We start from the raw sequence: 144,179 nt of genomic DNA, 5'->3' as shown, positions 1-144,179 counted from the left end.
TGTACAAAAAACGCACCACCAGCTAAAAAAAAAAAAAAAAACTTGGGGGTCACAACCCGAGCACCCCACTTCCCAGGGCCATATACAAGGATTCTAATTTATTAATTTTAACGAAAGCATGAGACATCATTTGTTGAAAAAAAATTAAAGAGAGCTATTAATGACTGCATGTGGTCCTACATGTACCGGTACGCTAGATCTGCGCACAAAACTGCTTTCATATGACACGCAAAAGGGATAAATCTTAGTGGAAAAGTGGGATAAAGCAAACAGGATTTAGAAACTGCCTTCGTTGGCGTTCAATAATATGGGTGGTATGATACAAATTCTGCTAGCTTATTCGTACTATTATTTCTGGCCATTGTACTTAGATCTATATTTTAATGTGGAAACATTTTTAAATTTTTTTTATGATACAAATCGAGCGAGGCAAGTACAATGATATGGGGCAGAGTTCCAAGTCTTCGTGCCCCAGACTGAATATATTTTGACATCAACTTACTCCAAAAACAAGTGTTATGTTTTATTTTGTATTATTCATTTTTTAAGTATAAGGTAAAATTATAAGTCTCGGAGTGTCAGTTAATGCTGCAAAAGATGTATAAGGCCTACTCTTTTGCAGCACTATCCAGCTACCGCAGCGAGGACGCCCTCCGAGAAGGTAGCCATATCAAAACTCAAAACAAAAAATTCCACTTAGATTACTGGTGGATCCAAGGGGCATAATTATCGAGAGCCAAATTTGTAATTTGTAACATAAACATGCCCTTTTTACCCAAGCATGCCCCTTGAAAGTGAGGATATATATAGGCCCAATTTTTTTGCTTGTCAATTTTTAGGGACGAAATTTTGGATTTTTTGTAAAAACATTTTGTAATGCTTATCAAATTTGCATCGGGAAAATGTGCCTCCATAGGCCCTGTCTCCCTTAATTTGAGGTGGGGACCATTGGCAACGGAAAGCAAAAATTTAGGGGGGGACCACCAAAATTTTGTGAAAAGCCCCCCCCCCCCCAAAAAAAAAAAAAGTTTATCAACCCAAATTTTAGGGGAGACCACATGAAATTTTTAGGGGGGTCCACTGGAATTTAGGGGGCAGGCAGGAAAAAAAAATGACAAGCAAAAAAAACAAAAGGTTATCAACAACAAAAAATTAGGGGGGGGGGGGGGCGATTGTCCCCCCACCTCAAATTTAGGGGGGACACGACCCCCCCCCCCCCCCCCGCTGCCTATGGGGGGACGTTGTTGGGTTTTTTTTTTGCTAATTTTTTTTTTCGGTCCCCCCCCCTTTTTTTGTCAAAAATGTTGGTGCCCCCCCTTAATTTTTTGACTGCCGCCGCTAATAGTGCCCCCTCTCCTTTGGAAAATCCTGGACCCTCCCTTGCCTAGATATAGATGTTTAAAGAATTAATTATTTTGAAAGTCAGAGTGCCCCTGCCCCCCCCCCATGCTTTAGTTATCATGGCATAAAACTTATGTCATATCTAATCCTTATATCAGCAAGAGGTCAGAGCATACAGTATCCGTCACCAAACGACTGCATTTGAGCCATTTATTTTCTCTTTTCTCTTCTTTCTATTTTTGGTTGTTATTTAATCATTGTTTATTTGGATAAGCTCGGATCCGAGACTAACTGGGACGGTGAACGCACTTTCGTTCGAGTTGTGTATTTGGGTAACAATACGCCGAGGCGAGAAAGGACACGCCCACAATCCCTCGTTCAGTGCCGAGCTCTGAGAATACGTGTCGACGAAATTTCAAAATGAAATTTGTACACAAATCTGTCACAATTCGGACCCACTTTAGCCTCAGATTAACAGATAATTAGATCTCTTTGGAACACTAAAAGTCATTCACTTGGGGTTTTTTAATATGCTGATTCAGGTGAGGTACTTTTCAATGCTTTTAAACATAGATTTAAAAAATTAGATTTTCGTTTTGGGATCCCTATTAATAAGAAAAGTAAAAAAAAATCTGCTTGTGGTTTGTTTAATTCCAAGCAAAAGGTCAAAATCTAATAGATAACTGTTTAAGCCACCCTTCCATAACTCACCTAGCAATTTTGTTAGACCCAGTTACATGTATCTAAAACATGTGTTATTATACAACTCTTCTAAGTCAGACAGATTTCTTTGTTCCTGAAAAATTCAACTTAAGCAAAGTTACTTTTACTCTCTTTCAAATCCAGATATCAGAAATAAAAAAGGTTTGATTAAAATTTGAGGAAGTTTCTATGCAAATGGGGTTCGCAATCACCACAAAATTTGTCATAAAGCATCATGTTGGACTTGTAGGAAAAAGTACTATGAGAACTTACCAAACCATGTATTGAATTCTTTACTCTGTTAAATTCTCGGTTGTAAAATATCATCATCATTGTGTTTATTTCATCAAATTAAAAAATGAAATGGAAGGAAGTGCTCAAAACGTGAACTGATGAACTGCCAAACTGACAACTTTGATGGTATATTTTATCTGGTGATCCTATCCATGCATTTTATGATTCCTTGAATGACCTCGAACTTGGATTAACCAACAAGAAAAATTAAGAAAAAAAGGATTAAATTTTGTCGCTTTCAAAATAGGTTAAATTTAAATATAAAACAAGAATGTTGAACTTATTTCAGTATCAGAAGCTGCAGAGCTGTATTGAATTGCACCATGCAGGCAAGACTGTCAATACTCTTCAAGGTTCAAGGAGCATGCCACTCTTGTATGTTTCCTTGTTTACCAATTACTCTAAATTATGATTTGGGCTTTTGAACTTTGGGGGATTGTCAGTAAGTTTTGTTTGAGGATCAGAGTGACATGCCTGCACAGCTCCCATAGTACCTGTTTGTGAAGTGTTGTTGAGCTCTGTCCAAGTCCCTGCTTACAATGGAGATGATGACTAGTATTAAATGTTGTATTTTTTTATTATTCTTTCAATAGTCTACTTCTATGGGTATGGTCATCCTGTTCCACCATGCAATGAAGATCATCAATAAACTGGATGGAAGAATGAGTTAATATTCTCTTCCCCAAGAATTTCTTCTACTCCAGCAATAAAACACCTCGCGATTTCCATTATGACTTGCCGCAGCCCCCAATTTGGTTGCAGACTCTTCAAGGGGATCTTTCCCTATCTTGGTATCTGCAAGAGAGCTTCAGTCCCCGTAGTTTCCAACAAGGGCCAGATCTCGTTGATCCAACAGTTGCATAAGCATGGATTATCTGGCTTTGAGAGGGCCTCGGTAGAACACGATTTCCATAAGGCGGGAACTAAATTGAAATTTGTACATCCCAAGAGACTGATATCAGAATCTAAGTCGGATGCATTTGAGAGAACTGCCTCTGGAAGATTAGAGAACTTTGGGGAGAACATGAAAAGAGAGGATGGGGTTACTTACAGTTCCTTTGAAGATGATGGTTTATCCAGTAAGAGTTTGCAGAACACAAAGCTGTCTTCTGCAGATGCGAGTGTCATTCCTGAAGACGAGGCTGAGGTTTGGGACCAGAACCAGGAATTGGAGATTGACATCCTTGAGGAGACAGAGAACCCCAAGATCCTTGAACACTTTGCTGACATACCACTCATGCCAGAGACATATGCCCTTGCCTCGTATGTGGACCATTCCGAGACCCTGCAGAAGCTTGTGCGAATGGGCGTGGACCTTTCCAAGGTGGAGAGCAGGAAAGGGGTGGCCACCATGCTTATGAAGATGGATTTTGACAGAGACATAAAGGACAAGCTATCATTTTTACATCACACGGGAGTCCCAGGAGAGCAACTAGGATCTTTTGTCACCAAGAACCCTTTCATTCTTGGTGAAGATGTGCGGAATCTAGAAGCCAGGGTACATTATTTGCATCAAAAAGGGTTTTCTGAGACTGCCATTTCCCAGATTGTTTGTCGTGCCCCTTACTTCCTTAATTTCTCTGTGAGTATAAAACTATATATACTTGAATTCATCTGTTCCTCTTTAAGTTTAACTTTCATTTCAAAGAAATTCATTTATCAGAAAGAATGATTTTCATTTACTTTACAGTGGAGAGTTCTGTAACATGCATTACTATGCAATAATTATTCTTTAATTAAACAAAAAATTGGGATACTATCCTATCACAGGCGGCTATTTGTCACTTCATGCTGTTCAATTTTGTGTGTGTGTGTGTGGGGGGGGGTTGACACATAGACCCCCCCCTCCTCTCTCTCTCTCTGTTGAATGATTGGTTTGCTACTTGAATCTCTGTCAGTGAATCAAATATACTCAATAAAAGAATACATGTACATGCCTTGACCTTTTTTATGCCCCCGCAAACGAAGTCCGATGGGGGCACTAAGCATTGCCCTTGTCCGTCCGTCCCCCCACTTGGTTTCCGCGCAATAACCCAAAAAATGTTTAATGGATTGGATTTAAAAAAATATTGGTGTGTAGGTAGATGACACCAAAATACAGGCTAAGTTCGAATTCGGAGTCCAGGGGTCAAAGGTCACAGCTCATAAAATATGCGAGTTGGTTTCCGCGCAATAACTCGAAAAATATTTAATGGAATTTAAAAAATTTGGGTGTGTAGGTAGATGACACCAAAATACAGGCTAAGTTTGAATTCGGAGTCCGCAGGTCAAAGGTCACAGCTCATTAAATGTGCGATTTGGTTCAAAGGTTTAAATTATATTGGTTTCTGCACGATATTAAGTTTAATCATATTGAATTAATTTCTGATCGCGTTAAGCGGGGGCGTCTGTGTCCTTTGGACACGTCAAATTTCTAGTTCTCTCTCTCTCTTTTATGTTGTAATTTAATTTTGATATGTCTTTCTTTTTATATTTTTTTTGAAGGTGGAGAGGATTGACAACAAACTAGGTTACTTTCAGCAGCTTTTAAGTTTTTCTGATTCCAAAGTCAGAGAGATTATCACCAGGTGTCCCAAGGTTAGTTGCATTGCAGTATTGTAATCTATTATTTTGATGAATCTATTGAGGGGTGGGGTGTAATGATGACCCCTCCCCCATCCCCTCTTTTGCATTTTCCAGAGCATCCTTAGACTTTAAACGTGTACAGTACAGTTAACCTCAATGTAAGTCAGGCAACTTGAAAGATCAGAGTGTTTCATGAAAGGATTTTATCAGACAATTACCATAGCAACAGTCCTCTCAGCCAGTCAGAATCAGGGAAAGTTGTCAGATCTGACAACTTGTCGGACATAAATGTTGATGAAACGCTCCCCAGAGCCCCATGACCAATAGTGTATCCAGCATCAACTACGACAAAGAAATGTATGGGCCCGTGCACAAGCATGATAGAGTCACTTTTGTCCCCAGACAATTGGGCCCATGAAATGCTATGTAGGATCTGATGCTGGATATGCGCCTGGTGACGTAAAGGTTTTGGATGAAATATGAAAGAATCTCTGTGATTTATTCCTGAGGAGCGTTTCATCAACATTTTTGTCCGACAAGGTGTCAGATCTGACAACTTTCCTTGATTTTGATTGGCTGAGGAACACTGTTACTGTGGTAACTGTTGGATAGAACAGGATTTGTCAGATAAAATGTCAGACAAACCCTTTCATGAAACGCTCCCCTGGTCAGTGTTTTGAGCAAGTACTTTCAACAATGATCTTGATTGGCCATTGGCCTTTATAAAACAGGGACCAGAATATATAAGCCTAAAAGAAAAATGTGTTTTTTATTTCAAAATGTAACAACAAAATTCACCAATTTAAGTCAAAAAGATTTCTGCGGTTTCTTGAGATTTGAGTGAGGAAGATTTGCCTTTACATCCAGTTATCATTGTACCTCATCCAAGACCGATTCAAAGTGCTTTATTTCTGATTTTATGTGCTTTGTTCTTGGCTTAACTATGAGAGTAGACATTAATGTGTTGTTCTCACTAGCTTCTATGAAACAATATAGATTTGTCTTTCTTCCCTCTATGTACTTTTCCCCAATCAAATCTTCTGTAATTGTTTTAACAGGGTTGATTCATTTTTTATTTCATTTCTTTTGCTGGGGGCGGGGAGGGATTTCCCACTGTTGGGTAGAATTTAGCATCCCTCCCTGAATTATCTCATCTCTGCTAGTTCCATGGATATCCCTATGACCTTTGTGGATATTCAAACACCATTACAAATGTGATTTTTCAAGAGTTTTCCATCTTGTGGCAGTAATCATAGGATGAGCATTTGGACAATGCATCCATTGCTTTAGCTTTTTTTTTTTTTATTTATTTTTATGCTTTTAGCTGGTCACCATGAAAGTTTCAAGACCGAAGGAGAATTTGTTTGTCCTAGAGTTCCAGTGTGGTTTCAGTAAGGTTGCTTTACGCTCCATGGTCCTCAAAGAACCAGCAATGATGCTCAGAGGTATGTTTGAAGGCTTATATTGTTGATACAGAGGAGGGGGGCATTTTCACAAGGCTGTTCTTAAGTTTAGAGTGACTTAAGAACGATTAGTGATCCTTTCTTGTGGTATATGATATTCACCATTAAATGTTCATTGGTGATTATTTAGTGCGAAAGAAAGGTTCACCAGTCTTTCTTAAGGTCGCTCTTCACTTACGAACAGCTTTATGAAACGGCCACCTGGTGGTGTTTAATAATGCTGTCTGTATGTTATGAATGACTGCTGACCTTGAGGCCCGTAACACAAAGCTTAACAATCATCACAGAAGATTTTGTTACGGATCTTGATTCCATCAGTTGACTACAATGTACAATCATAAAAATCAAACATATGATTACCCGGTAATTGCTTACATTTGTGGTGTGGTGGCCGTTTAATAAAGCTGTTAAAGTTATGAGCAACGTTGTGAATGACTGGGGATCATTTCTTTGGAACTATATCAACACAAATGAAAATCTGGTGTGTAACTTTGATAGGTTACAAACAGCTGTTGTAATAGCATTTGTGTTAAATGAGAAACCCCCAAGTTTGACTTTTTACACACTTGGAGTACATTTTCATTCACCAAATTTTGAGAAAATTTAAACTTTGCACTTTACTAGTTTTCTTATTTACAAAGTTTGGATTTCAACTGAAGCAGGCGCGGATCCAGGGGGGACCCCCCCCCCCCCTTTGAGAAGCAAAAATTAAAATTTGTAATGTAAAAATGCCATTCAAAACGAGGTGTGCCCCCTCTTTTGAAAAAGAAGACCTTTTTTTGTCAAAATTTTTTCGGGTACGAAATATCCTTAATTTGTGGTTGGAAACCCGTTTTTTTTTTGGCTTGTCAAAATTTTTTTCCAAAATATTTGCCCCCCCCCCCCCCCTTTGGAAAATCCTGGATCCGCCCCTGAACTGAAGTGGATGAGAATCAAAGGGAATGAGAATCTGATTTGACACCCAAGACATGGTCACCACTAGCGTGTTAGTTGCATGACTTGCATACCGCCAAGTGAGCTAATTTCTTCTCAATTCAATAAATTCCCCAATCCCAACTGAAGCAAGAAGTTAAAATGGCAATTCATAAATCAATCAAAAACGTGAAAGCTGCAAAACACAAAAATAGAATCTCTATGCACTTTTAATGCTTGCCAGCCAATATATATATTTTTTTTTAATGGAAATACAGCTCTCCTAACAAAGTATTTAGGCGGTTGACAAGCACAATAAGGCCTATTCTTGAAACCTGCTAATTTGAATTTTGAGGTAAAATGCTCAGCTTGCAAACATTGAATATTTAGAAAACTTGCATTGTGGTACATAGTTGCGTAGAGGGTTTATAAGTAGGTCAATTCCCTTTTTAGCTTCAATTGGGATCTATGAAATAATAAAACTTTTCCAGTTGCTTTGAAACAGTTTCTTTGAGGCTATTGTAATCATAGTTTCTGGTACTGTTTTTTGTTTTAGCCCTTCTTTTGCGTGAATTTCTCCCCAGGGAGTGGAGACTGTTCAGTCATTTACAATTTTATCCATTTAGCCCCATTCCCTAGATAACTCTAGGTAATAACTGTACTAAATTTTTACCGATGAGGTAAAAAAACATGGACAATATTGACCGGATAAGGTCATCACATGCAAGACGCTTTGCTCTACTTTGTGAGTAAAAAAAATGGAAAAAAATAATTCATGAACACATAATTATCATATGCTATGTGAAAGAGTACTCTCTCAAATATTTTGATAATAATAATAGCCCATTTTTATAGAGTGCTTTTCCCATAATGGCTCCAAGCGCTTTACGGCATATTATTACCTCGGTCATTGGATTCATTTCAATCCTGCCCGAAAAATGCACAATTTCCACTCCCTGGGGAGCATTCCTTGCATTCATCACAGCCTCATTATGGCGCTGGCAAATTCAAACATAAAATATCTTTCGCATCCTACCGGGTACCCATTTAGGGTACCATACTTATGTACACTTGGATAATCAGTACCGTAGGTGTTCTTTGCTGTGATGCTGTCAAGGAATTCTTTTTTTGCAATACTGAAATATTTATCAGTTACATGTAAGTTGGAAATTATCTGATAAAGTAGTGAACACGAATGAAAATGTAAATAAGATGTTTCTAAATGGTGGAAAGGAATTCTAAAATCGTACAAAGTATCGCACATTTTTGTGACCTCACAGGTAAACATCGTTTGATTTCAACTTTTGACTACCTCCACAACGTCTTGGAGATCCCACACAAGACGTTTCTAAAGTCACCAGAAATCTTCCTCGGCCAGGTTAACAGGGTCAAGGATCGACACAAGGTAGTGTTCTTATTCCTCTGACTCATAGGTGAAGACTTTATTTGGAGGACTTGTTTAACCCTTACTCTGGTGGCCTAAAAAGCCCCTTAACATTTTTGGCAATAAAAACACTGTGTGAAGGATTGTGTCTCCTCATTTTATGCTTTTCCTTTTTCAAGTCTTGCACAACTTTTGCTACCAAATGAATGTATTTCATGGTGTTTATTGTTAGATAAATGTGAATAAAAATCAAGATAAAAACAGAAACAGAAAAAGTTGAAAAACAAAAAAAAATGTACATAAAAGGCCCCTATAAAATGGATGATTATTATTTTGTTACTTATTATTTTTTGACATTAATAAGAATACCAAGAGTCTTTTCCAAACCAAAGATTTCAGCTTCAAGGAATTTATTCATAGGTTTACAGCCAAATTCTTATTTCCTGCATAAATTAGCAGAATCAATTTATTGAAAATTAATTTTGATAATTTTCAAACAATCAATCATACATTTTGTAGATAACATCATTGGTGATGTACGTGTCAATTTTCTTTGCAATCAAGGACAGAGTTTTTGGTAAGGGCCCTTCAAGCCATTAGAGCTTCCCACCTCTGGTCTTTCCATATTACTTTTATTTTTGGATTCAACAGAACTAATTATCATCTATATAGTGCGTTTTAGCCATACATTTAAAATGCACATTTTGGTCTGCATCAGTTGCCTGTGCAGTATCAGAGCGTATCCCTAAAATGACCGAAATCCATAGGCTCCTGTACAAAATTTACTGTTGAGTACGAGACCATATTCAACAGTCTTTCACACAAATATACAATGCATACAACAGTGAAAGCAATGCGATGCGCAGCATAGATCTCAATGACGTCATAATGAACTACATGTACATGTAAGTCGCATGTCAATGACCAAAATTGATCCTTATAAAGTGATGCCATAATGTGATAAGTGATATAACTTTGTTATATCAAATTTCTCCCTCTTTTTTTTTTGGGGGGGGGGGGGTTGTATAGATGATAATTATATTGGATGGCATTATTTCATGAAATACCAGAAATATTCCACACGTTAGGGACAGTATTCCACTTATTTGCAATTTGTGGAATATTTTCCCAAACTCTTGGAATATTTCTGGTATTCCATTCTGAGCCATCCAATATAATATGAAATATTTTTCATTTGAACAATTTACCTTGGTAAAATTACATGAATATCAACCAATCAGAATTGCTGTTTGATATTTGCAACTTATGGAGGATTTTTGTGTTGTATTGGGGTTAGGTAGGGTTTTGTAGTTGATTTTGATGTAGTTTCCTTTCTCTTGAATCTTTCTCCTAGTATCTGACATTGCTAGGACGGAACAAGTATGATCCCAAAGAGCCTGGTTATGTTCCGCTGATGTCCATGTTCAAACTACCTGATGAGGCCTTCTGCAAAGACATCGCTAGGACTTCACTCGGAGAATATGAGAGGTTCTTGAAGACAAGCCGTTCATGATGCTTTCATCATAGGAAGGCGCACATCTTCTTATTCAAATGGCTTTCCGTAAAAACATCGCCAGGACTTCATGAGAATACAAGGAATAAGCCAGTTCGAAGTTCCTTTCTGCGCATGATCAAAAGATTCTACGCATGATCAGAGGAAGGTCATTTGTACTAAAGTGAGATGGTGGTTTAAAATCTAATGAGATAAGCACCAACTTTGATGTCTTGATTATTCATATATTCTTTTGAATTGTGGTTTTCATTTACATCCACAAAAAACAACAATGCGTCCACGAACGACTGGTATTTCACAGTTTGCCAAGAACATTGTGCAACATGCTATGATATGCATTCAAAGTAGGAATGCAACAAATACCTTCATAAAGTGTTCATTGGTGTGCTATTCTAGTCACCTGGGGGGTGTTTCATGAAAGTTGTCAGCACTGACTAAATTGTCAGTGCTGACAATTTCAGTGAAATCCTTGGTTTGATTGGCTGTGAGGCACTTGCCTCTGACTGTTACTATGGTAACTGTCGGAGAAAGCCAACTTGTCAGTGCTGACAACTTTCATGAAACGCTCCCCTGGTCTATTCAATTTCTTCATCCTGCTATGTAAGGCAAGCTCACGTAATATTTTGCTTTGAAATCTGCCTATCATAATGAAAGAAATGAAAGGTCATTTGACCAAAATTGTCCATGAAGTAACTACGAATTGGTCTATTTGTGAAGACCAGCCATTTGTGATGCTGTTAACGTGAAACTGGTTTAATATAAAATGCTTCCATGGTTCAAATTATATGAGGTTTGCTTGCATGAAAGTTACACTGATTCCACTCGATAAAAATCAAGCCGTTGAAGATTCACAAATTAATGACTCAACTAAACTCATGAGCCCGTATTCTGGAGTTGGGTTTAACTTAAACTCAGGTTTAAACTTGTGGTTTAAGTATGGATAGCCAATTGTTATATAAATCACTAACACTAACAGATATCATATTTCATCTCATTTGGCTCTCATATCATTCATAATTGTCTAGGAAGTATAAATAGATGATTGTCTTCACCATCGATTAATCAGGAAAGAGCACAGTAAACATAAGAAACATACAACTTTATGTCTTCTATTAGTGATTTATGTAACAATTGGCTATCCATACTTAAACCACAACTTTGAACCTGAGTTTAAGTTAAACCCGACTTCAGAATACCCGGCCATGTAGTTGCAGAATGCAATAGTTTCACATAGATTTGGATAATTGGGTAAACCAGATTTTTTAATCCAATCTATAAAGCTGAATAGCGAGCACACTGAAAATCCAAACACTGTTAAGCACATGAGGGAACATCTTATATTTTGCTTATTTCTTGGAAATTAGTAATTTTCTCCCAGAATCAATTGGAACTTGTGTTTGCAATGACTTGTCATTTCTTTGGGCAGTGTTTGAATCCAATTTTGAGACTGTTGCAATAGCTGTTGACATCCGTTCAGAGATATCAAGTTCAAAGACCAGCTATGCCAGAAATTTTCTGACTCACACCAGCTCGTAGCCCAAGATCATCACACCAGCAACTTCTTAACCCTAAATAGACTGGGCTACTTTTGACGCCTAAGAAGACTGAGGGGGGGGGGGGGACTGATTCAGCCCCCCACCTTATGATCTCGGCTGTATATCGCGTGATTGCGACGAAAATTGGCACGTGCGTTACCCATGGCATAATCTCCAAGACTATAAAATCAAATTCTGCCAAAAATCTCATTGCTAATAAATTATGCTAATTTATGCATAAAATCAAGTTTGCTCTAATTAACTAAATAATACCCCTAAAATGCTAATTTTTGGTACACGGACTCTTTATAGGGATTTGATCAAATGTACAAAATTTCAGCATCACCTTTATTTTCTTATGTATTTTATTGTTTTCTACATTTCTTATGTATTTCTTTTTTATTGTTTTTTCAATGAAAATTAACAAGGTTTTTATTTTGACCATAAACAAGATGGAATTGATTTTAATCAGTAAAAGGGAAAATAATTGATGAATTTTGGCTAACACTATTTGCATTGGATTTGTACACAAATTCACGTTTTTGAGTAATTTTGGGTCTGCATGCACTTACAAAATGCTGCGTAATTTCGGAACCGCGTGTCACAATTTTGGAATCAAAAGTTGCGCAAGACTTGAAAGTAAAAAGTCAGCAAATGACGCGATCAAAAAAATCTGCGCGGCGGATTTATCATGAAAAATTTAGAGGGGGGGGGGGGCTGATTCAGCCCCCCCAGTCTTCCCAAGACACGTGTAGCATATGGTACGCGAGCTTTCTCTGCCTCAGCACCTTCCCTCTGGAATAATTTGCCGTTGAATGTAAGAATTATACCATCACTGGAGACCTTCAAATCTAAACTGAAGTCTTATTTTTCTAACTTTAGTTATTGGCACTTTGACACTCGTCCAAACTTTCTCATTCTTTTTTTTATTGTGCGCCTCGGAATAGAATATTTCCAGATAGATGGCGCCATATAAATGCCTATTATTATTAGTATTAATTTATATGGGGATAGGATGTGATACATATTTGAGGGGATAAGCAAGAGTCCCTAATCCGGTAGTCTTGTGCATCATATGTGAGACTTTGCATGTCTGAACTGTTGAACATTACCCATTGCTTCCGGGATGGAGTTGAAGTATGATCTTCTTCTTGTCCATTAAAAAATATTCTGGATCTTGTTTTATCATGAAAGTTTTTTGCTCCACGATGTGCAACAGACTCAAGAACACAGAATATGTATTGAAAATGTCTGTCAAGTGACAAAGAACAGCTGTTGGGTCAGGTGTTTGTTGAAAATTGGAGAACAGGAACAGCAGTTCTGTCCTTAAGTTTTGGAGCCGACGGAAAATTTCAATTAATCGTTTGTCAAGAGTCTGGGGCGAAACTACCATTTTGATTCACTAATTTCAGACAGACTTCTTGTTTGTTCATTGTCACAAAGGGCATTTGACAATACATTTTCTCTGTTCTAGAATCCGTTGAGGATTGTGGAGCAACAACTCCCCATTGCCAAGGTGAGGAATGCATATATTTCAATTAATTCATATTCTTGCTGAATCAACCATATTCAATCCAATCGGCCAGATTACAGCAGAAGTAACCTCGCCAAAGGTATATTTGACCCATCAACGTTTTCAATTATGATGTATCAATCAAATTCAGTATAGCAGGTAGCACAAATGATAATAATCATTTTCAGTGGTGGGGCCTCTACATAATGTCTTGCATAAGGATCTTTTATCACATGCAGTGTTGTAATTGTATTTTTTGCAATAAAGATTTCTATACAAATGTAAACAAATGGAAACAAGCTGTATTTATTTTGAAAAACATGTTGCTTTTATTCTTTAACTCATTTCAGTTGTGAGAGTGATTGGATGAATGCTCCTTTTCAAAATTCATTGAATTCTAAAAGTAAAGAGATGATGCATATTGGTATGTATCTCTAAGAGCCCTCACATGAAATTTCAGATGATAAAATACATACTAAAGTTATAAAAACAAGTGGAATGCCTCTGGCCGTCTCACCTGCATCACGCGATTCAATATAGCAGCAGTGCTGATTTTGAAAACTACTATAACTCGCACAAGATGTTCAGTGATACTCTTATTTCCACGTTTTATGAACTAGACCAATACACTTATAGAGATATGATGGCAATTCAACAAATACCCCCAACGTGGCCAAAGTTCTTTGACCTTACATGACCTTTGACCTTGATCATGTGACCTGAAACTCGCACAGGATGTTCAGTGATACTTGATTACTATTATGTCCAAGTTTTATGAACTACCGTAGACCAACACACTTTCAAATTTATGGCTGTAATTCAACAAATACCCCAATTTGGCCAAAGTTCATTGACCCTAAATGACCTTTGACCTTGATCATGTGACCTGAAACTTGCACGGGATGTTCAGTAATACTTGATTACTATTATGTCCAAGTTTCATGAATCAGATCCATAAACTTTCAAAGTTATGATGGTAATTCAACAGATACCCCCAATTCGGCCAAAGTTCATTGACCCTAAATGACCTTTGACCTTGGTCATGTGACGTGAAACTCATGCAGGATGTTCAGTGATACTTGATTAACCTTATGTATAAGTTTCATGAACTAGGTCCATATATTTTCTAAGTTATGATGACATTTCAAAAACTTAACCTTAGGTTAAGATTTTGATGTTGATTCCCCCAACATGGTCTAAGTTCATTGACCCTAAATGACCTTTGACCTTGGTCATGTGACATGAAACTCAGGCAGGATGTTCAGTAATACTTGATTAACCTTATGGCCAAGTTTCATGAACTAGGTCCATATACTTTCTAAGTTATGCTGTCATTTCAAAAACTTAACCTCAGGTTAAGATTTGGTGTTGACGCCGCCGCCGCCGTCGGAAAAGCGGCGCCTATAGTCTCACTCTGCTATGCAGGTGAGACAAAAAACCACCAAACATAATAAAATACAGTGTTTTTCTTTTTGGATACTAAAAAAACAACACAACCCCCCCAGAAACTTACACAGTGACAAAGATCTCAAAGGGGAAAACTTTTTGTTGAGGGACTTAGACTTTTAACCATTTAAATGAGAATGAACTACAATACTATTAAAATTTCATCAAATACTTTTTGCTACGTTAGGAAGGTTTTCGTGTTCCAATGTCTCAAAAATACAAAGTTCTGAATTTATAGGCAAGTCCTCTGTTAAGAAATGGAAGTCCTATAGCAGTTTACATTTGAGGGACATGAAGATTAAAGCATCATTACAATCTTTGTACAACAATATTACTGGTAGTGCATAAATGTACCTAAAAGATGACATCAATATTGGGAACATTCACCAAGCAAGGCAGATCATTCTTAAAAAAATATATAACACTGTTAAAGAGCTCATAACATATCAAACATAACATAAACACTTGTACGTGGGGGGGGGGGGGTTCCCCTTAAGCTTCGGCTCTGTGCTGTTAAGCATACAATTAAGAAATACATGGGGTTTTTTTTTTGGGGGGGGGAATAATATGAAAGTACGGGCATTTGAAGAGTAGAACCATGCAATTGACTTATAAAAAAAAAAAATCTAAATATGCAAACAATTTGAAAGCTCTGAATATCTTTTATCACACTTCCCATACAAATTTATACAGTAAAAAAAATGAAAACATTCTACTGGGAAAAAATATTATGCACTCATGGGTGACGCTGCTTTAAATCCTTTGGTTTTAAATATCGGAGACCCTCCCCTCTATATAAACAACTCTTACAGATGACAGAGACATTGTATAATTTTGTATCAGGGGAGGGTTTCATCAACATTTTCGTCAGACAGGTTGTCAGGTCTGACAAGTTTCCTTGATTATGATTGGCTGAGAGGCACTGTTACCATAGTTACTGTCGGATAAAACAGGACTTGTTAGATAAAACGTCTGACAAGTCCTTTCATGAAATTCTCACCTGGTCTTGATTCCAGGCAAAATATTTTTCAGGGGCTACTTTCACTACCTAGGCAGGATATTTGGAAGGGGGGGTTGATTTGAATGAAAATTTTGACAAGCCAATTCGTAAAAAAAAAATTGACAAGCAAAAAAATAAAGGTTTTCAAAAAATAATGAGGGGGGGGGGGTGAACCCCCAACTTGGCAACATATCAGCCATGCCAGAGTTGGTTATCAGACAAGAAATCATATAACGAAGCATCAAAGAGCATTCAACAGTACATTTTTTTTCTTTAAAAACAACAAAAATGACAGGACCTCATTCAGCCCTACAGAGGAATACATGAATAACATACAACACATAAAAACATCAGCAAAATTATAGTGAATTGAACTGTGTATTATACATACAAGAAAATGAAGATGATTAGTGCTCTGTGACATATAATCAATCTTACGCTGATCAAATGTGTGTGAAAAAACCAAGTATTGATCGTACATGGGTCCTATTAAGATTTTCTCTCAACTTTAATGTCCCCTTAAAGGGGAAGTTCACCCTGGCAAAAAGTTTATTTTAAAAATAGCAGAAAAAATTAATAAAAAATATTGGCAAAGGTTTGAGAAAAATCCATCAAAGAATTAAAAAGTTCTTATACTTTCAATTATTTGATTTGTGACGTCATATGCGAGCAGCATTCCTACACAGCGAATGGTTAAAAAATCAATGAAATTTCTCAGAAAATTGAAAATGATTTTTACTGTACCTTTTGTATATTAATAGACAAATCATTTCACAATCGATCGTAAATAGAAAACAAAAATAAGTCATCAGAAACCATCAAAAAAGTGAAATTCATGCATTTTATATCATACAACATATGGGCAGCTGCTAGTGTATGACGTCACAAATCCAAAACCTAAAATCCTAATAACTCTTTATCTTTAACGGATTTCCCTCAAACATTGGCCAATATTTTTAAAATATTTTTTCTGCTATTTCTTACAACAAACTTTTCTTCAGGGTGAACTTCCCCTTTAACTAAAGAACTATAAGTTAATATTTGGCACAGGACTACCGTATCTGATTTATAATCTTAAAGAACCGATTGCCCAGTGTCAAGAAAAATATAGGTCTGAATATGGCCACTGGTAGAAATTAAAGCAAATCTGAAGTCATGAATATGCAGGGTATATTAAAGCAAACAAGTATTGAAATATATCGACTCCTTCAGGAGCATCTTCAGATATGGGGAGCATTTCATGAAACTAATAGTCTGAGAATTCAATTGACCTAAAGTCATAAGCTACTGAAATCCTTGCTTCTGATTGGCTCAGAGCAGATTTGTCAGTGAAAATCATTATTTGTTTCATGAAACACTCCCAAGATAGTATTTTTGTAAATGGCGAAACTTGCCAAAATCATTTTTTGTTGAATTCACAAGATTGGATTTATCGGGAAGTACTGCAGCACAGAAATGGAAATGCAGTAAACACATTGAGTGGCTTTGTGTAAATCACAAAACTAAAGATAAAGTAAAAGGGTTGGACCACAGAGTACCTGCTTAATATAAACCTGGTTGAAAAGCATTCTATCCAACTATTCACTTTAAGAAATAGACACAATTTATCTCCTTTGTGTTCAGGGAATTAATGTTTAAATTATGCAACATTTATATAGTGCTTAATGTAATGTTTGAAAATGCTGCATACTAGTATCCTGGCTTTAACAAGGCACCCTTATCAGACTCGAGCATTCAAGGAATTCCCTCCTTCCGGTGGGCCATTTCATAAAGCTGTTTATAAGTTAACAGCGACTTAAAGAACGGCTGGTGATCCTTTCTTATGCGCTAAACCATCGCCAATGAACATGTTGGTGTATACCATTAACACAAGAAAGGATCACCAATCGTTCTTAAAGTTGCTCTTACCTTAAGAACAGCTTTGTGAAGCACCTACCGGGTATTTACTACACCTGGGTGGATAGTGACAAATGTATATACACCTTGCGAAAGGACCCGGCTGCCATGGCAGGATTCTTAGTACCTTTGCATTCAAACATGACTTAAAGTCACACTTAACTCTGAGAAATGGCCTGAAATGCATCGAGAGACGTTTATGTATAACAATGTCTACAATTATTCTATTGCTACATGTACAAATGTAATTTGATAATCTTCCAAGTGATAACCAGATGTAAATCCATTTCTCACAAGCTTGATGAGTGGTTCAAATCTCTCACAAGTTTATAAAACTGCAGGTTGCTGGAGTTCTGAAGTTATTTCTTGCTTTCTCTTTTCTGTGTGTGAGTGAGAAGAGAAAAGGATTTGAAATGAAAGGATATCTTGAAGAGGAAGATGACATAGATGTATACTAAACCAAATAAAAGAAGACAAAAATACTGAAAAACTACAATCAAACACACACAATAACATGCAATTAGACAAGTTCACTTTGCATAAAATGTATCAAAACCTAAAATATAATGTGTGACCAAGCAGCCTAATATCTCGGTCACATTTGTTCTACGGCGAGTCGAAAACAGCCGTTTTAACATTTTTTGTACTAGCTACATATAGGCGGTTTGAATAACAAGTGGAATGCCTCTGGCCGTCTCACCTGCATCACGCGATTCAATATAGCAGCAGTGCTGATTTTGAAAACTACTATAACTCGCACAAGATGTTCAGTGATACTTGGTTACTCTTATTTCCACGTTTTATGAACTAGACCAATACACTTATAGAGATATGATGGCAATTCAACAAATACCCCCAACGTGGCCAAAGTTCTTTGACCTTACATGACCTTTGACCTTGATCATGTGACCTGAAACTCGCACAGGATGTTCAGTGATACTTGATTACTATTATGTCCAAGTTTTATGAACTAGACCAACACACTTTCAAATTTATGGCTGTAATTCAACAAATACCCCAATTTGGCCAAAGTTCATTGACCCTAAATGACCTTTGACCTTGATCATGTGACCTGAAACTTGCACAGGATGTTCAGTAATACTTGATTACTATTATGTCCAAGTTTCATGAATCAGATCCATAAACTTTCAAAGTTATGATGGTAATTCAACAGATACCCCCAATTCGGCCAAAGTTCATTGACCCTAAATGACCTTTGACCTTGGTCATGTGACGTGAAACTCATGCAGGATGTTCAGTGATACTTGATTAACCTTATGTATAAGTTTCATGAACTAGGTCCATATATTTTCTAAGTTATGATGACATTTCAAAAACTTAACCTTAGGTTAAGATTTTGATGTTGATTCCCCCAACATGGTCTAAGTTCATTGACCCTAAATGACCTTTGACCTTGGTCATGTGACATGAAACTCAGGCAGGATGTTCAGTAATACTTGATTAACCTTATGGCCAAGTTTCATGAACTAGGTCCATATACTTTCTAAGTTATGCTGTCATTTCAAAAACTTAACCTCAGGTTAAGATTTGGTGTTGACGCCGCCGCCGCCGTCGCCGTCGCCGTCGGAAAAGCGGCGCCTATAGTCTCACTCTGCTATGCAGGTGAGACAAAAATGAATAAAACGGCTGTTTTCAACTCGCCGTACGGCCGCCGTTGAGCAAATGTGACCGAGGTATAAAAGACTTTTCTCACTCAAACAAAATTGCAAAGATAGAACATATAGAGCAAAAAAGCGTGATTTCATCAATTTTCTGTTTTAGTATTTCAACGGTTTCATGACCATATTTCAGTAGAGCATGACGAAGTACCACTGCACACCAAATTTTGCATGATTTGGTTCATGGTGGCTAAAGGTTTCAATTGGTCTGGTTCTAAACAACTCTGAACCAATCTAAAGCCCCCATCACACTTATTCGGAGTCAGCAGGAATCAAGCATAAGCTGGAACAAAAAAAATATTCAAAAAATCTAGAAATTTTTGGGAGGAACTTATGAATTCACCAAACTGGAGTTAAAATTCAGTAAATTGACCAGGTGAATAATCATACACTAGTCAAAATGAACCGCAATGGAGTCAGATTGATAATTCGTGCTACATTCTTGGACATTCTAGGCATTTCTAAATATTCTGACTGCATTCTGAGTGCATTCGAGGGACCAACTGGTGGTCGAACAATAGTCCTTTCATTCCGGCCAATTTCGCTTGATTCAGAATAAGTGTGATGGGGGCTTAAACAGGAATTCATCCGGCCAAATCCTGGGTCCCCATGGACTGCAAAAGAAGCTTTATGTTGTCGTCGTCACTTTGAAACTTTATTGAAATTGCCTGTTTTCTTCTGCCAAGAATGACATTTATTTACAGATATGGCACAATATCAAATATTCAGTATCAGTTTAATTACAGAGTGTGATGATGCAATTTTAAGAAGACTCTTAGCATAACAATTAGCAAGTATTCAAATGTAGAAACAGTTCGTTGTTTTTTTTCATTTTCAATGGCTGCCTTCCACAACCTTTTTTCTTAAATCTGCAACAATTGATAAGCTGTAACAATTTAAGTGAATGTTTTTTTCTTCAAAATTTCAAATTAATAGGGTTTTTAAAAATATAGAGGTGCAAGTTGACCTGAACCCTTTGGTATTATTTTCCTAATTGATCTCTATATTGACATGGGGTAATATACATAAAGATAAGTAGTGTGCTATGATCGCGATCTTCAAAAGTCCAGTTTTATTGATACACACTGTAAAAGTATCACAGTAACCCAACTCCCCTCCCCCCCATAAGAATAACCATACGATTTTGAACTATTTCTTTTGATTCGTTTCTTAAATTGCCAGAATGATCCTTCAAATTTGCCTTGGGTATTTTTCCTATTAACTGATAACCATGCAACACAACATAAATAGGATTGCCACTTACAGATTTGGATCTTTCTGGAGTCTTCTTTGATGACTTCTTGGTCTTTTTCTACAAGCATAATCAAAAGTCAAATGGAGATCTCTGGGTCAATATATAAATATAAATCCATTAAATCCATTTGGTCAATAACGAAACCCTTAAGGTCGAAATTTCTGTGTTATGGAATAAGGCTTGAGTCATCTAGATAAAAGTCGGCTATAAAGGCAACATTTCATTCTGTATGACCATGCACTGCTAGAAGTCGATTCTCATGCTTATGGGCCATTCTTGGTCACATGTATGACCAAAATTATGACAAATCTTGACTTTGTTTATAAATCACATAATTTTAGAGATCTATTTATAACTAGTCAAATTGTCAAAATCATGCTCCTGTGTGAAGTCACACGCATGACCCACTTATTTTGACCTCCGACCTTGAACCTGCATATTGGAGACAGCAAAAAATATTTTCCAATAATTCGAAATGACAGCGGACTAAACATCAAACAACTTTGATTTACTAAATCTCTTAAATTTTCAGATCTATAATTATAGTCAAGATTTGTCATAATTTTGCAGTCAGAAGACAGGTGCTCAAAAAGAAGCTTCTTTCATCAAAGTGATATACATGACAAGAGAGGTTCTGCATATTAAATGAGCTAGGTGCGAACCAAAACGCCTCTTTTTATTCAGCTATTGCTGCTCCAAATTTATATCAATTTATTTCATGATTCTGGTATCATTGCAAAGAAGAAGAATCATTCTTCCAGGTCATGTGTTTGAATTCATTTATTTTAAACATGTGTACTATAGGTGAAACTTTTGATCTAAAACATGCTACAAAATAATTATTTTCACCTCACAAAATTTGCTATTTTTCTCTTTATTTCTGTTTGAGCCCAAATTATATTTAGATAATAATAAAGCTGAAGATCTAAGCTTTAATATGATATAGGTTGTAAAAGGAATTTTTTTTTAATAGGGTCAAGATCACACTATTCCTAGGCAAAGTACATTTAGCAGCTTTCAAACAAGAATACTGCACTCTGATTGGTCAAGGAAACCATACACACCCATCAACATTCCAACATTCCATTCCTGAGGCCTGTACAAGGTCACACTCCCCATGTGGTTATCTCCACAAATTCCCTGCGCCTGTTGTTATGAAGCCTTATTCAGCTTACCAGATCACTGGATTTCACACTACTCAGAAATTTCAGAAATTTTGTCTTGTATCTTGATGGGAAAAGTGTGATCTTGACCCGATTTAAAGGTGCCACATATTGAGAGTGACATTGGTGAGAAAGCACACACTTTCAGCTTTATGATGATATAAATAGTATTTTAGGCTCAAAATAAAGTTTTGCACAATTTGCAAGAGAAAGCAGAGGAAGAGAAATCAGTTCGAGGCATCTTACTTATTTGTCAACAGTCAACATATTTTAATCAAAAGAAATAAAGAATAACATTTACTCTTTCTTTTGATACTATGATATTATATTTTATTTGAAAATAAAAGGGGTTTAATTATTTGAGAAAGAAAATCTCACGAATCACAAGATTTTGCAGGGAGGAGGTTTCAGCCACGAGAGGATTTGGACGAATCTTGCCAATTTGCTCATTAGCATAGGGAACTCAGACTGTTTGGTCACGCGACCCAGAATGGCCCTTATGCTGACTGACACAAGAGTGAAACTCCAAACGTGATCATGCATATGTTAAAATTCACAATACAAAATACGTCATCAGTTTTTAGCATTAATTCCTGGTTTCAGAGTTGCGATTTTCTTAACTAAAGGACATGGATGATTTTGATATTAAAGTTCAGCTGTACAAACCTTATCTGACGTTGAAGACTTTGATTTCTTTTCTTTCTTCTCTCTCTTGTCTCGGTTCTCTCTGTCCTTGTCCTCAAACTTGTCATGTTTCCAGGAGGAGCTGTATCCTCCTCGACGTGAAGGAAACCTGCTGTTTAAACCTCTAGAATAACCTCTGAAGTTTGGGATGAAGTTACGGCCAAGATAACCTCGGCCGATACCACGTGCTCCGCGGTATGAGCTGCGGGGCACATAGCTTCCTCGACCCCTTGGTGACGGCCTTATGCCTCGCTTTTCTTCGGCCAGCGAGGGCTGATCACGATCATCATGCTGTATATTTCAAGAGGGGAGATCAATTGAAAATAGGCTTTAAAAAATGCAAAACATAACATACACATACAATCACATGATGAAATACATTGGCCCATAAGACGAACCCTGGCAAAAAGTTTCTGGATTGCTTAGCTCCAAAAAAAAACTTACATGTACCCAACAAATTCTTTAAAATATCGGCACAAAATAAGTTTCTTGTTTAAAGCTTTACAAAGACACATATGACATGACAACAATTTGAATATAATTCATGTTGGTAAGGTAAGATTATTTGGTAGAAACTCAACACAAAGGTAAATTGTGCAATAACATAACAATGTTTGCAATATTTCATCAGAACTGTTGAAGTAAATAGTTTGCATAGATTTCATTTATCAAATGTCCATCACGCATATTTCATATCGATAATATGTGCATAAACAGGACAAAATTTGTTATCGCACAATGCTCAACTCAAATGGCATATGTAGAGTTACTCACCTGAAAGAAATTTCCTCTAATTGGCTGAGAAGTAGGATCCAGTCTCTGTAGCTCTTCGACCTCTTTCCTAAAGTCGGGTACTTCACCGTCCAACTTTAGTACCCCTCTATCCAGATCACCAAGCCGCTCCCTCACTGGTCTTCTTTCTGACGAAGCAATTTCTCTTCGATCAAGGGACATTCCTGACCCAGTCAGCCGGCCTAGGGTTGGGGATATGGAGGGTTGGAGTTGCTGCAAATCCAGCTGTTTTTCAGCTTCCCTCACAAGGAACTGCCGACGCACATCCAGGTCAAGTCGCAGATCGCTACCTACATCAAGGACGTTATCCAGTCCCAAGCCAGAACTAAACAAGCTGGTAGACCCGGACAGAGGGAGAGAGCTCTGGGATAGACCAAAGTCCTGGGAGCGCTGCAAGTAGTTATCCACTTCCTGTGTTGCAGGAGTAGGTGCAGGTTTATTCCGCAAGGATTGTTCGTATTTCTCATAAACAGTGAATGGCTTCATCATGACAGTGGCCTGCCTTGGCTGCTGAGGCTCTGGACTGGGAGACCTCCTGCTATCTTTGTGATGTCTGTTCTGCTTCCTTGGTCTTTCCTCCCTCTCTCTGCTGTACTCCCGGTCATTCCTCTTTCGGTTTCGCTCAGGAGACTTCTTCCAACAAGCAAAGCGTTCATACTTCTCAGGGTACATTTCAGGATCATCCTCCAAAGTGCGGACAATGATTTCTGGGCGATCGAATATCGGCTGCAAACCTTCATCCTTCCTGCGAGGTATGAACACCAGGCTGGAATCAAACTTTCTTCTCTTTGGCGACGGCTTTCTCTTTACCTCGACTCTGATACCATAATCGGGTCGTTTCTGATCCTTTTGCTCCCTATACCTCTCGCTGTCTGGAGACACAGCTCTTTCCTTGGAGTACCTTGATGACTCATACTTCTTCTCAGCCGGTGACCTACTGCGTTCTTTGTAACTTTCTTGTGATTCTCTCTTTGACTCAAAGTAGTCTCTTTGAGAGTTCTTTGCTTGTTCTGCAGCTCTGGATCGAGATGACCCAGCAGATCCCTGGGTCTCAAGTTCTCTGAGACGTAAATCAAGATCCTGACTAGACTCATTATCACCTTTTCCTCCTCGGCCTATGTAATCAAGTCCAGGGATGTTGGAGAAGTTGCCTGTCAGGACCTTGGAGGTATCCAGATATTCTTTCTTTTCGAGTGACCGTCGCCTGGGGGATGATGACTCAGAGCGGGATCGGCGGTCATACCTTGGCCTCCTTTTTTCATGTGAAGGGGACCGTTTTGAAGAGCGACGATACTTTGGTGGGGTCCTTCGTGAAGATCTGCCCTTATCACGGTACCGCTTCTCTGGTGTACGAGATCTAGATCTGGAGTAGCTAGAACCTGAAGATCTGCAAAGATAAGAAAATAAGATGTTAAATTGGGAAATTTGACTAGAATGTCTCTAATCAATTAAAAATACTTTTGTATAACACTATCAAGTTTTCAAAGATATTAGTACCTATTGCATGCAATAAAAATTAATGAAAACAGGGTTCAGAGTCAAGAAAAGTATTTGAACATGCAAATTATCCTTTGAGTTCATAAATATTACATCTAGAATTTAACATTTAAGTAAGCTTTGCTCTAATTCCTGATCATAATGGATAACTCTCATTTGTACAGCCTCATTACTCATATAAGTTTAGATAGACAATATATCCCAATTTCAATGTACATTTGCAATGACCTCCCTTTAGCAATATTTCCAAGCAGTTCTTTTATTAACATTTTTTAAACTTTATATAATTCAGTATTATGGTCACTTGATCAGACGATTAATTTTCTGGTTGGAACTAATTTGAGAGACATAATTTCAAAAGGTGATGGCAGTGACATACATGTACTGTATGTACCTTACCAAACTAAAATCCTTTAAAAGTTGCAAGCCAACAAAGAAATAAATATAACCTGAAATTGAATTATGACAAATTAAATCCACACAGAAAATCTAAGAAAAATAAAACAAATGAGTTTGAACTTTTCCTAATTACTTGCTAATAATGATACTAAATTTTGATGTTTATCTCTGATTTTTTTTTTTTTTTTTTTTTGGGGGGGGGGTGGGAGTGACTGAGTATTAGTTCTGATGGTACTATTCTTGTGCACAAGTATACTTGTATCAATGTCCTTTGGAATTAAACTGTAAAAGATTATTCATTAGCATCTTCATACTAACAATTAATATTTTGAAACATAACACCCTTAAAGTTTCACATGCATGTTTTAACAAAGCAGTAATTTTTTTAATGAATAGACTCCAGTATATTCAAATTAAAAAGAACATATGAAACACATGCACACACAAACACACAAAATCAAAATAAGGATACCAATGAGCAAAATAAAATCAACAGCAAGTCATGATGAAAACCATACCATTATTAAAATCTTTTATAAGTGATATCAGGGCTCCACACTAACCCTTTTTTTCTACTGGTCCAACCTATTCATGTCGGACCAGTAAATACCCAGTTTTTCCATTTTTTACTGGTCCGAACCTAAAATCTACTGGTCCCCAAAATAAAGAAAACATAAAAAAATGGCGTGAGTTTATTTTGCTGTCCTTTCTTGTTACCCCCCCCCCAAAAAAAACAAGTGGAATGCCTCTGGCCGTCTCACCTGCATCACGCGATTCAATATAGCAGCAGTGCTGATTTTGAAAACTACTATAACTCGCACAAGATGTTCAGTGATACTTGGTTACTCTTATTTCCACGTTTTATGAACTAGACCAATACACTTATAGAGATATGATGGCAATTCAACAAATACCCCCAACGTGGCCAAAGTTCTTTGACCTTACATGACCTTTGACCTTGATCATGTGACCTGAAACTCGCACAGGATGTTCAGTGATACTTGATTACTATTATGTCCAAGTTTTATGAACTAGACCAACACACTTTCAAATTTATGGCTGTAATTCAACAAATACCCCAATTTGGCCAAAGTTCATTGACCCTAAATGACCTTTGACCTTGATCATATGACCTGAAACTTGCACAGGATGTTCAGTAATACTTGATTACTATTATGTCCAAGTTTCATGAATCAGATCCATAAACTTTCAAAGTTATGATGGTAATTCAACAGATACCCCCAATTCGGCCAAAGTTCATTGACCCTAAATGACCTTTGACCTTGGTCATGTGATGTGAAACTCATGCAGGATGTTCAGTGATACTTGATTAACCTTATGTATAAGTTTCATGAACTAGGTCCATATATTTTCTAAGTTATGATGACATTTCAAAAACTTAACCTTAGGTTAAGATTTTGATGTTGATTCCCCCAACATGGTCCAAGTTCATTGACCCTAAATGACCTTTGACCTTGGTCATGTGACATGAAACTCAGGCAGGATGTTCAGTAATACTTGATTAACCTTATGGCCAAGTTTCATGAACTAGGTCTATATACTTTCTAAGTTATGCTGTCATTTCAAAAACTTAACCTCAGGTTAAGATTTGGTGTTGACGCCGCCGCCGCCGTCGCCGCCGCCGTCGGAAAAGCGGCGCCTATAGTCTCACTCTGCTATGCAGGTGAGACAAAAATGAAGGAATGAAAGACAAAAAGAAACAAAGGAAGAAATAATAAAAGAAAGGAAGGAAGAACAAATAAAAGGTAAAGAAAGGATAGATGTGAAGGAAGGAAAAAAGAAAGAAAGAAAGAAAGAACAAAAGAAAAAAAGGAAAGAAAGAAAAAACAAAAGACAGAAAGTAATGAAAAAAGGAAAGAAGCAATAAAGTAAGAAAGAAAGGGTATAAGGAAAGATGGAAAGAAGGAAAAAAGATAGAAAGAAAGAAAGAAAGAAAGAAAGGAAGAAAAAGGGTAAAGAAAGGATAAATGTGAAGGAAGGAAAAAAAGAAAGAACTGAAGAGGGAAAGGAAGGAAGGAAAGAAAGAACAAAAATAAGAAAGAAAGAACAAAAGAAAAAGAAGAAATAAAGGAATGAAGGAAAGAAAGAAAGAAGGAAAGAAATGAAGCAAGCAATATAGAAAGAAAGAACAAAAGACAGAAAGAAGGAAAGAAGCAATAAAAAAAGAAAGAAAGGGTAAAAGGAGAGATGGAAAGAAGGAAAAAAGAAAGAAAGTATTGAAAGAAGGAAGAAATAAAGAAAGGTAAAATGATAGATAGAAGGAAAGAAGGAAGGAAGCAAGCAAGCAATAGAAAAAAGAAAGAAAATGTAAAATAGATGAAAGTAAGAAAAAAAAGAAAGACTGAAAGACAAAGAAAGGAAGGAATGAGGGAAAAAAAGAACGAAAGAAGAAAGGAAAGGAAGCAAGCAGTAAAAAAAAAAAAAAAAGGTAAAAGGATAGATGAAATGAAGGGAAAAAAGAAAGAACAGAAAGGAAGGAATGAATGAAAGAAAGAGAGAAAGGGCTGAAAGAAGGAAGAAATAAAAAAACAGGAAATGGTAAAGAAAGGATGGATGGAATGAAGAAAGAAACAAAGAATGAAGGAAAGAAAGGGTAAAAAGAAGGAAAGGAAGAAAGAAAGAAGAGATAAATATAGGATGGATGGACTCAAGAATAAAAGAAAGAAAGAAATCAAAAAAGAAAGAGAAAAAGAAATAGAGAAAAATGTTAAAAGGACCGAAAGAATGAAAGAACGAAAGACAAAGAATAATTAAAAAAGAAAGACAGTAACAAAAAAAATTAAAGAAGAGAGGGAAGAAACAAAGAAAGATTGAAAAGAAAGAAGGAAAGAAAGATAGAAAGAAAACAGAGGAAGAAAGCTAAAACTATCATAAATAAATTATCAGTTTCTTTTTGGCTCAATTAAGATATAGCTACGAAAGAAACCAAGTGTATCAACACACACACAAATGCATATGTGGGGCTATCATGTATTCAGACGATATCACTCGAAACCCGATCTCTTTGAACTAAAACAGAAGTGAAAATTTCTCCTTTTACTGCTTAAAAATGACAGTTACCCCAATTTTTGGGAAATTTTGACATTATAAGAGCTTTTCATTAGTGTGAAATGTGAATTTTGACCGTTCTGTGAGAGATTTCTGCCAGAGGTTTGCCAAGCTTCGCCAAGCTTCGTTCGTGCAGCCAGGAGAAAATTCACCCTGTGGGCTGTGTGGCTGGCTAGCCATATGTACACTGTATGTTACCCTAGTAAAAATTGCACGCGATTCATTCTGTGTGTATTCTGTGTGTGAATGACCAAATTTAACGGGAGGAAAATGGTTTGCAATTTGAGTCATGGAATATTTTTTATGTTTATGTTGGACTCGTGAATTTGACCATTTCTGGAAAAGTTACTGGCCCAACAATGGTTTTTATTACTGTTTATGTCGGACCCATAAATCTTGCTATTTTTGGAAAAATTACCGGCCCGACAATGATATTTTCTTACTGGTCTTGTCGGACCAGTAAATCTTGCTATTTCTGAAAATCTACCGGCCCGACAGTGATTTTTACCGGTCTGGGACCGTCGGACCGGCGCTAGTGTCGAGCCCTGGTGATATCATGTGCACCAGTCATCAAGTTTGTATAGTAGTGTTTCAATAACTCCCCCACCCTCAACCTAAAATTACCCAGAATTATGTGGCTTACATACATACAACAGGTGACATGACATTTGCTCCTGTGACAACTGCTCCTGTCTTGTCATCTCAGAGGGCATAGGGTTAGAGTTAACATTGTAATGGAGTTTTTGGTTCGGAATAATGTAAAGATAAGGATTAGTGTTTACTTAGTTTTGGAGGTTAGGTTTTATGTTTGGCTTAACGTGCAGATTTTCTACCGGGAGCAATTGCTGCCTGAGCAAATGTCATGGAACCTGTACAACCCCCTGCAAACAGTTCCAATGTTATACATTTTTTTGTTATGTGATCTTATTCTTTGTTATATGACACTTAGATAGATCCTTGTCATTTGATTGGTTGTTTGATATCGATCATTCAGTCCATTTTACAATGACGTCATCAACCGTGCAATTTTGGATCCATTCACGGTGCAAGTTTGGATCCATACGATTTGTCCATTGCACACGCGCACCGCTGCAGGCACTACAAGTAAGGCGTTTGCAGCGCACATGTTGTATGTACGCGACAATCAGCTGACGGAGCATATTTTGCATTGAAATTAATAAATTTCATATGAAAAATAATCTATTTTTAGGTGTCATATAAACCAAATAATGAATGTTTATGAGTGCAATGGACAGAATACTTCATTCAGTGAAAGATCAAATGAGTGATCCATTCAACTCAGCTACGCCTTGTTGAATGGATCGGTTTATCTTTCACCTCATGAAGTATTCTGTCCATTGCACTCATAAACATTCATTATTTGTATACTAGTGTATGTTGTTGAGTAGTGCATAAAAAATTTGACTAGACAATTCAAACTTGCAACCTGTCTGTATATTTGAAGCTCCGCTTCGGATTAAATTCAAGTTGAAATTAACGTAAGTTTGGGATGACTGGCACACTTGGAAATCATATATGCATGCTCTAACTCAAGTACTCTACCTAAATGAAGCACATCACAGCAGAAAGTATATTTCAAGCATGTACATAGATTACTCACCTTCTGACTATGTTTATTGCACCTACGGGTGATATTTATAAGTTGCAAGTAAATTAAGCATGTTTGCATTTTTACTTAGGCCCCTATATGTTTTGACCTTCTTTCCATCTCTCCAGCTCCTCTCCAATTATACCTCCATTATTTATTGTGAGTCTGCCTTTTCTTTTGTTGTGCTTTTGGAAATTCATTAACATCTGACTGCCTTTTGGGGATCATTTCTTGTAGTATCCTGGTTATGTTTTCCAAGAATTTGGAATATTTTGGCAGATTTCATCCCCTCATCCATGTAATCAGCAGTTAGTACTTTTCAGCTTTGATCAGATCATCGATTCATGTTGTTTTATATGATTCATCCAGTGTTTCCCTTTACTCTGGTCAGTTGATCTTTGCCACCTGTCTTTCTCTGTCTGCTATCTGTGTTCCTTTCTTGTCCACGTTCCACCAGCCATCTTTTTAATGTTTACTACTTTACATCATCCATTTCTCAAGTTATATTTGGTTTCATTAATCATTTGGTCATCTACACATCTTGCATTTAACCTCCAGGCACAGATCGGTCGGTTAGGTAAACCTCTAAAAAAACAGCATTCTCTGGCCTCTCTGCCCTCCTTCTCCTCCACAATCAGTGGTTTCTGCTTTCATCCCCGTCTCTTTTGAAGCTTTGGTACACTTCTCATATGGTTTTCATCTTTTATTCTCTTTGCATGTTTCCAATTTCCATTCAAGTTTAATCTCATCTGCATTTACTTTATCCCCTTTCATCCATCTGCCTCTCTGGAAATCTGCAGCTATCGTTCTTTTCTTGCTGCTGTCATGGTCTACCAATGGCATCTCTTTTGTTTGTTTCATTCTCCATCTCATTTGACCATCACCGCGTAAATCTTGGTTCTGTTTCATAAAGAGTTGCAACTGTTGTAACTTTGACATTATGGCAACTACCATGGAAACAGGGCTTGACAGCCAATCACAGTCAAGATTTATGTGGTAGTTACAACAATGGCAAAGTTATCTTTGTTATAACTTTTATGAAACTGGCCCCTGATGTCTTTGGATTTGTCTCAAGGCATTTACTTAGTATCTTTCCATCTATCTGGTATGCAGCCAAAGTCATCTTCTACTGCTTATGGAACACTTTCTAGAAAACCAGAGTTTCATCCTCAACTGCATCCCTTATGACCAACTCCTCATAAATCTGATTGTCTTGGGATTCATGGCATTCACTGAGTATCTTTCCATCCATCCATCTATCTGGTATGCAGACAAAGTCATCTTCTACTGCTTATGGAACAGTTTCTAGGAAACCAGAGTTTCATCCTCAACTGCATCTCATATGACCAACTCCTCATAAATCTGATTGTCTTGGGAGTCATGGCATTCACTGAGTATTTTTCCATCGATCCATCCATCTGGTACTGTATGCAGCCAAAGTCATCTTCAACTGCTCAGTGAACGGTTTCTCGGAAACCAGTTTAAAATGCATCGAGTGCATCTTCTTTTCTGTTCCTTCTTCCTTGCTCCATCAAGTTGATCCATTTTTGTCAGGTTTTCTTTCTGGGGTGGATTGAGGTTGTTATCCCTGGGGGGTCGGTTGCACAAAGAGTTGCATTGATTTCCAATTCATCCATTCATCCATTCATCCAACCCAAACCAGAAGAGGTAAATGGGGACCAGCTGGGTGTTTCATAAAGCTGTTCGGAAGTTACATGCGACGACGTGACTGGTAATCCCTTCTTGGGCTAAATGCCCGGGGGGGGGGGGGGCCACTTCCATTGATGAGTGGATACCATGCGCAACCAAAAAACACGTAAAAAGGATGTTTTTTTCAAGATAGGGCAAGTTACGTACGAAACGTAATAAGGGTGTCAAAAACACTAAAATAATGAAAAAAGGGTATCTATTTTCGATAGGAAAGCTACGTGTTTAGGGTCAAATTTGCGAGGGTATAAAAAATCAAGACTAAAATGTTTTATAAAGGATGAACTTTTTGCCCTAAGAGTCAACACTATACGTGTTTAGAGTACAATTTGCGCGAGTGGGGCTGTACTAAACCCAATGATGTCAAAGGTAAAGGTAAAACCGACTCCGACGTCAGTGACATAACAATAAATTGAAATATCGCTGAACTTGTTTAGGGGTTCAATTCATGGAATACTTGCCTATTCATATCGTTTTGTTTCCAATACTTGTTAAGGGTAGGGTTTCACACGCCAATACTTGTTAAGGGGTGCATTTTCAGAATATGGAAAATACGTGTTTAGGGTGCTTTTTGAGATCTCATGGCCGCGCATGGTATCCACTCGTCAATGGAAGTGCCCCCCCCCCCCCCCCCGGGCTAAATGATATACACCAGATTTTCATTGGTGTTAATGTAGTTCAAAAGAAAGGATCATCAGTCATTTATAAAGTAGCTTGTAACTTCTGAACAGCTTCATCAAACAACCACCTAGAAGGAATATATTCATTGAGACACAGAGCCCATAACAGCTGCTACACTAAGCCTGTGAAATTATTCTTCATTATCGTGACCTAAGTTTTCTAACTAATGCAGATTCTGTGTTCTTTGTTGCTCTCAACGTCAAATTCTGTGTTCTTTGGTGACATGAACAAAACAAATATAAATCAATTCTGAATTGTGAAAACCTAAGAAAACGTTACGTTTTTTTATATGTATAAATAATACCACTGCATGACTGCAGTATGCAGACAACATTTGCAGAACACATGCTTAACACAGCGAACAGGTTCGATCCTTAGATTTTCCACTGATACCCGTTTTAGTTTTATTGGATTTTGCTTAGATTACATAGGATTTTGCAGAATTTGATTTCTTTTGCCATGAAATATTGCATTGTCCGTAAAATTCTGTGATATCTTCTTTTATACACATGTATTGCAGATAAGTTGGGGCGTTATTAATGAGACCTCTGATATATGAGCTATATAAGCAAACTATACTTACTATTGTCATCATCATTAAAAAGTGACTTGAAACAGTTTGATGTTTTCATCGGTTGGAAATCACAATGTCCTTGATTTTTTTTTATTTAAAAAAAAATAAATAATATGAATACAACTCTTTGTGCAATGGGACCCCAATCTTCCATTGTAGACTAAATTCATCTTTCATTTTCATGGTTGCACCAACACCATTCTAGACATCATTCACATCATTCTTGTTCTCAACCTTATATGATAAGGTACAGTGGACCTCCATACCTGGAATCCCTGCTTAGGTTTTCCTCTTCCAGTCAAATTGCCATTTTTATCTGATCTTTTGCCGCTCTCAGAAGTTTAGTATTTCATTAGTCGCTGCCAATTTTTTGCATCTTTTCATCTCGGCCATTCTGGATCCTGTTCAGGTCATCTTTCACAATTGATTCCATTATCTCTAACCCATCTGTTACATTCGGACTATACATTTACCCCAAGTTTGCTTTCATCTTAGCCGTGAGAACACTTGCCAATTCCTGTTTGTGTTGACCTCTTCCGTGCATACAGGCTCTGCATCTATCTGGTACTCGATCATTGGGACCTTGGATTCATCACCAGGATTGCCTTCTCCAGTATGTACAAGAATAATATTGTGAGTGTGTGGATGATAACTCCTCACCAATCGTATGCATTGCCGATAACAATGATGTCAACATTGACGATGACACAGTCAATGACATTGTCAAAGATAATGCCAAGACTGAACATGTATGATGAAGAGCATTGATTAATTATTCTTAAGATACCTTTAACATTCAGCCTTGTTAGACAAGTCTTCCTCCTCCCATTAATTGCATTTTAATAAGAGCGCCATGCCATTACCACCAGTCAATGTGCCAATACTGTACAACACTTGGTACAAGGAAGAGAAGTACTGATGTCTCTAAGAATCTCTCAAGTCTCTCCTCTGGCATCATAGGGTTAATTTTCTGTTCTGTGTGGCCTTCAACATTCAATTCAATGAAAAGAAGAAGATGAACCCTGAGGGAGCTTTCAACCTACTTTTAGCATTTTTTTTTTTATTTGATGGACATCTTCATTTATAATCCATTCAGCATTCTCTGTGGCTTCAGCTTGTAGATTTCTCCCCTCGCCTTCAACGACCTCCGCAAGACGCTACTCTTGACAAAGGCTTACTTTTCCAGGTTTCTTTTCTTTCATTCATCTTTGGCAATGCCCTTCCGGGATTCTCTCTCTCTTGTCTCGGTCATCTCTGTCCTTGAGAGAAGACTGGACAGGTTATCTCCAGAGTCCGGTCTGTTTCTTCATTATCTTGGTTTACATGCTGCAATTTACAACCGAGCAATTTGGTTCTCCTTCCAGATCATAGTGTATGCAAACCTTGCGTGCTGAAGTTTTACTGGATTAAGTTATCATAACCCTTCCTTTTTACAGTCGGTACCATCAGTCACATCACCAGTGCTCGTCAAATAGTAGGGTTTGGTTAATCGCCTTCAAATCACAATTCCGTCTTTTCCAGATTGAGCCGTCATTGGTTCCTCTACTGGGCCAAAAGGGACAGCTCAGGGCTCCATTTCATGAAAAGTTGCTATGATAGCAACTCTTGGTGGAATGTCAACTTTCATTGGAAGAGACAATCAAAGGGCAGAATTTTCACTTGTCATGGTAGTTTACGACCACAACACAATGAAAATTCTACTATGACACAGTGAATGTTCTGCTTTATGATTGACTTTTCCGATGAAAGTTAATATTCCAGCAAGAGTTTCTATCGTAGCACCTTCTTATAAAATGGGGCCCTGATCTCTAATTTAGTTGTAATCTTCAATCCACATTTCTTTCTTGAAGACTTCCTATTTTCAACATTTCCATTTGCATGCATGACTGGAACATGTCGACCCTCAAGGGATGAAATGCAATTAGTACAAATGTACTACCACATGATCATCATTCCTCCAGACACCATCTGCAACAGATTCCGAAAGTATTGTCCCTCGTCTTCTGCGTAGTCATTTGCTTCACTATTCTGGAATCATTACAAAACATTATCATTTGAGACATCATTCAGGCCCATGCGGTCATCATCATAATGGGATCATCTCTTGGTGCCCAAAACGGTCTCATACATAAAGATTCTAGAAGTAAAAGAAACTGTAATAAGGTGACATCCAAGGTTGATAGGCCTTCAAGCTTGAGCAATGGCAATGAACAATTTTGGATTTAGCCCAAGAAATCCTTCCTTACTGTACAATTACCAAATCAAAGTGGAATAAAATAGGGGCATGGATTGCCTCAGGACATGGAATTTGTAAGTTATTTGTAACGGACCAATTTTCCCTCCAACCTGGGAATTTTTAAATGTTTTACTTGCAACACAAACTCAACATATATGAACTTTCTATGAATTAGCTGTTTGTAAGAGTAAGTTCATGATTTTGATTTTGTTGAAATAGTTTCAACAATGAAGTAATTATGATGAAGTTTGAAATTTGTCTAAAAGGTAACAAAATTAGAAAAATTCACAAGAAACTTTCATGTACTTTTAAAAAAATGGCAACATTCCTTTTCTTTGGGAATTTTCAAAATATATATTAAAATTTTAATTCATTTTTGAAAGTGAAAAATAATGCCAGATGTACGGAGCCTTTAAAGAGCCATCGACTTGACGACTTGGCGAGATACTTTATCTTGCCATGTCGACATAATAACCTTATTATGTCGACATGGCGAGATACGTTATCTTGCCAAGTTGACTTATAAAACATTATATGTCGACATGGCAAGATATGAAGTGTCCAAGGCCCGGCGAGAGTCCAAATATCTCGCCAAGTTGACATATAACTTTTTATAAGTCAACTTGGCAAGATAACGTATCTCGCCATGTCAACATATAACCTTTTGTAAGTCGACTTGGCAAGATAACATATCTCGCCATGTCAACATAACAAGGTTATTATGTCGACATGGCAAGATAAAGTATCTCGCAAAGTCGTCAAGTCGATGGCACTTTATAGGCTCCGTACAGATGATATCAAACCTTGCATTCATGGTTCACAAAGCTCTGATAACATGATCATCTCAATAAGTTGACACATATTTGAAGATGTTTGAATTACACATGGCAGCATGGAAATTTTTGCATTTAGAGCAATGTAAGATTTGGTGGATCAGTACATTCATCAATTTCTGCAAATATTATTTCTTCTAAAAAAAATTATTGTCCGACAAAATGGTTACTTAATAGTTTATTCATTTTAAAAGGGTGACACAAACGGTTGCTGGGAGTGCTATGGGTCAGCCCAAGTGAAGGTTCATGCGAGCCATTGCACAGGAAGGCTGAAGGTCAACAATGACCAGGACATGCAACATTTCTTCAAAGACTTTCAAAGACATCAATCAACCATCAGAACATCTCGTGGATCGCTTCAGGGCTAACATCTCAATCTGGATCAGAATACTACACTGCTTCCTCCTTCCTTCCATCCAACCTCTCTTCCTATTTCTTTTATGAGATGAAAGGCATCCAACAGGTCAATTTCTCTGCTCCTCGGCAATGAATTTCAGCTCAAGAGCACATTGCATCCCCTTTTTTTTCTCATCCTCCGCCATTTCCATTTTTTCCCAGCAAAAACACATTCTTGGAAGAGGGGACGTTGTTCCTCATATTACAAAATCATCTTCAGACATCTCAGTGTACTTACTTTGATGATCCGTGTCTGCGAAAAAGTCAAAAAACTTTTTAGAAATAACAGAATAGGTTGAAAATTCTTTAAAATTTTTTTTTTTTTAATCTACACTTGCCTTTTTCATATTGGGCCAACTTTTAACGCACCACATGTCATGAGTTTGCTTTAATCAATGAAACAAGTCATTCAGTAACACCATGCATTGAAATTCATGTCCAGTTAGGCCTAATGAAGATCCTCAACAAACAGTTTGTTTTAAAGCCCCTTTTGAACAAAATAGAGCTTAATTACAGTTTATACAATATGTTCAATAGGGTTTCATTTGTTTTGAAAGACAAGCAATTCATACTGCTTGTATGGTGACTCACCTTCGTCTCCTACTCCGCTTATTCCTGGATCTTGATCGGGACCTGCGGCTGTATCTCCCGTCTTGTGGCATGGTTGATCCGTTTAGATCCTTTACTCTATAATCCAACTTTTGATCAGCTAGACTGTAGTCCTCTAGGCACCTGAGACGAACAAAGCTGAGATTCAAGGATTTTTCACCAATTATTTCATCAAGTGATATGTTTTGTTTATTATTCTCGCATGTATGTTGGGTGGCCAAGCCATAAGATGCAGACATATGGAAAAACCGACCAGGTAGAGGAGAATATGCCTATATATAGGCATCTACTTGTATACTTATTGCATGGAAACAAAAACAACTCATGAGTACCGTAAGTAACGGTCTATTAACCGCACCTTTTTCTTGGCGGGATAGAAGCAAAAGTCGGGGGTGCGGTTTATCCACGGTGACGGGTCTGAGCCAGCCCGTCGTAACCCCTCCCGAACATGTAAGACGTCTGCCAGTTCACAACACATCGAGTGGCCGGGCGTAGCCGCCCAGGGCGATGTCGTTTAGAGGGGTATGAGCCGCGGGTAATGAGAAGCGATTATTACGATCTTATCAAATATTGTCCATAACAAACGCACCCACCTTCATGACACTAATTTCAACTTTATTCTCGGTTCAAAGCAGCGAAGTTCCCTTTCAAAGAGACGCCAAGCATACTCGGTAATATTTTGTCACAGCTTAGCGAGCGCGAGAGTTGAGTGAGCTGAGCTAGCTTGTGTTGTATTGTGGTTATAGTGCGACTTAAGCTGGCGCTATTCATTTTAACCCTCGATCCCCTCGGAAGTCCCGTTTCGCGCCAGCTTATTTTTTCTTTCCCGTTTGCTTTTCATAAGATACCATGTACACCACGCACGAGAGAGACGGCACGAAGCCTTAAAAAAAACTGTAAAAAATGCCAATTTCTTTGTTTCTTGAACCTTCCTGTAATCCCGTATCCAAAATTCATGCTAAGACATCGAATGCTAGACAAATTCTGAAAGTGATTGTGAGTTTGTGATGCAAGAAATGTGAATGTTTCTTCCTCCTACGCCGGGAAAGACACAGATCGTTATTTGATAAGATGTACTGGTACCGTATCGTAGTTTGCAATGTACAAGAACGGCAGTGCTGTGTGTGTGTACACTGTGACTGTGAGGTGAGTGAGTGTGTAAGTGGCCAATATTGTCGGGACCTTTCTTTCTTGCTAACATTTGTAGATGAATTGATCAAGAACAGCAGATTTCCGCATACCGGTAATCTCTTTGGATACTTTGAAATCTTTAACTTAGTTTTTGTTTCTTCGTACCTCAAATATAAATTTTTTTTTTTTTATTTTTTTTTTTTAGTCCAAAGTTACGGGTGCGGTTTATAGTCCGTTACTTACGGTACAATAAATTTTTCATCCAAAACTACATTCATATGCAATATAAGCATTGCTGTATACATAGAATTGGGCACATAACAGGCTATAGATTTGTATCTTGATTAAAACTAGATCAACACTCAAGACGTCCAATCTCATTACAATAAGAATACTTGTGTGCTCATTATGAGGCCACTTTCCTTTTAGTTAGTAGAAACATTTTTTTCCTGATATCAGACTCTAAATATAAGTACAGGGGTACATGTGATGCTCATTGCACACTGGAATAAACACTCTAATTTTAAATTGACCATGGATCAACATGCCATGTCCCCACTTGAATATATTTTAGGCTGCTCTGGTAAATTCTAAGAGCGCAATATATAATGTTACTTTTGGTCGGCCAAAAATATCAAAATATTACAATTTTTGTCACTTTATACTAACACCTTAATATGCCCCCAAAGATTTTTTAAATTTTTGCTTACCTACTTTTCTCTTTTCGCTCTATCCTCCCTCAGACATTTCAAACCCCCTGTCCACTTCTTATATACCCCCAAAAGAAAACCCCTTTTCCCGCCCTCCGGGCCAACAAGAATTATTAGTATCTTGGCTTGTTCATCACTCTATACTAGCACCTTAATATGCCCAGCAATAAATCAAATTGCATTCAAACATTTCTCTCTTGCTTTATTCCGTATTTGAAGAAATTTGTCACTCTATACTAGCACCTTAATATGCCCACCAAAAAAATCAAATTGTGTTCAAATTTTTCTCTATTGCTTTATTCCGTATTTTGATAAGTTTGTCACTAAGTCGTTAGAACTTTAATTAGAATGACATGATTATGATAGGTCATACTTAGTATTTAGTCTAGAATCTATGGCCTTTCTTCTTGGGCTGCCGCATGCCGCTTGGTCTTGGACAGACACCTGGGGCCTGTTGCATGAAATGGTCTTTGGTAAAACCGCTCTACGTAAGAACGAGATATCGCTCAACTGTTTCACAAAGCCAATTTGGGCGATACGAAGAATGGTCCTTGGAAAGACACCTCCAGATATGTCCTACGTAGGCATGATCTTCTTTGCACACTGCCCACCATCGTCGGCATTGAGAGAAAATGCATTTACGGCAGGCCACACTGACATATCACCTTTCAACATTTTTGGGGGGTCTTTCTATTGCACTCTGATGCATTTTATCTAGGATGGCGCCAAATTATTTTTTATATGGGGGCTCATCAATTTTACAGCAAAACGGATCTCATTTTAACTTCTTCGGGATAATCTAGGCCCAAATAATTTTTGAAAAATATTTTATTTTCTCACATTTTCTCCCTCTTTTCCCCCACCCCTTTTCCAGTTTTTTTCAACCAAACTTGAAATATCAAAATGGGCGGCAATCTCTCTGACCCCTCATGATTTATTAGAAACAACATGAAAACAATTTCTTTTAAAGAAATTATGTATGGTAAAGAAAACATGTTTACAACGTTCAGCAAAAAAAAAAAAAACAGAATACAAAACTAAGATGTTACTATGCTAAATCATTTATTTATTTTTATTTCATTTTCATTATCATTTTTGCTGAGATTAATTTTAATCAATAAAAATTGTTGGATTTGTGCTAACTTGAGATGATGAATGAAACCAAAAATAAATCTGCGGTAATATCGATTAGACCTATCTATCACAATCATTACAAATGAAGATAAATTGCACAGGGTCTATAAAAGAAAAGGTTATGGAAAATCCATACGAAAAGGCGCATTTTAAATTGTAGGGTAGGCCCTATATCATGTCAAAGCAATGATGTACATTGTATGTCTCGACTCCTTAACTTTGAAACGTTGAACATATGTTTTATATTCTTGAAGCTTATGTTCTTATAAACTTCCATAAAGTTATCAACTTTAAATATGAACAACGTTTATGATCATTGTCATTTTTAGAATTGTTTCTGTAAAAAGTATTTTCTTTTTCCATTGAGGATTAATTTCACACCTTTACTAGACCTCTGTTTTATTATTGCAAAGCACTACTTTAGCCACTTGACATGTTTGCAGCAATTTTCATATTTTGCTTGTCTTTGGTTGATTTTCATGCAAAGGTACTGTATGAAAGAAAAAGAAACACATGAAACACAAAGGTCACATTTGTGTTTCTTACAAATTATCTGACAAATTAAACAAATTCGATTTTCCACACGCAGCCTCTCATATTTTCCTTTTTAGTCTCATACAATCAGACACGTTGATTTTGTTTACTCCTTTCAAACCCTATTCTTACATCAACAAATAACATTTAAAGCATAATTTGCAAAATTATCACTAAAGATCAGGGTTGTTTGATTTAAATCATGTCGATTTAAATCATGATTTAAATCGCGACTTAAATCACCTTTTATGAAAAAAATTAGTTTTCTCTATTTTCTCTTCTTCTTAACAGATACTTTCAATGTAATCATTTTCATTTCTGTTCCACATGCTTTAGAGATACTTTAAAAGAATGATACACCCTCATGGAGTCTGATTTAACACCACTGTTTTATTTTCAAATTGTAAAACAAGCAAAACTGATGAAAACAACAAGTTTCTAACGAAGTAATGATAAATAACTCTCTGTATGTACACCAAACTGTTAAATCTTCAATAAAATAATATATAAAATCTACAAAGGTGCTCAAAGTCCACAACTTGGATACTTTTACAAAACAGCTGAACTACTTGTATGTACCTCCTTCTTGTTACTATTAATACCCATTCTTTCAATTACTTAAGTTGCAAAACCCTTTGTTTATTAGCTATTACCAGCTGTTAGTTGGGAAGTCCCCCATGTGTTAGTTCTAGGAAATATTCCTAGCTAAAATCCCCCATGTGATAATTCTAGAAAATATTCCCAGCTAGAATTCCCAAGGGCAGTATAGGAACCCTAACAGGCCTTTAATAATGTCAATTTTGTTGGAAATTCTCAAGTTCTTTGAGTACTTCATCATTGCTCCACATTAACTTTTTTTGGTGGTGGCCCGTTCGGGCCACCAAAACCATCAAATAATTTTTTTTGGTGGCCCGATATTAAAGTTTGGTGGCCCAAAAATATAAAGAAACACATTAAAAATTAATAAAACAAACTTCTGAAATATTAATTCTACAGCCACTACCACTGAGTTACTTTCACTTTATCATCTTGTATGTAAACCTTGTTTGCTGTTATTTTACTTTGCTAATTGGCTTGTGGTAAAATATGAATTGTTTCTATCGTAAAAATGAAATGATAGAAAGAGAATAAATGAATTTTATTGTTCGCAGGTTGTGTGGACTTTTTTTTAAATCTCCGTATAGACACACACTCATAATGGTAAAGTTAATAATTAGTGCATAGCAAACTCAGCTAGATGTACAAAACAATGGTTTTTCATTTTTTTTCCTCTTTGAATCCTAAAACCTAGATTATGCAGGCCCCAAATCCAGTTTATTTCTGTTTTCTCTTTTGCAGCATATTATAGCTGGAGAAAATCACAGAAAAATATGCTGCAAAATTAGAACAATGCATAAAAGGGGGAAACAAGTGAAAATAATTTTCAAAAAGTATATTACAAAAAGAAAACAAAAATGATAAAAGAAATAAGTGAAATAAAACAAAAGAAAGAAAATGAAGAAAGAAAAAACAAAGAACAGGGAAAAAAAAAGAAAATAAAAAATTTAGAGAGAAAAAAAGAAAAGGAAGTGAAAGAAAAATGAATAAACAAAATTAATATAAACATGGGGAAAAGGGGAAAATTAAGAAGCCATTACGAATATTTTTAACAGCTGTGGCAACAGTCTATTCTGACTGGAATATATTTAAAAGCCAAGCAAATAATTTTCACTTACCTTCTGGGAATGGCACATTTCTATTTCTATATCCTTTAGTTTGTATTATTTTATTTTTAGTAGAAACATATTTTTTAATCAGGCATATTCAATGGGAAGGGGTATAAATGGTTTAACCACTGTAAAAAAAAAAAAATAAATAAATAAATAAAAAAACGGCAAAAGTTATATCTGGAAAAAAAGTGTGAGAAAAGTCCTTCCCTATATTTGCCAAAATGTTGGCAAAATTCACATTTCATATCAATGAAATGCCTTCCTAAAGTATTTACTTTCTCAAGAGTGGTTTAAGAAGTCATTTATAAACAAGAAAGAAAGAAACTGTCTGTTTATTTTTGGCTAGAAAAGACACAGCTTCGAAAGAAACCAAGTATCAACATACATACAAATGCACACGGGGGACTGTGATGTACTTGCCTATGTGTTTTTATGTGTATTAATTCATTTGGAAATCGGTCTTTTGTAGTCAAAAGAGAGGTCATAATTCCTCTTCTTAATGCTTGCAAATAATCAGGGTACACCAAATTTTCGTAATATAGACTGTAGAATGTCATTTCATTGGTGTAAAATGTGACTTTGACTCAGATTTTCAAAGTTCTGTGGAAGATTTCTTAGCAGCAACATTTTTTATCGCAGCTCCCGGAGTCTGAATAGGCTGAGCTAGATCTAGAGCACAGCTGTATGCAGTGGCTTCATGTAAAGCTCACGCCAGCCGGCCGGCGCGGCTGGCTGGATAATAGCTACTGTATGCTATAGCTGTGGGCCTAATATGCAAACTTTGTGTGTGTATTTGTGTGTAGATCAACAAAAAGGGCGCATGACGCACTGGGTTGCAATTTGAACTTTAGAAAGTTGATAAATGCATGCAAAATTGGGAGAAAAATGGTGCTACTTTGAAAATTATTGGTTGCCCGATTCGGGCCACCAAAACTTAACATTTTATCAATAATGGTTGCCCGAGGTGAATTTCTGGTGGCCCCGGGCCACCGCTAATGTCGAGCCTTGACTTCATGCATTGGAGTAACACTTCGGATGTTTTGAACTGACTTAATGTTGTAAATCGGATCAAAAATCAGATCGAAAATCGGATCGGCAGTTAAGCTTCTAAAATCGAAATCGAATCGAAAATCGAATCGGCGATGTTTAAAAACAAAGGAATACATCAAAATGTTGTTCGCGGTCGCGCGCATCTTCCTGACAAAGTCACAGAGACGAATGCATTGGAATGGAAGTCGCCAACATGCGCGATCGTTTGGAACATGTTTTAAAGCCAGGGGTTTTGAGGTGTTATTGCTTTAAAATAAACCGAGTGATTTTTATTAGAAAGATAAACGAAAGACGCATCTTCCGAGCAAAGGCGCAAAGGAAAATAAAATGAAAATATTTCTCATAGATCACAGGTTAATGAACGATCGGCGGGACATCTTTTAGAAGTATTTTTAGGTGCTAGCAATTTAGAATTATTGGAATGATCTCTTAGTCTTACGACGCATCATCTTAAAGTCGCAAGTGCAATTAAAATGAAGTAGACGACGCAAGCACGCACGATGATTTGAAATATGTTATTAAAATGTTTTGGGTAGCTAGCGTTTTCAAATCAATTTGAAGTTCACGGCGGGGTCCGCTATCACCACGAGGTTGAAGAGAAGATGTCTATCGATCATAAAGGGGGTAAGAGAGTAGCGCAGTGAGCTCCGTCGGTAATACGACCTTTCAAAGTTCACGGCGGCATCCGCTATCACCACGAGATTGAAAATAAAATGTATATCATCATAAACGATGTAAGAGAGTAACGCAATAAGCTCCGTCAATAGTACAGTCTTTAAAAGTTTCTGGCGGGGTCCGCTATCACCACGAGGTTGAAGAGAAGATTTATATCATTAATATAAGGGAGGTAAGAGAGTAGCGCAGTGAGCTCCGTCGGTAATACGACCTTTCAAAGTTCACGGCGGCTTCCGCTATCACCACGAGGTTGAAAATAAAATGAATATCATCATAAACGATGTAAGAGAGCAACGCAATAAGCTCCGTCAATAGTACAGTCTTTAAAAGTTAATGGCGGGGTCCGCTATCACCACGAGGTTGAAGAGAAGATTTATATCATTATAAAGGGGGTAAGAGAGTAGCGCAGTGAGCTCCGTCGGTAATACGACCTTTCAAAGTTCACGGCGGCATCCGCTATCACCACGAGGTTGAAAATAAAATGTATATAATCATAAACGATGTAAGAGAGTAACGCAGTGAGCTCCGTCGGTAATACGACCTTTCAAAGTTCACGGCGGCATCCGCTATCACCATGAGTTGGAAGAGAAGATATCTATCCCCTTAAACATTGCCATAGATAATACCGCGACTTTTCCCCTGAATAATGCGACCTGTAAATAGCTAGCACCTCAAAAACAATCTTGAAATATGTTCTGAGCGATCACGCACTGTAACCAGATCTACGCCGATTTTTTATTTTCGATTTTTTCCTTCAAGGGGCATGATCGAAGATCGGCAAGTGATTGCCGATTGTGGTGAAATCGAATGGAATCGGTTGCCGATTGCAAAATCGGTTACAAGCTTAAACTGACTGATATAAAAATTTCAAGAGTTTAAATGTATACATAATACATAACATTACTTTGGGCTTCCATAAAATGTCCCTCTCTATAATGCAAATAAATTTAAAAAAAATAAAAAAAATTACCTGTATATAAGTGGATTATTGTCAAATAGTACAATACACAATGTTCAAAAGACTACTTGACCACTATTATTGGTGTAAAACAATTTAAATATAGTTTAAAACTTGTTAAGTGTGACCATTATTTTTCGTTGGAAAAAAATAAAAAAAATCTGATTTAAATCATAAAAATCCGATTTAAATTTTAAAAAATCTGATTTTTTTTTATTTTAAAAAAAAAAATCAAAAAAATCAACAACCCTGCTAAAGATAAGTATTCTATAAAAATTCAGAATATTGAACTAATACAATGTCAAAATTACTTTGTTGCATCAATTTTCATGTCGGACAAGGGTCTCTTTCGTTGAAATATCAATGAAAGGTGTCTATAAAAGGGCATCGTGTTCTAAATATTTTTTTTTTTCAAAGAAAACAAACATGAATAATATAATATTTATGATGGTGAAAATAGTCAAATTGACTGGTTGCCCCCAAAGAAGACCCCCCCCCCAGGAAATAATGAAAATTTTGATTTTATCCAGATAAATGTTTATGAATCTTTGAAGTTTTAGTCTTTCTATCTTTGTAAAGTAAGCTCCATACATAATGTACATCAATTCTACATACAAAAAATTACTTTATCTTAATTAATTGAAATATATGATTTTATGAAAAGTCCTCATTCCGAAATAAAAGGTTCAGGTGATGAGGGCTAAATATTTTTCCGATACTATATAAAACGATGTCGCGGACTTGGAAGACAAAATTGCCTTCGTGAAACGGAAAGCGCTGATTTGTCTCCAATCTTTCCATCTTGGACGTCATGGACGTTCCTACGTATCACTCATCTCGTCATGAAACAGGCCCTTGGCACGGTCTGGTTCATACTCACAGTCATAGATCTAGACTAGTTCTACAGACTACACAGAGTGACAGACTACAACAACTTTAGTTCTAGATTCTACTTCCAGTGTCCACCTCACGTCTCAGCTCCGTTCACTTACTGTATGGCAGTGAGTCCAAACTTCGCGCGTGTCCATACTTCGCGGACGGTCATTATCTAAAAAACTAGCCAATATCCTTAAAATCTGACATCATCAACGTGAAAAGCGACCTAAAATTACCCTTTGGTGTAAGTTTCTTTAGGATGAGTTCAGTATTCATGAAAATATTGGCAAAAAATCGGCAAATTTGTCACCGTTAGCGCCCGTTTTGAAGAAATCTGATATTCTCAACAAGCATCACGATATCACCATTTTGCAAGCAAAAATCATCAACAATGTGAGTTAAATGTGGTACTAACCGATTCTATAGCATTTTGCCATCAATCTGATATAAATATTTCACTTTTTGAGCTTGAGTTTTTGTTTAAATGTCCACAAAAACTTTGGTCCGCGAAGTTAGGTCACACCTTTTCTGAACGGTTTTCCAGCACAGCGCGCATTCGCCGATCGGAATAGAATTTTGAGATCGCGATACCGGCGAATCCCCTTGACCTACTTTACATTTTCGTCCATGATTTTATAGTTTACGATCTTGCCGTCAATGTGGTAACTATTTCTTGAATTGGTTTTGTATAAATTATGAATATTTTGTGAACAAATTTAAGCCTGATGAATATTTTTGAAAAGTGCGCAAAGTTTGGACACCCCATCATACACAACTTAGTCATATTAATTTGCAATACATCATAGGTCACAACAAGGGCGCACATATACAAATCGACAGAATAGATTATCTAGGTCTAGATCTAGTGTTAAATTTGTGAATGGACAACGTCATTGGAATGGCAAAGCCAATACCGCCTGAAGCTGGTGTGGCAGGCTCCGCCGGCGCCCAGCACAGCTCAGCCTCAGGATGCATGACGACCATGTCAATGGCATGGCTGAACTCTGGCGTGGAATGACGCGGGCTGACCGTGCCCATGCGTGGCCGAATGAGCGTGAACGTCAGCGCGGTACGGTACCCGCCTTGTCATAATTTGTAACACGCAATGTAGTATATATTTTACCCGCATTCTAGAATGATTGGCTGCCGAACGATAGCTATATTTCGAATAACTTTTTTTCAATGCACTTAAGCAATAAACAAAATAGACAATTCTTCACCAAATTACAATTCAACACACCAGTCACCGTCGTCGTTCGTGTTCTCTCCTATCCTCCATATCCACGTACACTCGACGCAATTTCGTATGCTAACATATGCTGTGGAAAAGAAAAGACGAGCCGCCGATCGACGGCTCCATGCTAATTGCTATCTGGATTATGATCATGATCAAGTTTGAAAAAGTTTTTTTAATTTTTTTATTTGATTAGTTTTTATCAGTTTCGACACAAGAAAATAAATTATCTGCTGACATGTTTTCAGAGTCTACTGCCAATTATCATGGTCTGATTTCTAGTTTAATGATCGAGCTAAATTAGATCTTATATGCATGCATGCGCAGTCCGTTAAAGGACAAGTCCACCCCAACCAGAAGTTGATATTTCAATAAAAAGAGAAAAATCTAACAAGCATAAAAATGAAAAATCAATAAAAATCTGATGTAAAATAAGAAAGTTATGACATTTTATATTTTTGCTTTATCACAAAATATTCCATCCTGGTCGATATCCAAATGAGGAGACTGGTGATGGTGTGTACGTCATATCCACCCGTCATCCACTCATATAATTTGTATTTTATGAAATATTCTAATTTTCTCATTATCAAGTGAAAAAGTGATTAATTCCCCCTGGCCTTGAACATGTGGAATTAGCACTGTTTAATATATGTCTCAGTCAAGCTGAGACAATTAATGGCTATAGAGCGGGGATTCGAACTCACAACCTTGTGATTATGAGTGCAATGCTCTAACCACTGGACCACACGACCTGCATGTGGGTGGGAATATACAATTCCCACCCCAAAAAGGCCGACAGTTTATTATTGAGCAGAGCCCTGGGAACGATTGGGGGTGCTGATGTAAATTTGACAAGAAAAAAAAAAGTAAAGAAAAGAAAGATTTGATTTTATTTTATTTTATTTTATTTCACATATTTCACAAGTACAAACAAAATTATGAAACAATATCAGAAAACTTATGAGAATACAAATCAGACAAGGCATAACAATTAATTCAAATTAAAAAAAATAGCGATTTGGAATTAAAGACAATTTAAAAGAGTGAAATATGAGGGAACCTGCATAAAAAAGTCAGTAACCAAAAAGGTTTTCACTTAAAAATGGAGATCAAATTGGTCTCGGGAAATTAATTTGAAGAGCAAAAAAAAGGAGTTTTCGTTACAAAATGAAGGTCATTTTGGTTATACTGACAAGTTCACGATTTTTAAACATGGCAGAATTCCATGGGGTGCTGCCTATGGAGAATAATACGCGCAGCACCCCCAGGGAAATATTTTGGGGCGCTGAAAAGCATGCACCCCCAGCACAAAGGGCCATGCCGACAATTAAGCATATGCCTCACTCCAAATATGCTAAAAGAAATTTTCGGCGACAAGTCACGAATCCCGGAGGGAAGGGTCATAATGCATGATCTGGACTGCTTTAAATTCGAACACAATATGGGCGGCAATCCGGAAAGCTTAAAGGTGCATATAATAATATGGGCAATTCCATAAAATAATCAACCTTTTTGTGCATCCGACCCTCATTTCTCTCAAGGTTTACTTCACTTTATAAACTGACCAAGTCAAGGTCCGTCTATAAGCCAGTGTAGGCAGTATTGTCTTTGTTTTCCCAGGGTTTTTAGCATACATGTACAAACTTCTGATAGTCCTTTCTCGTGTTAAGTACCGGTATACAGGGGCGGATCCAGCTTTTTATAAAGGGGGGGTTGGGGTGGTATGCGAGGGAGCGTAGCGACCGAGTCCAAGCGAGCGGAGCGAGCGAGGGGGGAGGGGGGTGTCCCCCCTCCCACAGTAGGGAAAATTTTTGAAAATCTGTGTGTGAAAATGGCGTTTTCTTGCATTACAAGTTTTAAAAAAAAGATAAGATTTAAAAAAATGGTCCCCGGATTTTTTTTTTGGGGGGGTTGCAACCCCCCAACCCCCCCCCTCTAGATCCGCTTCTGGTATATATATTTTGTTTTAATAACATGGAGGAGATACTACGATCGATGAACAGGCACTCAACTCAAGCCTACAGCATCGTGGACTTAAAGTAAAGTAAAGTAAGTAAGTTTGAGAACATTACAGACTGTCAAAAGAACAAGAAATCAGAGACTGAAAATTTCATGAAGGTCTCACATACATGGGGTCGATCGGACGTAGGCCTACATATTTTACGGAATATATATATATATATATATATATATATATAAAATACAATATAACACTCTAATACAAAGTCGACAAAATAATTAACTACTTTTTATAACCGCGTTTATCATAATTTAGGTCAAAATCTGAAACTTTCAATCAGGGCCTATCGCAAATTCGTTCGCTCGCAAAATATAAAGTGTTGAATCAATATCATAATTATGGTTAGAAGGTGCTAATGAAAAAAAAACAGCAGGAATTTTGGCCCGGGATTTTGGCAAACTGGTGCATAATAATATAATTTATGTCTTCATTCTAGAAGTTTTGACAAAATAATGTAAGAAGCATGATAAACGCCCGTCCAGTATCTTCTGCCATGCACTCCCACTGATCTCCCAGTATACTTAGTCCAGATCTCGATCCCAGTGGTCACTCCTTGCATTTTATAGTTGAATCTTCATGTTTTATGTGTTATTCCCACTTTCGTGCAAGTGATATTGTGATGCCGGTTGTGATGTTATTATAAGATACTCGATCAGCACTCTTCTATGCTATTTTAGAGGCAGCTGGCCGGGGGCCGTGTGCAAGAATTATCAAGCGAAAAACCCTGGCGAAAAATTAAACTTCATGTTTGCAAACGGTATAGCTGCTGCAATTTGAGAAAGAACATTTAATTCTCTATACCTTCATCACAGGAGCGAGCCTGTCTTGCATGAGGCACCAAAGGTGCCCATTCCCTAGACTGATATATTTGCTATTTCGGAGGGTGTTTTTTTTTTTTTACTGATTTTTCTTTGTCCTCCTATAAAACTAAAGCAAAATCAGAAAATGTTTTTAAAATAAATGTAAAAAAAACCTCCGAAGAAACAGCGGATATCCCATTCCCACGATGCCTCCCCCTGTTTAAAGGTCAAGACCACCCCAGAAAAATGTTGATTTGAATAAATAGAGAAAAATCCAACTAGCATAACACTGAAAATTTCATCAAAATCGGATGTAAAATAAGAAAGTTATGACATTTTAAAGTTTTGCTTATTTTTCACAAAACAGTGATATGTACAAGTCAGTGACATTCAAATGTGACAGTCGATGATGTCACACACTATTTCTTTTGTTTTTAATTGTTTGAATTATACAATATTTCATTTTTTACAGATTTGGCAATAATGACCAACTTGACTGAACCATATAGTATTAAACAATGCTAATTCCACATTTATTTTTATTTTATTTATGTTCAAGAGGAATTAATTGTTGTCTCACTTGACATTGAGGAGAAAATCAGAATATTTCACATTTCATATAATAAAATACAAAAGAAATACCGGTAGTGAGTGGATGACATCATCAGTCTCCTCATTTGCATACCGATCAGGATGTGCATATAACTGTTTTGTGAAATAAAGCGAAACTTTAAAATGTCATAACTTTCTTATTTTACATCCGATTTTGATGAAATTTTCAGCGTTATGCTTGTTGGATTTTTCTCTTTTTATTCAAATCAACTTTTTGTTGGGGTGGACTTGTCCTTTAAGTTTCAGCCAAATAATTTATCACTTCTCGGTTCTCCAATACATTTTCTCCCCCCCCCCCCTTCTCCGGGCGGCCCCGCCCCGCCGCGGTCCGGTCCCACGCCCCCTGAATGCGTAACGTCGATAATACACAATCTACTGTGTGATTTAAAATTTCATAAAATAAGCTCAGTGTTCCTGTGCTTGCGAAGTTTTAATACGTGAGAACTTAAGGTAAAGGCCCAAATTCTGAATTAACTTTGTTTCACACAAGTTAACGAAGCTATAATTAATTGACTCCTTGTCTGCTATTCATAGATGTACTTAGTGAAATCTCTTTTTATTATTTTGGCATACGAGAGCCTACGTTAGTATGAATGATATCGTCACTAACCTGGCACTTTCCGATTGTATGGCCCCACATATAGAAATTGATGTTTGGTTTTCAACTCTGCTTACGATCGAGTCCTAACTTTAATTTTTTATTGAGAAAGGCCGGGTGACAAACTACCACATTTGTCTGTTGAGAGCTGGATCAGTGTAAGTGACAAAGAAGGAACCCACTTTGTACAAATGATAAAGAAGGCCTGGGCTGGGGAGCGTTTCAATTCATCATCACAGTAGGCCCTAAGGCTAAGTCAGTATTTTTGTCCGACAAGTCGGTCAAGTTGTCAGATCTGACAATATAGTATATACGGTACTGACATGTAATTTGACAAGACAAGACTGAGTCAACACAACAGTGAACACCCCTGGCCCCGGGCCGGGCTTGCCTTGATCACTTGTTTACTAGCTCCATGCAACCACCCTGCCTGGGCTGTGGGGAATCTACATGATGTAGATTTACGGTATGCCAACGCAGTAGACAACACACTTTAGTTTTGTGACAAAAAATTATTCTAATTTTCATACAGATGCAATTTATTTTTCAGGCCTGCCTGGGGATAATTTTTATATTCACCATAATGCTCAAAATATTGAATTTTGGGCATATTTTGGTGTGCGCCCTCTATTGGTGGAAAGTAAAATTGCAATAAAATTTGTCATTTTTCAATCTCTGTTTTTAATGTAGAAAAAAATAATTAAGAGAATTCAGTCAAGAGCCAAGTTAAATGTACCTCGGGCAATGGTTTGTATAGGCTCCACTACACTTGGTGGTACTGGCAGTGAAGTGTAATGGAGCCTATTCGAACCATTGCCTGAGGTAAGTTGTATGATGAATAGCTGTAATGGAAACTGACAGTTAAAACAAAGCATTTGTCCCCCAAAACAAGAGGAAATAAGCCAAACATTGCCAACCTTATTTCACCGCACAGGCATGACAGGGAATAGCAACAGAGAACAAGGTTATATCATAACCTTGTTCATTGAATGAGTGGGCTTGAATTTGATTGAGAAAAGCTGTTACCATGATAGCTGTCGGATAAAATAGGACTTGTCATAAGTCCTTTCATGAAACGCTCCCCTGGAATCAACTTTGCACAAATTCAATGCAGTTGTTGAGTCGATTTGATTTTAGTTTTCCTTGCCCTGGTTTATTTTACATTTTGAAGATGTGATCCTAAAATTTAGGCTAAATTTGCGAGCTCCAGTTCCTAATGGTACTGTCAGTGTGATCCTATAATACAGTTGTACATGTGATGTAGACTAGTTTGTTTGATGGACCTAGTATGGCTAACATGGCATGGCTATGAAGGATATTGAAATGCCTATCACAATGCACACATTTATTTATTGTTCTTATACTTTTTTTTTCCTTATGTAGTGCCACTGATGAATCCTGGAGTTGTTTCTCGATATGTAAGAAGTATCTAGTAATGCCACGGAGATGTTGGATCATATGAATGATTTTGATCTTTTTGGATTCTTTTACAATTTGGAAAGTTTTCCATTTTGAAGAGTCACACCCATCCTCAACACAGATGATTTTATTTGCTGCTCCCCCGAGAAGCAGAACTCAGTCATGCCCCTATCAGGTAGCTCTATTACAGAAAGCATGGCCAATACTGGGCAGCATCCAAACTCATCAAACGGCCTGGCCCAGCCATTCAGTATCGCAACCCTGGCTTCATCCGCTTCACCCTCAACGATACCACCAATGCCAAGTTTGTCAACGTCGGGAAGCGAGGCATCGACTCTTTCACTTGCATCAGGGTCGATCATTCACAGACCAGACTGGGTGGAGTACTTATCAGGGGGAGGGGCTGCATTTGTCAACATTGTCATGACTTTTCCTTTGAACAAGGTAAGAAACTTGTGTTTTAGGGGTTTTGTCTTCTATCTTCTAAGCTCTTTCCATCAAAAAAGAAAGACAGAAAGAAAGGTGGCAATCTGACCCCCAAAACAATTCTACAGTCTTGCAAATTGAAAAAATATCTAACAAACTTGTTAATGCAGTAGTTGTAGTGTGGTAGGTTGTAATAAAAACTGTATTATAATCAGAGAGTTAAAGGTCAAACAGAATTGTTTGACATCCGGGGGCCGTTTCACAAAGCTGTTTGAAAGTTAAGAGTGACTTTGAGAATGACTGATGAACCTTTCTTATGTGCTAATTAATCACCAATAGACATTTAATGGTAAATATAATTTACCACAAGAAAGGATTACCAGTCATTCTTCAAGTTGCTCTTAACTTAAGAGCAGCTTTATGAAACACCCATCGGATAGAGAGAGGTAGATGATGAATAATGGATGATTTCAATTTCAATTGGTGATTTCAATTTCAATTGGTGAGTAGTCAAGGGCTGAAATAAAAGATTATAGACCTAAATATATGCATTAGATTGAAACTTAATAGAGATCGAGTCACCGAGATAATATCAATGAATTCTGGATTGAATTGCAAGCAATTACATTAACATTAAAGTGTGAAGTAATATTCATGTTGTTAATGAATAGTGGGAGACATAAGAAAAAAACAAAAAAACAGTTGATTTAGAAGCAAAAGATCAAAGTGCAACAAAGAAGATAGACAGCACCGGTGTGATTGTTCAGTTGGTAGAGCATCTGTCTCACAACCGGGAGGTCTGGGATTCAAACCCCTGCCGTTCAAACCCCGGCCGTCCTACCAAAAGACATTAAAGATGGGAGTTGCTGCTACCCTGTTTGGCGTTCAATGATTAAAGGGATAGAGCCTCGTCGATCTGGCGCTGCACAGCGGCTGCCAGGCCCATGATCAATTGGGCAAAGCAAATTTGCGGAGCATTTCATTTCATGTCTATTTGGAACAATAAAATATGGATTTTCATCATTTTCATTTTTTTTCAAACAAAATTACTAATTACTCTAAAAATTGTTATAATAAAATATTGATCTGATATTGATGTGAAAAGATGAATACTTGTACCCATGCAGGTGCTATTTCGACAACAACTACATGGGATCCGTGCCAAAAAAGCCCTGCGCCAGATTAACAAGGAGGGACTCCATAATATCTATCGTGGCGTGCTGCCTCCACTCTTGCAAAAGACGTGTTCTGTATCTCTCATGTTTGGTGCATACGAACAGTTCAGTCGCATCTTCAAGAGCCAGTTCCCTAACCTCAATTCAACTGTAATTATTTGTCTGGCTGGTTTGCTTTCAGGTGGGTAACGATAGGGAATGACTAGATATGTAAGACAACCAAAAGTATACACCACATTCAAGGTTAAGTCCACCCCAGAAAAATGTTGAAAGAGTGAGTAGGTGATGTCATCGGTTCCCTCATTTGCATACTGATCAGGATGTGAAAATAACTGTTTTGTGAAATTAAGCGAAACTTCAAACTGTCATGAAATTCTTGTTTTACACCTGATTTGCATGAAATTTTCAGGGTTATGCTTGTTGGATTGTTCTCTTTTTATTCAAATCAACTTTTTTTTGGGGGGGGGGACTTGTCCTTTAGCAATTGCTGATTAAACCGATTTGTCTGCAGTAAATGCCAAAGATTGTTTAATAAAAAATTGTTTGATATCATTTTTATTTGATAAAGAAATCAGTGCAGTATATTGAGAGAAAGAGGGAAAGGATGGGAGTAAATAACCAGTTTTTATCATTGTTTTACAAGTTCATGGCTAGATATATTGTGCCCTTAATATATCTACCTCAAGGAGTTTAACAGGAAATGGCCATTCACCTACCAGTCAAAGTAGACAAGGTCACTCTTTTCAACAAATGTTTGTAGAGCAAATAAAATGCTCTTTTGATAATAATGTTTTGTAATGTAGAATGTATACTCCATTACAATTTTGTGAATTCAAATATGGTATGGGCATAGTACAACAATTTTCGTAATGTTTTCATTTATTCTTATGATTTTGTTTCCAGGTTCTTGCGAAGCCCTTCTTGCTCCGTTTGAGCGCGTTCAGACTCTTCTTCAGGATCATAGGAATGAACATAAATTCAAAAACACACACCATGCTCTTAGAACAGTCTACTCCCTTGGTATAAAAGAGTGTTATCGTGGACTTACAGCTGTCCTCTTGCGCAATGGGCCAAGCAATATTGTATTCTTCAGCCTGCGAGGAAAGCTCCGATCAGCACTCCCAGAGCCAACGACGGACACGGGTGCAGTGGTGAACGACTTCATCAGTGGGGCGATCCTGGGTGCGATGCTCAGCACTGCATGGTTCCCGGTCAATGTGGTCAAGACGCGGATGCAGTCCAAAGTCGGCGGAGAGTTCCGCTCGTTCGTGTACACCTTTCGGAAGATCTACGTGGAGCGTGGCTGCCGCTGGAGAGCCATGTTTTTCGGAGTCCATCTCAATTTCACCCGAGCTTTAATATCCTGGGGCATCATCAATGCTTCCTATGAATTCATCAAGTCATCTTTCCAGACCCGGGGTTCATGATAGACTCTTACAGGAAGCAGTTAGATCTTCCTGTCGAATCTTAAGCTGTGTCAACCTGTCATCATTACAGACGACATTCATGAGTTGTGATTTTTCCCTCCTTATCCCGTATTGTGCATGAAATCATGTTGAAAAATGCTGAAGATAACTTAATCATATTGATTTAATTTACACGTTGTCTTATCTGAATTGTGTTGGTATTTTCAACATTGCATGAAATATAAGAGTTCAAACTCATTTAACACTGCATGGCCATTTAAGTTGGAAAAAGGGTGTGTCGTTATAAACATTAAAGGTAAATGCTAGTTTTGGTAACGATATCAAAATGAGTTCGTACAGAATCCAATGAAATGACCACCAAAGTGTCTGTTTGTATGAATAAAACGCATGTGCCAAAGGATTCTGGAAGAAATTGTGTAATTGCTGAGAAATCAGCAAATAAGCACAGGATTCGGGTAGAGCGTCGGGCCCGACGCTCAAAGCAATAATTATACACTGTCCCACGTGCGCTTATCTGTGTTGGGGAAGTTCAGTCTGAACATTATTCAGCGTAGATTTCAAGATTTCACAAAGTTCAGTTTATGTAACTGTACCAGATCTAGATCCTCGATGATATACTGACAATTAAGCCTGGTTTTACAGACTTTCTCATGAAATCAGTGTTTACTGCAACTACTGGAATTTCTCTTTAAATCGTGTGTTCATGAATTTCATGCTGTTATTTTGTATTTTCATAGATATAATTCGATTAAGTTCCAATGACATCTCAAATTGAGTTTCTTAGTCTCCTGAAATTCTGTTAATTGTTATTTGAGAAACCATGATGCCATCATTTTCTTACCTAGCTCATAAACGTTTGGTCCAATTGATTAATATCTTATTTTACAGCGAAGCCTACAATAAGCCTTTTGCAAATTTTTCTTTAAATATTTGTCATAGCAAATATTCAGGAGACTACTTTAGAGTATATGGTTCAGTAAACTTCATTTCTCTTACGTGAGATTAATAACTGGCTCGTAAGGGTGATGTTAAAAGGCTCAGGCATTGACAATCTTTTTAGAATCTTCATGTGATTACATGAAAAAATATCAGGCATAACATTGTCATGGTATTCATGAACAGAATCAAATTTGAGATTATAGCAATGTGTGATTTAATTTGATACTACAATAGATATTTTTGCAAGAACTGACTTGGAGAATTTACTCGATAAAATCCTAAAAGATTTTAGGAAGTTCATTAAATGCTCATGATTTATGTTAGATTGTTTTGATTTTTTGGTACATGTGCAATTCTCGCTACCCCAAATAGGAAAAAATATCTCATAATGCGCGAGACAAGATAATTTTCACTCCGTCGGGTCGTCATCACCACTTCCGGTTCAGAGTCATGCTCGCGCGAGGTTTGCGATACTGATTCCACCACGCTGAAATCGATGCCAATGCCCAATCAGCGTTATATGTACAGATTATAATACTTTTTATTTGATTTGGTCAGTTTTGATTCCATTTGAATTATAAATAAAAATAAAAAATATATTCTACGTGAAAATAATTTTTATTCATGTTTTTATTTCATTTTAAAAAAATTAAACAAAAAATAAATATCTTGAAATTTTTCATTTAGCGACAGGCCTGACATCACGATCGTATTCGACTAGACGCTATTATATACACTACAGCATTCATTCCGTTCAATTTTTCGTCGACCACAAAACGGATTAAAAAAATCAGTTTCGGAACTTTAAAAATCTTAACTGACAGAGGAATACCGTGCAATGGAAAGCGTCGGGCAGAATTAGTGACTTTAGCAGAAAAGGCCGTTAAACTGTATCATGAAAGAGAGGGCTGCGATCACGAACTTTCCGAGCGAAAGCGACGTTGTGTTGTTGTGGATGACGGCACTGTTGATTTGAATGGCAAAACAGTGCATTGGACTTCTGAACAGGAAGTTGTAATACCGAAAAGCTATCCCATAATGCAATGCGCGTTACAGGGATTTTTCTCGGATCTCGGCGAAATCGCTATTTGGGGTAGCGAGAATTTCAGTCAGACCCAAGGCAAATCATGTTCTCATATAATGTTTAAGTTCTCTTAAATATTGTAATTGTTTTATTCAATTTCAATCCTCATTTGTTTTTCGATTGTTTTTGCTTTTGAAAAATATTTTGTAATTGTTTCTTGTCTATTTGAGAATATCAAGGCATAGGAAAAAAAAACTCAAAGCCATAATGACTTTACCGCCTCAAAAGATTATGCATGTACTGTACTGCCAAGCAACTACATGTGCTTATTAACCCCCTGTCGCGCTCCTGCCCATCTTCAAAGATATTTTATTTGGATACAATAACATTGGAATCACCATTCAAAGTTACGGTCACTCATGTGGAGACTCATTGATTGTGATGTACATCATTCACTTTCATTAAGGAGCATGCTTGATGCTGCAAATGCTGCATATTCTTTCAGAAAATAATTTCTTTTTTATCATTTTGTTTGTGTGTTCATTTGCAGTTTCAATGCAAACATATGTACCAATTTTGCTTGGGTATTATTATTATTGCTCTGATTTTTAATGTAAAAGCTCATCAATTTTTGATGTTATCTTATCCCTGATGAACAAATGTTGTTTATGTTGTTTAAAATGCTGTCATCATTAGCTTGCATTATGGTGGTTATTTCTTCCGAACCTAAAATATGTCGTACAGCTCAAACTCCTAGGGTGTATAGTTTTGTCAGTTCCCTTCACACAATACTGTCTGTCACACAATGCCACATATACCAATTTACCATGTAGATACACCGGGAAACAGGATTGTTTTACTCTCTAATTGCCATAGTAAAATTGCCACAGTAAAATGTTCTAGTGGAGAAATATCTTTGGCTGGGCCCCGTGACACAAAGATTCAAGTTCAGATGCATCCGTTGAATAATTATTGTGATTGGTTGGAGCTATGTACCGCATGTTCAGCAATATTCCTGCACAGCAATCAGTTTGATACAAGGTCATTGTTGTTTTGCAAGTAATTTTTGTAATGGGATATGAAGTCACAACCTTGCAGGTACAGAGTTCATATGGCGATGGTAAAAAGACATTAATATGTATTTGACACACTCGACCCATGTGAGGTAAATAAGTACAAAAGGAGTATGAATTCAGTCCTTTGACTGGAGATAGATCCTGCTATATAGATTTACAGTCAAGCCTGTCTAAAAACTGTCCTTAGTGGCCACCAGATTTGTCTTCCATTTGAAAGAATGATGTATTATACAACCCGACTATAAAGGCCACCTACGTCCAAAGTGGCCACCTTTTTCTGTTCCCCTCCAGCAGACCTGCCAACTAGTACGTTTTAGCCGTATTTAGTACGTTTTTGCAACCAAAATACGGCAGTATGTTTTTTCATAGAAAAAAACGTTTTTTGTAAAAAAAAAAATATATAGGCCTATATATATTTTTTTTTTTACTTTTTATTTTTTTTATTTTTTTTATTTTACTAAATCGTAATTTATTGAGAAAAATAATCTCTATATGTCTCTATTTCATAAAACGTACACAAATATGGTTATTAGATCAATGTAATTTCAGGTAACTTGTTTTTTTTTCCAATCATTTTGTTAAAACCAGGGTGAAGATATACACATGTTTTAATGTTTTTTTTTTTCATCTGCAAGAGTGCCGCGATGAGCGAGTGCGCCAAGCATTTTATTATGAAATACACTTTTTTTGGGAAAAATACATTTTTTTTAATCACAATACAGTATTTCATTCCCAGAGGTTGGCAGGTCTGCTCCAGTGGCCTTGTTAGACAATTTAGACTGCATATGGGCCATTCCACGGTTACTCATGTTACATTTGGAGACACCTTGACTCATACTTGGAGCTGTAACTCCATTATTATTGATAGGAACTAAACATCTCTTTATCACAACATAGTACGCAGTCTAACTATCCTTTGTATAAAAACAAAACTTGGGAAATTTCATTATGCTCCTGGCAAATCTTTGAAATGTGTCGGTTACTCATGTTACATGATTTGGACATGCATAAAATGAAAAGTGGACATAAGTGAAAAGTGTCCTCATGCAAGGCTTTTATGAAAGTTGATTATATTCATTTCAAAGAAGTATATTAGGGAGACAAATTTGTATATAATTAAAAAAATAAAGAACACATGGTTTTTATAAGGGGTGCAGATAAAGTGGTTACTCACGTTACGGTTCAGATGGGCTATATGTACAAAGACACATTGAGCTCATGTCCACCAACCTATGGAATTGCCCATATGCTTCCTGCATGTGCTATGCATTGTGCATTGGCTACATTATTCAAGAATTACATTATAAGGGTATGTTAATTATATTTTGTACTTGTCATTTGTCCCCCCCCCCCCATTCCATTACTTATTTTTTCCTCTTGACATTTGCCCCTCCCCCAATTCTATTACTGATTTTTGCACTTTTCTTCCCTTCTCCCTCCCATTACATTATCTCATTCTATTTAAAGCTCTCATGCCTCTCCATCCCTTCTTAATATATCTACCTCAAGGAGTTTAACAGGAAATGGCCATTCACCTTCCAGTCAAAGTAGACAAGGTCACTTTTTTCAACAAATGTTTGTAGAGCAATGATATTATTCCTGAGAGATGTTACCCTTGTACATAATTCTCTTCAAATTTAAGACGTTTTTTGATAAAAACAGACATAAATAAATTTCCATCATATGTGGTCTCTTAGCTTCGATCATGGTCGCAACCATGTCTTCATTATGTGGGGATCCTCCACTCCCTGTGGAGTATTCGTGCCATGTCGAGTGTTGTTGTGGCCCAGTGGGTTTAGTCTTCTGACTTTGAAACAGGGTTGTGGGTTCAAATCCCAGCCATGGTGTAATTTCTTCCGGCAAGAAATTCATCCACATTGTGCTGCATTGACCCACGTGAGGTAAATGTGTACCTGGCAGGAATCGATTCCTTGAAATGCCACCGCGCTGTAAAAGGCTGTGAGGCTAAAGCCAGGGTAATAATATCTAAGTCCTTCGAAAGCACATGGAGACATTATGTCATTATGTGATATGCGCTATAGAAGAACTGTGTTATTATTATTATTATTATTATTATTGTAGAAATGGGCATTGTCCTGCAGTGCTTGCATCCAACCAGTTCCAGAGCTGTGTGTATGAAAGCAAGAGATGAAATGTCTGCCGACACAATCGTGTTCATGATATCACACTTCTGCCATTGCATTTAGCATGTTTTTGATCGGCCATGTAGGTCTAAGAAACATTAAGCAATGCAGAAGTCATAGAGATCTACACGTTACCAATTTTTCATAAGATAGATAACCTGCATTTGCTTGCAGTGTAGGATATATTGTACTTAACATGTACACCATATGCAGCCTTAATCAAAGTTAAAATTTGTATTTTAAAGAACATATGGTGAATGTTAATTTGCTCATGCAGCCCCTGTCTTATGGAACAAACTACCGAATTCCCTTGGAACAATTGATACATTAGACAAATTCAAAACAGCTCTTCAGACTTATTTATTCAAAATGTACCTCAATTCAACAAAGTGAACTTGGTAACACATCTTTTTAATTTCTTTGTATTCTGAAGTGCATAGAGATGTACAGTAGCTATAATATGTAATGTGCACTATATGAAAGCTTAATATTATCATTTGTAACATTGTAAGCAATATTGAATGTAAGCCTAATGGGCTTTGACATACTTAAAGTTATATACATTTGTATATTAATGTCAAGAGGTGTTTAATTGATCTTTAGTACTATTCTTGGAGTTGTATACCAATATGATATTATCAGCTGTTTGATGTTAAACAGCATTGTAAATCTTATATTTCATGTTTATTTCATATGGAGATTTGTTTGTTATTTTCTTATTGTTTGGGGCGGGGAATTATATATATAAATCTTTGTTTTATATCTACTGAGGAGCATTTCACAAAAGGACTTGTCCGATATTTTATCCAACAAGTCCTGTTTTATATGACAGTTTCCATGGTGACAGTGCTTCCCAGCAAATCAAAATCAAGGAAATTGTCAGATCTGACCATTTGCCTGGAGAACAAAGATGATGAAATGCTCCCCAATGTAGTTAAAAGTATGAATTTGGATGCATGGAGGTGCAGTTCACAACATTGTTTTGCTTATGAATTGAAATTTGTACCTGTTCGTGTAGTTACCCAAATATATCAGATGTGAATATAAAAAGTTAATACATGACAGAACTTGCATGATCTGAATGTGCCTAGTCTAGACTCGATGTTCACATAGTATTCAATGATGCAATGTACTAGAACATGAAAAATTTGAAAGATTTGGCTGTGAATTAGATGTCCACCCCGATCCATTTCTTACAAAGAGTTCCGCTAGATAATTATTATTTGTTTGGCGTCACCTCTGCCTGGGAGGCGATAAGCGAACTGAATCACTGTGACCTGCAGGTCTCTCCTCAAAATATAACTGATTGGGGAGTGCAGGTGGACCACTGCACCGGGGTTCCCCCCCCCTACTCTTAGTGCAATGGGTTCTTAATGTGTAAAGGTGGTGATTCTCCTCTACACGGGGCCTCCATTCAACGTCCTATCCAAGGGACGGAGTGTTTTTTCACTGTAACATAGCCCACATATATGGAACAGGGGAGAGATATTTACACACAACGTAGGCATCCGTCGGCATCCGTCATCCTCCGTGGGTGGACTCGAACCCACAACTTTTGGTTCCATAGGTAGACACTTTACCGACTGAGCACACTTCAAGTCAATCTAAGATTGGGATTGGTCTAAAATTCCTATTATTTAACTATACAGCTTTACATCAATTGCAATTTGAGTTTGATTGAAATCTATCAGAACTCTTTGTTAGATATGAGGAAAAGGTGTCAGAATGTTTTAATCAATAATGTAAGATTAAGCACAATTTCTTCAGAGATCAACCAAACCATATGAAAAATAACAAATTACAATCCTGTGATTTTTTTGTATTTAAATGATGTAGGATGCATTACGGATCTATGATAATACAATCTCCTTGATCATTAAACAGAGAATATCAATGCTGAGTAAATACTTCTACATGTACTTATGTAGAAGTGTATCCTCAATTGTTAGATATATGAACACCATTGCAATTGTCCTGGCTGTACATCACAATGGCATACTTTTTTATGCAGCCTAACTGAGATAACACTTATATAACAATTCATAAGTTTCATTTCATTGGTCAGATTTTCTTCATATCTTCATCTGTCTGTTTTTCTGGTCTTTCTTTCCTCTTTTTAAAACAACATTTCTACTTGAATTGGATATTGAAGGCCCCTTAAGACACAATTGACATTTGCTATGATACATGATGAGAGAAGTTTTCTCATACAAGTCAACCACGTTTCTCATTCTGAGTATATGAAATAACTTATCCAGTGATTTTTATAATTTCTTCAAAGTGAAACATCTCTATGTGTAGATTTCTAAGATCTTTAGATCATGGAGGTAAATTTGTTGGCCAGCTGACCATTTTTTTTTGCCTGGACCTATCATTAGCAATAGATGAAGTTGATATAAGAAGAAATTTAAACATTATTATATATTTCATGTGATAATAATAATAATAAAAGTGGCAATTGAATGATTAATTGGCCCATTCTTGTCTGCTAATCATCTTGTTTTTGTTCTTGTGAAGAAATGTAGAATTTGTCGTAATATACTGGCCCTTGGGCCCGTCTTGTTGCAGAGGAGAGAACATACAAAGATGATTAAAATGACTATTGAATTAAAGGGATGGTCCGGGCTGAAAATATTTATATCTTAATACATAGAGTAGAATTCACTGAGCAAAATGCCGAAAATTTCATAAAAATCGGATAACAAATAATAAAGTTATTAAAGTTTATCAATATTTTGTGAAAACAGTCGTCATGAATATTCATTAGGTGGGCTGATGATGTCACATCTCCACTTTCCGTTTTCTTATGTTATTACATAAAATCCTATTTTTGTCATTATTTCATACTTGTGTGAATAATATGTCTCCCTTATAATTAAATAAGTTGCAGCAATTAATATCTAATGCACTAAATCAGTTGACAATCCACCTTTTCTAGTTCTTGGAGGAAAAATTTGAATAAACCTAATTTCATATAATAAAATACAAAAGAACAAGTGGGGATGTGACATCATCAGCCCACCTAATGAATATTCATGACGACTGTTTTCACAAAATATTGCTAAAATTTAAAATTCAATAACTTTGTTATTTGTTATCCGATTTTGATGAAATTTTCGGCATTTTGCTCAGTGAATTCTACTCTATGTATTAAGATATAAATATTTTCAGCTCGGACCATCCCTTTAACTTAGTGTGTTTAGAACTTTTATATAGCATTATATCACCTACATAATAGTATATGGGTAGATGATATACTGATATATGAAGATCCTAACACAGTGGGTGCCACGAACATAGATCTTGTTATTAAAGGGGTATAACATGATTTGAACAGATTAAGAAAAATCAGACAAACACAGTCACTGAAAATCGGACAAGGAATAACAAATTTATAACATTTTAAATATTTGCATTTTTTTGCTGTCAGTTTCACGAATTTACGAATATTCAATGAGCAAACTGGTAATGCCATACTTCTACTTGATCTTTTGTATTTTATAGTATGAAATTATTTTTATTGAAAATTTTTCCTCAAGAAAGTGGGATTGACTACTGATTTAATGCATTAGATATTCATTGCTGCAACTTATTTTATCAGAAGGGAGACATACCATTCATACTTGTATGAAAAAATGAAATAATAAATGATTTCATGGAATAGCATAAGAAAAGGGAAAGTGGGGATGTGACATTGTCAGCCCACCTAATGAATATTCATGACGACATGCATATAACCGTTTCATCAAAGTATTAAACTTATATTCAATCAGATTTTGATGAAATTTTCAGCATTTTGCTTTGTAAATTTTACTCTATTTATTTAGATATGAATATATTTAGCCTGGAGTACTCCAATAAGATGTCAAATCTAGTCATGTCTACATCTTTTAAATGATATGACCAGGAGCCTGTAACACAAAACTTAGCAATGATCGTAGAACATTTTTCTACGATTGATTCCATTGACTACAATGTACAATCAGTCGTGAAAATCAAGCGTACGATTAATCGCTAATAAACTTTGTGTTACAGGAACCAGATGTCATCATAATGACATAGTGGAAGCGCTGTGGTGTAGCGGTTCTGACTCTCGCCTTGTAATCAGAGGGTCGTGTGTTCGAATCCCACCATGGCCTAGCGTCCTTTGGCACGGCGTCAATCCACAATTTGCCACTCTCCACCCAGGTGTTAAATGGGTACCCGGTAGGATGCGAAAGCCTATGTAGTATGCCTAGCAATTGAGTCTTGGAACTCTTGTTGGAATGCTCCCCAGGGAGTGGAGAAGGTGCATACATTGTATGCGGGCATGCAAGGATCCGATGACCGGGGTAATAATATATCTGTAAAGCGCTTAGAGACGTCGTTCCGATGTGTTAAGCGCTATATAAATGCGGAATATTATTATTATAATAGGTCTCGTCATGTTTATATCCATGCAGAAACAAAGGAGGATATATTGATTCCATGTAAACATTTGTACTACTATAAAGCCGCCCTTTTAACCGGCATTGTCATCTTCAGAATCGCCATAGAACGTGTATTAAGACTTTTCAAACTTTAAATAGCCAATTTCCAGAAAACTTGCTTCCAGCCACCCCATATTTAAATTTATTTTTGCCCGATGTTCCATTCAATTCCGAGCATTATTCTCAGTTTCTTTTGAGAAAAATCTTGGTGTATGCAAACAAAATATCTTAGGTGTGGTATAACAAATTAATAATAATGTGATTTTGTTTCTATCCTTTATTTTGATTTTAAGAAAATATCTTTATATAGTAAAAACGCAGTTCGATTTTTATATATATATACAACACTTTAAAACATTGACTTCAGAGTACTTGAGTAACAGTTTAAAGAAGTGTCTAAAATTTGAAACATATTTAATCGTCAATAAATCAGGCACGGTTGTTTAACATCTAAAACACATATCACATCGTTGTATAAAGTATCAAACAGCGTGTTTTACTATGTATTTTAAGATTGCTAGGAATTCAAACCAATTTATAACTTTTCATTGTTTTGATTAGAAAGCATTTTGTTTGATTAATTTTTAAGAAAGGAACAATGGGTTAATGCATTCAAATTCGTTTTGTGTTATTATGTACAATCTACTGATTTGATGATAACAAATTGGATGTCGATTGCGAACAGGGTCATTGTGGAAAGCAGTTTTATTATGTTACGCAATTAATATGCTACCCATTGTCAGTTTGCATAACTATACATAATGAAATAAATAACTTGATAAAGAAAGAAAGAGACAGGCCTGAATAAATATCAATGGTCCACACCCAAATTTTATTTTAGTATTTGACGCATTTTGTGTAGCAATAATGTCGGCGGAGAAATTGTAGGGACACCGCTCAGTACAGCTAGAAGTAAGCGGCAGCAACACGTATTAAATTTTTTGTGATAGATTTTAAATTTAATTTTGAGAAATGATTTCCTTTTTCTTTGCATCCCTTGCTTGACAAAGTTTATTTAGGTGGAGGGGCACTATTCCATTATTTGATTTATCTTGCAAGTAGATTTTTTTTTCTCCTTTTTTTATACAATTTAACCATTATAGCTTTGTATCATTGGCGTAATTACACACCATTTTGGGGTCAGACGAGGAGCATGAGGTTGAATTTCTCAAAAGCGTACCGAGATAGCAACCGGGTTAGCAAATTAATATTTGGAACTCTTTCATGCAAAAATCAAATAGATTTCACTTTATATTCAGAAAAGTGATTTCATCTATCTATACTTTTTGTGAAATTTATACTGTAACTGTATTCGCATTATTATTTGATTTACTTTGTCATAGTATATTGACCTCCCCGGAAAGTGCTGAACTGTATTCAAAATGCCTACCAATAAACAGATAAAATAAATAAAATTTATTACCCTACTTTTTGTTTACCCTACCCTAGTTTTTGAGAAGTTCAACAGATTATTAGTCAACATGCGTGTCAATAATATAATGCATCCCACCACCTCTACAATCACCCTTTTTTAAACAAAAAAAAAACCAGCTATTCAGAATGATCCTCTTCACGTATGAAACGTGAAAAGGGTCATTCTAACGTATCGTCCCCTTTGGCAAAGCAACATACACCAATAATCGTAATAATGATTTAAATATGGATGATAAGTGCAAGGCTGCATGCACGCACCCCTTTTCTGAAAAGCATGATATTATTGATTTATTTATTCACGTTTTCTTCAAAGAGACGGGGCTGTCCCGTTCAATCCAATTGGCCTAATTTACCAAGGGAGGTATGTCAAAATGAACACATATAATAATCATGACATAAAATGAATAAAACAGTGTATGAAAATAAATAATGACATATAGGTTTCATAGGAAAAAAGTCATATAGGAAATGAGTATAAAACATGAAAAATAATATATAAAAACAAACTAAGACAAAATATGATTGACAAAATCATCACAATTAAGTAACAACAAGAACAACAACAAAATAACATGACAAGACTGGTCATTAATTTTGGATGGTTACATAATATAGACAATTATGTTCAATGTGTCTGGTATTGCATATGAAAGGCGTTTTTTTAACGATTTGGATTGAAGGGGATATTAAAGTTTGAATAGGGAGTTGAAAAGTTTGGTTGCAGTATAAGAAAAAAGAACGTTTTTGTTTTAAGTTTTGGGTTGAGGCAGGTGTAATTATTGATTGGTATAAAAACATGTCGAGTTATATAGTCTAAATGGTATGACGGTAAGTAACTATTCTTCTGAGATATGGAGGTGCACAACAAACCTAAAAACTGACTTATTAACTGCAAGGGAAGAATTCACCACGTCGAAAGAGAAAAAAAAGTGCTTCTGACCGAATATTAGCAGTGGCGTAGCTAGGGTTTTTTTCCTGGGGGGGCACTGGGGGGTCCTTGCTTTTTCAGGGGGGGGGGCACCATTTTTTCCGGTGTGTGTGTGTATGTGTCACAAGGGCGGATCCGAATTTCGCCAATAGGGGACGGGGCCCGAAATTATCTTCACCTATATTTTCCCCGATCAGTCACTTCTTATAGTTTTATTCTTATAAAACAACAAAAACATGAAATAATCTCATAAGCCTTATAAAAAGTGCGAGCGCGAAGCGCGAGCGATTTTTTTTTTTACTTTCATGTATTTTGTCCTGAAAATTTAATATTCTGGGCAATGTAATGTGTGATCCTGAACAAGATTCGTATGTAACTAGATGGTTACTGCGAACGCCAAGCGCGAGCAGAAATTTTTATTAACTGTTCTAGCATTATCGAAAAGGGACCTGTTAAGGACTGCTTACAGTTACCCACGTAGACATGTATATTTCAATAATGCGAGCGCGAAGCGCGAGCAAACTTTTTTGACATTGCGACCTAAAAAAAATGGTCATTCTAAGCACTTTTTGTATTAATAAATGGGATAGGTATGTAACTAAACAATTGATGCGAGCGCGAAGCGCGAGGGGAAGAAAATTGAGATTTTAGACCTACAAGCGGGACACTCTATTTATATTTTGTAAATCATGAATAGGATATAGTTAATCGGGTATCATTAATAATGCGATCGTGAAGCGTGAGCAGACAATTATTGATATTCTGATGTGAAACTGGATAATCTAAGTACATTTTAAATAAAGAACATGCAGGCTATCGCGCATGTTTTAGATTTAGACCTGGGCATTCTGAATACATTTGTTTAATGGAACATTATGGAAACCAATAGACAATATGAACTTGGCAAATCAAACAATGTGACCACGCAGCGTGAGCTTAAAATGCTGATTTGTAGACCATAAAACGGACATTTTACAGAGCATTTTACAGAACAGAATAATAATGAAAGCTCGATGTCCGAGCTAAAATATGTTTTGTATATTAACTTAAAAACTTGCTCCATATCAGCCTATTGAGCAAGATATGAATTTCATCGAACAGGCAATTCTGGCGCGAAGCGCAAGCAAAAATTTTATATAGTAACATGAAAGATTTGGTTTTTTTTTGCAAGTCTTCCCCTCACATTATTTCATTCACTCGTCTTCCTTCTCTTATTTTCCTCTTCTTTTTTTTCTTCTGTCTTTCTTCTTCTTTTCCTTTTTTCTTTTCTTCTTTCTCCCTTTTTTCTTTTTTTTTGCTCTGCCAATTTTTTCAGGGGGGGCACCTGGGGGGCACACCAAATCTCAGGGGGGCACGTGCCCCCCCCAGGCCCCCCCGTAGCTACGCCACTGAATATTAGTAAGAGGTATACAGCATATATTTATCGTGTATAATCAAATTGAAATACATATATCTAAAACGGCGGAATTGAATTAAATTCGCGAAATGATGTCTGCGTACAACGTCGTATTCCTATAGAGAGAATAGGGCTCTATTATAGGGTTCAATATTTGTTCCATATTTGGAACCTCCAAGGTTCCCTATAAGGTTTAAGTTACGTTAAAAATAGCCACTTTCTATATGTAAAAAAATAAGTTCCTTGAACACGTAAAGAACCCTTTGGTGAACCCTTTTCCCACAAGAGCACAATCATGTTAATGAGTAGCTGACTGCTAAATACACACGCACATACGCGGACAGAAGGGCAATCGTTATGTATTGTTTTATCTCGTAAAACGAAGAATTGCGACAGCCCAAAACTTTATTTTTCGATACGACATGTATGTCCTGAAAGAGCCCGAAAGAACTAATATTAATCGAGCGCACATTGTGTAAGTAAAGTGAAAATGTAAGATATTCATTGCTATAGTATTGTTTTGTCAAAAACAGTCAATTGTGCCAGCTCCTTTCCTTAGAAAAACAAATCGACAAAAATTCTGCTCCCCCATCCGCCCTTTATTGTAGGGCAGAATTTTTTTTTCTCGAAAACTAAGATTTTCTCTCTGACATTTCCCGCCAAAAGACGGTGTACAACTCTCCAGTGAAGTACATTATCATACTTCGTAGACCCAGGACCAAAGCAACAGCTCTTGTACTGTACTCGATATCGCACTGGACGACGACCTCGGGTAGCAGCAGGACTCCAAACATCGACGAAGAGACGTAAGAACTTACTTGAAAGAATGGCATATTGCCAAGGATCGGTAGAATCCTTCTGCAGGTTTCCAGGCACGATTCCAAAGAGTGAAACGTTATGTGATACACGTAAAACATTCGTGTGTTGTTCGTTGTGTCTATACAAGAATGTATAAACAACGAACGTTCGTTTATTGAAATATTCTGTGCATCATAAAATGAAATACTATAATCTCAAACATTTGACGGCAAGCTATTGGGCGCTATTAGACCAACATGCATGAGGAAAGAAATTTATTTAAATAAACGATTACAACTCAAATAAAATAATTTTCATTTCGCTTTTTTTTTTCATTTTTGAGCCCGCACATCTCTATTATTGGCTATTATTAGGCATTGTTTACCATTCAGAAATGATTATTGTATTATAATTTTTACTATGAAAGTGCAAGTTCAATCAATTGCCATGTTTATTTTGTGATCGGGTGAAATAATAATAATTTTTCAAAAATGATAGCTAAAATTCTGCCGAGACCCGGGACAGTTCTAACTTTTGCAAAGTATTGAACCAGGGACCTTCAGTCTGACGCTCTCCCAACTGAGCTATCTCGGCATCTTAAATCCTCTTGTATGTCAAATGTATTATGAAGAGAGCTTTATGGATGGAAGGTTTTGATGACGTCATTTAAATAAATCTCTCTCATATCTTGAGAAGTCTGAGAAAAAGGATTTCATAGGAATGTCGTTTGTACCCCCTTTCCTAAAAAAAATGCGTCGAAAAGTTTCAATTTCAAGCAAATTAAATTGTTGCTCTTTTAAAAAAGACCGAAAATGGCGTCTTCTATTTTTATTTCCCCATGATACAAAATTAGCGGTTCAAATTTCTTTATTTTTGTCCAAAAAAAATATGTGTTATATATATCATCAATGTTAACGTAAACCTCCGTTGTTCATTGCACAGTGATTTTTTTCGACGAGAATACACATACAGAAATAGGGTATGCGCTCCGCGCAATAAGAGGGGAATTTCTGTGCAGAAAGAGTGCTTTTTCACGTACGACGTCATCGTTGCCTTTTGAAAAGGCAACAATGGATTTATTCATTTTGGCTATTTCCAAGGTTGTCACGCTTTCAAGCTTCACTTTTTGTGACAATCCTTACAACCATCTTATTCATTGTACAACAGAATATACCACTTAAATTCATTTATGATACATTTGATAATAATAATATAGGGTATTTATATTGCGCACATATCCACCTTGTTAGGTGCTCAAGGCGCTCCTATATTACCCGGCTATGCTAGGCGTTCATAGCGCACACAGCTTTTTAAGGAATTAATTCCTACCGGTACCCATTTACCTCACCTGGGTTGAGTGCAGCACACTGTGGATCAGTTTCTTGCTGAAGGAAATTGATAATCTATATCAACAAATATTTGTTCATTGTCTTGATTTCAAATTTTAGTTATGTAACTCCTTGTCCAAATGTTTGTTTATGAAAAATGTTGTAAACACCAAAAAATGAGCAACAAAATAAAAAATATATCGAACAATCGCCACTTAGTTGTTTCTTTTCTCATGATAAGGGATCTATTTCTCATCTAAATGAGGTTGTGAGATAGGAAATTATCCATGGTGTTATTTATAGTTGCTTGAACCTCTCAAAGTTGTGAAATTGGCGACGAGAAAGACACTTATGATAGATATAAATAATCCGCTTCGTGCTATATAGGGAGGGATCCCTCCCTACATCCACTCACTACATGATATAGGGCACGTAGCACACTATGCTGTGTATCACAGCCTTTTGTTGGTTGCCAATAACATGCATTTTGCTGTGATATAAAGGGGTGGCAATTATGTCTATACAGGGCCGTAGCCAGAAGCATTTTGTTGGGGGGGGGGGGTGTACCAGCTAAATTTGCCAACTAAATTTGGCGTGATCGCACCAACGTGAGCACAGGGGGAGTCTGATGGGGGATGTGCCCCCCCTACAATAATCACATGCCAAAAGATTTTGAATTTTTAGAATTAAACTAGTGGCATTTGGTGAATACTTTAAGGTAAATTATACAAAGATATACAAAGATATTTGCACTGTGAAAATAAACATTTTGGATCAAAATAGAAAGGCTAGTGTGCCGTAGTTGCTAACTTGCAGTATAATTATATACCCTATGCATTAATAATATCAAAATCAAAGATTTTTTAATATTTAATTGACCTTCTGTGCAAGACACTCAACTAAAATTTCAAGAGTGCTACTGCTAACAGTGGCGTGCCGTGGGTCGCGGCATTGGGGGGGGGGGGGCAGCAAAAATTTTGAGTCATTAAGTGGGCGCGCGAAGCGCGTTCAATTGCCAGGTATACTGACCTAATAGAGACACTTTAAAGGAGAATGAAACTCTTGGAGCAAGTTAGCTTTTGTGAAAGCAGAAAAATCAAAGAATAAGATCAACAAAAGTTTGAGTAAAATAGGACTAGCAATATAAGAGTTATGAGCATTTGAATGTCGAGATCACTAATGCTATGGAGATCCTCCCATTGGCAATGCGACCAAGATCTATGATGTCACAGATGAACAACTCTCCCCTTTTGGACACTGAAAATATACCCCAAAACATCTCTTTTTGCTCATTCTAATCATATGACAAACGATTCATCAATGATATAATGTTGTGAAACCTCTGTACTTGTCCTTTCATAAAGAGAGCACCTCACCTTGTGATAGACTCTATAAAAATGAGAATATAAGTGAAATAAGTACTAAAGTAATGAGGGAGTTGTACGTGTGTGACATCACAGATCTTGGTCGCATTGCCAATGGGAGGATCTACATGGCATTAGTGATCTCAATATTCAAATGCTCATAACTTTCTTATTATTCATTCGATCTTCCTCAAACTTTCAACAATATGTTTCTTTGATTTTTCTCTTTGATATGGATTCAGCTGGTTTCAAGGGTTTCATTCTCCTTTAAGGACTATGCAATTAAACGGATATGTATCTTAGTGATCAAATAATGCGAGCGCGAAGCGCGAGCTGAAAATGTTTGATATTCATTCCTAAATAGGGACATTATAAGCAAAGTTTTGTAATCATGATATGTACCTGTCTCACAAAACAAACAATGCGAGCGCGAAGCGCGAGCGGAAATTTTTTATATAACTTGACCATAAAAAGGGACATTTTAAGGACTATCTTTTGGAATTCATGAAGTGCGTACGTATCTCATCATAGTCATCTAATGCGAGCGCCAAGCGCTTGCTGATTTTGTTATAATTACAACTAAGCACATGAAGCACTTTTTGTGGTCATTGTAATCATGAACATGATACGTATTTCACTAATGAAATATTGCGGCCCAGAAGCGCGAGTTGACAATTTTTGAAATTTAGACCTGAAGAGGGGCATTCTATGGCTTGTTTGTAGGAATTTACTATTTCACTAATCAAGTGATGCAAGCGCGAAACGCGAGCTGAAAATTTGTTATAATTAGATCAGAAAAAGGGACATTTTAAGGACTGTCTTTAAGAATTTGTGCACTGCAAAAAAAAACGCCGGTGTTGATTTAACACCAGCCCGGTACCTATATCGGTCCACACCAATGCAAACGTAAACACAGACTGAAAATGTTTTATATTAAGGCCTTAAAAGGGGGCAGTTACTTCAAGTATATATTCATGAAAAAAGCATATATCACTACACAAAACAATAATAACTTGTGTTTTTTGCCAACTGCAAACTTGTAGACAAGTCTACAAGTTGTACACTTGTCTTCATGAATTTGCCAACTGCAGAGTTCTGTTCTTTTCAGTTCTGAAACGGGGCAGTACTTGTACATCACTTTGTCTTGCCTCTAATTTTACAAAACGAATGTGTTTGTTAAATCGTCAATAATTGTGGTATAATTTGCAAACTCACAAGCTTGTTTATATTAGGGGAGGACCGGGGGCTTACTTTGTGCGTTAGTATAGCTCCATCTGCTATGTATTTTGCTGACTAGTAGGTCTCTAAGCCTGGCTACATGGACTTGGATTTGCCAACTGGTTGTCTTTACTCCATAAGTCGTAACCTTCTTCGAAGTTGATACCTCTATTTTTCTTTCCTTTTTTTTTTCTTTCTTTCTTTCTTTCTTTCTTTCTTTCTTTCTTTCTTTCTTTCTTTCTTTCTTTCTTTCTTTCTTTCTTTCTTTCTTTTTTTCTTTCTTTCTTTCTTTCTTTCTTTCTTTCTTTCTTTCTTTCTTTCTTTCTTTCTTTCTTTCTTTCTTTCTTTCTTTCTTTCTTTCTTTCTTTCTTTCTTTCTTTCTTTCTTTCTTTCTTTCTTTCTTTCTTTCTCTCTCCCTTCTCTCCTTTCTTTTTTTTCTTCCTTTCTTTCCCTCTTTCTTTTTCTCCCCTATCCTCCATTTTGCCAACTGGTACATGATTTTGCCGACTGCCATGAATACCCCCCCCCCCTCTAGCTACGGCCCTGTGTCTATAGGCCTAACTTATATATGTACGTCATTAATTTTACTTCGAAAGTTCAAGTCCTTTAGCGCGTTATTGAATTCGGGAGGGGATCGTGTGACATTTTGTAAAAAAAAAATTATTATAAAATATCTGCCGAGACCCGGGACAGTTCATAACTTAGTAAGGTTTTGAACCAGGGACCTTCAGATCTTCAGTCTGACGCTCTCCCAACTGAGCTATCTCGGCATCTGAGAGCTTCACTCACCGTCCGGGCGGTTCAACTGTTCAATGGTGCTTATACCTTGGTCACATTTGTTCTACGGCGGCCGTACGGCGAGTCGAAAACAGCCGTTTTATTCATTTTAATTCAAACCACCTATATGTAGTTGGTACAACAAATGTTAAAACGGCTGTTTTCGACTCGCCGTACGGCCGCCGTAGAACAAATGTGACCAAGATATTAATCAGGATTACACGACATGGTTGAGGGGTTTTGATGAAGTCATTTAAAGAAATCGTTTTCCATGGCTGAATGTTTGTAACAAGGATATATTGGCGTCAGAGACGTCACTTTTCATTTCATTCTGTTTCGAATTCCAATTAGATGTAGACAGACGTGCACACATGTGCAAAAAGGGAGAAGATAAATAAGAATGAGTGATTAATTATATGATGAGGTGAAAATAGCCAATCACTTACCACACTTAATGCGTCAATGAGACGTCGCAGACACTCCCCTATTGATCATCCATAAACTCCAGGCTGAAAATAATATGATTTGAACAAAATCAGAGAAACAAAAAAATTGAAAATTTGATCAAAATCGGACAAGGAATAACAAAGTTATGGCATTTAAAGATTTGCACTATTCCGGTGAAACATTTCTAGGCATGTTTTCATAAATATGAGCAAACCGATGATGTCATATCCCCACTTATTCTTTTGTATTGTATCATATGAAACTAGGTTTATTCATTTTCCTTCAAGAACCATAAATAATGGAATAACAGCTGATTAAGTGCATTAGATATTCATTGCTGCAACTTCTTTCATTACATGGGAGATATCATTCACACATCTATGAAGAAAATGAAACCATTATGATTTTATGTAATAACGTAAGAAAAAAGAAAGTGGGGATGTGAAATCATCAACCCATCTAATGAATATTCATGACGACGTGCATATAACTTTTTTTCACAATGTATTGCTAATCTTTAAAATTCAATTACTTCGTTATTTGTTATCAGATTTTGATGAAATTTTCAGCATTTTGCTATGTGAATTTTGCTCAATTTATTTAGATATAAATATTTCAGCCAGGAGCATCCCTTTAAGCGAGCGTTGGGTCACATCTATCTCTATACAAAAATTACCAATGTACCAATTACATATGCACATTTGGTGTTGATATCCCACATTCAACGTTCCATTCAATAACTCCCTCCTACTTTTGGTTGAGACAAATATTATGGAGGCAATCAGTGATCGATCTAAATGATTGGTGGACCCACTCCACATGTCATATTTATCTTAATTTGTTTTTCTCTCTTATCATCATTCTAGAAATTCTAATGAATTTCAATCTATATTAGAGACAAGCCTCGTCATTTTATATTTTTCATTCTCAATGATCGTTTTTTCAATTGTATAATTCTGTGATACTTGCTTCGATGATTGTATAATTTGCTTACGAGACCTATATTGTTATTGTATGAGACAATACAATAAAAACATATAATAAAACCCCAAATTAAGGGTCCAAAATACAATCCACCCCTATTTGGATAATAGTACACGAACACGACGTCTGCATCGATGTGCCTCAATTTCAATTTTAAGGGGTCCAGTTGAGTGGGTATATATATTTTTTATTTGCCTTTGTTATCAGTAACTTTAACATTACATTTAGGTATAATTGTGATAGATACTGTAATATCGTGTGATGAAGTTTTGTAACAAATACAACAATATTGTCATGCCTTAGTTTGTTAAGACGTGCTACAAAGTTTTCGACTCAGGAAGAAGACACCTCTCCCCCCCAAAAAAAAAAAAAAAAATAAGTTGATTTTTATTACCAGAAAGTCGCAGTCTGCATGGCAAAGACATCAAATCTATACAAACAAACACGTTATGTGCAATAAGTAATACTGACATAGGCAAACATAAACACTGCAATAAGATAACTCTGGTATTGGCAAACACAGAACTTCCAAGGTTCCAAACTACAAATATTGATTATTTCTTCCTTATTTCATTGGTTCCATGATTTCCTTGCACACAAAATAATAAGTCCAAACAAACTGCGAATGTCTGTCGATCTTCGTTGATAAACCCTCCTCACCTATTCTTTGGCATTTCCCTCTCTATCGTTCTTGAGGGTAAGTCTGTTGTTTTCCGCGACTTATCCTCAAATTTTGCTTCTTAAACAAGCCTCTCAGAGATTTATACTATACTTTGGTTGAAATCAATAAACGTATTTATAACGTTGGCGTTTGGCAAAGGCATGGCTGATCAGCAGCGTCCGCCATCAAAGTCAAATTTGCTGCCCTTTGAAATCGAAACCAAGGCCAAGGATTCTGAAAAGAAACCAGATTCGGGTGATGCTTTGGTGTACGCCTAGGTCAACACCAATCATTTTAACGAAATGCTTGAGTTTTGTGCCGGAAACTCGGATCTACTTTGAACCTTACACCTGGTGCTATGAAGCTTTGGGAAGGTAAGTTCTTAAAGGCCAAGCGATCCACCACAGAAGATGTTGATTTGAATAAGAAAAAGAGGAATCAAACAATTAAGACAGGCCTAATGCTGTAAATTTCCCCCATTCGGATTTAAAATAAGAAAATTATAAGATTTTAAAGTTTGTCTTATTATCACATAGCATTTCTATCAAATAGACAATTAGATTTATTTTTGCTGTAAAATGATGAAGGTATAACAGTTATACATAAGCATAATGTACTTTCATCATCAATTTTACTTTGAAATTGCAGTTTCACTGCTTTGCTATAATTTGTGATGGGGTGGTAAGAAATTCATATTCAAATAAAAAATGATAACTAAAAATCTGCCGAGACCCGGGACAGTTCATATCTCTGTATGGTTTTGAACCAGGGACCTTCAGATCTTCAGTCCACTCTCCTGAGTGAGCTATCTCGGCATCTGACAACCATTTGTATAACTAGATGCTTTTTATTTAAGATGGATGGAGGATTTGGTGATGTCATTAAAATCAGGCTTTTCCAAGAATATTAACCATTTCAATAAAGACCCGGTAACCTCCTCCCCTATCCCATAGTAATAGCTTTTCTAATGCCGCTTGAGAAAAAAGAACAGAAAAACGAACGTGTATCCCTTTCATCAGCCCGATGCGCCTACCACTCACGAGTGAATAATTGGGGGTCATGTTTTATACCTAAATAGCAATTTTCAATGTTAACAAACTAATGTATTTTGGCATCTCAATTTCCCTATATATTCCCAGTCGATCTTCAATTTAAAAAAAATCCTTATAAAAGGAAGAATTTTTAATAGAAAGTATGCTAAGTCGTGTCGTTAAGTGAAATTTCGGCTGAGAGATTTTGATTTAAGAAATAAAAATGGTGACAAAATTTCTGCCGAGACCCGGGACAGTTCATATCTTTGTATGATTTTGAACCAGGGACCTTCAGATCTTCAGTCTGACGCTCTCCCAACTGAGCTATCTCGGCATCTGGAAACATCCTGTAAACCTATGGATTATCAAGGAAGCTTTCTATTCACGGTTCAGGACATGAATTGGAGGGTTTGTATTGATGGTGTCGTTGCCATTAATATTCAACACTCCCTACGCCCCCACATAAATGTTAACAAACTCATCTATTTTGACATTTTCATTTCCCTATATATGTTCCCAGTCGATCTAAAATGTAAAAAAAAATCCTTATAAAAGGAAGAATTTTCAATAGAAAGTATACTATGTCGTGTCGTTAAGGGAAATTCTTGCTGAGAGATTTTGATTTAAGAAATAAAAATGGTGACAAAATTTCTGCCGAGACCCGGGACAGTTCATATCTTTGTATGATTTTGAACCAGGGACCTTCAGATCTTCAGTCTGACGCTCTCCCAACTGAGCTATCTCGGCATCTGGAAACATCCTGTAAACCAATGGATTATCAAGGAGGCTTTCTATTCACGGCTCAGGACATGAATTGCATGATTTGTATTGATGATGTCGTTGCCATTAATATTCAACACTCCCTACGCCCACACAAAACCAAAATAATTCAAACGAGCCATCGGGCCTTTATTCTAGTTCAGTGGGTCAGATGCTTAAAAAGCAGCGATTGCTTTTGCTAGGTTTTTATTTGGCTGTTGCTCAATTCCGTATGCATGAAGCAAATATTTTGGCTTGTAAGCTCAAGCGTTGCCCCTCCCTCACTCCCCCACCCCTTCTGCCATCGATAAATTCCTCGTCATCGAAATTCTTCTCAAGATACAGCCATGGGAAACGATTTCTTTCAATGACATAATCAACCTCCCATCCCTATCATGTTATTCTGAATAGAAAGCACCCTTGATAATCCATAGTTATACAAATAGCTTTCAGATGCCGAGATAGCTCAGTTGGGAGAGCGTTAGACTGAAGATCTGAAGGTCCATGGTTCAAAATCATACGAAGATATGAACTTTCCCGGGTCTCGGCAGAATTTTGGAAAATGAATATTCATAAGTTTTAATAAGACGGTATTAAAGCGGCACCGTTCGCCGAAATCACCACTGCGGTTCCCCGTACTTTTATTCTCTGATAAATAATCGTCGCTGTCTTTTTTTTTTTTGGGGGGACGCAAATTTTCAGCACAATATGCGGACGATTCCGTTTCGGGCTTCATTTTCTCACGATTCACACAATAATTATTGAGGGTTCATCTCTTATTTATCATATTTTTACTTTTTACTCTGGCGAATTCTCTGGGCTTTGTACTGAATAGTTCTCTTTTTGGACTAAAAATATCTTGTATATATGCGCTAAGCGCTAAAAAGAACACCTCCCGACATCCACTTAATGGAAAGCATATTCAATGTATGTTAGATATTCAATTACGAATGATTATCAACCAGACGTCTGCAAGAGTATATAAGGGACAAGGCTACTGCAAAAATTGTCTACGGCTCATCTTGTCTCTAAAAATAAATTAGATAGTAAAGTATAGACAGGGCAATTTTTTGTCATAATAAATTATGATGAAGGGATGACAGATATGTATTAGAGGCATTCACGACGCTACTTTTCATTTTTTTGGGGGGAGGGGTGGTTGTATAAAATTGGGTAAAAAGCAATTGTAAAAAAAATTGTCTAGCTAGACCCGGGAAGTCCAGAATCATATTTGTGAAGTTTTGAACCAGGGACCTTCAGATCTTCAGTCTGATGCACTATCTCGGCATCTGAGAACTTCTTATAAACCTTTGAATTATCAATACAAATGATGCTTTCTATCCAGGGTTTACATGAATTTGAGCTTTTGATAATGTCATTGGCATCAATCTTGTCCATGAACCTCATACAATAAAGACTAACTCAACACTAATCAATTTCAATAAACATCAATTTTATTTTGAAAATGCAGTCCTTCTGTTTGTCATTGACTTTGTGATGGGATGGTGTGAAATGTATTGTTAAAGTGATAACTAAAAATCTGCCGACACCGGGACAGTTCATATCTGTGTATGGTTTTGAACCAGGGACCTTCAGATCTTTAGTCTGACGCTCTCTCAATGTTAACAAACTCATCTATTTTGGCATCTTCATTTCCCTATAAATGTTCCCAGTCGATCTAAAATGTAAAAAAAAATCCTTATAAAGGGAAGAATTTTCAAGTATACTATGTCGTGTCGTTAAGTGAAATTTCGGCTGATAGATTTTGATTTAAGAAATAAAGATGGTGACAAAACTTCTGCCGAGACCCGGGACAGTTCATATCTTTGTATGATTTTGAACCAGGGACCTTCAGATCTTCAGTCTGACGCTCTCCCAACTGAGCTATCTCGGCATCTGGAAACATCCTGTAAACGTATGGATTATCAAGGAGGCTTTCTATTCAGGGTTCAGGACGTGAATAAGAGGGTTTGTATTGATGGTGTCGTTGCCATTAATATTCAACACTCCCTACGCCCCCACAAAACCAAGATAATTAAAACGAGCCATCGGGTCTTTATTATACAGTAGTTCAGTGGGTCAGATGCTTAAAAAGTAGCAATAGCTTTTGCTAGGCTTTTATTTGGCTGTTGCTCAATTCCGTATGCATAAAGCAAATATTTTGGCTTGTAAGCTCAAGCTTCGACCCTCCCTCACTCCCTCCACATTCTGCCATTGATAAATTCCTCGTCATCGAAATTCTTCTCAAGATACAGCCATGGAAAACGATTTTTTTTAATGACATAATCAAACCTCCCATCCATATGATGTTATTCTGAATAGAAATCACCCTTAATAATCCATAGTTATACAAATAGCTTTCAGATGCCGAGATAGCTCAGTTGGGAGAGCGTCAGACTGAAGATCTGAAGGTCCCTGGTTCAAAATCATAAGAAGATATGAACTTTCCCGGTTCTCGGCAGAATATTGGAAAATGAATATTTATAAGGTTTAATAGAACGCTATTAAAGCGGCATCATTAGCCAAAATCGCCACTTCGGTTCCCCGTCGTACTTTTATTCTCTGATAAATAATTGTCGCTGTTTTTCTCAAATGTGTAGCACAATATGCGGACAAATCCGTTTCGGGCTTCAATTTCTCACGATTCACACAATAATTATTGAGGGTTCATCTATTATTTATGATATTTCTACTTTTTACTCAGGCGAATTTTCTAGGCTTTATATTGAATAGTTCTCTTTTTGGACGAAAAATATCTTGTATATATGCGCTAAGCGCTAAAAAAACACCTCCCGACATCCACTCACTGGAAAGCACACTCAATGTACATTATGTTAGATATTCAATTTCGAGTGATATTATCAGCCAGACGTCTGCACGTGTATATAAGGGACAAGGCTAATGCAAAATTTGTCTACGGCTCATCTTGTCTCTAAAAATAAAGTACAGATAGGGCAATTTTTGTCATAATAAATTATGATGAAGGGATGACAGATATGTATTTGAGGCATTCACTACGCTACTTTTCATCGGGGGGGGGGGGGGGTGGGGGTGGTTGTATAAAATTGAGAAAAAAACAATTGTAAAAAAAAATTGCCTAGCTAGACCCGGGAAGTCCAGAAATATATTTGTGAAGTTTTGAACCAGGGACCTTCAGATCTTTAGTCTGATTCACTATTTGGGCATCTGAGTACTTCTTATAAACCTTTGGATTATCAATACAAATAATGCTTTCTATCCAGGGTTTACATGATTTTGAGCTTTTGATAATGTCATTGGCATCAATCTTGTCCATGAACCTCATACAATAAAGACTAATTCAACACTAATCAATTTCAATCAACATCAATTTTATTTTGAAATTGCAGTCTTTCTGTTTGTCATTGAATTTGTGATGGGATGGTGTGAAATTTATTGTTAAAGTGATAACTGAAAATCTGCCGACACCCGGAACAGTTCATATCTTTTAATGGTTTTGAACCAGGAACCTTCAGATGTTCAGTCTGACGCTCTCTCAATGTTAACAAACTCATCTATTTTGGCATCTTCATTTCCCTATATATGTTCCCAGTCGATCTAAAATGTAAAAAAAATCCTTATAAAAGGAAGAATTTTCAATAGAAAGTATACTATGTCGTGTCGTTAAGGGAAATTATTGCTGAGAGATTTTGATTTAAGAAATAAAAATGGTGACAAAATTTCTGCCGAGACCCGGGACAGTTCATATCTTTGTATGATTTTGAACCAGGGACCTTCAGATCTTCAGTCTGACGCTCTCCCAACTGAGCTATCTCGGCATCTGGAAACATGCTGTAAACCTATGGATTATCAAGGGTGCTTTCTATTCAGGGTTCAGGACATGAATTGGAGGGTTTGTATTCATGGTGTCGTTGCCATTAATATTCAACACATCCTACGCCCCCACAAAACCAAGATAATTCAACTGAGCCATCGGGCCTATATTATACAGTAGTTCAGTGGGTCGGATGCTTAAAAAGTAGCAATTGCTTTTGGCTGTTGCTCAATTCCGTATGCATAAAGCAAATATTTTGGCTTGTAAGCTCAAGCGTCGACCGACCCTCCCTCACTCCCCCACCCCTTCTGCCATCGATAAATTCCTTGTCATCGAAATTCTTCTCAAGAAACAGCCATGGGAAACGATTTCTTTCAATGACATAATCAAACCTCCCATCTTTGTCATGTTATTCTGAATAGAAAGCACCCTTGATTATCCATAGTTATACAAATAGCTTTCAGATGCCGAGATAGCTCAGTTGGGAGAGCGTCAGACTGAAGATCTGAAGGTCCCTGGTTCAAAATCATACGAATATTGAACTTTCCCGGGTCTCGGCAGAATTTTGGAAAATGAATATTTATAAGTTTTAATAAGACGGTGATCTAGCGGTACCGTTCGCCGAAATCGCCACTTCGGTTCTCCGAACTTTTATTCTCTGATAAATAATCGTCGTTGTCTTTTTTTTTTTTTGGGGGGGGGGGGGGATTTTCAGCACAATATGCGGACAATTCTTTTTCGGGCTTCATTTTTTCACTATTCACACAATAATTATTGAGGGTTAATCTATTATTTATGATATTTTTACTTTTTACTCTGGCAAATTCTCTGGGCATTATATTGAATAGTTATCTTTTTGGACGAAAAATATCTTGTATATATGCACTAAGCGCTAAAAAGAACACCTCCCGACATCCACCCACTGGGAAGCACTTTCAATGTACTATATGTTAGATATTCAATTTCGAGTGATTATCAACCAGACGTCTGCAAGTGTATAAAAGGGACAAAGCTAATGCAAAAATTGCCTTCGGGTCATCTTGTCTCTAAAAATAAATTTGATAATAAAGTATAGATAGGACAAAATTTTGTCATAATAAATTATGATGAAGGGATGACAGATATGTATTTGAGGCATTCACGACGCTACTTTTCATCGTGGGGGGGGGGGTTGGTTGTATAAAATTGGGTAAAAAGCAATTGTAAAAAAAAAATTCCTAGACCCGGGAAGTCCAGAATCATATTTGTGAAGTTTTGAACCAGGGACCTTCAGATCTTCAGTCTGATGCACTATCTCGGCATCTGAGAACTTCTTAAAAACTTTTGAATTATCAATAAAAATGATGCTTTCTATCCAGGGTTTACATGAATTTGAGCTTTTAATAATGTCATTTGCATCAGTATTGTCCATAAACCTCATACAATAAAGACTAATTCAACACTAATCAATTTCAATCAACATCAATTTTATTTTGAAATTGCAGTTTTTCTGTTTGTCATTGGATTTGTGATGGGATGGTGTGAAATTTATTGTTAAAGTGATAACTGAAGATCTGCCGACACCCGGGACAGTTCATGATTATCTGTGTATGGTTTGAACCAGGGACCTTCAGATCTTCAGTCTGACGCTCTCTCAATGTTAAGAAACTCATCTATGTTGGCATCTTAATTTCCCTATATATATTCCCAGTCGATCTACAATGTCAATAAAAAAATCCTTATAAAATGAATAATTAATAGAAAGTATGCTAAGTCGTGTCGTTAAGTGAAATTTTGGCTGAGAGATTTTGATTTGAGAAATAAAAATGGTGACAAAATTTCTGCCGAGACCCGGGACAGTTCATATCTTTGTATGATTTTGAACCAGGGACCTTCAGATCTTCAGTCTGACGCTCTCCCAACTGAGCTATCTCGGCATCGGGAAACATCCTGTAAACTTATGGATTATCAAGGAGGCTTTCTATTTAGGGTTCAGGACATGAATTGGAGGGTTTGTATTGATGGTGTCGTTGCCATTAATTCAACACCACCTACGCCCCCACAAAACCAAAATAATTCAAACGAGCCATCGGGCCTTTATTCTAATTCAGTGGGTCAGATGCTGAAAAGCAGCAATTGCTTTTTCTAGGCTTTTATTTGGCTGTTGCTCAATTCTGTATCATAAAGCAAATATTTTGGCTTGTAAGCTCAAGCTTCGACCCTCCCTCACTCCCTCCACATTCTGCCATTGATAAATTCCTCGTCATCGAAATTCTTCTCTAGATACAGCCATGGAAAACGATTTCTTTCAATAAAAAACCTCCCATCCATATCATGTTATTCTAAATAGAAAGCACCCTTGATAATCCACAGTGATACAAAAAGCTTTCAGATGCCGAGATAGCTCAGTTGGGAGTGCGTCAGACTGAAGATCTGAAGGTCCCTGGTTCAAAACCATTAGAAGATATGAATTTTCCCGGGTCTCGGCAGAATTTTGGAAAATGAATATTTATAAGTTTTAATAAGACGATATTAAAGCTGCACCGTTCGTCGAAATCGCCACTTTGTTTCCCCGTACTTTTATTTTCTGATAAATAATTGTCGCTGTCTTTTTTTTTTTTTTGGGGGGGGGCAAATTTTTAGCACAATATGCGGACAATTCCGTTTCGGGCTTCATTATCTCACGATTCACACAATAATTATTGAGGGTTCATCTCTTATTTACCATATTTTTACTTTTTACTCTGGCGAATTCTCTGGGCTTTGTACTCTTTTTGGACTAAAAATATCTTGTATATATGCGCTAAGCGCTAAAAAGATCACATCCCGATATCCACTCACTGGAAAGCATATTCAATGTATGTTAGATATTCAATTACGAATGATTATCAACCAGACGTCTGCAAGAGTATATAAGGGACAAGGCAAATGCAAAAATTGCCTACGGCTCATCTTGTCCCTAAAAATAAATTAGATAGTAAAGTATAGATAGGGCATATTTTTGTCATAATTAATTATGATGAAGGGATGACAGATATGTATTAGAGGCATTCACGACGCTACTTTTCATTTTTTTTGGGGGGAGGGGTGGTTGTATAAAATTGGGTAAAAAGCAATTGTAAAAAAAATTGTCTAGCTAGACCCGGGAAGTCCAGAATCATATTTGTGAAGTTTTGAACCAGGGACCTTCAGATCTTCAGTCTGATGCACTATCTCGGCATCTGAGAACTTCTTATAAACCTTTGAATTATCAATACAAATGATGCTTTCTATCCAGGGTTTACATGAATTTGAGCTTTTGATAATGTCATTGGCATCAATCTTGTCCATGAACCTCATACAATAAAGACTAACTCAACACTAATCAATTTCAATAAACATCAATTTTATTTTGAAAATGCAGTCCTTCTGTTTGTCATTGACTTTGTGATGGGATGGTGTGAAATGTATTGTTAAAGTGATAACTAAAAATCTGCCGACACCGGGACAGTTCATATCTGTGTATGGTTTTGAACCAGGGACCTTCAGATCTTTAGTCTGACGCTCTCTCAATGTTAACAAACTCATCTATTTTGGCATCTTCATTTCCCTATAAATGTTCCCAGTCGATCTAAAATGTAAAAAAAAATCCTTATAAAGGGAAGAATTTTCAAGTATACTATGTCGTGTCGTTAAGTGAAATTTCGGCTGATAGATTTTGATTTAAGAAATAAAGATGGTGACAAAACTTCTGCCGAGACCCGGGACAGTTCATATCTTTGTATGATTTTGAACCAGGGACCTTCAGATCTTCAGTCTGACGCTCTCCCAACTGAGCTATCTCGGCATCTGGAAACATCCTGTAAACGTATGGATTATCAAGGAGGCTTTCTATTCAGGGTTCAGGACGTGAATAAGAGGGTTTGTATTGATGGTGTCGTTGCCATTAATATTCAACACTCCCTACGCCCCCACAAAACCAAGATAATTAAAACGAGCCATCGGGTCTTTATTATACAGTAGTTCAGTGGGTCAGATGCTTAAAAAGTAGCAATAGCTTTTGCTAGGCTTTTATTTGGCTGTTGCTCAATTCCGTATGCATAAAGCAAATATTTTGGCTTGTAAGCTCAAGCTTCGACCCTCCCTCACTCCCTCCACATTCTGCCATTGATAAATTCCTCGTCATCGAAATTCTTCTCAAGATACAGCCATGGAAAACGATTTTTTTTAATGACATAATCAAACCTCCCATCCATATGATGTTATTCTGAATAGAAATCACCCTTAATAATCCATAGTTATACAAATAGCTTTCAGATGCCGAGATAGCTCAGTTGGGAGAGCGTCAGACTGAAGATCTGAAGGTCCCTGGTTCAAAATCATAAGAAGATATGAACTTTCCCGGTTCTCGGCAGAATATTGGAAAATGAATATTTATAAGGTTTAATAGAACGCTATTAAAGCGGCATCATTAGCCAAAATCGCCACTTCGGTTCCCCGTCGTACTTTTATTCTCTGATAAATAATTGTCGCTGTTTTTCTCAAATGTGTAGCACAATATGCGGACAAATCCGTTTCGGGCTTCAATTTCTCACGATTCACACAATAATTATTGAGGGTTCATCTATTATTTATGATATTTCTACTTTTTACTCAGGCGAATTTTCTAGGCTTTATATTGAATAGTTCTCTTTTTGGACGAAAAATATCTTGTATATATGCGCTAAGCGCTAAAAAAACACCTCCCGACATCCACTCACTGGAAAGCACACTCAATGTACATTATGTTAGATATTCAATTTCGAGTGATATTATCAGCCAGACGTCTGCACGTGTATATAAGGGACAAGGCTAATGCAAAATTTGTCTACGGCTCATCTTGTCTCTAAAAATAAAGTACAGATAGGGCAATTTTTGTCATAATAAATTATGATGAAGGGATGACAGATATGTATTTGAGGCATTCACTACGCTACTTTTCATCGGGGGGGGGGGGGTGGGGGTGGTTGTATAAAATTGAGAAAAAAACAATTGTAAAAAAAAATTGCCTAGCTAGACCCGGGAAGTCCAGAAATATATTTGTGAAGTTTTGAACCAGGGACCTTCAGATCTTTAGTCTGATGCACTATTTGGGCATCTGAGTACTTCTTATAAACCTTTGGATTATCAATACAAATAATGCTTTCTATCCAGGGTTTACATGATTTTGAGCTTTTGATAATGTCATTGGCATCAATCTTGTCCATGAACCTCATACAATAAAGACTAATTCAACACTAATCAATTTCAATCAACATCAATTTTATTTTGAAATTGCAGTCTTTCTGTTTGTCATTGAATTTGTGATGGGATGGTGTGAAATTTATTGTTAAGGTGATAACTGAAAATCTGCCGACACCCGGAACAGTTCATATCTTTTAATGGTTTTGAACCAGGAACCTTCAGATGTTCAGTCTGACGCTCTCTCAATGTTAACAAACTCATCTATTTTGGCATCTTCATTTCCCTATATATGTTCCCAGTCGATCTAAAATGTAAAAAAAATCCTTATAAAAGGAAGAATTTTCAATAGAAAGTATACTATGTCGTGTCGTTAAGGGAAATTATTGCTGAGAGATTTTGATTTAAGAAATAAAAATGGTGACAAAATTTCTGCCGAGACCCGGGACAGTTCATATCTTTGTATGATTTTGAACCAGGGACCTTCAGATCTTCAGTCTGACGCTCTCCCAACTGAGCTATCTCGGCATCTGGAAACATGCTGTAAACCTATGGATTATCAAGGGTGCTTTCTATTCAGGGTTCAGGACATGAATTGGAGGGTTTGTATTCATGGTGTCGTTGCCATTAATATTCAACACACCCTACGCCCCCACAAAACCAAGATAATTCAACTGAGCCATCGGGCCTATATTATACAGTAGTTCAGTGGGTCGGATGCTTAAAAAGTAGCAATTGCTTTTGGCTGTTGCTCAATTCCGTATGCATAAAGCAAATATTTTGGCTTGTAAGCTCAAGCGTCGACCGACCCTCCCTCACTCCCCCACCCCTTCTGCCATCGATAAATTCCTTGTCATCGAAATTCTTCTCAAGAAACAGCCATGGGAAACGATTTCTTTCAATGACATAATCAAACCTCCCATCTTTGTCATGTTATTCTGAATAGAAAGCACCCTTGATTATCCATAGTTATACAAATAGCTTTCAGATGCCGAGATAGCTCAGTTGGGAGAGCGTCAGACTGAAGATCTGAAGGTCCCTGGTTCAAAATCATACGAATATTGAACTTTCCCGGGTCTCGGCAGAATTTTGGAAAATGAATATTTATAAGTTTTAATAAGACGGTGTTCTAGCGGTACCGTTCGCCGAAATCGCCACTTCGGTTCTCCGAACTTTTATTCTCTGATAAATAATCGTCGTTGTCTTTTTTTTTTTTGGGGGGGGGGATTTTCAGCACAATATGCGGACAATTCTTTTTCGGGCTTCATTTTTTCACGATTCACACAATAATTATTGAGGGTTAATCTATTATTTATGATATTTTTACTTTTTACTCTGGCAAATTCTCTGGGCATTATATTGAATAGTTATCTTTTTGGACGAAAAATATCTTGTATATATGCACTAAGCGCTAAAAAGAACACCTCCCGACATCCACCCACTGGGAAGCACTTTCAATGTACTATATGTTAGATATTCAATTCGAGTGATTATCAACCAGACGTCTGCAAGTGTATAAAAGGGACAAAGCTAATGCAAAAATTGCCTTCGGGTCATCTTGTCTCTAAAAATAAATTTGATAATAAAGTATAGATAGGACAAAATTTTGTCATAATAAATTATGATGAAGGGATGACAGATATGTATTTGAGGCATTCACGACGCTACTTTTCATCGTGGGGGGGGGGGGGGGGTTGGTTGTATAAAATTGGGTAAAAAGCAATTGTAAAAAAAAATTCCTAGACCCGGGAAGTCCAGAATCATATTTGTGAAGTTTTGAACCAGGGACCTTCAGATCTTCAGTCTGATGCACTATCTCGGCATCTGAGAACTTCTTAAAAACTTTTGAATTATCAATAAAAATGATGCTTTCTATCCAGGGTTTACATGAATTTGAGCTTTTAATAATGTCATTTGCATCAGTATTGTCCATAAACCTCATACAATAAAGACTAATTCAACACTAATCAATTTCAATCAACATCAATTTTATTTTGAAATTGCAGTTTTTCTGTTTGTCATTGGATTTGTGATGGGATGGTGTGAAATTTATTGTTAAAGTGATAACTGAAGATCTGCCGACACCCGGGACAGTTCATGATTATCTGTGTATGGTTTGAACCAGGGACCTTCATATCTTCAGTCTGACGCTCTCTCAATGTTAAGAAACTCATCTATGTTGGCATCTTAATTTCCCTATATATATTCCCAGTCGATCTACAATGTCAATAAAAAAATCCTTATAAAATGAATAATTAATAGAAAGTATGCTAAGTCGTGTCGTTAAGTGAAATTTTGGCTGAGAGATTTTGATTTGAGAAATAAAAATGGTGACAAAATTTCTGCCGAGACCCGGGACAGTTCATATCTTTGTATGATTTTGAACCAGGGACCTTCAGATCTTCAGTCTGACGCTCTCCCAACTGAGCTATCTCGGCATCGGGAAACATCCTGTAAACTTATGGATTATCAAGGAGGTTTTCTATTTAGGGTTCAGGACATGAATTGGAGGGTTTGTATTGATGGTGTCGTTGCCATTAATTCAACACCACCTACGCCCCCACAAAACCAAAATAATTCAAACGAGCCATCGGGCCTTTATTCTAATTCAGTGGGTCAGATGCTGAAAAGCAGCAATTGCTTTTTCTAGGCTTTTATTTGGCTGTTGCTCAATTCTGTATCATAAAGCAAATATTTTGGCTTGTAAGCTCAAGCTTCGACCCTCCCTCACTCCCTCCACATTCTGCCATTGATAAATTCCTCGTCATCGAAATTCTTCTCAAGATACAGCCATGGAAAACGATTTCTTTCAATAAAAAACCTCCCATCCATATCATGTTATTCTAAATAGAAAGCGCCCTTGATAATCCACAGTGATACAAAAAGCTTTCAGATGCCGAGATAGCTCAGTTGGGAGTGCGTCAGACTGAAGATCTGAAGGTCCCTGGTTCAAAACCATTAGAAGATATGAATTTTCCCGGGTCTCGGCAGAATTTTGGAAAATGAATATTTATAAGTTTTAATAAGACGATATTAAAGCTGCACCGTTCGTCGAAATCGCCACTTTGTTTCCCCGTACTTTTATTTTCTGATAAATAATTGTCGCTGTCTTTTTTTTTTTTGGGGGGGGGGGCAAATTTTTAGCACAATATGCGGACAATTCCGTTTCGGGCTTCATTATCTCACGATTCACACAATAATTATTGAGGGTTCATCTCTTATTTACCATATTTTTACTTTTTACTCTGGCGAATTATCTGGGCTTTGTACTCTTTTTGGACTAAAAATATCTTGTATATATGCGCTAAGCGCTAAAAAGATCACATCCCGATATCCACTCACTGGAAAGCATATTCAATGTATGTTAGATATTCAATTACGAATGATTATCAACCAGACGTCTGCAAGAGTATATAAGGGACAAGGCAAATGCAAAAATTGCCTACGGCTCATCTTGTCTCTAAAAATAAATTAGATAGTAAAGTATAGATAGGGCATATTTTTGTCATAATTAATTATGATGAAGGGAAGACAGATATGTATTTAAGGGATTCACTACGCTACTTTTCATCGTTGGGGGAGTGTATGAAATTGGGTAAAAAGCAATTGAAAAAAAATGACTAGACCCGGGAAGTCCAGATTTATATTTGTGAAGTTTTGAACCAGGGACCTTCAGATCTTCAGTGTGACGTTCTCTCAATGTTAACAAACTCATTTATGTTGGCATATTAATATTTTGGCTTGTAAGCTCAAGCTTCGACCCTCCCTCACTCCCTCCCCATTCTGCCATCGATAAATTCATCGAAATTCTTCTCAAGATACAGCCATGGAAAACGATTTCTTTCAATGACAAACCTCCTATCCATATCATGTTATTCTAAATGAAAAGCGCCCTTGATAATCCACAGTGATACAAAACGCTTTCAGATGCCGAGATAGCTCAGTTGGGAGAGCGTCAGACTGAAGATCTGAAGGTCCCTGGTTCAAAACCATAAGAAGATATGAATTTTCCCGGGTCTCGGCAGAATTTTGGAAAATGAATATTTATAAGGTTTAATAGAACGCTATTAAAGCGGCATCATTAGCCAAAATCGCCACTTCGATTCCCCGAAATTTTATTCTCTGATAAATAATTGTCGCTGTTTTTTTCAAATCTGTAGCACAATATGCGGACAAATCCGTTTCGGACTTCAGTTTCTCACGATTCACACAATAATTATTGAGGGTTCATCTATTATTTATGATATTTCTACTTTTTACTCAGGCGAATTCTCTGGGCTTTGTATTAAATAGTTCTCTTTTTGGACGATAAATATCTGGTATATATGCACTGAGCGCTAAAAAGAACACCTCCCGACATCCACTTACTGGGAAGCACACTCAATGTACTATATGTTAGATATTCAATTTCGAGTGATTATCAACCAGACGTCTGCACGTGTATAAAAGGGACAAGGCTAATGCAAAAATTGTCTACGGGTCATCTTGTCCCTAAAAATAAATTAGATAGCATAGTATAGATAGGGCAAATTGTTGTCATAATAATTTATGATGAAGGAATGACATGAGGCATTTATTACGCTTCTTTTTATCGGGGGGGGGGGGGGAGGGTGAAATTGGGTGAAAAGCAATTATAAAAAAAAATTGCCGAGACCCGGGAAGTTCAGAATCATATTTGTGAAGTTTTGAACCAGGGACCTTCAGATCTTCAGTCTGATGCACTATCTTGTCATCTGAGAACTTCTTATAAACCTTTGGATTATCAATTAAAAAGATGTTTTCTATCAAGGGTTTACATGAATTGGAGCTTTCGATAATGTCATTGGCATCAATCTTGTCCATGACCTTTATACAATAAAGATTAATTCAACACCAACCAATTTCAATCAACATCAATTTTATTTTGAAATTGCAGTCTCACTGTTTGTCATTGAATTTGTGATGGGATGGTGTGAAATCTATTGTTAAAGTGATAAACTGAAAATCTGCCGACACCCGGGACAATTCATATCTGTGTATGGTTTTGAATCAGGGACCTTCAGATCTTCAGTCTGACGCTCTCTCAATGTTAACAAACTCATCTATTTTGGCATCTTAATTTCCCTATATATATATTCCCAGTCGATCTACAATGTCAAAAAACAATCCTTATAAAAGGAAAAAAAATAATAATAGAAAGTATACTACGTCGTGTCGTTAAGTGAAATTTTGGCTGAGAGATTATGATTCAAGAAATAAAAATGGTGACAAAATTCGTGCCGAGACCCGGGACAGTTCATATCTTTGTATGATTTTGAACCAGGGACCTTCAGATCTTCAGTCTGACGCTCTCCCAACTGAGCTATCTCGGCATCTGGAAACATCCTGTAAACTTATGGATTATCAAGGAGGCTTTCTATTTAGGGTTCAGGACATGAATTGGAGGGTTTGTATTGATGGTGTCGTTGCCATTAATTCACCACCCCCTCCGCCCCCACAAAACCAAAATAATTCAAGCGAGCCATCGGGCCTTTATTCAGTTCAGTGGGTCAGATACTTGAAAAGCAGCAATAGCTTTTGCTAGGCTTTTATTTGGCTGTTGCTCAATTCCGTATGCATAAAGCAAATATTTTGGCTTGTAAGCTCAAGCTTCGACCCTCCCTCACCCCTCACCCTTCTGCCATCGATAAATTCCTCGTCACTGAAATTCTTCTCAAGATACAGCCATGTGAAACGATTTCTTTCAATGACATAATCTAATCCCAACCATATCATGTCATTCTGAATAGAAAGCTCCCTTGATAATCTATAGTGATACAAAAAGCTTTCAGTTGCCGAGATAGCTCAGTTGGGGAGAGCGTCAGACTGAAGATCTGAAGGTCCCTGGTTCAAAATCATACGAAGATATGAACTTTCCCGGGTCTCGGCAGAATTTTGGAAAATGAATATTTATAAGGTTTAATAGAACGGTATTAAAGCGGCACCATTCGCCGAAATCGTCACTTCAGTTCCCCGAACTTTTATTCTGTAATAAATATTCGTCGCTGTTTTTTCCTTCAAATTTGTAGCACAATGTGCGGACAAATCCGTTTCGGGCTTCAATTTTTCACCATTCACACAATAATTATTGAGGGTTCATCTCTTATTTATGATATTTTCACTTTTTACTCAGGCGAATTCTCTGGGCTTTATATTAAATAGTTCTCTTTTTGAACGAAAAATATCTTGTATATATGCGCTAAACGCTAAAAAAAAAACACCTCCCGACATCCACTCACCGGTATAAAAAGGACAAGGCTAATGCAAAAATTGTCTACGGGTCATCTTGTCCCTAAAAATAAAGTAGATAGCATAGTATAGATAGGGCAAATTTTCGTCATGATAATTTATGATGAAGGAATGACAGATATGTATTTGAGGCATTCACTACGCTTCTTTTCATGGGGGGTGGGGGGGAGGTTGATATTGGGTAAAAAGCAATTGTAAAAAAAAAAAAAATGCCGAGACCCGAAGTTCAGAATTATATTTGTGAAGTTTTGAACAAGGGACCTTCAGATCTTCAGTCTGATGCACTATCTCGGCATCTGAGAATTTCTTATAAACCTTTGGATTATCAATGAAAAGGACGATTTCTATCCAGGGTTCACATGAATTGGAGGTTTTGATAATTTCATTGGTAACAATCTTGTCCATGACCTTTATACAATAAAGATTAATTTTTTTGTTAGTCAGTGAGATTCTTGGTATTTTAATTCGACACTCAGACAAACTAGAGGGAATGCATATTAATGGGAAAACACTTAAAGTGTTACAATATACAGATGATACCCTTTTGACACTCAATGGTTCAGAACAAGATTTAAAATGTGCTCTTGATACACTTGATGAATTTGAAAAAATATCCAACCTCAAAATTAACATAACTAAAACCCAGGTGATATGGATTGGGAAGAATAGAACTTTCAAAAAAGAGATTTTACACGAGTACAAACTGAACTGGATTTCGGAAGGATATTTTAGGTACCTAGGTATAGACTTTTCAGTTGAACTATCAAAAATGGTCGATTACAATTATCAAGAAAAGTTTAAAGAAATAAAACGTCAGATGGCGGTATGGCGAAAAAGATCTTTGACTCCCTTAGGGAGGGTAACCATTGTTAAATCTATATTTATACCGAAATTGAATTACTTGTTTTTATCTTTTCCAGAACCAAAATTAGAAATTATGAATGATATTCACCGATGTTTTTACGACTTTATATGGGAAGGCAAACCTGATAAAATAAGTAGGAAACAAATGTGTCAACCGTATAGTGAGGGTGGTGTTAGGATGACTGATATTTTTATCCATTCCAAATCATTAAAAATTTCATGGATAAGAAGGTTCATTTCTTGTTCTGAAAATTTTACTTTTCACATGTTTCAATCATTTTTGCCTGCAGCATATACATCTTTTCAATTATTCATGGGGGCTGAGCATTATAAATCACTTGCTATATCAATGAATAACCCATTTTGGGCACAGGTATTGTTGGCCTTTTCAGATCTTTCCCGCCTTATTGTTGATGACGTTGCATGTCAAGCCCTTTGGAATAATCCAAAAATTAAAATGAATAATAATGTAATATTTTTCAGGTCTTGGTGTGCTAATGGGGTGCGTTTTGTTAATGATATTTTGGGAACAGATGGAAAATTTCTCTCATATTTTGATTTTCAACGCAAATACAATGTACACGTCAATTTTCTTCAATATTATGGCCTGTGCAGCGCCATTCGATATGGTTTCAATAAACATGTAATACCAAAAGCTATGGAACCTATTATTCCAGAAGCACTATTTTTGATAATTAAAGTAAAAAAAGGTTGTGCTCACATTTACAATATTTTTTTGAAGTATAAGTTGAAAGATTGTAAAAGTCTCATCAAATGGAAACAGACGTTTGACTTTGACAACACGATATGGAGGTTCTACTATCAAATACCTTTTTATTCAACTACAGATGTCAACATGAGATGGTTTCAGTTCAAAATAGTGAATAGAATTATTTATATGAAAGATGCTTTGTTACGATTTAAATTTGTTACAGATAACTTATGTACCTTTTGTTATAATTATGAAGAAACTATTATGCATATTTTTTGTTCTTGTGCCCACACAAACGAAATATGGTCTCAACTCGAAATTTGGTTTTCTCGTAACAATTTGAATATCAAAATTTCAAACCAGAATAAACTATTCGGTTTTTACGGAAACGACAATGGTGCTCTTAATTATATTTTTATAATCGTTAGAAAAGAAATTTTTGCAGCAAAATGCAAACACTGTCTTCCAGTTTTCGACCATATTTTGTCTGAAATAAAATCTTATTATGGTATGGAAAAGTATATATATAAAACAAATCTGAAAGAGAAGAAATTCATAAAAGGTGGTCATCTTTTACTTTATTACATTAAGTATATCAGATATCATTCTAAGATGCATATATATATATATATATATATATATATATATATATATATATATGTATTTTGTATGGATTTTTTCTTTCCTTTGCACTTTGATTTTGCTTTTTTTATACAAATGTTACGACAATTTCATGGAATATTGTATTGTACATATTCAACTTGTGTGTCATATACTGTGTTAATTATTTAATCATGTATTGTCAAAAAATATGTATTATAGTGATTTCAATAAAGGACCCCTGTGGAAGGGTTTAAAAAAAAAAAAAAAAAAAAGATTAATTAACACTAATCAATTTCAATCAACATCAATTTTATTTTGAAATAGCAGTCTCACTGTTTGTCATTTAATTTGTGATAGGATGGTGTGAAATTTATTGTAAAAGTGATAACCGAAAATCTGCCGACACCCGGGACAGTTTATATCTGTGTATGGTTTTGAACCAGGGGCCTTCAGATCTTCAGTCTGACGCTCTCTTAATTTTAACAAACTCATCTATTTTGGCATTTAATTTCCCTATATATATTCCCAGTCGATCTACAATGTCAATAAAAAAATCCTTATAATTTTTAATATAAAGTATGCTAAGTCGTGTCGTTATGTGAAATGTCGGCTGAGAGATTTTGATTTAAGAAATAAAAATGGTGACAAAATTTCTGCCGAGACCCGGGACAGTTCATATCTTTGTATGATTTTGAACCAGGGACCTTCAGATCTTCAGTCTGACGCTCTCCCAACTGAGCTATCTCGGCATCTGGAAACATCCTGTAAACCTATGGATTATCAAGGAGGCTTTCTATTCAGGATTCAGGACATGAATTGGAGGTTTTTTATTGATGGTGTCGTTGCCATTAATATTCAACACTCCCTACGCCCCCACAAAACCAAGATTATTAAAACGAGCCATCGGGCCTTTTTTTTTAACTAGGGACCTTCAGATCTTCAGTCTGATGCACTATCTCGGCATCTGGTAACTTCTTATAAACCTTTGGATTATCAATTAAAATGATGCTTTCTCTCCAGGGTTCACATGAATTGGAGGTTTTGATAATGTCATTGGCATCAATCTTGTCCATGAACCTTATACAATAAAGATTAATTAAACACTATAATCAATTTCAATCAACATTAATTTTATTTTAAAATTGCAGTCTCACTGTTTATCATTAAATTTGTGATAGGATGGTGTGAAACTAATTGTAAAAGTGATAACTGAAAATCTGCCGACACCCGGGACAGTTCATATCTGTGTATGGTTTTGAACCAGGGACCTTCAGATCTTCAGTCTGACGCTCTCTTAATGTTAACAAACTCATCTATGTTGGCATCTTAATTTCCCTATATATATTCCCAGTCGATCTACAACGTCAATAAAAAAAATCCTTATAAAAGGAAGAATTTTTTAATAGAAAGTATGCTAAGTCTTGTTGTTAAGTGAAATTCTGGCTGAGAGATTTTTATTTAAGAAATAAAAATGGTGACAAAATTTCTGCCGAGACCCGGGACAGTTCATATCTTGTATGATTTTGAACCAGGGACCTTCAGATCTTCAGTCTGACGCTCTCCCAACTGAGCTATCTCGGCATCTGGAAACATTCTGTAAACCTATGGATTATCAAGGAGGCTTTCTATTCACGGTTCAGGACGTGAATTGGAGGTTTTGTATTGACGATGTCGTTGCCATTAATATTCAACACCCCCTACGCCCCCACAAAACCAAAATAATTCAAACGAGCCATCGGGCCTTTATTCTAGTTCAGCGGGTCAGATGCTTAAAAAGCAGCAATTGCTTTTGCTAGGCTTTTATTTGGCTGTTGCTCGATTTCGTATGCATGAAGCAAATATTTTGGCTTGTAAGCTCAAGCGTCGACCCTCCCTCACTCCCCCACCCCTTCTGCCATCGATACATTCCTCGTCACAGCAATTCTTCTCAAGATACAGCCATGGAAAACGATTTCTTTCAATGACATAATCAAACCTCCCATCCATATCATGTTAGTTATTCTGAATAGAAAGCACCCTTGATAATCCATTGATATACAAAAAGCTTTCAGATGCCGAGATAGCTCATTTGGGAGAGCGTCAGACCATGGACATATTAGGTCCATGTTAGGTCCATGGTCAGACTGAAGATCTGAAGGTCCCTGGTTCAAAATCATAAGAAGATATGAATTTTCCCGGGTCTCGGCAGAATTTTGGAAAATGATTATTTATAAGTTTTAATAAGACGGTATTAAAGCTGCACCGTTCGCCGAAATCGCCACTTTGGTTCCCCGCACTTTTATTTTCTGATAAATAATCGTCGCTGCCTTCTTTTTTTTTTTTTTTTTTTTTTTTGGGGGGGGGGGGGAATTTTCAGCACAATATGCGGACAATTCCGTTTCGGGCTTCATTTTCTCACGATTCACACAATAATTATTGAGGGTTCATCTATTATGTATGATATTTTTACTTTTTACTCTGGCGAATTCTCTGGGCTTTGTATTAAATAGTTCTCTTTTTGGACGATAAATATCTTGTATATATGCACTAAGCGCTAAAAAGATCACCTCCCGATATCCACTCACTGGAAAGCATATTCAATGTATGTTAGATATTCAATTACGAATGATTATCAACCAGACGTCTGCAAGAGTATATAAGGGACAAGGCTAATGCAAAAATTGCCTACGGCTCATCCTGTCTCTAAAAATAAATTAGATAGTAAAGTATAGATTGGGCAATTTTTTGTCATAATAAATTATGATGCAGGGATGACAGATATGTATTTGAGGCATTCACTACGCTACTTTTCATCGTGGGGGGGGGGGGTGGTTGTATAAAATTGGGTAAAAAGCAATTGTAAAAAAAATTGTCTAGCTAGACCCGGGAAGTCCAGAATCATATTTGTGAAGTTTTGAACCAGGGACCTTCAGATCTTCAGTCTGATGCACTATCTCGGCATCTGAGAACTTCTTATAAACCTTTGGATTATCAATTAAAATGATGCTTTCTATCCAGGGTTTACATGAATTTGAGCTTTTAATAATAGTCCGGGTTATAATTGAGCAAGGTGCCACACGGAAAAGGATAAATTTTCATATAGTGCTTCTAAACCAGTTTTTTTACGCTGAATATGAATATATGAGGTAACCAGGCTGTATCCTGAAAATTAACCCGTGAGGGCGCTTTTTTCCAAATGGCCGCCAAATTTTCAGAACATTTGAATTTTCGTACATAGATTTTGACTTAAACATTCCATTGCCACAAAATTAGTGTCATATGAAAGACAAATAAATTTCCTACAATTTGGTACCATTTATAGGGGATAAGTAGGTCATTTGGCTGATATTTTCAGTAGAAAACTGAATTTTTTGTCATTTTTTCCCAAAAATTGAAAATTTTGCAAATACATGATTTTGCATAATTCTAAGAAAAATGAAACAATTTCCTTGAAATGTTCCATAAAACTTTATTGATATACTATTATCACGTGGATGAAATTCCAATTCTGTATCATTCTTCTTAGCAAATTTATAAGGTATCAAGCTTAAAAACTTCAATTTCAGAAATGTCGCTTTTTGTATGCATTTCCATAGACTAATACATATAACATGTATAATATGTATAATGTATAGTTAAAAATTAAATGCAATTATCTCCGCTCGTTAATCACTTGGATAGTTAAGAGTAGGATTTCTCTATCAGCTACATAAAACAAAATGTTGGCACATCAAGGCCTAACACTCTCATGGGGTGGGGGTGTCGAAGCCCCCCCCCCCCCTTGGTTATATCATGTTGTTGTATATTGCCTATTTGTTGGAAAAAATCACTGTTTTTTGGAGCACCCATTGAAGCAAAAACAGGCATTTCTACTATACTGTACAGCCACTTTGATTACTTTGAAACCACTTGGAGAGGAAAAAGCAGGCTTTGTTCTACCAGCTACATCCAAAGAAGTGGCACATCGAAGCCTACCCCTCTCGGGGGGGGGGGGGGGGGGGGCTTTTGCTTAATATTGCATATTTATTTGAAAATTCCCAATTTTTTACCCAACATTAAGGCCAAATAGCGTTTGTGCTTTGTTGTACACCCCATTTTATTGATTTGAAACCACTTAGGAAAGAATAGAGTTTGTTCTACAAGCTACATATAAATAAGCACTGGCACATCGAACCCTAGCCCTCTCAGGGGCTGTCTAAGTCACCCCCCCCCCTCTATATCATGTATATTGCCGATTTATTGGATATTTCACCATTTTGGATCACCCATTTAGGCAAAAACGCGTTCCTACTATATAGTACAGCCAATTTTATTTCCTTGCAATGACTTGGAGAAGAAAGAGAAGGCTTTGCTCTATCAGCTACATATAAAGAAGTGTTGGCAAATCGAAGCCTATCTCCTTCAGGCGGCTGTAGAAGTTACCCCACTAATTTTCGGTATTTGGCTATTTGTTAAAAAGTCACAATTTGGAGCCCCCATTGAAGCAAAAAGGTGTCTCTGATAAATAGTTCTGCCACTTTTATTGCCTTGAAACCACTTAGAGAGGAAAGAATAGGCTTTGCTCTATCAACTACATCAAATTTGTGGTGGCAAATAAAAGCCTACCCCTTCTGGGGGCTGTCGAAATCAGTCCCCTCACCCCTTTGCGTCATTGCCTATTTATTGGAAATTCACGATTTTTGAGCCCCCATTGAGGTAAAAAGGCATCTCTGATATATGTAGTTCTGTCACGTTTACTGCCTTGAAACCAATTAGGGAGGAAATACTATGCTTTGCTCTATAAAGAAGTGCTGGCACATTGAAGCTTACCCATCTGGGCGGCTGTCAAATCACCCCACCCCTCTTGCATTATTGCCTAATTATTTGAAAATTCACAAGTTTTGAGCCCCCATTGAGGTGATATGCACTTCTGCTGTATAAAACACCCAATTTCTCTTTCTTGAAACCACTTGGGGAGGAAAGAGTAGGTTCCCCTCTTTCAGCTATACATTATATAACGAATTGCTGCCATATCGAAGCCTAGCCCACTTCAGGGGACTATAGATGCTACCCCATCCACCTTTTTTACGATTTTTGCCAATTCATGGGAAAACTGGCCATTTTGGAGCCCCCATTGAGGCAAAAAACGTGTTTCTGGTATATAGTAGAGCTACTTCTTTATATGTAGCTGTTAGACTATAGAGGAAAGCCTACTCTTTCCTCTCCAAGTAGTTTCAAGGCGGTAATAGTGGCAGAACTATATATCAGAACCGCCTTTTTGCCTCAATGGGGGCTCCAAAGTGGTGATTTTTTCAATAAATAGGCAATAATGCAAAAGGGATGGGTGATTTCGACAGTACCCTGAAGGAAGTAGGCTTTTATTTGCCTGCACTTCTTTATATGTAGCTGATAAAGCAAAACTTATTCGTTCCTCCCTAAGTGGTTTCAAGGCAGTAAAAGTGGCAGAACTATATATCAGAAACGCGTTTTTGCCTCAATGGGGGCTCCAAAATGGAGAATTTCAAGGGGGGGGGGGTAATTTCGACAGTACCCTGAAGGAAGTAGGCTTTTATTTGCTGCACTTCTTTATATGTGGCTGATAAAGCAAAACATCCTCTTTCCTCCCTAAGTGGTTTCAAGGCAGTAAAAGTGGCAGAACTACATGTATATATCGGAAATGCCTTTTTGCCTAAATGGGGGCTCCAAAATGGTTAATTTTCCAATAAATAGGCAATAATGCAAAAGGGATGGGGTGATTTCAACAGCCTCCCGTAGGGGGTAGGTTTTTATTTGCCTGCACTTCTTTATATGTGGCTGATAAAGCAAAACATCCTCTTTCCTCCCTAAGTGGTTTCAAGGCAGTAAAAGTGGCAGAACTATAAATCAGAAACGCCTTTTTGCTTAAATGGGGGCTTCAAAATGGTGAATTTTTCAATAAATATGCTATAATGCAAAAGGGATCGGGTGATTTCAACAGCTTCCCGGAGGGGGTAGGCTTTTCTTTGCAAGCATTTGTTTATATGTAGCTGATAGAGCAAAGCCTACTCTTCCCTCTCCAAGTCATGGCAAGAAAATGAAATTGGCTGTACTATATAGTAGAAACGCACTTTTGCCTCAATGGGCGATTCAAAATGGTGTAATTTCCAATAAATAGGCAATATACATGATATAGAGGGGGAGGGGTTGACTTAGACAGCCCCTGAGAGGGATAGGTTTCGATGTGCCAGCGCTTCTTAATAATATGTAACTGATAGTGCAAAGCCTACGCTTTTCTCTCCAAGTAATTGCAAGAAAATAAAATTGGCTGTATGATATAGAAACACCCTTATGCCTCAATGGGTGATCCAAAATGGTGAAATTTTCAATAAATAGGCAATATACATGATATAGAGGAGGGGGTGACCTAGACAGCCCCTGAGAGGGCTAGGGTTCGATGTGCTAGCGCTTATTTATGTAGCTGGTAGAACGAACTCTACTTTCTCAAAGCAATAAAATACTATAAAGCACAAACGCTTTTTTGCCTCAATGTTGGGTCCAAAATGGTGAATTTCCGAATAAATTGGCAATAAGCAAAAGGGGGAGGGTGACTTCCCCAGCGCCCCCCCCCCCTGAGAGGGGTTGGATTCGATGTACGTGCCACTCTTTCCCTCTCCAAGTGGTTTCAAAGTAATTAAAGTGGCTGTATTGTATAGCAGAAATGCCTTTTGCCTCAATGGGTACTCCAAAAAATGGTGATTTTCCAATAAATAGGCAATATACAACAACATGATATAGCCAAGGGGGGGGGGGGGGGGGGTTTCAACACCCCCACCCCATGAGAGTGTTAGGCCTTGATGTGCCAACATTTTGTTTTATTTAGCTGATAGAGAAAATCCTACTCTTAACTATCCAAGTGATTAACGAGCGGAGATAATTGCATTTAATTTTTAACTATACATTATACATATTATACATGTTATACGTATAAGTCTATGGAAATGCATACAAAAAGCGACATTTCCGAAATTGAAGTATTCAAGTTTGATACCTTATAAATTTGCTAAGAATGATACAGAATTGGAATTTCATCCACATAATAATAGTATATCAATAAAGTTTTCTGAAACATTTCAAGGTATTTGAGTCATTTTTCTTAGAATTATGTAAAATCATGTATTTGCAAAATTTTCAATTTTTGGGAAAAAATGACAAAAAATGCAGTTTTCTACTTAAAATCTCAACCAAATGACCTACTTATCCCCTATAAATGGTACCAAATTGTAGGAAATTTATTTGTCTTTCATATGACACTAATTTTGTGGCAATGGAATGTTTAAGTCAAAATCTATGTACGAAAATTCATATGTTCTGAAAATTTGGCGGCCATTTTGAATAAAGCGCCCTCACGGGTTAATTTTCAGGATACAGCCTGGTTACCTCATATATTCATATTCAGCGTAAACAATGGTCTAGAAGCACTATATGACAATTTCTCCTTTTCCGTGTGGCACCTTGCTCAATTATAACCCGGACTATAATGTCATTTGCATCAGTATTGTCCATAAACCTCATACAATAAAGACTAATTCAACACTAATCAATTTCAATCAACATCAATTTTGTTTTGAAATTGCAGTTTTTATGTTTGTCATTGGATTTGTGATGGGATGGTGTGAAATTTATTGTTAAAGTGATAACTGAAGATCTGCCGACACCCGGGACAATTCATGATTATCTGTGTATGGTTTGAACCAGGGACCTTCAGATCTTCAGTCTGACGCTCTCTCAATGTTAAGAAACTCATCTATGTTGGCATCTTAATTTCCCTATATATATTCCCAGTCGATCTACAATGTCAATAAAAAAATCCTTATAAAAGGAAGAATTTTTTAATAGAAAGTATGCTAAGTCGTGTCGTTAAGTGAAATTTTGGCTGAGAGATTTTGATTTGAGAAATAAAAATCGTGACAAAATTTCTGCCGAGACCCGGGACAGTTCATATCTTTGTATGATTTTGAACCAGGGACCTTCAGATCTTCAGTCTGACGCTCTCCCAACTGAGCTATCTCGGCATCTGGAAACATCCTGTAAACCTATGGATTATCAAGGAGGCTTTCTATTCAGGGTTCAGGACATGAATTGGAGGGTTTGTATTGATGGTGTCGTTGCCATTAATTCAACACCACCTACGCCCCCACAAAACCAAAACAATTCAAACGAGCCATCGGGCCTTTATTCTAATTCAGTGGGTCAGATGCTGAAAGCAGCAATTGGCTTTTATTTGGCTGTTGCTCAATTCTGTATCATAAAGCAAATATTTTGGCTTGTAAGCTCAAGCTTCGACCCTCCCTCACGCCCTCCACATTCTGCCATTGATAAATTCCTCTTCATCGAAATTCTTCTCAAGATACAGCCATGGAAAACGATTTCTTTCAATGACATAATCAAACCTTCCATCCATATCATGTTAGTTATTCTGAATAGAAAGCACCCTTGATAATCCATAGTTATACAAATAGCTTTCAGATGCCGAGATAGCTCAGTTGGGAGAGCGTCAGACTGAAGTTCTGAAGGTCTCTGGTTCAAAACCATACGAAGATATGAACTGTCCCGGGTTTCGGTAAAATTTTTACAATTACTTCATCCAAGTTTCATACCAGCCTCCCCCCGGTCATTTGCAATCAATCGTAACTAAAAAATGATGCGCAACTTGATTTTCAACCAATCAACAGCGCGCATTTGTGACTTGCGATTGATTTTTTGGCTTGCTTTTAAACGCAACTCTTTCTGCAACGGGCACCAGAAGCGTTCTGAGCCCAAAATTTTGGAGGGGCCATACCATAACTACATGAAGGACGGTGACAAATATTCTGAATAGCTGCGTGAGAGCGAAGCAGGAGAGTATATTTTTGAAATCTTTTTAAAACAAAAATATGATTTTGTGATAGATTTTTGAAATATCATATACAATCCCCTTTCCTTTCATCTTTTCTTTGCTCCTTCTTTTTCGTTTATAAGTAGAAAAATGTTCAACAAATATAACTGATGCGCAGACTTAGCGACTGACCTGCGTTGTATATATTTTTGTCGGCTATTTTTAGTTCGTCAGGGCGAACCTCCCCTTTAAAAATGCAGGTAGATAGAACGTACGGTACCTAAGAAACACCCATAGATTTGATTCGTTACACATTTCCAAATTCATACGGTAACCGTTACCATGGAAACTATAGTTTGGGAACCAGTTTGACATCTACTTGGACGAACTGCAATGAGGTGTTGCTCTAAAACACTGTAATAATTGCTACAATTGCATCATTTACATTAAACTATACGTATTATATCAATATCTATTCGGATCCATTAATGTAGAAAGAAAATTACTTTCATTACAGAATGTTTGTTATTTTTCTGCTATCCAAGTAATGCAAGTGGTTCTACATTATCCCGAGATAAATCCTTTCATCACTCAGTAATTGAAATCATTTTGGCAAGAAAATGTGTGAGTTTAATCACATCAACGATAAATAATATTTCAATTTCAATTTCAATTTATTCACCATCTTTAAAAATCAGTGTACATAAAAAATATGACATAAAATACCGATACATAGTTTAACAAGTGGAATGCCTCTGGCCGTCTCACCTGCATCACGCGATTCAATATAGCAGCAGTGCTGATTTTGAAAACTACTATAACTCGCACAAGATGTTCAGTGATACTTGGTTACTCGTATTTCCACGTTTTATGAATTAGACCAATATACTTATAGAGATATGATGGCAATTCAACAAATACCCCCAACGTGGCCAAAGTTCTTTGACCTTGATCATGTGACCTGAAACTCGCACAGGATGTTCAGTGATACTTGATTACTCTTATGTCCAAGTTTTATGAACTAGACCAACACACTTTCAAATTTATGGCTGTAATTCAACAAATACCCCAATTTGGCCAAAGTTCATTGACCCTAAATGACCTTTGACCTTGATCATGTGACCTGAAACTTGCACAGGATGTTCAGTAATACTTGATTACTATTATGTCCAAGTTTCATGAATCAGATCCATAAACTTTCAAAGTTATGATGGTAATTCAACAGATACCCCCAATTCGGCCAAAGTTCATTGACCCTAAATGACCTTTGACCTTGGTCATGTGTCGTGAAACTCATGCAGGATGTTCAGTGATACTTGATTAACCTTATGTATAAGTTTCATGAACTAGGTCCATATATTTTCTAATTTATGATGACATTTCAAAAACTTAACCTTAGGTTAAGATTTTGATGTTGATTCCCCCAACATGGTCTAAGTTCATTGACCCTAAATGACCTTTGACCTTGGTCATGTGACATGAAACTCAGGCAGGATGTTCAGTAATACTTGATTAACTTTATGGCCAAGTTTCATGAACTAGGTCCATATACTTTCTAAGTTATGCTGTCATTTCAAAAACTTAACCTCAGGTTAAGATTTGGTGTTGACGCCGCCGCCGCCGTCGCCGTCGGAAAAGCGGCGCCTATAGTCTCACTCTGCTATGCAGGTGAGACAAAAATGGAGGGAAACCCTTAATAAGCACAGTGCTTGTAAGCAGGGTCCCAACATAAACATTTAGGGTAAACATTATAATACAGGTTATACATTATAACATAATACAAATTATACATTAAAAATACATATGTAACAATAAAACACACACACATATGCATACACATAAATTAGAGAGAGAGAAACAGAAAGAGAGGGGAGACAGAGAAGGTGGAAGAGGTAGAAAGGAAAGAGTCATGATAAAAACCATTCACAATAAAAGAAAAGAGAATGAGAATTTAACATCATATAGATAATACATTGTAACTCAGTATGAATTCATTTTAGTAAAGTATAGTCTTTTTAAAGAGAGTTTGAATTTGGAAAGTGTTGAACTTTGTTGAGTAGAGTGGTCAAGGCTATTCCACAATTTGATATATTGCACACGGAATGAATTTAAGACCATGGAAGAGGAGACCTTGGGTTGATAAAATAATTTACATTGACGCGTGTTATAATCATATACTGTTGAGTTAAGAGTAAACATATTATCAAATATCTTTGGCAAAATTCCAGATTTGTATTTATACATGAAAATAAGGGAATCCATAGAAATGAGATCAGATAAAGGTAAAATATTCATTTTGATAAACAATGGCATACTTGGACAGTTATATGGAGATGATGAAATAAGTCTTATTGATTTTTTCTGGAGTATTGATAATTTAGATAGATGACTTTTGAAAGTATGTCCCCAAACTGAGTTGCAGTATGTTAAGTGAGGCAAGATTAGGCTATAATACAAAGTAATAAGTATGTTTTTAGGCAATATGAATTTTAGCTTTGAAATGATTCCTATAGACCTCGAAACTTTATTACACACATTGTTAATATGTGGTTTCCAAGAGAGGTATTCATTAACTGTAATACCTAAAAATTGAATATTTTCAACACGTGATATATCATGACCACCAATAGTAAGATTTGAGAGGTCGCTTGGAACCCTCCTGTTCCTTGTTCTGAAAATAATAAATTTAGTTTTATCAAAATTCAAAGAAAGTTTATTACAACAGAACCAATCATACAATTTGTTAACTTCTTTATTAGTAATAGATATTAAATCATAAATATTCTTGTGAGAATTTATAATACAAGTGTCATCAGCAAATAATGAATAATGGAATAATTTTGAAGAATTTTTAATATCATTTATGTATACGAGGAACAGGAGGGGCCCGAGAATAGAGCCTTGCGGAATTCCATATTTGATAAGTTTACGCTGTGATTGGACACCATTGACTATGACATACTGATATCTGTTATGCAAATAATGTTTGAACCAATCTCATGCTAACCCTCTGACACCATAAGCATTCAGTTTACGTAAGAGTATGTCATGGTCAATGGTGTCAAAAGCTTTTGACAGATCCATGAATAAACCAAGACAGTAATTGCCATCATCAATTTTTTGTGATATAAAATTTACAATGTTTAAAACACCCATGAAAGTTGAAAAATTTTCACGAAATCCAAATTGCTCTGGTATGAGGATATCATTTGCTTGAAGGTGGGAATATAATCTTTTGTGAATAATTTTTTCTAAAATTTTCGAAAAAAATGGTAATAGTGATATGGGTCTATAATTATCCACTATTTGACAATTATCTTTTTTGTAAACAGGTATTATTTTGGATATTTTTAATTTGTCAGGAACAATCCCTTGTGATAAGGATTTATTAAATATTGCACAAAGTTGTTCAACAAATAAATGAATTGAGTCCTTAAGAACTCTGGGGGTCAAGTCATCAAACCCACTAGCTTTTGATGATTTCATAGAAGAGACAATTTTTAGAATTTCATGAATAGATGTAGGTTTTAGGAATAATGAAGAGTAGCTCTTACGGGCAAGAAGTCATGAAATATGTGAGAAGAGGTAGGTATATTATGTGAAATTCTTTCAGCAATGTTGACAAAGTAATGGTTAAAGGAATCTGCGATCACATGAGGTGAGGACATATGAACATTATCATTATACATTTTAAGTGGTATATTTTGTCGCCTCTTCCCCAATAATCCATTGATATTATTCCAAGTTTTTTTCATGTCACCTTTGATCTTATAAAACATGTTATGAAAATATCTCTTTTTAGACGATCTGATAATAGTAGTAAGTATATTTTTGTATGAGACATATTTTTTCTTACTAACAGATTTCTTCAAATATTTATGATATAATTTCTGTTTGACGTTAATTGATTTAAGTATACCAGGTGTGATCCATGGTCTTTTACCCTTCAATTTATAGTTGTGCCTCTGAACAACAGGAAAACAATCATTATACAACTTGGAAAATAAATGTATAAATAAATCATACGATTTGTTTGCATCAGTATTGCTATTAACAGGAGTCCAATCAACATTCAATAGTTTGTGTTTAAATTCTAAGAGTCGCTCATGTGTAATAAGCCGACCACTGGTTGAGGTGTTGCCATTAACACATTCAATAATCTGGCTATTGCTCACACACCATACAGGAAGGTGGTCTGATATATCTGAATAAATCAGTCCACTTCGAATGTCATTTTGTAAGGAGTTGGTAAAAATATTGTCAATAAGCGTAGCTGTATTAGGGGTGATGCGAGATGGTTTGGTAATTAGAGGAAACATGCAGTGAGAATACATGGAGTTCAAGAAATCATTTGTTTTGGTTTCAAAAGAATAATTTAAAAGATTTATATTGAAATCCCCAAGAAGGTAAATTTCTTTATTTTCGTTACACAGTTTTTGCAAATAATCATCAATTGTCTCAGTAAATTCTGTAATATCTGAGTTTGGGGGCCTATAGACACAGCCTACAACGATTGTTTTATCTTTATCTTGTGGTAATTCAATGAACACCGCTTCATGAGGAGAAGTGCTTTCACAAAATTCTGTGCGTACTGTAAACTCAGAGGAATTATTGACATAAATGGCAACCCCACCACCATATTTACAAGTTCTATTGATGTTGACAAGAGAATAATTATCCAATGAGAACATGTCAACAACAGTACTTTCCCTGAACCATGTTTCAGATATTCCTATAACCGTAAATGCATGGTTTAAATGTTTTAATAACAACTGCAACTCGTCAAAATTTCTCGGAAGACTTCGAGCGTTTAAATTCAAAATTGAAAATTTATTATTAGAATCCTGGTATTTTGTTTTAAATTCTTCTGAAAAAAAATACTTACAGTTGCGATCTGGAAAATAGTCGTCAGATCAGAAATAGCAAGATCATTATTCATTTCAAAAGGGTTAATTTTCAGAGATTGTAATTTATCAATATCTATATTTTCATCTAGTTCAAAATAACTATATAAGTTCCAGAGAAATTCATCGTCTGATACACACTTGTTAAATGGGAATAACTCAGCATTACACTGAGTACAGAAAGTAACAGAATTACACTGAGTTTTTTTTACATAGTTTGCAACAATTGAGCATATCTTAATGTAAAATAGAAAAGAAAAGAAATAGGAACACAAAATCAAAACCACATTCACATATACAAACACACACAAAGTATCACTTGCATGAAACTGTAAGTTACAGTCTGCTAAGAACCTTGTAAAAAGTTCTAGTTAGGAAATCTACACTGGGGCCGGGAAAAAATCAATAAATGTACATAAGTTGGGAAAAACCAACCACACGTACGTGAAATGTACACACCAAGAAAAGGTAAAGTCTATAAAAAGATATAAGATATAAGGGCACAGTAAACTGCTACACACAAGATGCCTTGATGCTAAATGGAAACACGAATCCACGTTTTAAGTAGCACAGATCTCGTATATAAGGTAAAGGTAAGCATCAGGAGTATTGTCTGAAGAAATTGTTCAATTAAATATTTACAAAAGCATCAGGTCTTCTGGGCTCTTGATAAGATGCTTCTTTCCAGTAGATTTAAGTGAACCAAAAATGCGTCCGTCCATAGACCACGCTGCGCTGATCTTCTCATTCTTGTGGGCGCTTAGGAGAAGGTTGAAGTTTGGAGAAGTTAAGTCTTCATGTATTGAAATCCCGCTACTTTTCAGTTTACGTCGATTAACAAAGAGCTGCTGACGACTTCTATAGGAGCATAATTTAACGATTATACTACATTTCTTGCTACTCTTTCTCTTCTCTTGATTCGTTCCAACGGTTGCTGACGCAGAGGTTGGTCTACTCACAGATGGTTGTCTCTTTTTGATCCAATGACTGCGATCAATATCGTTGACATCAAGTTTCACTCCAATACGATGGGCCACATTCAACTCAATTTGGTCAGTGTTTTCTCCTTTCAGTTCCTCTTCCACACCAACTATCCTCAGGCATGACCTTCGTGAGTATTGCTCAAGATCATTCATTTCTTTTTTTAGTCTCTCAACTTCATTACTCTTCATTTTCACTTTTTCTTCAAGAGATGCTATGTGACTCACACGAGAGTCGCTTGCATTGAGAAGGTCCATGTTTGTGGATTCTAATTGCTCACACCGTTCTATGATACTCTGGTTATTTTTCAGAATTTGCGATTGAAGTCCAGCTATCGATTTGCCTGTCTTCTTTGACTCGGATTCAAGGGCCGCTATACGATTATCTTGTTTATCTATTCTTGCTAATATTTCATCGAGTTTTCTTTCAACAGCATCACTTATTGCTTTAAGAAAGTCATCACTTTCAACAATATCTTTTAAGATAGTGGAAACAGATGGCCTTGGCATTATGAAGATACAATAATAATATGATGAGACTGATTGTAGATCCTTTCAATGACAGCAGATAATCGCTTCAAATCAAAGTCAAATATTGAGGGCACTGCAAAGTCTATGGCTATGTACCGACACAAAATAAAGTTACTGGGACTGAAGAAAAATATTACCATGTCAGTTCAGTATCCATAGATTCATTCCAGAGTAAATCACAGCATATTTTCGGAAACAGACATCAAGTGTAGCAACTGGGTAAGTTCACTCTCAGATTACATACCTCGATTCAACGAATGATGTAAATAAAAGATGAAATCTATGTCAAGATTTTTGGGATCAGATAGCTGATATGCTCACTTGATCTATGTGATATTGGACGGAAAGAGATTATATTATAGACCTAATAATGATGAAAAACAACACAAATAATATTTAATTAATTCATATAGCTCATTTCGTGTTTTCGTCGACTAGAATCCGTTCAAGGTCAAAAGTCTCTCTCCCTCTTTTCCTTGTTGATGAAGCATGTCATCTTTACCTCTGTCATTTTTGTCTCTGCCTTATATACCTCTGCCGTTATTACATCTGCCCTTCTTATCTGCCATTTTTACCTCTGCCATTATTACCTCTGCCATCTTTATCTCTGCCATTTTTACCGCTGCTATCTTTACCTCTGCCATTTTTACCTCTGCTATTTTTACCTCTGCCATTTTTACCTCTGCTATTTTTACCTCTGCCATTTTTACCTCTGCCATTATTACCTCTGTCATCTTTATCTCTGCCATTTTTACCGCTGCCATTTTTACCTCTGACATTATTACCTCTGCCATTTTTACCTCTGCCATTTTTACCTCCGCCATCTTTACCTAAGCCATATTTTCCTCTGCCATTTTACCTCTGCCATTTTTACCTCTGCCATTTTTTTTTACCTGGCACCATTTAAGGAGTTTGACACCATAGGTAGTTAGTATGGACCCTCGAGATGAATATTGCAAAAATCTTCATTTTTTTATAACGCATAGTAATCCCACGATAATTTTTTAGAGCACCACATGTGTAACATAAAACTATTTCATTTTGTTTATTTCCATTTTCAACAATTACAGTTTGTTTTGTACATTTTGACATATAAATAACAAAACTTGTTTCAAGTATCCCTGTACAAAAATTATATTCAAGATTATTACATATCAGGTTGGAAATGGAGGAGGCTGCTAAAAAGCGGAGCTTGTAGAGTGCAGCCTTCTAATAAATATTCTTGTAGTTACATAGCATATAAAAATCACCGAACCCGACACGAACTCTTCATCGACGTAGCGAGTCTGCAAACCATGAACTGTTTCACTTGTTTGACAATAGAGGACGAGAGTTGCTAACTCTTTTATCGTCTCATTTTTTTTCATATCTACTTGAAATGGAATTGGACATTGGTCATGAGTGTATTCCTATTCTGAGAGTTTGATAACTGAATTTAATTTTAAATGTTGCTATAACGTTAGAGCTATCATCCAGCAACATTTCGACATCAATGACGCATTTATATACATGCGGAGATATGGCAACTTACAGTTTACCGTCCCCCTAAAGGTTATTGATTTTTTTCATTTTTTTGCTATTTTACATAAAAAAGTGATACCACAATTTGAGACTACTACCTATCAGTGATCTAGAGAGGCCATACTTATGGGGTCAAAAACCTTTTCTGTGGTACTAGGAGGTCCATGGTTGAACGAATCCATTTTTCACAGTTCCTTGCTCCTGGTCTATATCCATTGAAAAGTGCGTGTTTTTTTTAAGCATCTAGTTATGACCGCCATAAATAACTATACTTCAATTGAATTTTTCATCTACGTGTATATGTTGTGAGCAATTAAATTTCAGTTTAAACATATTTAGAGACCTATATCAGTTTCGAGTATTGTATTTCTTGTAATAAGTGAGTCTATACAGTCTATTTAGCATACAGTGTGGTCTCCCGAGCTCGAGGTCCAATTCATTACATGTGTAAACGCAGCTAGTTACCCCTTTTATTTTGTTCTTACCATTTACCCGGCAGTACCTTCATTGTTAAGTCTATTGCGTCAGGCCTAAAGGGGTAAAATATGACTGATCAAAAGTCCCCTAAATCGTCGTCGACCTCGTCCGCGACCACGGATTCCAACCAGCACCAGACTCGAGTGATGCTTTGGTGTACGCCTAGGTCAACGTCAACCATTTTAACCAAATGTCTGAGTTTTGTGCCGGAAACTCAGATCTACTTTGAACCTTACGCCTGGTGCTATGAAGCTTTAGGAAGGTAAGTTCTTGAATAGTCGCGTCAATATATGTGTCAACTAACCCAAAACAATATTATTTGCAATTGTATCTGGTCCAAACTTCGCGTTCCAAACAATCTGTTCAGTCGAGTAATATGTTGTAATTAGTGAAATCAAAATATTAATTACTGTCTATGTTCTCACATTATCATTTGAATTTACATAAAGGAAATAAATCAACAACGTTCTCTCATTAATTTACTTAAATTGACAATGTTGTTTAAATCATTAATTCAATTGTGCTTATGACTGTCCCCTCCCATGCAATGATTGTTTATTGTTATTTTACCGTGAAATATTGTCAATATATTTTATGTTGTATGATTAATTTTTGCATGGAAATAAAGAATCAATCAATCAATTAATTCAATTAACCTTCATTAAAGTGATCATATAAATTTGAAAAAAAAGCTGAAGGGCACTTTCCCAAAATATAAAGCTCGCGCCGAGAGTTAGCGACTCTCGTCCTCTATTGTCAAACAAGTGAAACACTTCATGGTTTGCAGACTCGCGACGTCGATGAGGAGTTCGTGCCGGGTTCGGTGACTTGCGAAGTCGATGAACAGTCTGTTCGTTGAACGAATGGTAGTCGTGTCGTTGACTTCGATGTCGAATAGATGTGGGTGCTCAATGGAGGTTCCTGGTCCGGATACAATTCCCGATTAAAGGGCTGTTTGAAAATAATCATCACCCTAACTATATAATACATTATTCAATATCACCCTACAATGCAAATCATTAAGTAGGAATATACTATTCACTTTAGTAATTTCTCAAAATATACTCGACAAATTGTCTCTTATTTGATGGAATATGCACTTACAAAAATCGTTCCAAATAATTTGCATTTCCAATTATTTTGTTTTAGTTGACAAACATTGACAATACATGTCCTCTAAATCGTTACAAAGGATTTTCCATCAATCGGCCGATATTTTTTTAGAGACTACGTTTTCTTCTGGTATTGTAAGTATAATAAAAGCAATAAATTTGATTAGTCGTATTACAATACAAATCAATCCTTTGTGGCTGACTTGATATGAATTGATATGACTTGATATGAATCACGTACTACATCAAATAAGAGTCACGTACATCTTCATTTTATTCATATTATTTGTTCGTTCTTTTAATTTGAATAAATTTATACAAAGTGTGCAATTGTGCAAAAGAAGGTCATTCGCATTCTCACGCATGCAGATTTCTGTGCTCACACCAACGTTGCCAGAACTGGCATAATTATGCTTTTTGGCATAATTTCGACCCTTTCAGCATAATTCATTATGCCGGCATAATTCTGGCATAATTAGACTTTTTTTCTGGCATAATTTCGACCCTTTCCCCTTTCAGCATAATTTGGGGCATAATTAGACTTTTTAAGCAAAGAATCTGGCATAATGATAGCATATTTAGCATAATTTAGATCTATTTGAAGATTGAAGCCCTTTTTTTTTTTTTTTTTTTTTTTTGCTGGTCAAATTTTTTTGGCGGACGGTTTTGCCCCCTCCCTGTGGAAAATCCTAGGGTCCAAAACGGTTTGGCATAATTTTTCGCGATTTAGCATAATTTCGCTGCTCCTCTGGCATAATTTGATTTTTTTTCACTGGCCACGCTGGCTCACACACCCCCTCTATATCATGTCTATATAAGCAGCTGAATATTTTGCCACTTCCAGACATTGTTAAATACCAAAACGGCTTTATTTATGTATAAAATACCCCAAACAAATTCTACCACATATTTTTGACAACATGTTCTCTACAGCAGACTACTTTCATTCTTACTACACAATACATGACAAAGATCTACGCTCCCCATTCATGAAATCAGAACATGCTTTCTTCAAACTCGATCACATGCAGTGAATGGATGATTCAAACTAGCTTTGGAATGATACGCCATCCTACTTAAAGGGATGGTCCGGGCTGAAAATATTTACATTTTAATACATAGAGCAGAATTCACTGAGCAAAATGCTGAAAATTTCATCAAAATCGGATAACCAATAATAAAGTTATTAAAGTTTAAAATTTAGCAGTATATTGTGAAAACAGTCAGCATGAATATTCATTAGGTGGGCTGATGATGTCACATCTCCACTTTCCGTTTTCTTATGTTGTTACATAAAATCATAATTTTTTTCATTATTTCATACTTGTGTGAATAATATGTCTCCCTTATTATGAAATAAGTTGCAGCAATAAATATCTAATGCACTAAATCAGTCGTCAATCCAATTATTTCAGTTCTTGGAGGAAAAAATTTGAATAAACCTAATTTCGTATAATAAAATACAAAAGAACAAGTGGAGATGTGACATCATCAGCCCACCTAATGAATATTCATGACGACTGTTTCCACAAAATATTGCTAAACTTTAAAATTCAATAACTTTGTTATTTGTCATCCGATTTTGATGAAATTTTCGGCATTTTGCTTAGTGAATTCTAATCTATTTACTAAGCTATACATACTTTCAGCCCGGACCATCCCTTTAAAGAGCTCACCTTCATTAAAGGGATGGTCCATGCAGGCTGATGTTATTTATATCTGAATAAATAGAGTAAAATTCACAAAGAAAAATGCTGAAAATTTGATCAAAATCGGATAACAAATAACGGAGTTATTGAATGTTAAAGATTTGCATTATTCCGGTGAAACAGTTCTAGGCATGTCTTTATGAATATTCATTAGGTTGGCTGATGATGTCATATCCCTACTTGTTCTTTTGTATTTTATTATTTGAAATAAGGTTTATTCAAAGTGCATTAGTTATTTATTGCCGCAACTTATTTCATCATAATGGAGACACATCATTTACACATGTATGAAAAAATGAAACATTTATGATTTCATGTAATAACATAAGAAAAGGGAAAGTGGAGATGTGACATTATCAGCCCACCTAATGAATATTCATGACGATGTGCAGATACACAATATTGATAATCTTTAAAATTCAATAACTTTCTTATTTGTTATCCGATTTTGATGATATTTTCAGCATTTTGCTTTGTGAATTTTACTCTATTTATTCAGATATAAATATTTTCAGCCAGGACCAACCCTTTAAATACTTTCAAAGAATATTACAAGTCTTTTCTACAAGCTCACATTGAATAATAGCATATGTACATTACATCAGGTTATTCATTTGTGTATGTATACTTGTTTTTTGTACTGGGTTTGTCTGGCCTTAAAGGGATGGTCCGGGCTGAAAGTATTTATAGCTTAATAAATAGAGTAGAATTCCTGAGCAAAATGCCGAAAATTTCATCAAAATCGGATAACAAATAACAAAGTTATTGAATTTTAAAGTTTAGCAATATTTTGTGGAAACAGTCGTCATGATGTCACATCCCCACTTGTTCTTTTGTATTTTATTATATGAAATTAGGTTTATTCAAATTTTTCCTCCAAGAACTAGAAAAATTGGATTGACAACTGATTTAGTGCATTAGATATTTATTGCTGCAACTTACTTCATTATAAGGGAGACATATTATTCACACAAGTATGAAATAAAGAAAAAATTATGATTTTATGTAATAACATAAAAAAACGGAAGGTGGAGATGTGACATCATCAGCCCACCGAATGAATATTCATGACGACTGTTTTCACAAGATATTGCTAAACTTTAAACTTCAATAACTTTATTATTTGTTATCCGATTTTGATGAAATTTTCGGCATTTTGCTCAGTGAATTCTACTCTATGTATTAAGATATAAATATTTTCAGCCCGGACCATCCCTTTAAGGAATGCCTCCTTTTATTATATACTTGCATATTTTTATCCAGTCTCTCTTGCTCATCTTGTCTACTTTGGAGCTCATTTTATTCTTCACTTCTCTCCTTTCTTTCACTTTCCCTTTTATTTCCTTCTACATCTAGCCCCTTCTACTGATTCTTCTCTCTTCTGTTTATTTGTACCCCTTTTCAGCTTCCAAACATATGCACAAAAACTCAAGGATGCTTTCTATTAACATTCCTTTGCAGCTATATAAATAGGTTTGTAAGGTTGTATTATTGTAAAGTTACACTTTTTAACGAGAAAGTTGCTTATAGATTTTTTTAGTATACGCTTTGCAAATCATATATAGAACCCCTCCTTACAGGAGAACACTTAATATTTAGTACACTGCAAAAACGCCGGTGTTAATTCCACACCAGCCTGAAATCTATATTGGTCCACACTTAAACCTGAGTTTAAGTTAAACCCGACTTCAGAATACGGGCCATTTAAAGTTGTGGTTTAAGTATGGGAAGCCAAAAGTATCAAAATTTTTATTAAGTTGTATGTTTCTTATATTTACTGTGCTCTTTCCTGATTTATCGATGGTGAAGACAATCATCTATTTATACTTCCTATACAATTATGAATGATTTGAGAGCCAAATGAGCTGAAATATGATATCTCTATTGTTAGGCCCGTATTCTGATAGCAGGTTTAACTTAAACTCAGGTTTAAAGTTATCGTTTAATTATGGATAGCCAATTGTTACATAAAACACTAACAAAGAGATATCATATTTCAGCTCATTTGGCTCTCAAATCATTCATAATTATCTAGGAAGTATAAATAGATTATTGTCTTCACCATCGATGAATCAGGAAAGAGCACAGTAAACATAAGAAACAAATTTTGATACTTTTGGCTTCCCATACTTAAACCACAACTTTAAACCTGAGTTTAAGTTAAACCCGACTTCAGAATACGGGCCTTAGTGTTTTATGTAACAATTGGCTATCCATAATTAAACCATAACTTTAAACCTGAGTTTAAGTTTAACCTGCTATCAGAATACGGGCCATAGATACATCTACAAATTATTGTGGAGGCTTCTTATCTAGGATGGATGGGGGTGTGGTGATGAGTATGGCAATGAAATCAAGCTATTCTATATATCTGTTTTTTTAAGATAAGTTTAACCCCCCCCCCCCTCCTTTCCCAAAGTAGTCTACTTGCTTTGTTACATCCATTCAACACAAAAATAAAACAAAGCAAAGCAAAGCAAACGAAAAGGTGCCCCTTCGATCGGCCCACGACGCCAACGAGTGTATGATTGGGGGTGATGTTGTATATCTAACTAACGATTTTCAAAGTAAATAAACTCGTCTATTTTGGTATTTTAATTTCCATATTCCCATTCGATATACAAACTTTTATAAATGTAAAAAAAAATCATATAAGTGTAATGATCTGTAGTGAAAGACAATCCTTTTCTTAGAAATTGTCCTTCGTCATGGCGTTTGGTGAAATACTGGGGAGCGTTTCACGGAAGGACTTATCGGTCAGTTTCCATAGCAACAGTGCTTCTCAGTCGATCAAATTCAGATCCGACAACTTGTGGGTCGAAAATGTTTGATAAAACGCTCCCTAATTGGCTGAGAGATGGTGATTTTAGACAATAAAAATGGTGACAAAAGTTCTGCCGAGACCCGGGACAGTTCATAACTTCGTATGGTTTTGAACCAGGGACCTTCAGATCTTCAGTCTGACGCTCTCCCAACTGAGCTATCTCGGCGTCTGATAACTGTAATCAACTATCAGACTATGAATTATCAAGGAGGCTTTTTATTCAAGATAACAAGGTATCGGATTTGCACAGTACGAGACTCCAGTATATTGTTGCACGTCACCCGGGCATGCAGTTTGGACATCTCAGCCCGAGCTTCCAATTCAGACAAGTCATGTCTGTGCGTCCGCAGCAGGAAGGGGAAGGGGAGGTGCTGAATAAAGCTTTATTGTTTAAGGTTTATGGAGAAGATTTATTGGAACGACATCATCAAAACCTCCCATTCATGTCCTGAACCCTGAATAGAAAGCCTCCCTGATAATCCATATAGGTTTACAGGAAGTTTCCAGATGCCGAGATAGCTCAGTTGGGAGAGCGTCAGACTGAAGATCTGAAGGTCCCTGGTTCAAAATCATACAAAGATATGAACTGTCCCGGGTCTCGGCAGAATTTTGGTCACCGTTTTTTTGTTTTCTAAAATTACAACCTCTCAGCCAGAATTTGACAAAACGCCAAGGAGTAAACTTATTAAAGGAAAGAACATTTGACCTCATCCGTCATGTAGGCCTATGGCCCTTTAATATTTTTGGTTCATTCCGTTACTGGTGTCATAGTGAGGGGGGGCGGGCTGGTATGAAATTGGATAAGAACAAATTGGATAAGAAGTTATTGTTAAAAAAACTTTGCCGAGACCCGGGACAGTTTCTTTGAAAAGGAGTTAAATTGTCTTCGGATTGGACGAGACTCATCACATATAGCTCACCGTACACCATGTTAATGTAGGTGTCAATACGGCGGAAACTGTATTTTTTAGGCCAAAGAGAGTATAGGAAGATGGCAAGAACAGCATCTTTATCAGCATCCGTCACAGCGCCATCCCTTTCCATCTGTATAAATAGACCAGTTCGGATTTCGGTCAAATGACTTTTTATTCCTTTAATTCTGTATTATAAGCAGATTTCAAAGCAAGATATTATGTGAGCATGTACATTGCTGGATGCAGAAATTAAATAGACCTAGAATAACACACCAAACACTCTATGAAGGCAATTTTTTTTTCTACTTTGAATGCATAAGCATGTCGTTATAACAAATTTGAAATACTTGGCCAACTGTGAAATACCCGTCGCCAGAGTGTTGTTTTTTGTGGAGCTAATTCAAAATAAAAAATTCAAAAGAATATATATGAATAATCAAGACATTAAATTCAGTGCTTATCTCATTGAATATGAAACCACCATGTATCACTTTAGTACAAACATGACAAATGACCTTCTTCTGACCATGCGCAGAATGGAACTCCGAATTGGCTTATTGCCAGTGTAGGAACCAGGTAGGGGCATATCCGCCCCGCCCCCCCCCCCCCCCTCCTTGAGATGCACCAAAATTATTGTTTAGGGGAATATGTCATGGGGACGCAAGTGAAGTTTTTTTTTTTTCTTGGCTTGTTAATTTTATCCTGGAACAAAATAACCTCGATCATGGCAAATTACCACGATTATTGCTCTATAAGCCAGTTCACGGTTAGCTCATGATCAACTTTTCTCAAATGACTTTTGTGATTTTTCATTAGGATAAGCACTATCATTTTCAAATGTAGATGTTGCGTAAGCTTTACCGGTAGAGTATTCAAATTCTAAGAACAAAAGGCATTGTATAGACCAGGTGACTAGAATACTACATCAGGGATAAAGTTTGGAAATCTGTTTTATTGTCGATCTGCCTTTGGCACATTTGACTATTGTTTAGGCTACTGTCAAATACCAGTGATTATGAAGGCTCTATTTATTACTCTTCAGCTTGGATGTGATAAATATTTTGAAAGGAATACATGAATAATCATCAAATCACAAATGCCTATGTCAGTGAATTTGAAAGCCACCTTCATGGTTGTCTCCAATGACCTTTTTCTGCTCGTGCGCAGTTTACAACCGTGAACATGCTTATTGAGACTCGGACTCTATAAAGTGAGGCTCGACAGCCACTCTAGAACTGTAGAAAACTTAACACCAGGCGCGACACCATCGTCTTTCGAGACGAACGGATGCCGATGACGACGAATGTCTCTCAACTGTCTTACAAAAAAAAGAGAAGATATTATTATTCTGCTATAATTATTATATCCAATGACTTTTCCTATCTTACATTGTGAGATTGACGGTAGTGATATCCCGTTTTTTCACCATTATAGCCTACAATTTTGGTAGATAATATGCAATTGCACTTGTATTGGCCAAATTTCTAGATGAGATTTAATATAAGCTTAACACCTCGACCCCCAGAAGATTATGCCCCCCCCCCGAACCACATCGACCCACCATGTATTATTGATTGAAAATAGCCATTGGAGCGACATATCAATTTGGTTTGGTTATATCTTTCCAGTAGCCAGGTAGCATAATGTTCAACAAAAATAATTGATGCTCTGACATAGCGACGGACGTGAATCGTTTATTGCATTATCCATTGAAAAATGCGTATTATATTTGGAAGCCTCCTGTTATGACCGCCATAAATAACTATGCGTCATTGGGTTTTTTATATGCCCTTGCAGACAAAGTCCGGACATGCCGGAGGGGGCAGTTGCCCTGTCCGTCCGTCCGTCCCCGGGCCCCTTGGTTTCCGCGCAATAACTCGAAAAATATTTAATGGATTTTTTAAATTTTTGGTGTGTAGGTAGATGACACCAAAATACAGGCTTAGTTCGAATTCGTAGTCCGCAGGTCAAAGGTCACAGCTCATTATTATATATGCGAGTTGGTTCAAAGGTCTAAATTTGTTCATTATATGTATGCATATTGGTTTCTGCACGATATTAAGTTCAATCATATTGAATGAATTTCTGATCGCGTTAAGCGGGGGCATCTGTATCCTTTGGACACGTCAAATTTCTAGTTTTCATCTATGTATGTTGGAAGCATCTGAATCCTTATTCAATCACAGTGCACAGACTTTTCTCTTAAGCCAGTTCGTAGTTCCACTCTGCGCATGATCAGAAGATTCTGCGCATGATCAGAGGAAGGTCATTTGTACTAAAGTGACCAGGGGCCCGTTTCTCAACACCGTCATAAGTCTAACTTCTTGACTAAATCGAAGATAGTGAGCTACTTGTCCGCTAACCGTTTTTTTTTTTTCACGAAGCCCTCTTTGCCAAGATCGGGGACAACAACCTGACTAAATATTTATGACACCTCCGAACCTGTCATAACTTCTTTCTTAATGACGTAGTGGCATCACGTGGGTAGACTATGACATGCAAAAGTGCCTCGAAATTTGAAAATTATAATCTTACGTAATCATTCATAGAAGTTGAAATTACATTACAAAACAGGTGTGATAGATCATTCAATAATTTTTGTAATGCACAGAAACTATAAAAACTGTTGGTCAAACGCAACAAAACCATTCATTTTGAAATAGTAAAATAATTGAATCGATAAAGATTCTACCACGTCAGGCCATCCATAACTGGACTCGTATTCGTCGTTTTCAGACACTTATCAAAATTTTTGATAAATGCTATCTCTAATTTATGCAAAAAATTGTCAAATCGTGGGTTTCGGTATGTAAACATTTAAAATTTATGTTAAACTATATTTTGATGATGTTTGGAACCATTAATAAACGTATAATTATCATTATTTTACAAAGAAAACAACTGTGGTTTACTTTCGTAAACTATCAAAATTTACTATCCCGGGGATACCCATCTCAATGTCCACATGTAAGTTTTTAGTCATGAAATGAATTATTCATAATTTGATTTTCTCAGCAAATGAATGCTCCAGTCTTCATGGTTTAAGTATGCATGGTACATATTTCGCCTCTGCTATTATTTTGATTAAATGTATTTCCAAATTAATCACAATAATTGCAGTTTTATCATATTTTTACTTTTAAAAAACTATGCTATTTTGTGACTAAGGCTACGTCTCGTCTGCTCTTTCAACCGATAGTATCGATATCAAGGTATTCTAGTTAGGAAGCCTTTCGTGAAACGGGTTTAGTAAGATTGAAACTAACTCCGTGGTTGGTGGATAAAGATATGACTAACTTGTCCAGGTGTTAAAGGAGAATGAAACTCTTGGAGCAAGTTAGCTTTTGTGAAAGCAGAAAATTCAGAGAATAAGATCAACAAAAGTTTGAGTAAAATAGGACTAGCAATAGAAAAGTTATGAGCATTTGAATGTCGAGATCACTAATGCTATGGAGATCCTCCCTTTGGCAATGCGACCAAGATCTATGATGTCACAGATGAACAACTCTCCCCTTTTGGACACTGAAAATATACCCCAAAACATCTCTTTTTGCTCATTCTAATCATATGACAAACGATTCATCAATGATATAATGTTGTGAAACCAGTCTGTACTAGCTTGTCCTCTCATAAAAAGAACACCTCACCTTGTGATAGATTCTATAAAAGTGAGAATATAAGTGAAATAAGTACTAAAGTAATGAGGGAGTTGTACGTGCAGGGGCGTCGATCCATTTTTCAGATTGGGGGGGGGGGCAAAATCATGAATCAACTTTCGAATTATATATATATATATACATGTGGTGAGTGGTAGCTGTGAAACAATGAAAACATCCTTGCATGTTAGAAATAATAAGCTGAGTGGCGTGTATATATATATGACTCATGAGATGGAGACACATTTCCGGCACATATCTCACCAACAAATTAATGCGAGCGCGAAGCGCGAGCTGAAATTTCTTTATATTCTGACCTGAAAGCTTGATATTCTAAGCATTTTGGTACCAATAGCTAAGATGGGTATCTAAAAAACAATAGATGCGAGCGCGAAGCGCGAGCTGAAAATTTTGATATTTCGATCTGAAAAAAAATTGAGTTTAATGGACGTTTTTAATAAAGAACAAGATATAAATATCCAACAAAAGATTATTGCAAACGAAGCGGGAGTTCTTTTGAGGTTTAGAATTGAAAATGGAACGTTCATTCTATTCACCTATTCAATCATGAAAAGTATGTGTTTTTGCTACAGAAATGATGCGAGCGCGAAGCGCGAGCTGAAATCATTTTATATTCTAATCTGAAAAGCGGACATTTTGAGCACGATTTTAATTAAAGAACGAGTTGTGTATTTCAATCTCGCTTGCTGATTTTTGTGTAACATTACAATCTTATTTTATTTTTTGCACATGCGGAATTATTGGGGGGGCAAAACGATATGTTTGCCCCCCAATATTTTCACTGGTGGGGCGATCGCCCCCCTGCCCCCCAGGATCGACGCCTCTGTGTACGTGTGTGACATCACAGATCTTGGTCGCATTGCCAATGGGAGGATCTACATGGCATTAGTGATCTCGACATTCAAATGCTCATAACTTTCTTATTATTCATTCAATCTTCCTCAAACTTTCAACAATATGTTTCTTTGATTTTTCTCTTTGATATGGATTCAGCTGGTTTCATGGGTTTCATTCTCCTTTAAGAAACGGGCCCATGGTGGTTTAAAATTTAATGAGATAAGCACCAAATTCGATGTCTTGATTATTCATATATTCTTTTGAATTGTGTTTTTCATTCACATCCACAAAAAAATGCGTCCACGAATGATTGGTATATTTCACAGTTTGCCAAGTAGGCCTACATTGTACAACATCCTCTAGTATGCATTCAAAGTAGAAATGCAACAAATACCTTCATAGAGTGTTCATTGATGTGCTATTCTAGTCACCTGGTCTATTCAATTTCTTCATCCAGCTATGTAAGGCAGATGCATACGTAATATCTTGCTTTGAAATCTACCTATCTTAATGAAAGAAATGAAAGGTCATTTGACCAAAATTGTCCCAGAAGTAACTACGAACTGGTCTATTTCGAGTATTGCATTTTTTTTTTACAATAAGTCTCTAGTATATTGTTGCGCTCGAGCAGTTTGGCCTCCTGACCTCGAGCTCCCATTTGTTTCACGTGTAAACACTGCACTCCTGTTGTATGTACCCGGGATTTGTTCTTACCGTATACCCGGCGGCAGTGCTAAGTGTATTGCGTCAGGCTTGAAGGGATAAAAAATGGCTGATCAAAAGTCTCCCAAATCACCGTCGACCTCGTCCGCGACTACGGATTCCAACCAGCACCAGACTCGAGTGATGCTTTGGTGTACGCCTAGGTCAACGTCGACAATTTTGACCAAATGTCTGAGTTTTGTGCCGAATACGCAGGTGTACTTTGAGCCCTATTACTTCTGTTATGAGGCATTGGAAAGGTAAATAATTGATAACATATTATTCCGTTTGTAGGCATATGCTGATAGGTTTGTGCCGATTATGATTCATTCATATTTCTTATCAGCCATTTTTATGATTTCAGACATAGATGTATACAGGATCGAGGCACCGGTAGCAGTTACGCTAAAGAATAATGATAAAAACACGTATAATGCCAAAAGAAACTATCTTAGAAACGTCGTGGTGTACTCTCTAAATGCAAAGGAGTTAATCTGGTCCCTAATCACACTCCTCTCAGAATGAGACAAGGGACTAGTCCTGATGGAATGAGACTTCAATCGTTAAAGAGTGAATTTTTACCCTTTTTTTTTTTTTTAGAGTGAAAGGGTAAAAAATTCAAAAAGAGGTAAAAATTCACTCTTGAAAGATCGAAATCTCATTCCACTAGGACTGGTCCCTCATTTCACTCTGAGAGGAGAGTGATTAGGGACCAGATTAACTCCTTTGCATTAGTGGTTCTGTCTCTCGACTCGTAAAGGGTCGTGTTTTCGAATCTCTTAACGGCCTAGCGTTATTTTGCCAATCTCCATCCAAGTGTTAAATATATAGGTACCCGGTTGGATGCGAAAGTCAGTGTACGCTTATACCAATTTGGTCTTGGAACTCGATCTTGTTGGAATGCTCCCCAGGGAGTGGAGACAGACAGACAGTGCATACACTGTGTGCGGGCATGCCAGGATCCGATGACCGCGGTATTAATTATGTTAAAATCGCTGTAAAGACGTCGTTCCGATGTAATGAGCGCTATATAAAAGCGGATTATATTATTATTATTTGTGATAAGCTCGGTCTCTTCGCTCCATCGCTCCCTTTCTTGCTCTGGAAATTCAATATGCAGTTCTTGTTTTCCTTCGGTCATCTTACTTTCATGTATTTTATTTGGGGAAATGTCTGTATTTTTTAATATAGAGGCAATCTCGCGATTGCTTGTTTAGCCTTCATAATTCCATTTTCCCAAGTTTCTCCATAATATTACAGATATACGTGGCACTTAACCATAACGAGTATAGATCGTGTTTCTCTCAATGTTATTGAGGTCTTTTATGTGTGAGCGGATCGAATAATATCATATTTTATATCACAAAATGATCGTCTGCTTCTCAAGATTGCTGCTCCAGATATGAAACATGTTGACTGAAAGCCATGCTGAAATAGTGCATCAACCAACAAAACTACTTAGACCAATGAATTTTTTTAAGTGATAAGAATACGCCTTGGTAGTCATGGTAATTGCCATTGTCACAACACAGGTCTGTATGCTCTCATTGACGGTGACTATCATTGGAAAAAATAAATGTTCGAGTTAATCGTCCATCCCTACCCTTTTCTCTGCATATAGGTCCATGCTCCATCGGATAACTTAATTGTCTAAATCGTTGGACAACTTCCCTTTATAACCAGTGTCCGGTTTCTGGTTTTTCTATGAGTTGTCCGGGAAAATACTACTGTTTTGTGAAATTCTGCAGGTTACCGGGTCTAGAAGTCCTCTGGCATATTGTCGATCCGATCACTTTTTGAAAGGTCTTTTTTGTCCCAACCCATCCCTTTCTGATGACAATGTTGTATTCACTATGTTGTATCTCCATGTTTGTTTTTAATATATTTTGAATGTTTTTTCATGATATTGTATTTTCATCAGATTGTGGAGATTAACTTGAATTGAAGTGAATTGAAAAAATGAAAGGACTTGTCGGATGGTTTTCTCAAATTTTATTTTATCCGACAGTCACCGGAACTCAGTTAAAGTCAGACACTGCTCTGAGACGTTTTGTTATGTTTGTGTATAAGACAACAATTGTTGAATAAATCCTCCCAGGGTGATTTTTTTCTTGATCATTTCATTTTTTTTTTCTTGCGTGGATAGGTTGAAGAGCTTGGGGATCGACGTCGACCCGTCCTCGATAAAGTCGTACGATGACGTTAAAACGACGGACTGGTGGACGACTGCGAATTTGATCAGCGGTGGAGACTGTGGTAAAGAGGGCACCCCAGACTTCAATAAGATGAAGTAAGTTAACTCATATCACCGGCGTACAGAGAGAAGGGAGGGAAAACGCCCCTTACCCCGAAAGTTCCACGACCAAAAAAAATGATAAACATGAGAAAACAAAAGGAGAATAGATGAAATGTGATATTATTTGTCGCGATTATGTAAAAACTTATTACAAAATAAACTTCTCATTTTATTGTGCTTGCTCGCAACTTTTAAGATTTTTTTTACATTTTACCATGTTGTGCCCCTTCAAAACTGTTACCCTCCCCCCCCCCCCCACTGCTTACAGTTTTTTTTTTTTTAGCAAGGTGAGTAAGGTAAGGACCCATGGCCACTTTCTCAAGTTGGAGATTCAGTCAGGGTATGGCGCTCTGTTGCAACAATATAGATTCGTGAAGCAGGTCCAAAATATATTTCTAAATATGGGGTTACCCCCACAGGCGTGTATCCAGCATCAGATCCTACAAAGCACTTCAGGGCCCAATGCTACTATGCTTTGGCCTTGGGCCCATACATTTCTTTGTAATAGTTGATGCTTGATACGCTAGTAATTCTCCCCCCCCCTCACCTGGCCTCCCTAGAAATACATTTTCGTCTAATAATGTGCATAGGCACTGTATCACGCTCAGAATAAGTATTACGTAATTTCTTTGTCGTCTTGTATGCCCACCCCCTATAAAAAAAAATATCCTGTTGCCACACTGCTCTTCGTCATTGACAATTCAAACTATCTTTTAACAACCCAGACGAGTTTTCCGTAATGATGTGTTTGTATTTTAAGTTCAAGTAGTCAAAATGTTGTGCTTGTTGTGTTCCAATCGCTCTCAAGTCACTTTTAGGTAGCAAAAATACAACAATTTTTTCTTTATTTAGGCCTATACAGATTTAGATGTGGATACCTGTCAATTATCTCGATATGTGTTATGTCATGCGAATTCCATGAAGCTGCTGTCCCTCTTTCCTCAAAGTTTTTTTTTTCTGACATTTACAACGTATTTTCACTTATAATTGATGATTTTTCATTATTCTTACCGATTTCTTATCCTCATTTTAGATACCCTTGCATTAAAGATCTTTGTGAAAACCCGAGTCCGGATAAAGATGTGATATTCGTAAAGGATATGGCATACTGCATTGACGGTCGCTACAATTTCCTACCCGAAAAATCGCTCGGATATCGATACGCGTTTCTGCTCCGACATCCGAGGAAGGTCTTCGCATCTTGGCGAAGAATTATGTTAGATCTCGACCTGGAACCGGAGCCGGAACAGGTGGGTTCGGAACCAAACAAGACAAGGTCTGAAACTTTCCACATGGTGAACGATCTGTCGGCTATTTACGCACCGCCTGGACACTTCTTCAAGGAGACCTATGATCTATGGTTGCACGTCAAGCAGAATTACGATCCGAACCCGGTCGTTCTAGACAGCGACGATCTGCTATCCGACCCGATCACGATGTTACCACGGTTTTGCACCGCGGTTGGAATCCCCTACACAGATGACCTACTGAAGTGGCCTGGAAGTCCGGATACTACTAGCAGTTGGATAAACGCGTTCACACCACCAAACGATTTCGAATTTATCCGGATGTACTGCAAGAATTCCTTTAATACCACACATTTTTTTCCTCCCGGCCCTCTTCCACAACTAGAGGATCTGACTGAAGATATCAAAGAGTGTGTTGAAGCAGTCATGCCCTATTATCAAGAAATGTATGACTCTCGTATTTAGACGTAGGGGTGAGATTTAGATTCAAACCTTGTGGATTTGAATATGAAGCTAAAACAATTGATTTTAGATCTTTTGAGATTTGAAAGTTAGTCCCTAAGATTAGAATATATCCAGAATTCGGCTCGCCATTATTCCCAGCCGATCTGGAAAGATTTTTTGATAAAATTGAAATTTAGAGTGTAGGCCATATACAGGTAACGTTATTTTGTTGTTTTAATCAAATATCATTGGTAAAGAGTCACATAATAATACATCTTTTTAATATATTATAGTATTTATTTCTTTTCCTTTTTAGCTCCATGCATGTTATCAAATCTAGGGGTGCATTACATTTGCTGCCCCCATACGAGTACGAGTCACCCCATATAGGGGTGCCTATGTGCACCCATAGAAGGAGCTGGATTCTCGGTTTTCAAAATAATCTTCATCCCAGCGGCTGGCAAACACTCCAGTCATGAAAGGTTTTGTTTCAAAATGAAAAGAAAAAAAAAATTAAAGCTGTAACTGAGACTTTGCTAAGCCATGCCGTTATTTTGCCATTTTATACCGCTTTCCGTAGCTCGCTGATCCGGGCCAGTCCCTGGCTAAGTCGTAAAATTTTAAGTTTTTGAATGGCGCGGGCTATTTTGGTGCTTTTATCAGCACCAGACCAGCGCCAGATCCGTGCGCTTCTGATATAGTTACTGAACGCAATTATTATTGTGTGGTGCGCGGGCCTGATGCATACCCCCCAAAACAGTATCACTTGCCTAATACTAAGTTTTATGTTACAATTATTACAACAAATGCTTTGACATTGAGATGTGGTAATAGATGTTGAATTCTGTTCAAAACTAGATTCAGGTATTTCTACGACTGTATCGTATTGAAATTGTGTGAAATATCAAATTGATGTATGATTAACATAAGATCATAATTTATACTACTTGTTTTTCTATGAATATAGATGAATAAACACTGTATTTTTATTAATATAATTTCTATAGTAGATGACGAAATGGGTCGTTCTTATGAGATTTCGCGATTTTACACGTACATGACTTGTGTACATACTAATGAGGGCTCAAATTATGCAGTTAGCGATATCCAGCGCCATATAGGGTACACAGAGATGAACCATGTAATGAATTCAAATTTTGACCTTGTTTAATGTCAGGTATTCTGCACCTTAAAAGGTGAAAAATGCACCGTTTAGAGTGTAAACGAATATTTCTTGGTACAAATAAAAATAAAAATGTGTTGCCTTTTTTTCTACCGAGGGTGCAAGATTACACGCCAAAAGATTAGTAGTGTTCCATTTCAGGTTCAAAGATTTATTAGTGTAGGAGTACCGTACGATGACGACAAAAATAAAGAGATGAACAAGTTCATTCCAGTTGAAGTCTATTTATCAGATCTCTTCAAAAAGATTGATATATCAGCGTTCCGTCGAATGTGAAAAACAAATCCTCGTAAATATTAGAAATGTCTTTTTCTGAAGGCTGGGCGAGCCACAGATCCGGAAACCAACTAAACAGCGCACATCCTACTTAAAGGGGAATCCAGCCTTGGCCATAAAATGTTGTGTTGGGAAGGAGAAAAATAAATTAAACAGAATGGTAAAAGTTTGAAAGAAATCGGACAAGCAATAAGAAAGTTATAGCTGTTTTAAAATTGAGATCACTAATACTATGTAGATTTCGAATTGGCAACTGAGTAAGTAACTTATGACAAGGGGCAAGGACAACTTTCCCATATGCCATGTACTTTATTATCAGGGATTTGTGGTTTTTTCCTAAGTACCCATTCCCCTGGGGCAGTAATCTAAATATATCCCAGGTAGTATATTGTTTTATGTCCTCAAGAAAGAAAAATATAATTTGAAATAAAACTTTTGGGAAAAATGACATTTTAGCCATAATATGTATTGGAGTACATGGAAGAGTAGTCCTTGCCTAACATCACTTTGACATCCCATATGCGGCCAATTTGAAGTCTCCATGGGTATAGTGATTACAAATATTTACAACTTTTAAAAATTCATAACTTTCTTGTAGTTTGTCCAATATTGTTCAAACTTTCACCTATCAATTTGTCTGAATTTTCTTTTCCTTATAAAAACAAGTTTTTATTTGGGTTGGATTCCCCTTTAACGAAGAACAAAAATAAAACTGGCCAGAGCTCTCAATCGCCGCGCCTTCGATAAACTAGTTCATTCTCAAACAGCGACAAGTACCTAAAACACTTTCCAATCACAAAGGCCATTACAACCATAACCAATTCAAGCGCGACGCTAGTTGGTCCGATCCTAAGATCGCCTAACCTAAAATTACCAATCACATAGACAGTTACATGTTATAACCAATCAGAAAACAACTCTACTAGAGTGCGTCCAATCAGAGCTCCTATTGTAAAAAAACAAGAGGAGTCGCGCACTCTAGAAACGACAATTATAACCAATCAGAAAACAACTCTAATAGAGTGCGTCCAATCAGAGCTCCTATCGTATAAAACAAGAGGAGTCGCGCACTCTAGAAACGACAACACCCCCTTTAGCCTTAACCAATGAGCGAAATTTAGATTTAAAAAAAAGAGGCGGGGATTAGGATCTCGAAAGAATGTCGGAATTAGCCCCCGGTGATAGTTAATTACGAATGCATACTTTTGGAACATTGAGGTGTACATTTCCATAGTTTTTCATATTTTCCATATTTCTCAATATATTAAAGGAAACGTTTAATTCAACAAAGTTGTATTTAACACGTGTAAGTGACGTGGTGTCCGTCCAGGGGCAGCTTCTGTATACAGAGATTAAACTTGTTTAAAAACATAAACTTACATAGCGCCCTCTTAAGATCAATTCGGCCTAACGTGGCAAAATATGCACGGAAACGTATTTAAAAAAAAAAAGCGTTAAAAACGACCATCCGATTGAGAATCTTTTTTTTTTGCATGGTCAACCCCTCCCCAACCTCCTCTCCCCCCTCCCACACACACTTTCATAATCTTTCCGCGGCCCCCCTGAACGTCGTGAAACATTCGCAATAATCATATACATGTAATTGTTATTGCCCCTATATATCGAACCAGTAGTTATTTGGGCCTTTTTAGGCTCTGAGATAACCAATGATCTAAAATTTTCAATACGGCTCGGAGTCGTTCTGTAGGGAGCGTTTCATGAAAAAAAAATGTCGGAAAAACCGTCTGACATGCCCTGTTTTACCCGACAGGCGACAGTTACCATAGAAACAGTGCTTCAGCCAATTAGAATCAAGGAAAGTTGTCATATCTGACAAATTGTCGGACATTATGTTGGTGAAATGCTACCGGATGTATTATTTCACCCATAACAAATGCAAACTTGATTATCATTTCCAATAAATATGAAAATATTTCAACCATTTCGGTCATTTTTGCCACTTTGATTATCTGTACAATCCAAACCTGTCATCAAGAATTTTATTTATTTCTTTGATTTTGTTTTATTTCCACACTTCAATAACAAAGTATATATAAGTATAATCATTTTTCAGCATTTCATAACAATAAACATAATGATGAACATAATGATACCATAATGATGGATATAGTAGTGTTCTAAGTCAGATATAAATTATACATGGAAAATTTTGTCTTTAAAAATGTTGAAGCATGTATATATATACACACTTCCAGAACCAAGTAGGACCCCAAGGAAGAACAGCAGTATTTTGAAAATACAGCTGAATTGGGTGATCCTCCGTTATTGTATGTATCTCTCTTGTATATTGCATATTTTTTTATCTGATTCGGAAATAAAAACAAACAAATAATGAAAGATATAAATCGTTCATTTTATGCATTTATATGGGGAAACAAACTTGACAAAATAAGTAGAAGGCAAATGTGTCAACTGTATGATAAAGGCGGGGTTAAAATGATAGATATTTTTATACATGCTAAATCTCTGAAGATTTAATGGATAAGACGATTTTTAAATGATTCTCAAAACAGTTTTACTTTTCATATGTTCAATGTTTTCTTAAATCAAACACACAACCTTATTACAGAACATTGGCAGACACGAATTACAATCCATTTTGGAAAGAAGTTTTACTTGCTTGGTCAGACTTGCTTGAATTGTTAATTGATGACACAGCCTGTCAGCCTCTCTGGAATAACCCTCGAATAAAAATAAATAACAAAGCAATCTATTTCAGGTCTTGGGATTTACGAGGAATACATTTTGTTAATGACATTCTTAGAACAGATGGTACCTTCTTTCCATACTTTGAATTTCAACGGGTTTATGGTATACAAACCAATTTTCTACAGTATTACGGTCTTTGTGACGCAATTAGGTCTGGTTTTCCCACACATTTACATATAATTACTAAATCTATTGAACCAATCATTCCTGAAGCTCTGCACCTTGTTGTGAAAACACGTGTAGGTTGCTCAAATAATATATCGCTCTTTTTTTTAACTTTAAAGTTGAAGAATGTTAAGCCCCCATCACACTTATTCGGAATCAGCAGAAATCAAGCAGAAGCTGGAAAGAAAAAAATATTCAAAAAATCTAGAAATTTTTGGGAGGAACTTATGAATTCACCAAACTGGAGTTGAAATTCAGTAAATTGACCAGGTGTATCATCATACACTAGTCAAAATGAACCGCAATGGAGTCAGATTGATAATTCGTGCTACGTTCTTGGACATTCTAGGGGCATTCTAAATATCCTGACTGCATTCTGAGTGCATTCGAAATATTTTTGTCATTTCTTTTGGCCGTCCCGAAGGTTTTGGTCATGTTCAAAACATTCGAGGGATATTTTCGAACGGTGTTCGAAGTAGATTTAAATGACCAACTGGTGGTCAAACAATAGTCCTTTCATTCAGGCCAATTCTGCTTGATTCGGAATAAGTGTGATGGGGGCTTTAGGCTCTTGTCAGCCGGAAAGGTCTGTTAGGTTTTCGAGATGACCTTTGGGTTGCTTTTTGTATGATTCCTTTTCAGGCAACAATGGATAATAAACATAAGATGGTTTCAAATTAAAATTTTATACAAAATATTTTATATATGAAAGATTCTCTGTTGAAATTTGGTATAGTAACAAATATGAAATGTACTTTTTGTATTGATAATGATGAAACATAATGATGGGCGCGTCGTGGTCTAGTGGTTCTGACTCTCCCTTTCAAACAGAGGGTCGTGGGTTCGAATCCTAGCCATGGCGTGTTTTCCTTCAGCAAGAAATTTATCCACACTGTGCTGCCCTCGACCCAGGTGAGGTAAATGGGTACCGGCAGGAAGAAATTCCTCAAAAAGCTGTGCGCACCAGAATCGGTAGACTAGCTTCAATTTCAATTTCAATTTATTTACCATCTTTAAAAATAAGTGTACATAAAAATCTGGCATGAAATACAAATACATATTGTTTAAAAATGGAGGGATACCCTTAATAAGCACAGTGCTTGTAAGCAGGGTCCCAACATACACTAAACATTTGAGGTTAACATTATAAATTATACATTATAACATTATAATACAAATTATACATTAAAATACATATGTAATAATAAACACACACACACATGTGTATACACATAAATTAGAGAGAGAGAAAAATAGAAAGAGAGGGGAGACAGTGAAGGTGGAAGAGGTAGAAAGGAAAGAGTCATGATAAATACCATTCACAATTAAAGAAAAGAGAATGAGAATTTAACATCGTATAGATAATACATTGTAACTCAGCATGAATTCATTTTAGAAAAGTACAGTCTTTTTAAAGAGAGTTTGAATTTGGAAAGTGTTGAACTTTGTTGAGTAATGTGGTCAAGGCTATTCCACAATTTAAGACAAATTTAAGACCATGGAAGAGGAAACCTTGGGTTGATAAAATAATTTACATTGACGCGTGTTATAATTATATACTGTTGAGTTAAGCATGTTAAGAGTAAACATATTATCAAATATCTTTGGCAAAATTCCAGATTTTTATTTATAGATGAAAATAAGGAAATCCATAGGAATGAGATCAGATAAAGGTAAAATATTCATTTTGATGAACAATGGCATAACATGGACAGTTATATGGAGATGATGAAATAAGTCTCATTGATTTTTTCTGGAGTATTGATAATTTAGATGACTTTTGAAAGTATGACCCCAAACTGAGTTGCAGTATGTTAGGTGAGGCAAGATTAGGCTATGATACAAAGTAATAAGTATATTTTTAGGCAATATGAATTTAAGTTTTGAAATGATTCCTATAGACCTCGAAACTTTGTTACACACATTATTAATATGTGGTTTCCAAGAGAGGTATTCATTAACTGAAATACCTAAAAATTGAATATTTTCTACACGTGATATATCATGACCACCAATAGTAAGATTTGAGAGGTCACTTGGAACCCTCCTGTTTTTTGTTCTGAAAATAATAAATTTAGTTTTATCAAAATTCAAAGAAAGTTTATTATGGTAATAATGATATGGGTCTATAATTAGCTTAGCCGGGGTAATATATATAGACAGGGGCCGCGGAACGGTTTTCAAAGTGGGGGGTGAGCCAAAAGTGGGGGGGGGGGCTGACCATGCAAAAAATTACAATCATATGGTCATTTTTACGTTTTTGTACACGGTTTTGGAAAAAAGTGGGGGAGCTGAAACCCCCCCAGCCCCCCACCCCCCGCTTCCCCTGCCCCTGATATAGGAGCGCCTTGAGCACCTAGCAAGGTGGATACGTGCGCTTTTATTTTATTTTTTATTTTAAACAATTATGCATATATTTTGCCTTTGTACTCATTCTAATGTAATATGGTCGAAAATAGAATCATGGATATTTCAAAATACTCGAGAGGTGATCGTATTAACGAATGAAAACAAATTGTTTGGATTTTGTGGTACAAATAATAATGCTCTTAACTGTGTCATGATGATCGTAAGAAAAGAGATATATTTAGCCAAATTGAGAAAAGAGTTACCTTCATTTACCTCAATTATGTTGGCTTTAAAACTTAATTATGAAATGGAAAAATATATTTATAAAACAAATTTCAGAGCAAATAAGTTCAGAAAGAAATGGTTTCGTTTCAAAAACTTTTTCGAACAAGCTGGCAATCTATCACATTAACAAAAATAATTATTACAGTACCTGTGTTTATTTCTTAGATACATGTATCAGATCTCTTTTTTTTCTTGCAAAATTTGCTTTGGCTGTGACAAATTGATTGTATAATAAGTCAGTTTGACTACATGTCTATGTATTAGGAATTATGTATATACCATGTTTATTTACTGTTTGTCTGAAAAATTGTAAATATTTATACAGTGTAACTATGTTTTTTGAAAATAAAGAACCCTGTGGAAGGGGGAAAAAAGAAAAAAAATGTATACAAACTATAAAAAACACTTATATTGTATTAAAAATACGTACAATCTGTACAATCCATCAATAATTGTATTTATTTATTCATTTGATTTTGTGTTATTTCCACATTTCACTAACAAAGTAAGTATAATCATTTTTCGGCATTTCATAACAATAAACATAATGACGAACATAGTAGCATATTTATTGTTCAGATATAAAGTCAGATATAAATTATACATGGAAATTTTTTATCTTTAAAAAATGATGAAACATGTATATAAACTATATTTTGTACTTTAATCATGCAACAATTCTTGTAAATAATGTGCTTTTCTTGATTTTTTTTCAATAAAAACAGAATTATAAAAAAAATACCAAATATGTCGAATTAATAATTAAATGTGGAAGACAGACATAGTAAGCTTGGAGCTTGACATTGATGGTTGCAAGGGCCTATTAACAACGGGAAGGCAAAAGATATTCATTCGAGCCAACCCATTCTCCATTTTTTTTAAATATAGCTTGTTGACAAAGTGTATGAAAGAGATTGTCCATCTAACACTGATTCTATTGCGGATAACTACTGAACCCCTTTTTCCCAAATTGGGAAGAAATATCACAACCATTGGAACTATATTAGAATGGCGGAAGGATTAGGGATATTTTACTGTTTCAGGTGATGAATTTGATCCCGCAGGAGATGTCTTCATAAATGCCAAATTATTTTTAAAATGAGCAGGTCGAGGGACCCTTTTTCTGGTCAGATATGGATTGTCAGATTTACATGTATGTCCTGTCAACTATTAGTAAACATTCGACCACCGAATTTCATCATTATTTTCTATGATGTTTTTTTAAGTGCCATTTTAACACACCAGTCTATGATTTGGGCCCGTGGAACCTGATGTAGGCCTCGAGAGGAAAGGAGAGGGAAAGCCAGACTGTATACAGTTCATTAAAAGAAAGAACTGCAAATATAGATTTTTGTAAATATTTGCAGTACTTCTTTTTAAGAGAAAAGTTCAGAAGCGTTCATTACCTCGAAATTCTTAAGACCAAGTTGACCGTTTTGTTTGCGACAAGTGTGTGACCAGAGGCAGCTGAATGTATTTTCGTTGGTGGCATGGGGGCGAACAAAATGGAAAGGACATTTGTCACAAGGATACTGATTACAATCATATTTTCACCATCAGATTACATTTCTGCCTGAAGTACATGTGTGTTTCGTGCTAATGCCAAGTTGAGCAAAACCTTTTTTAAGGGGATTTCTAATCATCAAATCTAAAATAAATGTGGCGAGGGGGCGAGGGGGGGGGGGATCATGCTATAAATAAAATCTTTGTGGAATCGAGGGATAATTTGTACTAAAAATATTATACATAAAATACTCTATACTTCAAGTTAAGAGTATATGATACTGAAAACATTGACCAATTCAATGCCGTTATCAGCATTGCTTCTTGGTGGGTCTATGTACGCAAGTCCAAGCACGCCATTGGAGAATACACAGAGGCAAGTTAGGACAACAATATTTCCCACACACTTTACAATTTCATCCGATTATAGGAGACTTTAAATCACATTAATTCCATAACAATCTGAAAAATATTTCAAATATGATTTTTTTTTCTCCAAATTTTGAATGTTGCAGTAGCTCCCAATATAAAATTAATGATTGTTCAAACTCTTTCCTTTCTGCAATATCTTTCTTTTAATTTTCATCATTGTGCTATTTCCACCTTCGGAGGTTTATGTTGTGGCCTGTGATGACCTACATGTATAATCATTTCAAGAGCACCCTTAATCCCGATAATATTGATTCCCTTTTCATTCTCATTTCACCTTTAATCAGTGAGTAAATGAGTTTTCATTGAACAAAATATGGACTGTTTAATACTTACTTGCTCTTTATATTACTTTGTCCTTTTCTTCTGTAGTTTAATTTATTGAAATTTAACCTTTATCATCCTTTGTTGCACATTATTTTAAACGATTGAAGCAACTTTTAAAGGCTCGCCCACTACGCTCACTCGCTGCATTTCTTCCATGATTACACACCCCTTGAAAGACGATTTGGTCATGATCATTCTGTCTTCCAACTATTGTAAATTTGCTCGCTCGCTTCACTCGTTCGCATACATGCCTGTTCGCGTATTGATATTTTTGTAAGTAATTTCTTTATATCCTAACAAATCCTTCACAATATAGCCATCGAACAAATTCATGATAAGCATTTAAGTGAAAGATGGTAGTATATATAAAGTACGCACTTACAGTATACGCACATAGCAGGGGATGTGATAATCACACTCCCCTTGAAAGAGGGTTTTTGGACATCATTTTGTCTTCCAACTACTGAAAAGTTGCTCGCTCGCTCGCATATTATTGATATTACCTTAAATCATTACTTTACAGACCTTTAGCTGAAAGATGGTTGTAATATATATTTGGTCATGTACCCCCGTATACAAAGCCCTTGGTGTTGGGGTGTACCTTAAATTTTGAATTTTCAGATCAATATATTGCTATCACCCCCCCCCCCCCCCCCCCCTGCTCGGACCGGATTTACGCCAATACAGATTATAGAATCCAAAATCAAAATATGCATGTAAATATCTTCCACATCTTTTTTCTACTTGCAAATTTGGGTGGCGACAAAGTCCACCTTCAATGTTTGAATTTTTTAGGGAATTGCTCTTCGTCTTCTCCTCCTCCTCTTCTTCTTCTTCTCCTTCTTCTTTTTCTTCTTCTTCTCCTCTTTCTTCTTTATCTTCTTCTTCTCCTCCTCCTTCTTCTTCTTTCTTCCTTCTTTTTCTTCTTCTTTTCCTCCTCCTCATCCTTCTTCTCCTCCTTCCTCTTTTTCTCCTCCTCCTCCTTCTTTTTCTTCTTCTTCTTCTCCTTCCTCTTCTTCTTCTTCATCTTCTCCTCCTCTTCTCCTTCATCTTAGTGCCGCCCTCAAACAATCACGAGATGTTACCGAATTTCAAACAAGCTTACTGATGGGGGGGGGGGTCGCTCGCTTTTATACTCAGTGGCTTTACTGAATTGATTGTAAAAGACCTTTGGACTGTCCCCTGAATATTATATTTTTTTGAATGACACTTCCCTCTTTTATATAGCAGTGTCGTGTCTTTTCTTCTTATTATGGTTGAGCGCTCGGGTTGTTGGGTTGCACGCATGCTTATTGTTGTGTACTCCATACTGTGTGTGCGAGCTCTTTTACCACTGCACTGGAATAGTACACTACTGTACCAATTATATTGACGTAGGTCTCATTCAATTTTTTTTTCGAGCACAGGGATTTCCCTTTCTTGGAGGGGGATCCGTTGTTTTTTGTCACTGAAGGATGCGGAAGTAAGCTTCGACAATGGAAGTGGCTGCTTAACTTTCTCTTCAAGAGATCAGAACTCCTGAATCTACTGAAAGTTTAGGACAGAAGTGACGGTATAAACGTCGCCAGATTTGGAGGAGTGCGTCTGTTCAACATCGGTGAGGCCACTAAAGTAAGTAAGTATATGTTCGTTTCATTCATTTTGAAAAACTGAATCTAATTTAAAAACTTAACATATAACTTGACTATATTTCGGTATATAGCGTTCCATTATTGACGTGAAAAATCAGATTTGCTTTAGGTACATTATAACACGAGAGAATCACTGTCGAATATATTCCATTTTCTAGTAAAACTATATATTGTGGTGGGTGGTTTTAGGAAGGCGAATTATGTATACGAATATAGATGCGTGTTACAATTCTGCCGATACTAGTTTGGGAAACCTGCTTTCGTGGGATATGTTTTTGTTCATTGGTTATATTTTTCTACATTTATTTAATGACTGGAATATCAATCCCCCAAGCCATATTGTGTAAATTACAAAACCAACTATCTCATCAATACCTGTGAGAAGGAAAAAGATGTAATCATTGATGATTAAGATGCAATTTAGTAAATAAGCATTCGATGGACTCAGCATTACATCCATACATGATCAAAATACTTGCTCCTATATAAATTTTTGATGAGAGTAATATTTGATAGCAACAGTACTTACCGTAGGGATAACGATAATGATGATAATAATGATACTAATAATAATATGTTAATGACAATAATATACTAATAATGATGAGGATAATAATATTAATAATAATGATAGTAATAATAATAACAATAAAAGCAATAATAGAAATAATAACAATAATAATAATATTATCATCATCATGATCATGATAATGGTAATAAGTTTTTATTCTTATTATGATTACATTATAATAATAACAATAATTATTATTATAATAATGGTTGTCAGTATTATTAAAATGTCAGTTTTATGTTTATTAATTTTGTATAATTTTATATTGTAATATTTCATTTAAAATCACTTGAATTTAATATTTTGTTATACATAACTTGTTTTACCATGCTTCTTTTGTTTGGTTTTTTGGTATATGAATACAAATTAGATGACATGCAACATTGACTTGTCTATGGAATGAATGCATATAAATAATAGGCCATTTAAAAAAAAAACTTGGATTTGTGGAAGTATCAGCAACTAAACAATTAAACATATAATTATGTCAGATATTAATCTCTCAACCTGAGAACTATATAAATCTACCCATTATGTTTCCACATTTCACCCTAACTCTTTATTTTACCGTGTAATAATTAAGCCGATATTGTATTTTACCCCTTACATACATGAAGCTTAGCAACAATTAACAATTAACCCACACTGTCCAACCTTATAGCTAATTAGTAATTATTTCCAATGAATACCCAATTTGACGCATGTTTCGCCTGCGTGCTATATTTACCGGGCATCGTATACGCATAGAGCTAGTCCATGCTTGGTATACGTTAAAGAAAGTAACCCTTGGTCCGGACCTTGGTCTTTATAGAAATGTGGGGATCTAGGGGAGCGTTTCATAAAAAGTTTTGCCAGTGATTGTCAATGACAGATGTGATAAGCTACTGTACATCCTTGCATCTGATTGGTTGACAGCAAATTAAGCAGTGAAACCCATTGACAACACCTTTCATGAAACGCTCCCGTGCATTGTTCATGACCACGACGCACGACCCCTTGTCAAGAAAATCCTAACTTTACATTGTTCCCCTTTTCGTCATCCACGTATTTTTTTTTCTTCTTGTTGTTGTTCATCCACTTCCAGGGATTCTTTCAAATATTTTTGATAGAAAAATAACGTTCTCCTCAATAGTACTTCCTGGTTTAACAAGCAGGACTTTCTAAGAAGCGATGACGTCATCAGGAATTTTATTGTTAGTTCACGCTTTGTTTTTGGGGCTACCCTTTGGGATGAGTCTGGTATAGCTGTTTAATAGATATAACTTTTAAATTGCCATGGAGACACCAATCCATGAAATATACTACGCGTTTATTAACAAAACGAAATTAGTTCCTTTTTTTTTATTTGTTTGTTTATGCGAATATCTATGGTGTGCATATACATGTATATTAATTGAATTGTTGTGCAGTATAATCTATGTAAATAATGTATGTATATTTTGTAATGCCAACAGATTGAATATCCAGTGAGGACAATAAATTAATGAATCTGAAATTAATATGAGATTAAATTAATAAAGAACTATCCAAATGATATGAGTTCAAATTAAGCGTTGAAATTAATATGTCATCAAAATGATATGAATTATTATGCGTTCATAAGGTTGCCAAAAAGACCTACAGAGCAAAACATATATTTAGTATGTTTGTCCGTTTGTTATAATAATAATTATTATTATAACAATAATAATAATAGTTTGTTTATTTGAATTCTTATTTATGAATCATAAAAATATGCAATATACAAAGTTACCAGCAATCTGCATAAAGCTATTTTCAGCGAGGCATGCAGTGATAAGTTGGTGTTTTTCAGTGGGAATAAAGTAATTATTGAATTGGATCAGAGGATATATGTGGCACGTCAGCCAGAACCCGGCCCAAGCTGAACCCCTTTCACGTTATTAATCTCTGCAATGTTACAAAACATTTTTATGCAACGATATCTAATTGTTCTTGAATATGATTCATTCGTATTTATGAATTCCGACACCGGAATTCCAGATATAATTACATTTTAAACAAATATCTTGGATCAGGGATCAAGATATTCGCGTTCATAGAGTGTATAAATACCTTTTCCTGTATGCATACAATGCATACCAAAATTTAATCACTTAATGATTTATTATTAATGCTTTGAGAATTATTACCCCCCTCCCCCTCCCCCTCTCTCTCTCTCTCTTATAAAGGGTAACAATTGTACGAACGTGATCAATTCGACAGTTAACGACAAATATGTCGAAATCTAGTGGTTTCCATATCTTTGTTATTTTCCCAGTTCTCTCCGAATAATAAAAATAACTGTTTTTGCCATTATCAATAATCAGCAAGTATGAATAAAAGTAAGAATTGGTTTTAAAAAAACACAGGTGCACATCATGCATGACTCATCTATATAGTGCTTGGGTTTCAGTTTTGAGATTGCGGTTTCAGTTGTTTATTGAACAAGCAACCCGTAAACATGTATTTCGTGATTTTTTTTATTTCATTTCATACTAATGAAGAGAAAAAGATCGATATTACTTGCAATGACAATCATGCCAGCTCTTTCAGTAACTGATAAAGATGTCAGTAATGAAAATCTATTTGAGTACCGGTAATCACGTTTTGAATCGGTATGCCACTGTACATCACATATCCTAGACATTAACTCAAACATGGATCTATTTACCTCGATTTACCTGACCTATCTGTACATGTTAAGCTGATATCATCAGCTAACTACTGTTATTTGTCTAACGGTGACCAATTAATGCATTCCATTGGCAAAGGTAAACAATCGTTACCATAACAACGGACAAATATACATGTATGTCCAGAAGGATAAAAATGTGGACTTTGATAATATGGTTACACTGGATATTCTCTTTAAATTATATGAGTGGTAGGGTGTTCAGTAGGGTCGGTTCGTTTCTTCACCTTTTCCTTGATACGGCAGGAAAATCAGCATTTTGACGCAAACCAATTTTTGCGAGTCTCAAGCGTAATATTTAATTTAAAAAAAATGCTACCATTTAGAACAGGCCGAAGCCCAAGAACATACATGAAAAAAATATATCCATGTTCCTTTTTTTTTAGTTGCAAGGACCTTTCCAAAGTGTATTTTCTGTATTTCTCTGCAAATCTGATGAATGTTGCAATGTAAATGCATTCTTAAATGATAAACTTTGAGTTTATATTTTATGTGATTCTTATATTATGTAACATTGGTCTGAAATACTATTGATGGGCAAAATACTTAATGGAACTGTAATTATTTCATGAAATTAAATTTCTTTTTAACAGATTTTTTTTTATCAACGATTGATACTTGAGACGCTATGATTAACCTGTGAAAATTCAGCTGGGGAGCCAACACCTTATCGCTCGTAGAAAATTATTGGCAACCTCGTCGTGGAAAACTGGTTGGAATAGAATTGGAGGAAAGTGAAAGGTCGGGTATACCTGGGGCAACGATGGAGGAGGTAGACTATAAGAGGGTCCGGGAGGTCATGTGGACGGATAAAACGTTCAGACTCCAGGAGCTACCAGCCTACTTCGGGTTCCCTCTCCTTATCAGGGTTGTCAAGGGATCTGATGATATGGAGCACAAGGAAAAGTTTGCGAAAGGAGAGGTAATAATAACGATGGTGGTTGCGGTGGTGGTGGTGATGTTGATGTTGCTTGTATTGTTATAATTCGAGTTCCTATTCATAAAGGTGGTAAATGAATGTAATGATAAGGAACACAGAAACTTGCGGAAGGAGATGTAATAGTGGTGGTGCATAGTTGTTTAGTGATGATGATGATGATGATAGTGATGATGATAGTGATGATGATGATGGTGGTGACGATGATGATGGTGGTGATGATGATGATGATGACGATGATGATGATGATGATGATGGTGACGATGATGATGGTGGTGGTGATGATGATGGTGGTGGTGGTGGTGGTGATGGTGTAGCTTGAACTAACACTTCTTGTTCCCTTTCTTCATTAATGTGGGAAATAGCTCTGACGATAAGAGGCACAATGATAAATTTTCGAATGAGGTAACAATGTTGATACTGGGATAGTGGGATTGTGATGATAGTACTGCCAATTCGTCCAATTGCCATCTCGTCTACTATCATTTGGTCTACCATAAGTTCGTCCACCATAAGTTCGTCCACTCACCACATGGTCTACTTTCATTTAGTCTAATGCCATTCCATCTAATAACCAGCTGGTCCAATATCCATTTAGTCCATATACCGTTTGGTCTATTTGGACTTAGTGTTAAATTGTGCAAAATGAATGAAAATAAAATGGATATGAGACCAACGGATT

At 36.4% G+C, this 144,179-nt stretch overlaps 5 protein-coding genes and 25 non-coding genes across 32 annotated transcripts in view; 15 read left to right on the top strand and 15 right to left on the bottom strand.

Moving 5' to 3' along the window:
- Positions 1-2,928: 2,928 nt before the first annotated feature.
- On the top strand, positions 2,929-13,116 carry LOC129262609 (transcription termination factor 3, mitochondrial-like). The gene is made up of 5 exons (XM_054900748.2): positions 2,929-3,919; positions 4,822-4,914; positions 6,227-6,347; positions 8,558-8,682; positions 10,016-13,116. The coding sequence occupies exons 1-5, from the start codon at positions 3,068-3,070 to the stop codon at positions 10,172-10,174; spliced, it is 1,350 nt and encodes a 449-aa protein (XP_054756723.2). The 5' UTR covers positions 2,929-3,067; the 3' UTR covers positions 10,175-13,116.
- Positions 13,117-13,527: 411 nt separating this feature from the next.
- Positions 13,528-46,835, bottom strand: LOC129267042 (serine/arginine repetitive matrix protein 1-like). 2 transcript variants are annotated; one of them, XM_064102656.1, is made up of 7 exons: positions 46,765-46,835; positions 36,730-36,870; positions 36,377-36,391; positions 23,120-24,524; positions 22,328-22,636; positions 20,508-20,555; positions 13,528-17,944 (listed from the first exon to the last, which is right to left on the bottom strand). In XM_064102656.1, the coding sequence occupies exons 2-7, from the start codon at positions 36,798-36,800 to the stop codon at positions 17,924-17,926; spliced, it is 1,869 nt and encodes a 622-aa protein (XP_063958726.1). In that variant the 5' UTR covers positions 36,801-36,870; positions 46,765-46,835; the 3' UTR covers positions 13,528-17,923. The 2 variants fall into 2 exon arrangements, with proteins under 2 accessions (XP_063958726.1, XP_063958731.1); XM_064102661.1 differs by having other exon boundaries at positions 36,730-36,885; positions 46,745-46,811.
- Positions 46,836-50,430: 3,595 nt separating this feature from the next.
- On the top strand, positions 50,431-57,447 carry LOC129253574 (mitochondrial nicotinamide adenine dinucleotide transporter SLC25A51-like). The gene is made up of 4 exons (XM_054892008.2): positions 50,431-50,643; positions 52,175-52,654; positions 53,764-53,992; positions 54,715-57,447. Exons 2-4 carry the CDS (start codon positions 52,373-52,375, stop codon positions 55,236-55,238), a joined length of 1,035 nt encoding a protein of 344 aa, XP_054747983.2. The 5' UTR covers positions 50,431-50,643; positions 52,175-52,372; the 3' UTR covers positions 55,239-57,447.
- A 16,584-nt stretch (positions 57,448-74,031) lies between these two features.
- Positions 74,032-74,126, bottom strand: TRNAF-GAA (transfer RNA phenylalanine (anticodon GAA)). Its single transcript has one exon. It is a non-coding gene; the product is annotated as a tRNA-Phe (tRNA).
- Positions 74,127-77,495: 3,369 nt separating this feature from the next.
- On the bottom strand, positions 77,496-77,590 carry TRNAF-GAA (transfer RNA phenylalanine (anticodon GAA)). Its single transcript has one exon. It is a non-coding gene; the product is annotated as a tRNA-Phe (tRNA).
- Positions 77,591-77,908: 318 nt separating this feature from the next.
- TRNAF-GAA (transfer RNA phenylalanine (anticodon GAA)) lies at positions 77,909-78,003 on the bottom strand. The gene has a single exon. It is a non-coding gene; the product is annotated as a tRNA-Phe (tRNA).
- Positions 78,004-78,470: 467 nt separating this feature from the next.
- Positions 78,471-78,565, top strand: TRNAF-GAA (transfer RNA phenylalanine (anticodon GAA)). Its single transcript has one exon. It is a non-coding gene; the product is annotated as a tRNA-Phe (tRNA).
- A 1,249-nt stretch (positions 78,566-79,814) lies between these two features.
- On the bottom strand, positions 79,815-79,909 carry TRNAF-GAA (transfer RNA phenylalanine (anticodon GAA)). Its single transcript has one exon. It is a non-coding gene; the product is annotated as a tRNA-Phe (tRNA).
- A 472-nt stretch (positions 79,910-80,381) lies between these two features.
- On the top strand, positions 80,382-80,476 carry TRNAF-GAA (transfer RNA phenylalanine (anticodon GAA)). The gene has a single exon. It is a non-coding gene; the product is annotated as a tRNA-Phe (tRNA).
- Positions 80,477-81,717: 1,241 nt separating this feature from the next.
- On the bottom strand, positions 81,718-81,812 carry TRNAF-GAA (transfer RNA phenylalanine (anticodon GAA)). The gene has a single exon. It is a non-coding gene; the product is annotated as a tRNA-Phe (tRNA).
- Positions 81,813-82,274: 462 nt separating this feature from the next.
- Positions 82,275-82,368, top strand: TRNAF-GAA (transfer RNA phenylalanine (anticodon GAA)). The gene has a single exon. It is a non-coding gene; the product is annotated as a tRNA-Phe (tRNA).
- Positions 82,369-83,629: 1,261 nt separating this feature from the next.
- TRNAF-GAA (transfer RNA phenylalanine (anticodon GAA)) lies at positions 83,630-83,724 on the bottom strand. Its single transcript has one exon. It is a non-coding gene; the product is annotated as a tRNA-Phe (tRNA).
- Positions 83,725-84,181: 457 nt separating this feature from the next.
- On the top strand, positions 84,182-84,276 carry TRNAF-GAA (transfer RNA phenylalanine (anticodon GAA)). Its single transcript has one exon. It is a non-coding gene; the product is annotated as a tRNA-Phe (tRNA).
- A 1,242-nt stretch (positions 84,277-85,518) lies between these two features.
- On the bottom strand, positions 85,519-85,613 carry TRNAF-GAA (transfer RNA phenylalanine (anticodon GAA)). Its single transcript has one exon. It is a non-coding gene; the product is annotated as a tRNA-Phe (tRNA).
- Positions 85,614-86,085: 472 nt separating this feature from the next.
- Positions 86,086-86,180, top strand: TRNAF-GAA (transfer RNA phenylalanine (anticodon GAA)). The gene has a single exon. It is a non-coding gene; the product is annotated as a tRNA-Phe (tRNA).
- Positions 86,181-87,419: 1,239 nt separating this feature from the next.
- Positions 87,420-87,514, bottom strand: TRNAF-GAA (transfer RNA phenylalanine (anticodon GAA)). The gene has a single exon. It is a non-coding gene; the product is annotated as a tRNA-Phe (tRNA).
- A 462-nt stretch (positions 87,515-87,976) lies between these two features.
- On the top strand, positions 87,977-88,070 carry TRNAF-GAA (transfer RNA phenylalanine (anticodon GAA)). The gene has a single exon. It is a non-coding gene; the product is annotated as a tRNA-Phe (tRNA).
- A 1,259-nt stretch (positions 88,071-89,329) lies between these two features.
- TRNAF-GAA (transfer RNA phenylalanine (anticodon GAA)) lies at positions 89,330-89,424 on the bottom strand. The gene has a single exon. It is a non-coding gene; the product is annotated as a tRNA-Phe (tRNA).
- Positions 89,425-89,881: 457 nt separating this feature from the next.
- Positions 89,882-89,976, top strand: TRNAF-GAA (transfer RNA phenylalanine (anticodon GAA)). The gene has a single exon. It is a non-coding gene; the product is annotated as a tRNA-Phe (tRNA).
- A 939-nt stretch (positions 89,977-90,915) lies between these two features.
- TRNAF-GAA (transfer RNA phenylalanine (anticodon GAA)) lies at positions 90,916-91,010 on the top strand. The gene has a single exon. It is a non-coding gene; the product is annotated as a tRNA-Phe (tRNA).
- Positions 91,011-92,242: 1,232 nt separating this feature from the next.
- On the bottom strand, positions 92,243-92,337 carry TRNAF-GAA (transfer RNA phenylalanine (anticodon GAA)). Its single transcript has one exon. It is a non-coding gene; the product is annotated as a tRNA-Phe (tRNA).
- Positions 92,338-92,798: 461 nt separating this feature from the next.
- On the top strand, positions 92,799-92,894 carry TRNAF-GAA (transfer RNA phenylalanine (anticodon GAA)). The gene has a single exon. It is a non-coding gene; the product is annotated as a tRNA-Phe (tRNA).
- Positions 92,895-96,086: 3,192 nt separating this feature from the next.
- Positions 96,087-96,181, bottom strand: TRNAF-GAA (transfer RNA phenylalanine (anticodon GAA)). The gene has a single exon. It is a non-coding gene; the product is annotated as a tRNA-Phe (tRNA).
- A 738-nt stretch (positions 96,182-96,919) lies between these two features.
- TRNAF-GAA (transfer RNA phenylalanine (anticodon GAA)) lies at positions 96,920-97,013 on the bottom strand. The gene has a single exon. It is a non-coding gene; the product is annotated as a tRNA-Phe (tRNA).
- Positions 97,014-103,346: 6,333 nt separating this feature from the next.
- Positions 103,347-103,441, bottom strand: TRNAF-GAA (transfer RNA phenylalanine (anticodon GAA)). The gene has a single exon. It is a non-coding gene; the product is annotated as a tRNA-Phe (tRNA).
- Positions 103,442-103,897: 456 nt separating this feature from the next.
- Positions 103,898-103,992, top strand: TRNAF-GAA (transfer RNA phenylalanine (anticodon GAA)). The gene has a single exon. It is a non-coding gene; the product is annotated as a tRNA-Phe (tRNA).
- Positions 103,993-118,373: 14,381 nt separating this feature from the next.
- On the bottom strand, positions 118,374-118,468 carry TRNAF-GAA (transfer RNA phenylalanine (anticodon GAA)). Its single transcript has one exon. It is a non-coding gene; the product is annotated as a tRNA-Phe (tRNA).
- A 343-nt stretch (positions 118,469-118,811) lies between these two features.
- TRNAF-GAA (transfer RNA phenylalanine (anticodon GAA)) lies at positions 118,812-118,906 on the top strand. The gene has a single exon. It is a non-coding gene; the product is annotated as a tRNA-Phe (tRNA).
- A 4,973-nt stretch (positions 118,907-123,879) lies between these two features.
- Positions 123,880-132,244, top strand: LOC129253552 (uncharacterized). Its single transcript, XM_054891987.2, has 3 exons — positions 123,880-124,692; positions 126,579-126,722; positions 127,762-132,244. Exons 1-3 carry the CDS (start codon positions 124,499-124,501, stop codon positions 128,438-128,440), a joined length of 1,017 nt encoding a protein of 338 aa, XP_054747962.2. The 5' UTR covers positions 123,880-124,498; the 3' UTR covers positions 128,441-132,244.
- A 6,664-nt stretch (positions 132,245-138,908) lies between these two features.
- Positions 138,909-144,179, top strand: part of LOC129267012 (uncharacterized) — a 13,399-nt gene continuing 8,128 nt past the window's right edge. Inside the window, exons 1-2 of one of the 2 annotated variants that reach the window (XM_064102627.1) lie at positions 138,909-139,281; positions 143,154-143,482. In XM_064102627.1, the coding sequence (XP_063958697.1) occupies positions 143,324-143,482 (159 nt within the window). In that variant the 5' untranslated portion in view covers positions 138,909-139,281; positions 143,154-143,323. The remainder of the gene's footprint in view (positions 139,282-143,153; positions 143,483-144,179) is intronic. The other variant, XM_064102632.1, reaches the window with a different exon arrangement.

This window comes from Lytechinus pictus, chromosome 1 (genome assembly GCF_037042905.1).
Source record: "Lytechinus pictus isolate F3 Inbred chromosome 1, Lp3.0, whole genome shotgun sequence".
Classification (NCBI taxonomy): Eukaryota; Metazoa; Echinodermata; class Echinoidea; order Temnopleuroida; family Toxopneustidae; genus Lytechinus; species Lytechinus pictus.
Note: the sequence above shows the minus strand (reverse complement) of the source record. Positions and strands in the feature narration are given on the sequence as shown.

What these genes read in the sequence shown, in the direction of transcription:
- LOC129253552 (XM_054891987.2), top strand. Translation starts at nt 124,499, where the DNA reads ATGGCTGATCAAAAGTCTCCCAAATCACCGTCGACCTCGTCCGCGACT. An exon ending in TGTTATGAGGCATTGGAAAG is followed by an intron (nt 124,693 to 126,578) that starts GTAAATAATTGA and finishes TTGCGTGGATAG; the next exon opens with GTTGAAGAGCTTGGGGATCG. An exon ending in CCAGACTTCAATAAGATGAA is followed by an intron (nt 126,723 to 127,761) that starts GTAAGTTAACTC and finishes TCCTCATTTTAG; the next exon opens with ATACCCTTGCATTAAAGATC.
- LOC129253574 (XM_054892008.2), top strand. Translation starts at nt 52,373, where the DNA reads ATGCCCCTATCAGGTAGCTCTATTACAGAAAGCATGGCCAATACTGGG. An exon ending in TGACTTTTCCTTTGAACAAG is followed by an intron (nt 52,655 to 53,763) that starts GTAAGAAACTTG and finishes GTACCCATGCAG; the next exon opens with GTGCTATTTCGACAACAACT. An exon ending in TCTGGCTGGTTTGCTTTCAG is followed by an intron (nt 53,993 to 54,714) that starts GTGGGTAACGAT and finishes TTTTGTTTCCAG; the next exon opens with GTTCTTGCGAAGCCCTTCTT.
- LOC129267042 (XM_064102656.1), bottom strand. Translation starts at nt 36,800, where the DNA reads ATGCCACAAGACGGGAGATACAGCCGCAGGTCCCGATCAAGATCCAGG. An exon ending in AGTCTTCAACGTCAGATAAG is followed by an intron (nt 20,556 to 22,327) that starts GTTTGTACAGCT and finishes TTATGCTTGTAG; the next exon opens with AAAAAGACCAAGAAGTCATC. An exon ending in CTCCAGAAAGATCCAAATCT is followed by an intron (nt 17,945 to 20,507) that starts GTAAGTGGCAAT and finishes ACTCACACACAG; the next exon opens with AAAAGAGAAAGCAAGAAATA.
- LOC129262609 (XM_054900748.2), top strand. Translation starts at nt 3,068, where the DNA reads ATGACTTGCCGCAGCCCCCAATTTGGTTGCAGACTCTTCAAGGGGATC. An exon ending in CTTACTTCCTTAATTTCTCT is followed by an intron (nt 3,920 to 4,821) that starts GTGAGTATAAAA and finishes TTTTTTTTGAAG; the next exon opens with GTGGAGAGGATTGACAACAA. An exon ending in GGGTCAAGGATCGACACAAG is followed by an intron (nt 8,683 to 10,015) that starts GTAGTGTTCTTA and finishes TCTTTCTCCTAG; the next exon opens with TATCTGACATTGCTAGGACG.